The 144,179-nt window shown below is 37.2% G+C and overlaps 1 long non-coding RNA gene across 1 annotated transcript; it reads right to left on the reverse strand.

The window, feature by feature from the left end:
- Positions 1-18,164: 18,164 nt before the first annotated feature.
- On the reverse strand, positions 18,165-84,427 carry LOC115343820. The gene is made up of 4 exons (XR_003924292.1): positions 84,165-84,427; positions 33,917-34,051; positions 23,565-23,608; positions 18,165-18,405 (listed from the first exon to the last, which is right to left on the reverse strand). It is a non-coding gene; the product is annotated as an uncharacterized LOC115343820 (long non-coding RNA).
- Between the last annotated feature and the right edge of the window lie 59,752 nt (positions 84,428-144,179).

Genomic DNA, 144,179 nt, shown 5'->3' on the forward strand with positions numbered 1-144,179 from the left:
TCAGCCCAGCCGGTAACAAAGGACCACGCAGCCGCTCGCTCACTCCTCCCACCCCCCTCCGGTGGGATAGGGGGGAGACGGAGGAGAGAAAAGAAAAAAAACCTGGAACCTCGAGGGTTGAGACAAGGGCAGTTTACTGGGACAACACAAAAAAAAAAGTTACAACAACAACAACGGTACTAATGAAAGAGTATACAAAAAAAAAGTGATGCACAGTGCAACTGCTCACCACCCGGGACCCGACGCTCCGCCACTTCCCCCACCAAAAGTCGAGAGAGAGAGCAGGAGAGCCCTTCCCCCGGCCCACTCCCCATGTATATACTGAGCATGATGTCACATGGTATGGAATAGCTCCTTGGCTAGTTCAGGTCAGCTGCCCCGGCTATGCCCCGCCACCTCCCAGGTTTCTGTAAAAATTAACTCTATCCCAGCTGAACCCAGGACATTATCCACCCCTTATTCTATACCATTTACATCATGCCCAGATCTTACATTTTCCAATTAACCACTACCACTTTCCTTGTCTTATATATATATATATATATATGTATATGGACAACCCCCCCCCCACACACACACACACAAATAGTATTCCCTTAGTCGATGGGTTATCCCTCCAATGTGTCCATCAATTTTATTTAGTCCATGACTTTGGGGCTCCATCTGTTGTAACACTTCTTCGGGATAAGAGAGATGGTGTGAGGTGTTGGGTTGTTGTATGCTGTCTCTGGAGCTTCTGGCTGGTACATTTGATGCAACCCACGCCCTTGGTCTGCAGGTCGAAGATGTTGATCTTGAGGAAATTGCTGGGTGCCAGTTCAAGTTCTATCACTGTTGTTCTTGGCTCAGTTTCAAAGTCCATCCTTCAGTCATTTGGGTAATTCTTACAGTAATACCCTTGATATGGCATATAGACACTATAGATACAATGACATACATTGGCAGGTTATTTAGCAGTTAAATGTCATACAGCCTAATTCACTGGCTATTCTCTCCCAAAATCAAATCTCCCTGAGGTACACATCGAACTTCCCACACTTCTGCATCACCCACCAGGTACACCCAGGTCCCTGAGCAAAAACAACCCCTTGGATGGGTTTGTCTCTGCGTGAGGGAGGACTAACCCAGACTGTCTTTCCTAACATACTCCTCATGCGCACTACAGGGACTTTATCCCCTTCTACAGTATGTGGAAGTCTTGGTTGGGCGGGGCCCGCCCGATTGGTAGATCCTCTAGTATTAACTAATCAGGTGGCTTTTGTTAAATATGTATCCCAATGTTTGAAAGTTCCTCCCCCCATTGCTCTCAATGTAGTTTTCAGCAGTCCATTGTATCGTTCGATTTTTCCGGAGGCTGGTGCGTGATAAGGGATGTGATATACCCACTCAATGCCATGTTCTTTGGCCCAGGTGTCTATGAGGTTGTTTTGGAAGTGAGTCCCGTTGTCCGACTCAATTCTTTCTGGGGTGCCGTGTTGCCATAAGACTTTCTCTTCAAGGCCCAGGATAGTGTTCTGGGCAGTGGCGTGGGACACAGGATATGTTTCCAGCCATCCCGTGGTTGCTTCCACCATTGTAAGCACATGGCACTTGCCTTGCCGGGTTCGTGGGAGTGTGATATAGTCAATCTGCCAGGTCTCCCACTGTTTATATTTCAGCCATCGCCCTCCATACGACAGGGGTTTCAGTCGCTTGGCTTGCTTAATTGCAGCACATGTTTCACATTCATGGATAACCTGTGCGATAGTGTCCATGGTTAAGTCCACCCCTCGATCACGAGCCCATCTATATGTTGCATCTCTTCCCTGATGGCCCGAGGTATCATGGGCCCACTGAGCCATAAATAGCTCACCCCTGCGTTGCCAGTCCAGGTCCACCTGAGACACTTCAATCTTGGCGGCCTGATCTGCCTGCTGGTTGTTTTGATGTTCTTCAGTGGCCCGACCCTTGGGTACATGAGCATCTACGTGGCGTACTTTTACCACTAGCTTCTCTATCTGAACAGCAATATCTTGCCACAGTGCAGCAGCCCAGATGAGTTTACCTCTGCGCTGCCAGTTGCTCTTCTTCCATTGCTGTAGCCACCCCCACAGGGCATTTGCCACCATCCATGAGTCAGTATAGAGATAGAGCACTGGCCACTTTTCTCTTTCAGCAATGTCTAACGCTAGCTGGATGGCTTTCACCTCTGCAAACTGACTCGATTCACCTTCTCCTTCAGCAGTTTCTGCAACTAGTCGTGTAGGACTCCATACAGCAGCCTTCCACCTCCGATGTTTTCCCACAATGCGACAGGACCCATCAGTGAACAGAGCATATTTCCTCTCATTTTCTGGCAGTTTATTATACAGCGGGGCCTCTTCAGCCTGTGTCACCTCCTCCTCTGGTGCCATTCCAAAATCTTTGCCTTCTGGCCAGTCCGTGATCACTTCTAAAATTCCTGGGCAACTGGGGTTTCCTATGCGAGCCCGTTGTGTGATCAGTGCGGCCCACTTACTCCATGTGGCATCAGTTGCGTGATGTGTAGAGGAGACCTTCCCTTTGAACATCCAGCCCAGCACTGGCAGTCGGGGTGCTAAGAGGAGCTGTGTTTCAGTACCAGCCACTTCTGAGGCAGCTCAAACTCCTTCATATGCTGCCAATATCTCTTTGTCAGTTGGAGTATAGCGAGCCTCGGATCCTCTGTATCCCCGACTCCAAAACCCCAGGGGTCGGCCTCGGGTCTCCCCAGGTGCTTTCTGCCAGAGGCTCCAGGTAGGGCCATTCTCCCCAGCTGCAGTGTAGAGCACATTTATAACATCTTGTCCTGTCCGGACTGGCCCAAGAGCTACTGCATGAACAATCTCCCGCTTAATTTGTTCAAAGGCTTGTCATTGCTCAGGCCCCCATTTAAAATCATTCTTCTTCCGGGTAACTTGGTACAGAGGACTTACAATTTGACTGTAATTTGGAATATGCATTCTCCAAAAGCCCACAACACCTAAGAAAGCTTGTGTTTCCTTTTTATTAGTCGGTGGGGACATAGCTGCTATTTTGTTGATCACATCCATAGGGATCTGACGACGCCCGTCTTGCCATTTTAATCCTAAGAACTGGATCTCCTGTGCAGGTCCCTTGACCTTACTTTCTTTTATGGCAAAACTGGCTTTCAGAAGGATTTGGATTATTTTCTTCCCTTTCTCAAAGACTTCTTCTGCCGTGTTGCCCCATACGATGATGTCATCAATGTATTGCAGGTGCTCTGGAGCTTCACCTTTTTCCAGTGCAGCCTGGATCAGTCCATGGCAAATAGTGGGGCTGTGTTTCCACCCCTGGGGCAGTCGATTCCAGGTGTACTGGACGCCCCTCCAAGTGAAGGCAAACTGTGGCCTGCACTCCGCTGCCAAAGGAATGGAAAAAAAATGCATTAGCAATGTCAGTTGTGGCATACCACTTAGCTGCCTTTGATTCCAGTTCATATTGAAGCTCTAACATATCTGGCACAGCAGCACTCAGCGGTGGCGTGACTTCATTCAGCCCACGATAATCTACTGTTAGTCTCCATTCCCCATTAGATTTCTGCACGGGCCATATGGGACTATTAAAGGGTGAGTGAGTCTTGCTGATCACTCCTTGACTCTCCAATTGGCAAATCAGCTTATGGATGGGGATCAGGGAATCTCGGTTGGTGCGATATTGCCGCCGGTGCACCGTCGTGGTAGCAATTGGCACCTGTTGTTCTTCAACCTTCAGCAACCCCACAACCAAAGGGTCTTGAGAGAGACCAGGCAGGGTAGACAGCTGTTCAATCTCCTCCGTCTCCAATGCAGCTATACCAAAGGCCCGACGGTACCCTTTTGGGTCCTTGAAATATCCCCTCCTGAGATAATCTATACCAAGGATGCACGGGGCCTCTGGGCCAGTTGCAATGGGGTGTTTATGCCACTCATTCCCGGTTAGACTCATTTCGGCTTCTAATACGGTTAGCTCTTGGGATCCCCCTGTCACACCAGAGATACAGATGGGTTCTGCCCCTTTATAACTTGATGGCATTAGGGTGCATTGTGCACCAGTGTCTACTAAAGCCTTATATTCCTGTGGGTCTGATGTGCCAGGCCATCGAATCCACACTGTCCAGTAGACTCGGTTGTCCCTCTCCTCCACCTGGCTGGAGGCAGGGCCCCTCTAATCCTGGTTAGAATATTCGTTACTCACTTCTCGCACACGTGAATCAGAAGTGCCTTCAAGAGGATCAGAAATGAGATCAGCCCATCTACTGCATCTGGGGGACTGCTCACAGGAAACTGCAGCAGCAGTTTTCCAAGAAGAATCCTCTTTTCTGTTTGCTTTTTCTCGCAACTCCCGTACCCGTGCATCCAGGACTGAGGTAGGTTTTCCATCCCACTTCCTCATGTCCTCTCCATGGTCACGCAGGTAAAACCACAGGTTAGCCCGTCGTGTGTACTTTCTCTCTCCTCTCTCTTGGGCAGAGGAATGCTTACTCCCAATAGCTGCGATGCGGGCCTGTACAGGTGGGGAGGAAGACATATCCACTTTGAATTGCTGGAACTCTCGGGACAATTCCTCTACAGCCGAGACACAGGCCCGTAGGGAGGAAGAGAGACTTCCTTCGTATTGCCGGAGTTGGACAGCCAATATATCCACCGTTTGTCCATGGCCTTCTTTCCAGGACATTACTGCCAATGAGTTGGCATAGGTTGGTGGTGCACTTTGTAGAAACTTCCGCCACATGGGTTGTGTGCGTTGGACTTCATCTGGGTCTATGGGTGACTGCGCATTTTCTGGATCATTATAAATCACCTCCAGCACGGCTAATTCCCTCAGGTACTGGATACCTCTCTCCATGGTGGTCCACTTGCCTTGGTGACATGTAACTTCATCCTTGAAGGGGTATCTTTCCTTTACACCTAACAGAAGTCGCCTCCAGAGGCTGAGGACTTGTGTTTTTCTCCCAATCGCCTTGTCGATGCCCCCTTCCCTAGATAGAGATCCCAACTGCTTGGCTTCCTTACCCTCTAATTCCACACTACTAGCCCCATTATCCCAGCATCGGAGCAGCCAGGTAACAATGTGCTCACCTGGGTGGCGGCTAAAATCTTTTCGCATGTCACGCAACTCACTCAGGGATAGAGATCAGGTGATTATTTCAGGTTCTGCCTCTTCCTCCTGTTCTCGTGATGACCCTGGTTCATCTTCATCTCTCACTGAGCGAACTGATTTCTTTGTGTGTTTCTTTTTCTGTACAGGGGCGACTGATACTGGCACAGGTTGGTTCTCTGGTTTAGCTGCAGTATCTGTCACCGGGGTTGGGGTAGCCACGGTGCCTGTTGCTGGGGTAGGGGTAGCCACGGTGCCTGCTGTCGGGATTGGGGTAGCCACGATGCCCGCTGTCCTGTTTTCCATCTTTTCCCCCTTTTCTCCCTGAGGGTGCTGCTTAATATCAAGCAGTGTTTGGTAGATACTGGCCAGGGCCCAGTGCACAGTGCAGCGAGTTGTACGTCTTTGGAATAGCCACAGCATTTTTCTTTCAAATATTCTACCACTTCATGAGGGTTCTGTAGTTGTTTGGGAGTGAACTTCCAAGCCACTGGGGGTGAGAAGTTCTCTAGATACCTGCCCATATCCTCCCACATGCCATGCCACCCATGAATATCCAGCTTTGGGGCAGATCTCTGGGTGGTACTCTTAAAGAGCCTTTTTGTAGCCCTAAACAAGACCTGAAACATATTCAGGAGGCATAGCACTAACAGCACACTGGCTTGCGCATCCCAAGGATATTCAAAGTTCTCAAAAGCTGTTGTAATTAGTCGGAAGGAGAGAAGGGAAGCGAACGGACGGGGGGAAGTATCCCCCCCTAACTTCCCCATGGATTGACTGTAATTACCAATAAAATCCGATAGAAGGTGCCCAAAGTATGGAAATGATATCACTGCCTCATACAGATACCAGCTTAACCTCATGACCAGTGATGTAATCATTTCACAAATCGACATTGCCCAGTACAGCAAAATGATAATCCCAATCACTCTCCCAGAGGTGAGAAACGTAACTACAGGCAATACATAGAGCATATAAGGACTTACAAAACGCCACCATGTAAACAAATGAATCAACATTGTAACTAACATCTATTTATCTAATATAAGGAACGCGTATGACAAATTTGTTTCAATACGCTCTAGCCAGATCTGTCGTTATCTCAACCCTTCCTACCCCACGTTGGGCGCCAAAAAGGACTGTCGTGGTTTCAGCCCAGCCTGTAACAAAGGACCACGCAGCCGCTCGCTCACTCCTCCCACCCCCCTCCGGTGGGATAGGGGGGAGACGGAGGAGAGAAAAGAAAAAAAACCTAGAACCTCGAGGGTTGAGACAAGGGCAGTTTACTGGGACAACGCAAAAAAAAAAAAGTTACAACAACAACAACGGTACTAATGAAAGAGTATACAAAAAAAAAAGTGATGCACAGTGCAACTGCTCACCACCCGGGACCCGACGCTCCGCCACTTCCCCCACCGAAAGTCGAGAGAGAGAGCAGGAGAGCCCTTCCCCCGGCCCACTCCCCATATATATACTGGGCATGATGTCACATGGTATGGAATAGCTCCTTGGCTAGTTCAGGTCAGCTGCCCCGGCTATGCCCCGCCACCTCCCAGGTTCCTGTAAAAATTAACTCTATCCCAGCTGAACCCAGGACACTATTCTAGTAAACATATCTGTAGCTTTTGATGAATAAAGAGAAAGAATAATTGAAGAAAAAAAAAAGCAAAATAACTAATTTAAATCCCTGAATTGCATAGATATCCTATATTTGGCAAGCAGCTTTAGGCTCTGGCCAAGTATCGATGACTGAGAAATATCCCTGCACAAGTTTCATTAGTGTTGTGAGGACTTAATCCTATAAATCCCCTGGGTACTGACAGCAAAACAAAATGATACATATTGGTAAAAAGGGATTAGAATTGAAATATCTGAACTGGCAGGAGCTCTCATGTGGGCCTACTATTTCAGATAAATATTGGTAACCTAATTTGCCATCATTTTTCTAAGTGCACAAATTACATCCTCTTTTTTAGCCATTCAAGCAAGGAGAGTGCATACAGCATTCCTGAGCAAAATCCTTCTAACACACAGCTAGATCTCTCTGGGCTTTATTGAGACTGCTTGGTGATGCATGTAATGAGCATATCCCACACTTGTCAGCCATTGTACCTTCTTCTGACAAAACTTACTAACTCCTTGGGTTGGCAAACTTGTCACCTCTAACCTCACTCTTCTCTTGTCCTCAGAGGTCTTCTTAGGTCTTCTTGTCCATGAGAAGGATCCCATATAACAGCACAAAAATAGGATGTTTCTGCTCTTGGAGCTGGGGTTCTGCCGTCTCAGCAGAGTCCTGAACCTACGGTCTTTAGCGCACAAGATAAGCCTAATGGCATTTGTACTGGGCAGGGCTGCAGCAATACTCATGAGTGCAGCCAGCTCTGTGTCCAGTCCTCTTTGCCCCCATGCAGTCTGCCAAGGCTCAGTCATTTCCCCTGCCCACAGATTTCAGTGGCTTAGGTAATATTGTCTCACCGATTTATTCCACTGATGTGTTATTTTGAAGCTACTTAATTCTGAAATACTTAATTTGTGAATTAGAGTGAACATTCAATTAAGCACTTACAGCCAAATGCCATGCTACGTTTTTTCTGAAATTGTTCAAGCCAAGCCATAAGAAAAAATTAACCTCAGAATGCAGTAATTTTTCCTTATTCTCTCTCCAATTGTTATAGTGGAGAATCCGTTAGCCAAAGGGAATAAGTGGATCACAGTCACAACTTTCTGTTGTCCCAGTTGTAATGGAAACAAAATGAAAACTGTTACAGAAAATATCCTAGCTCTCTACAGAACACATCTTGCTGTATAGACAAAGCTGCTGTTTATTCAAGTAATGAAGATCTAGAAAACTTGACAACAGCTTTCACCACTCTAGGTTTATCATGCAGAAGAAAAATCCTGAGGGGCTGTGATATTTGACTTTTTGATATCTTTTTGGAAAGGCATTAAAAAACTTTCCCAACAGATAACTACATACAATATAGCATAGCATAGCATAGCATAGCACAGCATAGCATAGCATGGCACGGAATATCTAAAACAATATTGCAGTGGCTCCCAAATATTTTAGATCACTACTCACCATTTCACAGGCCATGAACACTCCTTATGAAGACTAGAATGGAAAACAGTATAAAAGTGAATGATCTATCCACAGACCTCTATTTGGAAGCTACTAAAATAGGGAGTTCCTTTACACCAGTGACAAAATAACCTTTCAGTAGCAGCACCTTTAGTTTAGTCAAAATATTCCTGACCACCTATATCTTTCCTCTTTAAAGGAGGTATTTCTGACAGGTCATGTAGTTTGAATGTCCTTTCTCAAATGTATTCTATACATACATGTTTATATATTGTTCTTGCTTTTCTTTCAATAGCTTGGTAGAGTTATGAATTGATAAAAAACCTGACAATTTCAGGGAAAAAAAACAAATTAATCAAATCAGAGGTTATTTACATATTAGTATTTCAGGTGTTATTAAAGGCAAAACAATTTCTACTGGAAATCTCCTAGCTGAGATTATGCAAAATAAGACAGAATTTTATTCAAAATTTTTACATGATATAGTTTGATTCAGCAATGCAACCTCAAAATTATTTACTTCTTTTGCCATTTTCATGGCTTCTGAGTTCTTTGCTGACTATTGATAGATATATTAAGGAAACTAACAGGGACAAAAGGGAAACAATCCTAGGTAGTATGACTCTTTATTACCTATAAAGAGGTGCCATAAATTTGCAACTCTAACATTCATGGCATCATAAATCAGAATTATATTGATATTGAGTTAGCATGATGGGAACTAATGGAGTGAATTAGCATGGGTATATTGACTTAGGCCTGATGGGAACTAAATAATGCAAAAGGAGGAATAGGGAAAGAATGAATGAACTCTCCAATAATTAAGTAATGCATTGAAAAGTAGAACAGATGAAAACTGTGCATATACATAAATTAAAAAAATTCTCACCGTTGCTGCCAGGAATCCTAACTTTGCCCAGAGCTCTGAAAGGGTCTGCATGCAGCCTCTGGACAGGTGAATGGGTCTCTCCAAGGAGCTGAGCTGTAGCTGTGGCTGGGCAGCTCAGCATAAACAGACCTGTGTGCCACACGGGCAACCTATGAATCTTGTCTTTAATTTCTAAGGGTGAATTATGTGATTATTTACACAATAATAGAGAGGAGGGGAAAGGCCTATAACAGAGCTAGAGGGAAAAAAGCAAACAAACTTTTTGCAATAGTTCTTTTCACTTGAAGAAACAAATGTATTGCATGTATCGCTTTAGTTTGAAACTACTTCTCTTTAGTTACCCTTTCCATTCTTAGTAAGAAACATTTAATTACAGTTAGGACCTGTCCTGAGGAAACTATCCTAATTCAGAAAAGTGTTTAACATACATCATGGGTATAACTACATGCCTGAAGTACTTTTCTCAACAGGGATAATAGCCCCAAACATAGTCTAAATTGTTTCCTTAATTGTGCCTGAAAGGTCTCTCAACATTTGCTAAATAAATCAAGATTCAGAGACCATGTTATCAGAAAACAACCTATGGGCTCCAATAGGCTTTGTACGAATTTTTGAAAGTGATTCTTTGTGGTGCAGTTTAAAAATATCAAATTTAGCTCTATTTTTTAGCTAGTTTGGGTACCAGAAACTAGAGTGACACAGAATAGAGATCAGTAAAAGCTTGTTTTCCAGTTTTTTTTTTTTTCTTTTCAGAGCTATCTTTGCTGTCTCCACAGAACATCACAGCCATCAGTAAAGACATGCTTATTACATGTCTCAAAATCAGAAACGAAATTAATAACCTTGGTACAAAAATGTCAATGAGCATCTTATAAGCCTGTCTTCATAAGAAACATGGTACTTGGAAGACAAGGGGAAGAAACTTTGTTTAGTTAATAAAAATTAACATTAATTCTTTTAATCAGATTTCTCAGCATTTATTAATAATTTGTTTTGTTGTAATATTGCTTCTATATACTAAAATCCTTTCTAAAAGTAGTAAAAACATATTACATCCAGATAACACTTAAAAGTTAATATAGTTTTCAAAATCATATAGGATAAAAAGATAGCAAAATTATCCTACATCAGGATCCAAATCAACCCTAATGTATAAAATGACATCCATCCTTTACAAACAAATCATTAGGAGAACAATAATGAAAGACTTGACTTCTTCAAATCATTGCTATGCAAGCTGAAAACTATTTCTACAAAAGAGTTATGTGATTTACTGACCATGGATTATTAACAAAATAGCCCAATCTAAACACAAATATATCCATTGTGTTCTGAAGATGAAAGAATTATGAATTGTTATAAAATATAATTTCTCTGAATTGAGCAGCATCCAAGCCAATTTTGCAAACAACAGCTGTGAAAAAATTTGCATGGCAAAAAGAATTCAGAAACAAAAGCAACAACACATTGGGGAATAGATGTTCTGGACTACTGCCTTCTTGTCTTCCAGAGCGTTTGATGTCAACGTGGACAAATAAATATTGTGTGCCTGACTCACCATTTCAAGTACAGAACTGCTAAATCAGTGACAATATCTATTTATAAAATTAAAAGTTCTTTCCCAACATTTTCAACATATAAGCAAGATCATTCAGTAAAAATAAATAATAGAGGCAATCCATATGTAAAAGGGTAAGGGAAAATGTTTTGTTTTGCAGTCAGTGTTGATAATCTCTACTATTTAAGTATTCATTTTCACAGAAATAAGGAATTTATGCACTTTTTCATTTTTCTTCAAAGTTTGAAATCCCTAGCCATGTCCTGTATCTATTCAGTTCCTGTATTTTTCCCATGGGGGAAAAAAAAACCAACCCCAAACCCAAGAACAAACAACTAAACAGTTTATTTGTTTTAATAAGATGGCTAGGAGTTGCAGTGACAGTCTAGGTGTCATGAAAACAAAGAATGAAAAGACTTTCTATAACAGGCACACAGTACTTCTACAGCAAAACCTTAAAACATAAATACGGCACAACAAAAGATGTGAACACGAACAGGCAGTGAGCACAAGTAGGTTAAGAAACAAAATACTGTGCAGTGGCTTCACTTGATTTTATTGCTGTATCTTCATATGTACTCACTTGATTCAAGATGCTTAAGTGTCATGAAAAAAACCCCAAACAAACAGCCAAGCCTCACAACCCCTAGCCCCAGGAACAGCTGGCTGTGTTACAAAACATCGAAGAGGTAGAGTGAACTGAAGGGGTGAAAAATAATTTACAAACATTCTTCACTTCTTTTTGATGGCTGTATTGAGAAGGCTCATAAAAATGTATAAATGCAAATTTCCTAGCTCACACAATGCTGTATTCTTTGCATGTACTTCTTCCAAAGGACATTTACAAAACATATACTTAGCTGTTTTGTAACCCACAGCACTTACTGTTCTACGACTTAGAGTTTATGTGACACTGTCTCCAAAATCTTCTTCCACTCAACAGAGCTGTCCAATGCTCTTGCGAGGAGTGTGAAGTACTCAGATTGCTGTCGATGCTTCCCAGCCTTGCAGACAGGAAAACACCAGTTTATGATTTGCCCAAGCCTAGAGACAGTCGATTAGTAAAGGGTAGATTTAACTTAAAGAGAACTGACTTCTTAATGTCAGGAATTCTTGGGGATTCCTTCTTCCCAGGCTCACACAGGTCGTCTTGGCTGTCACACACCAGGGCTGCAAGACACTGCATGCCTTGCACTGTGCATTTGTATTTATCTGCATGGCTCACAGGAGAGATATTCATATGTTTTGGGGGGTGGCCAGCCTGCTCTGCCCCTTGATGTCTGTGCCAGCATTCTCAGACATAAGTACAAGGCAGCAGCTGGAGCCAGTGTACAAATGGAAATGCTGGTTCAGAAATCAATGCCTCCCAACTCACTCCAATCAACAGGCTCTGACAGAGTAAACGCAAAAAAGAGTAGAACAAAATCCAGGCTCCCTGCAGCATCACCCTTCCACAGAGAAGCCTCACTCTGGTAAAAAAACAAGCATCTCTGTAAGCATCCTCACTCTCCTTCCTTCTCCTGTTCTCTCTGTCCCATGGCCCCTTCACACCCCACCATCACTTCACCTAGCCTGCCAGGAATGCAGCAGAACTGCACCCCAAGGCATTACTGATATTGCCCTTTCCCCATCCTCAGCTCCCCACAGGAAGGATAGGAGAAAATAGCTCTGCTACCTTTTTGGTGGGAAAGACAGAAGTAAAAAGGTTCCCCTCTTCCTGTTCCTATTGAACTTGTACAGGGTGAATAATGATTTTCAATTTTTTTCCCCCAAAGCCTCCACTGCATCATTTGGTGCTCTCTGGTCCCAGAGGCAGGGCTGATGAAGAAATAAGGCCATTGCTAACCTCTCAAGAATGGTGAGAATGCTTCTGCTTTCTCTTTTATAGCTGGATTATGTTTATATTTGATAATTTTGGTTGAAGAAACTTGACCACATTGACTGGGTTAGCAATTATCTTATTTTCTGGTAAAATGAGTTCAGGGTCAGTATAGACTCATCTTTCTTGGGCTAGCTGAATCTATAAAGTGAAAAAGCTTTCTTTTTGCTGATCTAATGATTTACAGGCAGCAAATACATCCTCTTTTCATCCATTTCTTGGAACTAAGAAAAGCATAAGAAAATTATGATTTTCATACAGAAGGCATGAAACAAGCAAACCAACCAACCAACCAACCAACCAACCACCAAAACACTCTCACAGAAATAGTCCATCTTTGTAAAACTCTGAGTTTCCATTCTTAAACAAGAAAGGGCTAGAATTTCTCTCAATGAAAAATATGCTAGCACATTTTTTAATCTCAGGAGATATTTTCTTTATCCTCCTTCTAGCAATTGTATCCCACACATTAGCCTTTTTCCTGTATTCCCCCACAAATCAACATTGTGAAACAAAAAATCAATTTTTATATAGAAAACTTTCTTCACCAGAAGAAAGAATTTCAACAAAGTTATGAATGGTGAAGAGAAAGTTTTACAATGGAAGCAAAGGGCAATTTCAGTAGCAGATAGCACTATCAGGTCCACCAGTTACAAGGGTGTCCACAGTATCTCTTCAAAAAGAAGAAGAAAAAGGAGTGCAACTCAAGGTTTAAAGAAGCAAAACTTTTTTGTTTTATTTTTGCTGTTCAAAGTCTTCAGTGTTTGTGCCAGTCCTGTGGGGTCCAGTACTGAGAAATCTACATTTAGATCCCCATGCTCCTTAAAGGCTGAAACTTAATGCCTTTGTTCTGACTACTGATAAAATGTATTCCCTAAATATAGACTTGTTTTTTGAAGTTTTCCCCCAGCCCTTTGCAGATGATGCACAAGAAGAGTTGTCTTCTGAACAGTGAATAAGAATTACTCTGTATCTTGCTTACATTTCTCTTCATATTTCGAGGTCTCTTCTGCAAGAGAGTGAGTCTCTCCATCTATTCCCAGCATTTTCACATCTTTCCCACACAGTTCGTTACTCATGACATCTTCAGGAGCTTAGCTCAGCCTGGAGAATTAACTTAGATCTCAGTGTTACATAGTTGCATATTTGTTTGCCATTTATTAAAACTATGAACAGCTGAGACTTTAGGAAGTCCGTTCATAAGCATTAGAGACTGTCGAAAATAGGTACATGTCTAAATTTTTTAAATATTCAGCAGCTAATCTAGAGGTCCTTGAGGCTTAACATAGGTTTAGTAGAGAAGCTTTACATTTCCAGAAAATAAACAGTTCCTTTTCATTACCTCAGATGTTACTTGGTACACGGATTTGAAATTGTGCTCATGCTGACTTGTGTGGGGGAAAAAAGGACCAAGTGTCAGAAGCTGACTTGTCTGTCTCACTTTTCTAGAAGACCTAACATTGCTGTGAGATGCTGTACAGAGAGTATCTTTCTACAGAAAATAAGTCCTGTTGAAATGTGGAGACAGGCACAAGGGAAGCAGCTTTGTTTTATTTCTAAATCACCTGAAGATGTTCAGTAAACTGCAAGCCCTGGGGATCTTTATATACAAATTTCAACATAATTTATCAAACTGCTTCTGGTATGCCATTAGCAAATTATTCAGAAGGATAGTCTTAGTGCTGTTCTCTTCAAATGCTGTCAAGGTAAAATATGTCTTGCTAAATATGGAAAGCTAGGAAGAAAATTACTATTACATTGCACAGTTGATGAGAAAATGTGTTTGTCTAGGTTTTCTGTCTACCTGTTGTCTACATGCTCATAAATTCTCTAAGACACTATTTTGCCAGGTCTGTATAGCCTTTAAGTTTGTTCAAATACTGATGGAATATAGGAACAGCTTCTAAGTGGAAATGCTGGTTCAGAAATCAGTGTCTCCCAACTCACTCCAAAAGGGACAAAAAATAGGGATATTTGGTCTGTTTTTACATAATTGCCTTTAATCTACATTAGTCATACTTCCTCTAAATGTTTTTAACTTGCACATCACCGATTTTCTTTACCTCCAGGCTTTTCTGAGGGCTCTCAAAGTATTATCTCTTACTTGTAGAAACAGGAGTCAAAAGCTGGATCACTCGTTTGTAGTTGTCTCTGGGCTGGGTAAGTGGCCCAGACCCCTCATCCCAGCCTTCATAAAGCACTGGAATTCCTTTATTTCTGCTATCTTTTCAGGCTTAGGAGATGATGGGGTGCAAGGACACCCTTATAGTCCTGTACTTCTGCACTGGTGTTAGCAGTGACGTGCAGAAAATCAGTAGTCACCTCCTGAAAGAAGGACAGTTCCAAAGGAAAAGAGCCTGTGCCTTATCAGGACAAATCTGCATTCCTCTTTTGAAAACAAGATGAGAATGGCAGCTTTTTATTATTGTTTGCAGCTACATTAAATCTGATGACAATTTCCCATTATTTGAGTATTAGTGAAAAGGAAATAATCCTTTGTGTGGACAACACATTTAGGAGCTTTGGCAAGGTCCCAAAGGGACTGGGATCATCAGTATGTTACGTTTACACAGTCAGGTCTCTCTTGAAAGAAACTGAGTGACCCTGATGTGAACATTACAGACAGTATTAATTCCTGTTGCACACTTTAGGGCTATATTGTCTTCACCTCTGAGACAATATACAGTTTTCCATTGATGCTGTCATTGCTATTCCTTTACTCTTAGTAGTCTGTTACTGCTTCAGAATTAAGAGTAACTTCTGATTACTTTAGAAGAGAACTTTCAATAATTTAAAGACTTTTCCTAGTCTTTCTGCACTAAATAAATTCCATCTAGATCCAAATATTACTTCCTTATAGACCCAAGGGCCTGCAACAGTCTTTTTTATCTGAAATGCAAGGCTCCAGTCATACAATTGACACATTTGGTTTAAAGAAGAGCAGGTGTCTGGTTTTACCTAAAACTTTTTAAGGATGCTAAACATAAGTCAGGTAAGTATTATGTAAACACACCTGTGAGCTCAGGTGAAAAAAAGCCTCAGCATGTATCAAAGCAGCCCAGAAAAAAAAGATAAAATCACTGATATTTATGTTGAAACTACAGATAGGCAAATGTTGATCTTTTCTGTACAGGCAATTTAACACATAAGTGCAAGAATGCAAATAAAGCTAAAATGTAATTTTAAACTCAGATTACCTCTGTGTAGAAAATTCAGTTTTAGGAAATTAAATAGTGCTGCAGGTGGGAGTGAGTTTTGTTGGCCAGTTGCAAAGTATCTACCACATAGGATATAAACTAGGTTCTGAAAGATGACTCACAGATGACTCACAGACTTAATGAGTGGTAAGATTAAACCTCATTTTACATTTCTGAATGTTCTGAATAGTAAGAGATCTTGCAATGAGACCTTCAAAGTACCTGTATGATGAAAGAACATGCAGCTTCTTTAGAAAAGCGGCTTTTGTGATTTGAGGTCTGTTATCTCTTTGATAGTCTGTAAGACTTAACTGCTTCTGAAACTTTTACTCATTTCTTTTTAGGTGGAGACAGCTTTCTGTAGCCAACATTTCAGTTTTCCTAAACAAGCCATTCTAAGAAGATTCTTAAAATGAATTTGAAATAGAGGATCTTTGAGAGAGGAAGAAGAAGGGAAGCTAAGAAAGAAGAGTGTACTCTGAAATGCCATCTTTTCACACCAAAAAAGGTTGACTGAATCTTTTAGTGATCATTTAACTGTACTGAACTTTTGCATTAAATGGCTTTAGAGCTTTTTCATTTGTGAAGCTGAGCAAATTGCCAGAGTGTATTGACTTGAAAGAGTTTTTTCCATTGTCTTCAGGTTTCACTCCATAGGCTTTGTGTGACCTCACATCTGTTTCCATACATTGAGTTGCCATGGAGCTTTCTCGTGATGGAAAGCTCAAACATGCTAAGACAGAAAACATGCATGTGGATCAGTGCTCTGGAAAAAATGACTAGATACCTTTCGACTTCAACTGGATATATCAGAATTAAAATTAAATACAGTAGAAAAATTATGTGCATGCTTGCCTGGTGCTGGTATTAAAATGAGGAAAATGGGTATTTGCTGAATAAGAATATGGTACATGAAATTATACTCTTCATCTGAATGGTATGTAATTTATGTCAGTGGAAGGCCCTAGTCCAAAAAAAACACCTATTCATTAGAGTAATTCAGTAATAAGTGGCAGAATCTAGCACTAAAGGACAAGTACTACAGCATAGAGTACCTTTCTTTCATTGTCTCTAATAACCACAGACAGAAAAAGACAACTCATAGTACAGGAGCAATGAAAATGTTAATTCCCAGACAGTCAAAGATGTAGCCTACAATCAAAAGTATATGTTTACATATTCAAAAATACTGGATTGTATTACTGTAACAACAAATCAGAAGGATAGGGAATAAGGAAGGAAAGTCATTAAAATGTATTCTTTATTTCCAGGATTTTATCTTAACTCATGTTCTGATATCCCTTATTTAATTCAAAAGCAGATGCAACCGAGTTTATCTCTTTCTGTGTAAGACTAACCTTTCCTCTAAACAAAGTTCACTAAGAACATTGTATAGGTGCCTGGGAGAAAGTGGATTTACAGCTGCCAAAGAGAATCCAACCAACGTGACTTCCTCTTTCACGCCTCCTGCTGATGGCTGGTAAGTAAAGTAACAGTAAGGCCTAATACCACCTCCTAGGATTCTGCAAATCATTCACAACTGAATGCAAACTATGGCTAAATCTGCCTCAATTTTGTTTTAATTACAGTTCCAAATTTTGGCCTTGCTTCTAACAAACTTTCAAAAGACCTGGGATGAGTTCTGAGTCTACCACCTTACGGAGCACAAGAGAGCACTCTAATACGTATGTACAAAGGATGAAGGATTTACGGTTTTGGATCTCACCCAAGCCAAATTTGGAAGACATCACTGAAATTTTCTTTGAACCCTGCATTTAAGGCAAACCTAGTGAAATTCCAGGTGAACCAAAACCAGTGCAAAAACCTGTTTCTGTATCCTTTTGTGAACCCACACTATTTCAGCATTTTATATCCATATAAAATAAACCCATATAAAATAAATGCACATGGTTCTAGAAGGGCAGGAATCTGGCTCTATAGAGGCAGAGGCCTAACTTGGTCATTTTTGAAAGTGAAGAGTGTAATGGAAGGCTGGATTAGAATGAGTATAAGGATAATTTAAAATATACCAAGACGCCTCCGGTTAGCAAAGTTTGATCTTGTACGGGATGTTTTCTGTAGGCTAAGAAAGCCATTTTCTCACTGGACTGTATTTAGGCAATGTCACCTCAATGAGAACAACATGGAATTGCGTTCCCCAGGTACTACAGGTACACTAATATTGATACACCTTCATAGGATATTAATTTCTACATTTAACCAGGATACTTTGTCAGCTCTGCTGGTCACTGAAGAGCCTTTCTAACATTCTCTGTCTACCCCAGCAATATCCAATAACCATAGCACTGTCCGTGTTTAGAGTGGATGTGTTAAACCTCTTGATATATGTGTGTATCGTGGAAGAACAAGTCAATGAGTCATTTGAAGAGGCATCTTTTTGAATATTATTTTATTTACAAGTAACATCACACTGAATTTGCAAACTTGAAATCAAAGCGGTAGTTTCTTGTTAACTGTCAGCAGCACAAAGCTGTTTAGTTCCCTGTTTTAAAGATCTGGGACATTGTATAGACCACCATACTTTCTTCTCTATTTCAAATTTAGTGCAACTCTGATGTTATTTCTTAAAGCTTGGAGAGAATGCATGATGCTGCTTGCTGTATTCTACTACACTGGTAAAATGTCCATGCTTTCTTGAGGGATGAATATTCTTCTCTGTAGATCCATTTTAGTAACATGGGTCTAAAAATGTGGAAGATTTACAGGATTTGTTAAATGCATTTTCCAGTAGTATGGCACTAGGTGAACACTTAAAAAACCTTCATTGTTAACCACTTTTTCTTTTGATTTCTGGTATTTTAAAGATACTTTTGAAAAGCCAAGCCTTTACAAATTTGTGTCTCCCTGTTGCATACTCCCCAGTACAAGTCTCCTCCTTTACTTTTTTTCCCCACAATGTTTCTGGGTATCACTTTCTCTATACAGATCTTTACTCTTTTTAAATGTCATGTTGTAGTCCTTCTCTCTTTTTCTTGCTTTTCTGTCTTCTCTATCAGATGGAGTATCATCCTGAAAACCTTTATACTGCATTAAAATTGATTTGAGTAAGCTTTAATGAAGCAGCAGCACAGTGCTGAACTCTTTTTGGAGTAAGTTCCATTAGCACTTAATACAGCTGTCATGTAGTAAAGCACGGTGCTATGCAGAATGTAATAAGAAAGACTAAAGTATGAATATTTTTAAGCTCTATGTTTCTAAGACTACAGTCTTGCTGACTTTAGCAGACATTGACTTATTACATTTATTACCTCTGATATTACTTTAACTGTCTAGAGTTGATTTAAATTCAATATTTGGAATTGTAGTTGTATTTCCTACTATTAGGAAATATGCTAAAGCCTTTGTCATTTATTGCTTTATTCTCAACATACCTGGTATGGAACAAATAGTACAGAAATTCTGAATCCAGAGTGTATACTCTGTTACGTTGTCCAAAGGAGAAAAATTGGGCCTAATGTTGTTATTTTCACTCACCATTTAGAAGTTCTACTTAAAATATTTTATTAGCAAATTTCTTTTGCGCCTACAACTCTACCAAATGCCTAATCTAATGAAATCACCACAATCAAATTTCCAATCTCGGAAAGCATGTTAATTCATGAATAACTTTAAGCATGGGGTAGTCTTGCTGAAGTCAATGTAAAGCTTGGCTCATGTTTAGTAACATGGCTGGATCAGATCCCAGGAGACTATTAATGAAGAAATTGCAGTGGAAGACATTTTAAAAGTTGACTCTCAGCATAAAAGATATGTAAGTGTTCACCTGCACATTGCACACAGCAAAACACCAGGAAATGGCATCCACAGGTGGTATGTTCAAAAGTGCCCCAAAGAGAGAGACACTGATTCCCTAGGGGCATTAAATAAGAGTTTCAGAAGTATTTTTGAACATTCCAGCCACATAAAAGTTCCTTAAGAAAATGGTTAGATAAGATCTATTATGATGTTAAATATGAATACAAAAATAGGTGCCTAAGGCTACATGAGACAGATAATAATAAAAGACAGTGTGGGAGTGGCTGAAAATAAGTTTTTTTGACTTAAAAAAAATTTTTAAAATCCATTTATTTTCATCATAAAACTAAAGATGGAGAAAAAAGAAACCAACAACCTATTGCAAGAATTATTGGTGTCTCTGAAAGTAGGGCGGGGAGTCCTAGTTTTTTGATATACAGTGATTCAAGATTTTGCTAAAAAGAAATAAAAACAGTTCTCCTGAATGATAATAACTAAAATGTACCAGATTGTCTCAAAGGGAAATGAATTTGTCAAGAAACCTAGATTTTTAACTTCTTATATTGCAAATGTTTTTCTTTCACTTTGTTGGCAATGTTAGTGAATATTTGTCATTTATGGTAAGGAAAATGAACTTAGTGTGTGAATGGCTTGACATTCTAAATTGTGGTTTCATTGTGGAAAGATTAATGCAGATGCTTAGCACTGATATTAGCAGTACTACTGATTTGGTGAAAGTCAATACATGTATAGAACTTTGCATAAATGAGACAATATATGTAAAGTAATAAATTAATTTTTGGAACTTTACTGATGATGGAAAATCCTATTCTTTCAATTTTAATTTTTAAACTTCATTTCTCAGTATCTCAGTGAGTGATTTTGATAACTTTTCCATTGAAAGAATAAAGAAGTGTGTTGTTAATTAATCAGTATTTCTGAACTTGATACTCATCTATACTACTAAGATATGTGTCCAAACTATATTGGATTTCCAGTAAAGTCTGTTCCTTCCTTTTGCATCACATGTCACCCAGCCATGAAACCGAGACACTGACAGTCTACAGCAGGACTGTAGATTAAAAGTAATCTTGCTAGACTGCAAATTTCAGTTTCTTTGCAGATCTTCTTTCAGGAAATACATTGTTAGAGCACCAATTTTAGTAGAGGTGCTGTGAACACTTCTAATCCTAAATGTACTCTCCTGTGTACTGAAATCAGATTAGTTTTTCTGTATTGGGTTCTACTGAGTCCAACACAGATAGTTCCACTCAGTAATACTATACAAACTTTTTATTCTATTTATTACTAACTGAGAAGAGAGAAAATGGTAAGTAAAAGATAAAAATATTATAGAAATGCCTGAAATTCCCAATGGACTATACCTTTTATAAATGGCAATGAGGAGACCATCCCTCTCCCAGGCAGTTTATGATGCGTACTGTTTCAAGAAGAGGGCTTCAGGATAAAATTTTGGCCTTGTGCAAGTTGATAAACTTCTTTCCTCCTCCTAAGACTGCACATTCTTTATGTTCTGTTCTTTATTTACTTTGTGCTTGGCCTTATAAAGGAGACCACATAAATATAAGCCACTGTGTTGTTGTGCTGAAATCAGGAGAACTTCTTGCAGTTACATAAAATCAAGCACATGAATTTTTGTGGGATCAGAGTCTTGCTTGAAGAGACCTGTTCCCTACACAAGGAATGTTATCTTAATTTGTGATGTCTAAAGCATACATGAAGTTGAAAACAATGTTGTGGGCAAACCATATTCCCAAAGCTATGCAAGCACCTTACCCTCATCTGGAAGGTCTCAAAGGTCCATTCAATCAATTAGATTTTAATGACCCTTCTTGTCAGTCTTCTAAGCTTCATTTTGAAGGCTAGACGACATGTGATGAAATTTTACACTGAATCAGGGAAGACTAATTAATAAGCATTATACTCATGCTAAGAATGACAAAGTTAGGCACCCATTTGGTATTTCAGTGCCAAGTTTTGATTACTCGATTTCAGGACTATGCTATCAGTATATCCTAGCCAATTTTAAAAACAATGGTGTTAAGTATTGAAAACCAAATAAACATAATATACAGTTACTAAAAAAGAACAACATATATATTTTGTAAATACATATCCTCATTCATATTCAACAATTGCAAAACAAACTTAATGAATACACCTTTCCCTGAACGTCCCACTAGACCTATTTCTCCCACCTTTTCCCTTTCTTTTTATAAACTGTACTCATTGTCATGACTGTGTTTATATGTAACTTCAAGGTACTTAAAATGTTATGACTATAATTGAGATATGTAATAATATTATATTAGTAATCCCATAAACCAATAGCAATACACTTCTTGATAGACAGTAATATATATCAAGACGCTCTGTGTGTATATATACATACATATATACACACACACATTTATATAAAAACATGTACTTGAGAGATGATTGTATATATATATATGATTATACAAACTGCAGAAGATGTGTACTTTTTACTTTCAGGAGATTGTTTAAGGGTGTAAGTAAATATAATAACAACAACAAGAACAACAACAATAATAATAGTAGTAATAATAATAATAATAGTAATAATAATAATAATAATAATAATTTTAAACATGAATAAATTAAAACCTCCCTTGATTTTTTTTTTTTCTAGTTTTTCTTTGAGCTTAAGTACAGGCTTGTTTAAGTTGCACTTTCCTGTTAGGCTGGTCATGAGGTCTGTCTTCAGTAAGAAAACACCTGTGTAAACACAGGCTCCAGACCCACACTCCATGAGGTACTTCCATGCTACATCTGCCTGAGGCAGCCTCCGGAGCACCAGAAACTCTACAGGCCCACATACCTTTCCCAGGCAGGTTTTCTAGCACTTGCCCCACATTGCACTTGTTTGTTTTACACAGCACTCTTAATGCACAATTGGGACATACATGTAGACCTGTTGCTATGAGCATTGCTCTTGCTACAGCATCAGTGTGTAATAGTTGCAAGGTTTGGGAAAGACAAGACACTGAACCAGAAACTCTGGTGAGAGCTACTCATGGGGAGAGGCACAACCAGCAACAAACAACTGCTCTGGCCACTTTCCCGGTCCTATTTCAAGAGCTGGCATGAACTCCAGAAGATTTGTTCCTGTTTATGTATTAAATGTGAAGGGTAAATAATCTTATTCCCAGTTTAGAGAGGTCTGTTGAGCCGATTCACAAGTAAAATTTAATCCCCAAGTTTGACTTTCAGAAGTGTCTTCTTGAGGATGTCTGTAAGGACTACTTATTCAAATCTTCCCAACACTGTTTCTCAGGGAAAGATCAAATGGTAGTAGCAGTACTCATAAGTACTAATTGCCTTCTGCATCTTCCATTGCCACAGCAAAACCACTGGATTAGAAATGTAATGTGAAGTCAAATTAATCTATTCTCCAATGACTTAAAAAAAAATAATTTGGGAACACAATCCTAGATGGGTATTTAGCAATTTATAAATACATAAGAAGTGTTAATGTACTCCAATAGTTTACATTAGCTGTGTAAACACAGGTTACTGAATTGGAGTTTAATCTCTTTAAGAAGGCAGAACACAATTGCTTATTGTACTTTGGTGTTAGAAATAACACAAGCTTTAATTACTGCAATAAAGTGGCTCTCTATATATTCATATTTGTTACTTTTGCTTACTTCTTTTTGTATCTCATTTGCCTCTGAAAGTGAGCCCCCAGGTGGAATACATCTTACACTATGCTACACACCAATACTGTACAGGACATATTCTAAGTAAGTCTGTGGGAAATCCAGACAACTAACCATGGTGGAGCTACAGAAAGCTGATGTCCTTTTAAAAGCAAACAACTACTTTTGCCAAAACAGGTCCCATTAAAATTGAATGTCTGCCGTATCCTAGACATGTGCTTACCTTGGCTGTAGCATATGTAGCCTTCCCTATACTTAGCATAGGAAATAGTTACAGAAGCAATTTTAGCTGCTGTGACTGACACTGCAAATGTCTTCTATAGTCTAACTGTAAATGTCTGGCATTTCATGTTAGGAATTATGTGATGATCCCTTTGGAAGAAGGACAGATAAATGACCCACCTTTAAGCCAAAGTCAATCTTTTCCTGCAGTTATTCAGGAAGAACTAGCCAGAAAAAAACACAAAGAAATCAGGTGAATTAAATATCAGCTCTGACTCCTTCTGTATTTCATATGTTTGATAATGCCCCTAATTACATAAACTACTTTTATGCGAATAGGTATAGAAAATAGTGTCCCTAATTTCTGTTTTCTCTGGGCAATCTAGATATAAATTCTTGCTAAATATGAATATCCTTTTAGATAAATTCAAAACTATGGTGGACAGAACATATTTTTCAGTTTCTTATGAAATACTCTTGGACAATGATATCACAGGTCATTATTTTTCTTTATGCAGTTGAGTGGGAAAGAAAATGTAACGTGCAAAGTGTAAATTCAAATATTTTCTATAGTTATTGAAATAATTGTTAAAAAACAGAATATGAACTAAATACAATCCATATTGCAACTTGTCAAATCACTGCATTCTCAGAAGAATTAAAAAAACAGAGAACAGCTGTTATATTTGAAGTTTTGTGGGAAAAGAGCACTTTGTGTATTTTCAATAGCTTATGTCTTTCTGAAGCCCTTTGGATGATTTATGTTAAAGATAGACTGAAGTTAGGTGGGTTCAAGTTGCTATATGAAAGCCTGCCAAACAAAGCATAGAGAATTCCATAACTCCTTAATGTCATGACTTTTTTTCCCCTCAAAAACACTGAAAAATTATATAGCAAGGCTACAAGAACAGACAAACCAACCTACTTACATAAATGCATACAAAAAAAAAAAAAGTCTCTTTTCTATTTGCTCTTCTCAAATGTATTCCAGTCCTCCAAGATTGCTACTTGCTCTATCAAATCTCAAGTTACAAGAAAATGCACCCCAAATCCATTGGTAAATAAAGACATTATCAAATCTTTCTTGCACTAGAGGAATTTATTTCTGTTACAAACTCACACATTCATAGAAAACTGTCCTGGGACATGATAGCATGCTTCAACAAGTTTCATAAAGGCTTCCTGTGGAGGAACAACTGGAGGTGGATACTTCATTAAAACTGTTTTGCCAAAATGAAGTCCACCACATCATGTTAGCCACATGGGCATAAGGTCTCTTTCCATAGCAACAAATGCACACTCATTTCTGTACATAAATACCTGCTTCCTCAGTGCCAAATCCACGTCACTGTAGACATCACTGTTCATTTGCATAACATGCTCTTTTACACCTGCTGGCAGTTACACTGTGCATCAGCAGGACCCCAGGAGGAGGTGACATATACAGAGAAACTACCATGTTTGGAAACCTTCAAACTGAACTTAGCCTTCTCAATCCCCTCCTACTGTCATCGTACCTTATGGGTCCACCAAGATACCAATGTCTGAATGCTCTTTAGAAGCAGGCAGAGGATCTTTTGGGGCCCTAACCTGATGTTTGGAGTACTTGTGCAACCCTCTAACCGGCTCTCTCTCTTGGTTATCTTGATTGTCACAAACAAAACCACAAAAGCAACTTGCTTATATGGGATGTTGCTTCCTCAACACTTTTCAGTGTTCCCTCAGTGGGAGGCCACTTGTCAGTCAAATTAAATTCCAAGCCACATGACTCAGAACTAACCACTAGAGACTCAAGGAAGGTCAAATGAGATATATTCTTTACAGCTTAAATGAAAGTGTCTTTTCATGCCAAATAACTTTCCCTAATGTTTATATGGCCTGTATCTCCATTCTCAGTTGTTTATTTAGAGATACCAGAAATGCCATAGGCAATTATGTTTAAACATCATATAACAATACAGATAAATAGAAAAGAATTGTGTCTGTCAGTATTTTTTTCCACATTTTAAGTTAATTCTTAAATGCTTTTAAAGGATTTTTTTCTTAACTAGGATCCAATAAAAAGATGAGATCACTTCCAATTTGAATAAGGAAGTTCTGCAGTCTCTATATGAAAGAAGTAAGGACAAATTGACTTTCAGGCAACATAATCACTATTCTGTCCTGAAAATAACTATTTATTGTCCTAGAATAGAGTCCAACTGAGGGAGTTTTCTCCCTTGATCAAGTAATATTTTTGCAAAGAACACATTGCTAGGTTTTTATCTGTGAGAATTTCTGATGTAGCAATGCGGTACAGATGTGACAATTTCTAAATGTGGTACTGAAACAATGCTGGGCAGATATTGCAAAATAACATTTGTTAACAGTCATTTTATTGTTTTTTATGTCTCCTTTCTTTTTGTTCTTTAATTTCCTAACAGTAAAGCTTATTGACAGAAAAGCTTCAAGAAGATAACTCTGATAATGAAGAGTATTTACCAATTTAGAATGTATTTTTTATGATGATAGATATTTTCATGAAAACATAATTCTGTCTGTCACATAACTGAAGAAAAAGATTCATTCCAGGAGAACTTCTATAGTCTATCAAAGAGTCAAGGTGTGTATTCTGAATTTTGGAGAGCAAGCACCCATGTGAAAACTTACAAGCAATTCATTGACTGAAACACATCTGAGTTTTGTCAAATAAATGGATATGACTGATCACCAACACCTACATACAGATAAGGGATTCTTTCACAAACTGCCAACAATTAAGTCTGTGACACTACTGAAGTCCCTATATGGAGAGTATATTATTTTAACTGCAGTCCCTTTTCTAGTAAACCACTTAGCAGATTAAGAAATACTGTCATTAATTTCTCTGACATACTGTTTGTGAATCCTCATATCTCATATATACAAATAGAGAGGGAGAAAAAGGAAGAGGGAAGCAGGGAGAGAGAGAAAGGGACAGGAGCAGGGCGGTAGAGGGAGAGAATGAATTTCCTATTCAGTTATATACCAGTATGATTCCTAATTTTTGCATATGCAGTAACCTTGGTTTTAAAGAAAAAAATTAAAGACTTTGATAGGGCATTAGAAAGACAGCTGATGCAAATGACTTATCACATGCTTCATAAGGCATATAGTGAATTCATCATCAGAGCAGAGCAGAATTTAAAAGCCTGGTTAAAGCCTGGAGTACCATGTAAAGATCTTAGTTGTCATTTATCCAGAGAGGAAGCTTCTCCAGCAATAACATTTCAGAAGATAATGCAGCAAGACTTCCATCCTTCTCCCTTCCTCCTTCAAGTCCTGATGGGAAGGAGCGGTGTCAAGGACGGGACTAACCATGACAGAGATAAGGCATATAAAAGTCTGGGAAAGATACATAAATCAAACTGAAGAAGTCCTCTGTGCATAGCTTATCTGTGAAGACACAGTAATCTGGATTAAAAAAGCCTGGTAATTTAGTACAAAACACTAAAAACCCTGTATACATGCATTCTCTAACTGATTATAAAAGTTAGCTACTTGAAATAGTTTGCAGGCCCTCCAGTGATGTTCACTCTTTTCTATGTTCTAGAAACAATTAGAGCAAAGATACACAGTTGTCTTTTCCATGTCTGTGTGCTGTCAGTAAATACAAGCATTTGGTACCCAATTCTGCCTATTTGCAGTCCTCATGTTTTTAGTGTCATACAAAGGTAAAACAGGAAAGGACATTATAAAGTGTTTATCTCTAATGTCATTGAACCCAATGAGAGTTTTCTAATACTGAAACCAGAGAAAACAAATAAACCTGGGTGAATAGTGCAACTAGCTAATAAGCTTTTGGACACTGGATTAAAATCTTGACGAGCTACTTGTATATTGAAGTTAGTTAACATTGAGCAATGCATATTAGGGGTTATGTATTTCACATTTGATTTCAAAGGAATTTGGGGAATAAATTTAAAGTTTGAAGTCACAAAGGGCCAGATACACTATCAATTTTCTTTCAGAAATGGGGTAACCTATGACGCTGAGGAATTATTTTCTTCACTGAAGGAAAAACTAAAAAAAAAAAAAAAAAAAAAGTAATTAATCTTTCTCTGATCTATGAGAAAGTGAAGAAACCTCCATTAATTCAACTTGAGGCATTTAAACATAAAGGAAAAAATAAAGGCAGCAAAATAAATAATAAAAGATATACATATCCTACAGACCAATTATATAAATCATTGAGTCTGATCACACCAGGAGAATGAATATGAGAAGGAAAGAAACATTCTGTATCTTTCAGTTTACATCAATTGGTTAACACATTTTTCAGTAGGTGGTTGCAAATCTATTTGGCACTTTTCTAGTTGACCTTAGAATGCCTTGAGTAATCTCTGTTTTACCAGTTTCGTGAAACTTTATCAGAATGTTTTTCTCTAGAGACCAACTGTCATGGTACCTTCAACCAAGATCTACTTGCACAGGCAAGACAAAACAAACTAATGAGTTACTAGAACTGTGTACCACAGACCAGATCCCTTCCCCTCTTACTTTGTTCCACAAGTCCAAATAAATAAACCAGAGAATATGAGACATTAAGATAAAATATGGGAATTCCCATCCAGATTTTTTTTATTTTTGTTTCCTCTCAAAAGTAGAAATAAACCTCTTTCATAAATACATTATCTGCTCCAGATTTAAAGTTATTAAGTTAATAAGTTTGTGGGTTTTCAGAACTGTTTGAAAATAATTTAGGTGACATGACATCTGGTATTTTGATGAAAGATCTTTCTCTCCAGAAAAAACCATTCTTTGGGTTTTACTGGAGGTAGTGTTAAACTATAAATGATTAGAGAATTGTTTTTCCCTAAATTCTCGTATTGTAGAACAGTAAGCAAGCAATGACTTTTAGTTTAGCATAAAAGCCTGCAGATGTGGTTGGGTAAACCTTTCTCCCAGTGTATGAACACCAATGAGTAGGGTCCACAGGTCTGCTAGTGGCAACACTTCCAGACTTACTGTCCTCCATCCCCTGCTCTCTCTCCTCACTCTTCTTCCACTTGTCCCATTTACCCTGTTCCCATGACTGCTTCAGTGTTGGTAAACACTGCAAAGGACAGGACTGAAAAATACCCCCCCTACAGGTTTTTTCTCTTTGTGTGTTGGATATCTGAAGAAAGTTCAAATGGCAAACCATTTCTTGCAACTCATTCATTGTTGGAAAACTGTCAATAAATAAACTCCAGTAGAATACAAAGTATGTCAGGGGCTTGAATTTCCAGCTAAGACCAGTTTCTGAGACCTTATATGGTCTTTCAAATCTGCTATGCTGTGTTCTGTTTGAGCTTTTTTAAACTGAGACACAAAGAACACTGGATTTTCCAAACCTATTAGCAGCTTAACAGATAATTAATTTACTATTATTCCAAAAAGCACTCATTGCACTCCTGCACTATTTGTTGCCTTGTCTTGTAATCCATAGAAAAACCTTGCAGCTTAAAGGAAGTTAGAACAGAAGATGAACATAGAACTACTAATGAAAGTTTGCTGTGAAGGATTTTATCTTCAAGACTTTATTCAGTGCTTGCTCATTATCATTTTGCTACATTGATGCACATCTTAAAATGAATAGCTCTCATATATACACTTCATAAAGCAAAGACTTAGTTAAATATTTTCTTAGTATGGAACTTTCTTTGAAAGAGTAACTATTTATTTTGAAAGTTATTTGAAACAGGAGGTTACTGAACATGGAAATATTACAGCAAATTAGTTAATGATGCTGGCTACTTGCCATTAAATACTACAGTAAAAAGAACAGGAAGAGGGCTGGATACTGTACAATTATAATTCCTAGAATATTGTTTCTGAAAAATGTTAAAAGAGGCTTTTCAATAAATTTGAGGAATGGCAAGAGAGGTCAGCCTTCATACTTGCAGCTCAGAATTTCCAACTTCCACAACTGAAATAAGTTGGTTAGATTGTTTCAGTTCAGATCCTTTCTTAATAAAACATTATTTTTAACAGTTAATTACTTCTCCTCTTTTACATTTATTTTAGTTTTCTGTTCCTGAAGAAAATACCTGAAGGGAGGAAGATATCTAAGGAACCCTTTTCTGGGAACACACTTTATTATTACTTGGATCTCATATTTTCTTCACAGAAGAAAAAAAATACTTAAGTGAATCAGTATCTTTAGCTCTCAACTGTAGTATTGTGACTAACAATTTCTCACTTATTATAAAAGCAAAACCCCAAAAGCTTCCTGTCCACTGCCACGCCTTCTTGACCTCTTCCTCCATGGCTCTTAGATATTGACTTCCAATTCTGGTAAACCTTTGTCTCTCACTTATTTTATTTTCCAACCAACTTATGCTTTTACCCATGCTGCCTTTCATGGTAAGCAGGTGTTTCCAATGAAAGTCATTAGAGATATTTCATTGTCTTGACATTTTTAGGTTGTTGATGTTCCTGCTTTTTGTTTTCCTCTGTATCCAAGTAGAACTTGGATAATCAGGGTTATGTTTATCATAAGAAAGAGTGAGCTAAGAGATCGTTAGATTTTTCCATTAGATCTCACTTCTCATCCTCTGCCAGACTAGGAATGAGAACAGCCCCAATGACACAGAAGAACAGCAAAATAGGGTACATAAAGCCTCTCTCTATGCCTATGTGACTATGACAAGCCAATACAGTCTATGTATCTCTATGAGTAGGCTCCTGGATTTCACAGCTGAAGGTGAGATGCTCTATGGGCTCTGTTCACAATCTGGGCTCCAAGCGGGGAAGCCCTCATGACTTTTGAGTCCAGTGGTTTCCATCACATAGCTGTAAATCTAGAAAAATATGGGAAAGTTATGCATGAATATTGCATATGAGCAGTAGAAACTTCATGTTAAATTCTATGGAAAAAATAATCTGCCTGCAAGAAAATGGAAGTTATGAGTTAATTCTGCAGAAATTATTGGAACTTCCCCTTGTTACTCATCTGAAAGAAGGAATGCATTGGTCCCAAGTGAATCACAAGTTCAAGTTTATGTTTAAATACATTCTAATATGAAAAAGCAACAACAAAAATACAGATTTGCTTTTTAGAACAACATTTAATTCCATGTGTCTACGAAGAATGCTTTCGTAAACTGCAATCTTTAAAGGAGACTTTTAATTCTTTTGGGGAGTTTCTCAATTTGTAGAAATATTACATGAAGCTAATAGGCCAACAATCTTTCTCCTATATGTACATGGCCATATTCCTGTCTATTTCCAACACTTGTTTTACTGTGCTCTTACATTCAAGTAACTTTTGTCCTTTTACTTTTGGGAACACTTGAATACTTTTTTCTTTTTTATTTCTTTTTCTTTCTCTTTTTTTTCCTTTTAATAAGCTTGCTTTGATTGCAAAGGTTTGGAATGTCCCCTTTCATGGTGACTCTGCTTTTGTTAGGATTATGAACTTCTGCAACATGTAACTCGAAAGACATTCAGTTTCCAAGAGTAAAAAGAGATTGATGAATTGTAGTAATAATTTCTTTGTGAAGCAAAGTGCATTCCAAACATTTTTCCCATGACAAAAATGTTCTATTTGCATAAATAGGCTATGTATACAGAGTATATATATACACTTATATATACAGAATAATCTTGAATAGCTCTTTAAGGATGTAAATTTCTCCCATGACCTGATTTCTCTGTCTTCAAAAATTCTATTACAGCAGGAAACTTCAATGATACTAAGAGTTACAGTCAACAACATACATATAAATGGAAACATTGCAGGCATCAAGGCATGTTATTTCTGATAAGAAGATGTAAGTAATTGTAAAAGAGGAAATGGTCAATCATCAAGACTCACTGAACTCTTCCCTGTACTGTTACAATATACAAAATACACTGTGTTCTGCTATTGGTAAGTAGTTATTTTGGAAGTAAGAGATGGGAGTAAATCTAATTTAATAATTTTTGTTTATTCTTCTTTTTCATCAGTATTCTTCTTTATTCTTTCATGTTCTACTTCTTTTGAAACATAATGTCATGATTTTATTAAATTTAGAAAGAACATGGGATGGTTGAAAGCATGTCTTCAGATTGTAAAAATGGTACCCAATCCTTGACAATTTCCATTTTCTCCATCCACCTAGACAAGCTTTCTAAAGCATTTACTCCTGATTAAGTGTAAAATGAAGATAGATCAACACAGTAGGGGTAAGGTATACTGTGTCTTTGACTTAAACTCTGTAACCATTGAATAGAAGGTCAACTGTGTTAGGTATGTAACTGATTTTAACAGAGATTGCTGCCTGCTTGAGACTTTGAATGAGATGAAGGCATCTGTTTTGTGTTCAGCTACATATCGAGAATTTAATGTATCAATTTATTTTATAAAAGTATGGCTATTAATCCTTGTATTTTCATGATCTTCAAACATTTATTTAGCTATAGGCACTGTATATGAACTGGTGCTGATGAGTTATTTTTTTTATATATTAAGACAAATTCACAATTACAGTGTGAACACAAAACTAAAACTAGATTTGCTAAGTCTTCCTTGTTACAAAGCAACAAGTTAGTACAGAATAACATTAAGGGAAAAAGAAGTTGTCTGGTTAAAGGGTAAGTTTTTTTACACACATAGAGGACAAATACAACTGCTATGACAAACAAGGACTACAGAATGTCTACAGTAAAAATTTTAATGCTAATTTTTTGTTTACATAACTAATTTTCATAACAAATTGATTAATTTATGCATTAAAGTATAATTTTACATATGGCCCTCAAGACACAGAAATAACATTTTTCCTTTAAAAATTTTTAAAAATCCCTTCTAGAAAGAAAAATGTAGTCCCTCTATACTTTCCATGTAGTAATAAACATTGAGTATTTTTTCATATTTTTAATGTTTAAAGATAATTAAAGATATCCTTTGATAAAAAAGAATTCTCTCTACTAACTTCCTTGAATTACTACATTATTTATCTTGATGCTGCTACTATCTATTTTTCCCAGTGTGACAAAAGTCACAAGCCTCTTAAATTTAGTTGCTTTCTTGTAAAAGGTCATCGATTGTTAGGATCCCCATTCAGGGGGAAGATAAACTTTTATGGGAGGTGGAAATCTTTGCTATCAGTCACTCCCTAGCATGGTACTTGCAAATACTTTGGACATTGAGATGGAAAACTCAGAGTTGAGGTTTACATATTCGGGGAGGAAAAAAAAACAAACTCAAAACAAAACAAAACACTAACCAGAGCTAGTGCCAGAAACCATATGCCAAGGAAAGCCAACTCTCTACATCTTTAACTACTAGGTACAAGGCATGAAAGACTACTTCCAGATCCCACTGAAGTTCATGAGGATGTTTGCAATCAACATCAGTAGTTAGGAGCAGACCATTATTTTTCTAGCTCTGGTTAACCACAAAATATTAGAAACTAAAATGATGACAGACTTATTTAAGGAAAAGTGGGTTGAGGCATTTTTTTATAAGATTCTAATGTTACATTATCACTTCTGTCTTCCTTTTAATGTCCTTGCTGCTGGCTTTCTCACGTCGAAACTCATGTTATTTCCAACCACAAAAAAACCCTGCAGCAATAGTTCTTCAAATGGCATATTGTGATACAAAGATGTTGCAGTAAATACAGAGCTTCTCCAATGGGGTGTTGCTGCTGGTAATGCTGGGCATGGGACAATGCTGCAAGGAAGTGCAGGCTGAAGTATGGTAGGAAAAAGCAAGGGGCAAACCCAAGAAATTTCTCTCCCTGCTCCTGCCCTTGACCTTGCCACAGCCATCTCCTTCCAGCCATATTTCCTGCTCTGCCCCAACCACCCCCCAGCATCTCAGTTCCCAGTGCCTCAGTATATTGGACTAGCCTTTCTGACTTCTGTGAGTGTGGGTACATATATACATAAAAAACATTGGACAAAGTGTGTGTTGCAGAGAAGAGGATGAGAAATGGAGCAGTGACATATGGAAAAGCAATGGGGAACCAATAACATATACCAGGATATATTCAATATCACAGATCCCTGTTTGATGTAACTGACTGGTAACATGGATATTTCAGGGAACTATATCATGTCACAGTGCAGTATTTTTGCTATACTGTACCTTAAATATGGCACATATTGTTTACACATTTCAAATTTTTGTTTTCATAGTTCTGGCTAACAATGTTATAGTAAAGTACTAGGAACCCATGAAAAAAGTTGAGAATAGGCAGGACGGAAAATATTTTGCCACAGAAATTCTGTATATGAGTATTACTTATTTTCCTTTTCATATATGTGCAGTCAGCTCTAGTGGCTCAGTTTATGTTTTGGCTTCAAATGCCAAGTTTAGCTTGGCTCTGCAACCAAAGATTTTGGTTTGCCAAAGGCTAATGGTAGCCTTTCCATTAAACTTACCCATATAAAGACATTTGAATGAAAAGTTTAGAATGTTTTACATAGTTTTCTGATATTTCTTTTGGTTGCAAGATGGAGAGTATTAATATTAATGTTTAATTAAAAATAAACCTGGAATGCTGACTGTATATAACACAGAAGACAAGAATGTAAAATACCTGGCATGATCCAGGTGTTCACATAGCTTTCAGACTTAGTTGCCTTTTCTTGCATCTCTTCTATGAAGGTGAATTCATAAATCTCTGGATGAGACATCTGTAGAGGTCTGCTCACCCAGAAAAGAGTGAAGTTTCCTGAGCAGGGAAATATTAGAAGGTGACTTAAAAAGCAATTTTGCAAAAAGAGCTTATCACTTCAGAGCAAGCCCTAAATATCAGTCTGGCTCAGTACTGTCTAGATTCTCACACTTGTGCATGATCTGTAACTGCACTACAAAATAAGAAATAAATACAAACCATACAAACATTCTGTCTAAACTCTACAGATGATAGAAAGAAATCTAGAATTGAACTCACAGTTTTCATATTCCTCAAAAATATTGGAGAAAGAAATTTATAGAGATTTCTGTGCTGTTGAATTAGCAAGCTGAGGAAATCTTTCAAGAATATACAAATATTCTAAGAAAAGTAATTGACAAATAATGACAATAATTACATTAACTTTTTTTCTTAAACAAAACCCCAATGTGATGCAATAGTTTTCTTGTACAATGGTGGATTCTCAGTTGTGATAATTTATGAAAGATGGTTCCTTATCCAATAATACTATTGCTTTTTTCTAATACTAATGCTTACATGGAGTTGTGTCTGCTTATATTATCAGTGTGTCATAAACATAAATCAAAGCAGGGCATAAATATCTGCAGCTGTTTTACTAAAAACAAGATAACTTTTGGCAAGTTGTTCTTGCCTGTAACTCTAAAGCACTCTGAGACAGTCCTGCAAACAGATAGATAGAAACACACAGAATGAAGGAGAGGAACTAGAACCATCTAGCTCCTTTCCTACAGAAATTTGCATGTTGGTGCCTGTGGTGGCCTAAAAGGCCAAAACCTCTCTGTGTTCCCTTTTCCTGCTGTTAACTTTCTGGCAGTGAAAAACCAAACCAAACAAAACCAAAAAACTGCTTTTGGTCTGTCATGAATCACGCTTTTTTGATATAGTTTTTCATCTGCAGTACATTCTGACCTTGTCTTTCTCTAGTTCTCACTTAAAAGCATGCCTCTATCTCCATCCCCTATGTATGGTATGAGGCCTTACTTCTGATATCAAATTGTGATAGTGAGCAGATCATAAAACTTTCCCATCAAGAATGTGATGCTGTCACTGCATGGAACAATTCGTATTAAGCAGTGCCAGCTGGAAGCGTATTTTGCCAGATAAGTATGAATCATTTTATGTTTCACATGACAAAAAAAATTAAAGAGATAATAAATAGAAATACCATTCTAACCTCATTCCTCTATCATACATCACTGCTTTAAACTCTAGCCCTCAGTGTTAGACAACAAAAGGCCAATAAAGTATAGGCAGAGAGGCTTCTATCTCTCTGTCACCCACCTTTTCTAGTGTGAGAAGCAACAAGGCAGAGAAGCAATTCTGTTGATAGAGCTTATGACACAGAGAGAAGAAATGAGCAAGAGGAAGAGGAAGAAGTAAAACTGAATCCATACCAGAAAAGCAAAAAGTCATCTGTGGCTACACAATAATTGCCCATGTGAGTGAAGAGAGAAAAAGATAAATATCTTTGCAAGCACAGGAGGGCAAATAGAATATATTAGCATGGATAACTGTGAACAGAGCAGGTGTAACTGTAAATTACTTAATGGGACTACCAGTAAGGCTTTTTCTAGGTAGATTTATGTACAGTGTCTTAAGAAAAAGTGATCTGTTTTCAGGGCAGTGTAGGGATAAAGCTGACATATTTTAAGTTTGATATTAAAGAGGGGGTGTATGAAGGAACAGGTATGAGATACAGAGGACAGAGAGATGGTAAAGAGAAACAAGAACAAAGGAAAGGAAAGGAAAGAAAAAGGAGATGAAAATTTAGGCAATGTTGAAGATGTAGAAATGGAATATTTCCTTGGAAAGCAGTTATAAGCATTTTCTTTTGAAAGTGTTGTGACATAATTTTGTTTAAACAAGTTTGTGCCAATCATTTTTCAATAGAATTTTTCAGTAATGTAAAAGACCAAAAGTTCAAATATTGGACATTATCCAGCCAACAGTCAATGCTCTTTGGCACATCAGAGTTAGGAGTATGGTTCATTTAGACACTTGTTCAATCTGGATAAATGATATATTGGAGAAAATACAATTTAGTTACAAAGATATAAAGAGAATCACAAAACACTTCCATAAAAATGTCTCCAGAACTACAAGGTTTGGAGTAAAAATAGAGGGACAAAGTTAAAAGCACTAGGGAAACTCATCTCTCAGTTGCAGTTATGTACAGATTACTGTTTTTCTTTGTCAATGCTCCCCTGTAAATGGAAAGCAACTGAAGCATAAACTTCTTACTCATTCTAGCCGGGGCTATCCAAACCCAAGGCAGTTTAAAATGGGTTTTGTTGTATCATTTCTTCGAATACTTTCCCATCACGCAGGCCATGAGACATGGGACAAGAAGAATATCACATAGAAAAGAGGGAAGAAAAGATGAACGTATAGCAAAAACCCTGAAACATTGCCAAGGTGTAGTGATGTAGACTGAACAAACACTCTAACAGTGTGAAGTCTTCAGTACATGTGCACAAATCTGAAAAAGAAATGTTTAAGTTGGAGTTCATCCTTCCTTTATTCTGGTCTTCAGTTATTTCCTTCTATTTCCTGTTGCATTCAGTTCTTGGATCTGTGGAAAAGACCTGTGTGAAAGCCTTGCAGTAACCAGCTAATCTAGTGGTGTTGGCCAGAGGTGAGTATCAAAAAGACACCTCTGTCTGATGTGGGGTTCAGTACCCCTTGTCCTTACAGTCCTTGTCTTTCTTTTGTTACTTAGTGCCTGAATCTCCCAACACTCCCATCTTACTGCTGTCCTCCCACACATACTAGCTAAGCAATGATCTGGGTGGTTTTCTATGTTGGAACAAGTATGCTATGTTTCTTTGATTGTATTTATTAGCTATGTAAAAGACACTTCTCACTTTGGGTTTAAAGCAGCTGTATCGAGTTTGCTCAATGGTTTTGTTTTCTACAGGTGGGAGTGACTTCTGTACACCTTTCAGTGCCATTTCCATACTGGTAGCTCAGCTGTGAAGTATCCAAATATTCACCAAGTCAAAATAACATCAAACTACAGTTCACTGTAGTAATTTCTCCCTCATTTGGATTAAATGAATTCAGCAAAGTATTGCCACCTTCTCCAAGTTTAACTGAAGCAGAGGAAGAAGCTTGCCAAAAAAGAAAAAAAAGAAGAAATTAATTACATATACTTCATACTGAGTGGTATTATATATAGATTTTGTCCATTGTCCACTGAAATTGAAACAGAGCTTCAGTGGGGCTTTAATGGGGGGAATTTTGCCTAACTTCTCTCCAACCGACTAAAATCTCAGAGCAGAAGTCAACCTGTTGTTTTATTTATTTATTAGTTATTTTATTTATTTGACTTTAATTTTACACTAGCAGCTACTGGAAGCTCTTTCCTTATCCTTTTAATCTATTAAAATCCAACCACTTTGCATAATGCCCAGGCTGTCATCTTGTCAAAAACTGGCTTTGGCTGCGAAAGTCTATGGAAGCCTGTCAGAGTCCAATAGCCTCTGAGCAGGTTCTCTTAGATATTCCACATGAGGAGTGTTTAATATTTAATACCGAATTTATTTATCTGTAGATATTTGATATTACACAGGATTTTTGATTTAGCAGAGTGATACAGTAATATACTGAAGTCATGTTACAAGTACGCTTAGCAGAGTATAGCCATTGCAATATACAGCTGAATCACAATACATCCATGAGTCTCATTAGTGGTCTCTACATGCTCACCATCACGGTGTTGCATGTCCCTAATAGCCAGGAAGGAACAGATGGGTTGAAGCCAGCTAAAGCCCATTGCACTCTACAAAGCTCTTTTTGTTGTTCAGTTCTTATACTCTATGTTGGGCTAAGCCGTGCGTACACTTCCCCCATGCTGGCTGGCTGGCTCAGGAAGAGATTCACACTTTTGATTAAGTCAGGGAAAAAAAATGTTTATACAATCATTGGATCCACTCAACTGATAGAGTCATTTATATAAAACAAAGGCCCTCCTCTGGTCCCCTTTGTGTTAAGTTCAGCTTTCTTAGCAACAACTGTGGTCAGTTACTCCCTACATTCTACCTGAGCTTCACCAGCACATGGCCCTTGCCTATCTCCTCTGAGCCTTCTTCCATTGTAGAGGTTTATTGATCAGTCACAACCCTATTTTTGAAAGCCCTGTTTCATTTTTTACATTGACAAATATCTTTTTTTCTTTTTATATTGAAACACTGATTTTCACTTTGAATGTAGCTTACATATTAAAAACCTTGAAGATAAAAATCAGTCAAATGTTATTTTGTTCAGATCAAATTAAACATTTCAGCTCACATAAAAGATTTCCCCCCTATCATGGTTACTTGACAAAAAAAATCTATCGTGTGCAAGATTTGTTCTGGCCTAGAAAACTTACTGGCATTTATATAATGCTGTATTTTAAATACCTGCAACATTTATTGATTAAATTATCCTAAACCATTTCAAATTCTCTAAACAAAGCAAAGAAGAATCAGTGTTTCCTTCCCTAATATTTAACTCTGATACTGGAATCTGCTAAAGTCTAAACAATGCTGGAAATGAGAATGGGCAAAGCACCAACAACCTTATTTCAGTTAATTAAAACAGTCTGAAACCAACATTCCAACAGTAAAGTAATTCTAAAAAATTCCTTCTAAGGCTATCTTACATTTCCTCAATATCCAGGTATACATTTTTGAATACAAACCTATATTCAGTGCCCTGAGATTTTCATGCTTCAAATGGAAACTTTAATAGAAGCAGGCCAACATTTTAATATACAATTTGAGTATATTTTTCACCCTAGCTTTTTTTAATGATTTATTTTTGTTAACCACTGTCATCTAGAGGGCCAGAATTGGCAAACTAAAAAGGCGTTGACACCTGTTTGACAATCAGAATAAGAACTCTCTTTATTTTAATACCATTCTGACATTTTAAAATCACTCTAATAGTTAGAATGGATAAGTAGAACAAACAAAATAATCAACTTGAGGTGAAGCAACCATGAGATGCTTAAGTCGAGATCTGTAGGAAAGGAGGAAGCTAAGCAGCAGAGTTAGGACTGTTTCAGGGCAATGGATTGTGGCTTTTTCATGAAGCAGTGACACAGTCTCTTCTGAGAAGGAACCATGAAAGGAAAGGCTGCCCAGGAGAGCCGAATGATTTCTAAAGGAAATTTGTTGATAGCTTCAGGAACTTATTTTGTTGTGGAGTAAACCAGGGAATTTTGGCAGAAGGCCTGCTTGGCTAAATGGGAAACTTCCCAGTGACCTAAATCACAGAAAGTGGGTATACAGGTGTTAGAAACTAGTATTAGCAATGAAAGGACTGGCAATAAAAGTCTGTTAAGTTTGGCCCCTTCATCCATCATGATGGACAGAGAAGTGAAGTCTGCTCTCCGACACTTGCATGCACCAGCATAGTTTAGGATGGAGAGGAGCAGCCAACAGTGAGGGAGCAACACATTAAGGATTACTTGGAGAAGTTGTATATACACACAAATGCACTGGACTGGATGAGATTCATCTGTAAAGTGAAAAAATAGCTAGCAAATGCTGTTGCACATCCCCTGTTTAACACTTGTGAAAAATCACAGCCAATTTAGAACGTCTCTGAAGACTGAAGAAAAAGACTAATGATAAACTCAACTTTGAAAAAGGCAAGAAGGAAAACCTAGGACACTCCAAGCTGATTTTCACCATCTCAGACCTTGGAAAGGTCGTGGAGCACATCATCCTGGAATTAATTTCCAAGCATGTAAAAGTCAGGAAAGTAATTGGGAATAGTCAAAATGGAGTTACAACAGGCAACTGAAGCTCGATCAACTTCACTTCTTTCTACAATAAATTGACTGGCTATGGCACATTGATTTGGAAGCTGAGGAAATATCACCAGATAGGTGGTTTAAAAATTGGTCTACCTGCTGAACTTGGAAGGATAATGATCTGTTCCTTGATATTCACCTGGCAATGTGTGAAGTATCACACGGTTTAATACAAGGGCCCCCACCATCCAACATCTTTGACAACAATGTCAATGATGACACAGGGTACACCATCAGTAAAGTAGTGGTTGACAATAAATCAAGGGGAGGGGCTGACACAACAAACACAGAGCTCCAGTCCAGAGGCAATGCAGAAAATTGAGGACTAGGCTAACAGGTATCTTCAATAAGGAGAAATGTAAAGTTCTGCACTTAGAGCGAAATAACCCTGTGTGTCAGTACAGGCAAGAAAGAACTGATTAATAACAACCTTTCTGAAAAGGATCTGGAATTATGCTGAATGCCAGGCTGAACTCATTGTGAACAAGGCAAACAGTGCTCAGAGCTATATTAGGAGGATCATGGGCACCAGATTGAGAAAAATTATGATCACCTTCTACTTGATGCTGACAAAGCCACAGATGGAATAGTGTGTTCAATTTTGTGTCCCCCAGTTCAAGAAGGATGTGTGGAAACTACAGACCAAGCAGCAGACCACACTGAGCAGAGTCTGGAGCATATGACCTACACGGGAAAGGCACACTAAACTAGTCTTGTTTTATTTGCTGAAGGGGATGCCAAGATCAATACAATTGTAACCCATCGAGGCTGTGAATCTTCATTCTTAAAAGATTTCAAAACTTGACTAGAAAAAGAACAGCCTCTAGCCACAGCTGAGATGGCGTTTACCATCCTCCTCCCTCTACAAGAGAAGAGACCTGAGGATTTCCATTAGCATGCAATGTAGGAATGGTTCAATACCACACATTAGAATAGCTGCTGTTTGTGTCAGCTGTGAACTGGAGAGATTGTGCCAGCAGAAGCTAAGCTGAGCTTAACTAAGTGCTCCTCAGGGTATACATGCATCTTCTAACCAGAATGTGTTTGTGATTATTTGCTAAATGTAAAGATATTTGTTAATAAAAATTTAAAAGAAATACTTGAAGTGCTTGGGAAACAATAATTTAGGTTTTCCTTGCTCTTCACCTGCCTGAACACTTTTTCTTTCCTCTCCCACTCCATTTGTTTTAAGAAGGAAGAACCCTGGCTATATCAGATATTCAAGATTTAGTTTGATCCTTTCTAGTATTAATCTTGTAGTGTTATCAAATGATGTATAAAAGTATTTTTTGTGGGCGTCTAATAAACCTCCTTTAAAATTCAGTTATCAGCTCAAGGAGCTTATGAGATTAGAAGTAAAAGCTCAGCCAAAAGATAATGATAGTTGCCTGTGGATCACTGATATTAATATGCTAACACAAACTCTCTAATTGTCTCTGCTTAAAAAAAAAAAATCCATAATATTTCCTACTGTGTTCAAAGTCAACATTTGGCATCATTTGATAAAGATCACTTAATTATATTGAGCAAATGCTAATTAGTAATTTCTTTTCAGTATTTATGATGGTAGAAATTTACAGAGAAGAAACATACAGACAATCCATTCACTTATATGCATACTGGGTCTGGCTGGGATGACATTAACTTTCTTCAAAGCAGCCTCTATGGTGCTGTGTTTTGGATTTGTGAGTAAAGCAGTGTTGGTAGCGTACCAGTGTTTTAGTTTGCTGAACAGTGCTTGCATGGCATCAAGGTTTTCTCTGTTTCTCACTGCCTACACCCTCAGCAAGTAGGCTGGGAGTGGACAAGAGACTGGGAGGGGACAGCTGGGAGAGCTGACCTGAATTTACCAAAATGAGAGTCCAGATGATATGACATTGTGCTCGGAAATAAAAACTGGAGTTTTGGTCTTTCCAAAGTAGCCATTGCTTGGAGACTGAATGAACATCAGTCTGCTTATGATAGGTGATGAATGATTGCCTTGCATCACTTCTCCCCCCGCCCCCCCGCTTCCTCTTTCCTTCAGTTATTAAATTGCCTTTATCTCAACCAACAAGATTTCTTGCTTTTGTTCTTCTATTCTCTCCTACATCCTGTTGGGGGGGGGGGGGGGCAGGGTGAGGAGTGACTAAGTGGGTGGGTGCTTAGTTGCTGGTCAGGGTCAACCCACCATGATATGAAACACATGTAAACACTGTAGCCAATGGAAAAAGTCTATGCAGAAATCTCAGCTTATGTACTAGAAGCAACATAACTGTGTGGTGCTGAGATAGTTTTAGTATTGCATGTACAGTATTGATAGTAGCTCTAAAGCTTGCATCCATGCAGTATTACCTACGCTTTTCATCTAGATAAAAACTTCTTTAATTCCTATTCCAAGGGGAAAATTTAAGTAAGTTTTCTTTACATGACCCTAGTCAAGTGAATAACCATTTTAACATCTGATTATTATTGAAGGAAAGGCACATAAATATGTAAAGAATGTACTGCACAAATCTTACTGTTGGCATATTGGGCACTAAGGAGCAAATACAGATTTTCCACAATGGTCCTGAAGACTGGAAAATTCCTTACGTGCTTTTTTGCTACTTTCTATGATTGCAGATAATCCATCTAACTTCTTCATAACTCATGTAATCTGATGAAAGTATAAAATCAGAAATAGAAATTTTCAGTCTCTGAAACATCGGAAATTCCAAATTTTAAAAATATTTTCTAAATCTTCTTTTAATAGTAACTTTTGGTCATCATTCTCCTTTTCGTTCACAAGTTTATAGTGAAGGGTTTTTTTCTCACAGACATAGTGAACGTGATACCATCCACTGTACACACCTAAAATAATTGATACAAAGGATTTATGAAATCTAACATAGAGAAATTATATGCCATATTTAGGGTTAAAAATAACCTGTTAAAATGTTCTTTATAAAGGAAGTTCAATCTCACTGGAAGACCATGCTTGCTATCTGCTTTTGGTCTGATCCCAGAGCTGTCCCTGCTTCGGAGAGGAGCTTGGATTGGAGACCTCCTGAGGGACCTTCTCAGCTGAGGGATTCTGTGGTGGAATGTCAAGGTCTTTTTTGCTGTATAAATAGGTACAGGGATGGATAGTTTGAGGAAACAATTCAAAGAGGGGAAAAAATTGCATGGCTTCCTCAATAGTTCAGTATAAATTGCCTTTTCCTTACTTCCTCTCTGCTCTTCCATATTTGCTTGGCTTTGTTTCTTTCTGGTTCTGAAAGCAAGCAAATTCTTATCCAGAGACCAAGTTCTTCAGGCTGACATCAGTGTTAAAATTATATATTCCATCATAACAATACTGAAAGACTATAGCCATACAGTGTTGCCAACTTTTTCTCATTTTAATTCTTAAAACAGTGATAAAACAAGGCTAGAGCCCCACATGTGAAGGTCCATCCTAAATCCAGTCCTGAAAAAGACTTTGATTTCAGCAATTCTCCTATATCAAAAAGAAAAAGAGACCTTCAGTTTGCTCAACTGCTTCCTCTCTCAGTCTTACAAGGCTAAGCTGTCCTACAATGAGATAAGTGCATAAATTACCAGTAAAAATGCAAGAGGGATGTACTGAGGTTATGCTGTAAGCAAGAAATTATGAGAAATATGGGGGATAAGCAGAAGATATTGGAAGACCAAATTAATTGTTGGGTAATGTGAGAGGAGAGAATACAGGGCCAAATTACTAAACCCAGTGCTAAGCAGATCTGGAGGAGCAAAATTTGCATCAGAAGACAATTATCTCACTTGTTATTCTAAACTGGGGATGGTGACCAACAATGACCATCACACATGCTTGATAGTGGACTGACATAGTTTAAGAAATACAACTGACTCAATACTGTCTACATTGTAGCTCAGCAATATGGGACACTGTGGGAACTCTGTAGATGGGAAAGTGCCATAGTGAATCCAAAAGCCTTTAAAAAAAACCCTGAAAAAAATTACACAAGTGCCTGTGTGCAGAATAAAAAGCCTGAACTAAAGTCTATTGAAAGGAACATTAATCTTCCAATTAACTTCAGTAGGCTTTTCATGGATCTTATTTGTGATCATTAAGAATGAAACTCAGGAGTCTCATGATTCATTCCTAATTACCCCAAATATTCATTTAATGAAATCCTGACTCAAGTGAAGTTGATGAAGCTCTGCCATTGACTTACAAGAAGCCAGGATCCCTTCCAGGATGACACAAAGTGGAACTAATTGCAGAAGATTTTGCTCTTATCTTAAGCACAGGTTAATTATCATACAAGCTGAAATCATGACTCAGGAATAATGAAAAGTATTCTTTTAAAAATCTAGCTATCCTGCTTTTCTTAATTTTAGAATAATAATGTTATACTTAAGTTTTGATAAATAGAGTTTGACTATGACACTATGGTATTGTTTGTTGTAAGAGAAATATAAGGCATTATTTCTATAGCTATTTAGTCATTAAAAGTCATATTTTTACCAATTAAAAACATTGGAACAAACACTGTAAAAGCCATTCATATGAGAAGCCTGCTTTCTTCTTTCTTAATCATCCAGAAAAACAATTAGTTGTCTATGTTTGAACACCACCAAACCCCTTTGAATGCATTTTGAAAACACTGAATCTTCTTACAGTCACACCAATGAGTTGTATGGCTAAATTAGAAAATAAGGCTTCCCATTTGTACAGGAGGTATGTGTGTGGAAACAACATCTCTGCCAGATTAGCTAAAGCAAAATATGAGACAACTCTGCTTCAAATATTTCAGGCAAAAATTGTCTTTAATTTTGCAAGTATCCCCACAGGAAAAACTTTACATTGCTCAGAACATTTCTGATGAAAATTAAGTAAGCCACAGTGTGCAAAAAATATGGTATTCCTTCACATCTGGTAAAGGGAAAGTTGCAAAGTTGTAAACTTAATGAATTAACATCTCAGGCCCTTGTCTATTCTCTTTATTGTTCCAGAAATTGTACTAAGCAGTCAGAAAACCATCCTACATACTTAACAGGGATCTAAAGCAGGCATAACATGCTTTTTCCTGATTACTCCCAGCATCTCTCACAGCATCAGAGCAAAGCATCCAGATAAAAAGTCAACATATTGGTGAAAACATGGTATCACACCTAACAGCCATCCCAGCTCTGACGAGACATGAAAACCCAAAGACAGCTGAAAACCACCGTAATTTTGGCCAATGGGAATGTAAAGTTAACATGTATTTGTTTAATTCCAATTTTTTTATACTACTAATTTTGCAGAAGAGTAGATTTCATGCTGTTTGGCTATCCTAGCCAGTCTGGTTTACATATTTGTCATCCTTCACAAAAATTCAAGGAAAGAGGCAATTAGATGTTGATGAAAGGTTCCTCACCAGTACTTCAGAGGTATTTGGAGTGGATGACACCTCAGAAGCACAAAAACTGTACTGTACTGCATCATCTCTAAAGAGATTATTATGCATCAGCTGGAATGAGTTTTCATTTATCAACTGATCTGCAATCAATGTAATTACATACACTTACTATAAAACCGTGACAAATACAAGGCAAGCACAGTTAACACAACCTTCTTTTATTGTAGGCTAGCTAATCTCAAATTTGATAACATTTTTTGTGAAGTAAAATAATTTTGCAGGGATATTTACTGTGAATCAGATATGTGTAGAAAAATTTTACCTTAGTTTAATTTATATATATGTCTGAGTTCTATCGGTAAATCTGATTTGCCACATTAGCCCAAAGAGAATTCCATTATGTGGTGAAATATACCTCAGAGAAAGGGAGCAAATTCAGTGGAATATGGAATGCTTTCTTCATCTCCCGATGTTTGGAGGAAAATTCTGGCTATGTTGAAATCAGGGAAAATTTTGCCTTTTGTTTAAAAGGTGCAAAGAAATTAGTTTCTGCATAAGGATGACTGACAGATTTGCTTCAGCTATGTGGCTGCATCTCCTTGATGCATGTATGCCTTTGTAAATACATTTACAGAACATGAATTCTTCTATTCCTTTACTATAGTTATGTAATAATAACATCACATTGCAATGTGTTTTGAGTCTGTGTGAAAGTGCAACCCATGTCTGCTTCCAGACTCAAAATTGAACTCCAAGGCTTTTTGGAGTTGCCTGTCCTTCACAAGCACCTTAGATAAATGCTACCAAAAAGTGGAGTATAATGGAGCTGGCACATCTCTAAAGTACCAGATACTTTAAACTGTAATTTTTTTCTTAACCTGCTAATGCTGTTATTTCGACTAACTTTTAACAAAGGGGCATTTGGTTTTGGTCATATCTACTATGAAAAATCAAGAACAATCGTTTGGTATAAATATTTCAAAATAAGTACAGTTTGTTTCATTTAGCGGTGAGTGCCCTGACCTTTAAAGTGCTAGCCAGGTTGTCATTATCTTCACTGCACATTTCTCATTAAAAATAAGGTCTAAGATGAACCAATTAGGACATAATCAAGGGAGTATAGCTAGACTTCAAACTGAACAGGTGTTTTTTTTTGCCAAGACAGAAAAATAGCTTTGAAAACCAACTAAAATTTATTGCAAAGATGAATCTGTGTGACAATGTGGTTAAAGGAATTAGCTGTTCTGCTTTGGGGCCAAGCTCTTTTCTATATTGTGCTCTACAGCTAATTAAGTAAGAAGCTACAGTTTATTTCCTTATAGCTTTTCACCTTCAGAACAATGAAGGCCAAGAAAAAATTAAGACATACGAGGGTCCTGTTCCTCTTTGCATAGCATGCATCCAGTGTAGTAAAGCCAGTGTTAATTATTTAGCAGATAAGGACTAACTTTAATTACACCTACACAAGGACACGTGTGAAATGCTATGATAGTTGCTTTAACACTGGCACATATCACTAAGTAACACAAAGGAATCTACTGTGAACGTTATCTTCACAGTGTGTATTTGCAAGATTCCTTCAATTCCAGAGAGGAAATTGTAAGTTGAACTTCTGGAGATTTTTTTTTCATCATATAAGTGATATCACTAGTACTTTATATCCAGCAAGGACTAAACTATGCTGATTAGTATTCACATGTCATTCAACTTGCATAAGAAGCAGTCATCCTGAGTTCTTCACTCCAATCCATTGTTATTGTTACCTTATCCTCCACTTGTGGCCTTGCCACATAGGCAAAAAGAACATAAATTCCACACTTAGGGATTTTCTTACCCAATTTCATTTAGTTTGCCCATAGCCAAATCAACACTGTCTGCATACACTATTTTACTTAAATTAAAAGATTAAACACTGCATTCTCTCCATTTCTTTCATGCTTCCTCCCACATGAATAAAAAGAAATGTAAATCCAGTCAGATCCTTGATTGCAATGGATGGGATCCTGCAAACAAGTGGATGTGAGACAATGACAAATAAAGGCAGGAGTGGTATTGTGATAAGCAAGACACAGGCTGTCACATATGTAGAATTCAGTCAGAAAATAAGTTTAAAACAATAAAGCATTAAAAATAAACTAATTTAACTTGGTTTCTTCAACATCATGAACACTTAAATAGCATCAATTAGATGTTAATAACATTGTCATTTGGAAGCAAACACACAATACAAAGAAGATGAGCAGAAGCAAGGTGGGAGCAAAAGACCAAAGAACTATTTACAAGTTAAAGGAATCCTCTTTGTCTTGCAAGTGGAACATGTCCAGGCAGGTTGCGGACTTCAAACTATTCATCCAATGCGTAACTTGCATTAATTAGTTACTCCACTAAATCAATCAGTAGATCAATGTGTTCTCTGACTGATATGGTCTGGAATTTTACTTATTGTTACTGTAACTGGCAACTATAATTTTTGCTGTAACACATATTGCACCCTGAAGGTCTAGACAGACCAGGCAGGTGCTTCCCATTACTTTCAGGCCAATGAAACAGTTATGTTGGAAGAGAGTCTCCCTTGTGTGCGGTGGAGCATGCGCGGGCGAATTCCAGTGATTATGCCTTTTACCACCTCCTTTCTTGGCTAAACTGTTTGGCTCTTGATGTTGCAGTAGAAAGTGTTCATTTGTTTATAATTGCTAATCACCATTATTTAGAGTCTTATCAAACCTGGATTGGAAATATCAGAACGATGAACATAGTAGATTTAGAAACACTCTCATGATAGATTGTGGTGTAAGATGTTGTGAACTCTGACTGAAGCTGTCCAATGGTTAGAGCATATGTAAAATTTGACTGGATTTTCTGGTTTTGAAAGTCTCTCTACTCAGCTACCTGTTTCCAAAAACTGTGGGGACATCTAACGCCTGTATCAACTTTAAACTGAAGTGTTCTAAAGGCTGAGGGAGAAACACTACAGACATTATGTAGGTCATATTTAGCACATTTCCATAGGAAAATAGACTGAAAAGGTACATATAGCCAAGCTCTCCAAGTGTGCTCTTTCTGTAACAATGGAAATGGTGAGTGATAAAACAGTGAAAAATTTTCATAAGAGGAACTCTAAAAATTAAAATACTAAGTACTGCTTTACTCATGACACAGTATTTGTTGCTTAAGCCACTGACAGAAAAAAAAAGACAATACATTGTAGACACTCATCACCAATTGTAAATACTTAAATGTGCATCAGATTGTATTCAACAGCATCACTTGGAGGCCTACGATAGTTATATGCTTTCATAAATGGACTGTTCTGGAGATACATTCAGGACAATGGCAGGGTAGTGTAAAGTTCTTTGGCAGACAGCTTTAACCACAAAACCAATTGAGAGTCAAGTAAGAGACTTCAGGAACCTCATCTTTATTCAGTTCTTGAGGCCACCAGAATCTTACGCCAAACCTGATAGCAATTCATGAGAAGTAAAGACAGTGCAATGATATTTTCTGCTCATAGTCTAAAAACCACAACCAGCAGGAAAGACCTATCATTTTGGAAATCAGCATTTTTTTGCCATTTAGTACTGAAATGCCAGAAAATATGTAACTTAACTTAAAAATAATTTAGCTCTATCTTTCATGCTGCTTGCTCATTGCAAAATAATTAGCAGCTGCACAAATGGGAATACCAACACAGTATAAAGTTGGGACAGCTTTGTGCCACCTATCCCACAGACAAAACTCAAGGTATAAGAGCTTGGTTTGAGTATCACGGTCCTGTGGCTGATCACAATTTTGGGGTACTAAAACAGCAGATTTGGCCTTTGATGTTTAAAACACACTTCTACCCCATATCTGTTTCTTGCCAGATTTGACAGCTGCAAACACCCAGCACAACTTCTCTCAAAAAATGAAAATAGTCCTTTCTACAGGCAGTCTGTTTGGCCTGCCAAATGCCACAAGCAGAAAAGCAAATCGGAATGACATTGATGATTTCTAATTGTCATAGCATACGTATTTCAAAGGTAATGCTGAAAATCAACTATATCCAGACTCTTAAATAAGAATGTTTTCAGGGGCACAAAACAATGAGGACAGCTCCTGTTTAGCCAATGAAAACATATTTAGAGTACAACTCAAAACTGGACACTGCTGTATTTATAAAAGGCAGGGAGTATAATGGCTGTGCCTCTGTGGGCTAATCCCACCTCACTGAATAAAAAGGCACCTCCTGGTGTATTCAGGTCACTGAGAGAACAGCCGTAATGTTATCTGAGGGTGTTTAAAGAAAAAAATTACTCGATACGTTAGCATAGTTATTGAAGCTCATGCATTGAAGGGTGGAGTGGCAGACAGGAACTTTAGTACCACAACAGGCTACTACTCTCTTCCCAGCTGTCTCCTTACTGATAGGAGAAGAGACCTGAGTTGGATGTTTTACAGTGGTTTTAGGCAAACAAAGCAACTGCTTTCCCTTAGGAGGTAGGTCTTAACCATAATTCCCTCTCAGATCCCCTGATCAACTAAAAAAAGCTAAATTTGTTCTTCATATATATTTTTTAAAATTAAAAAGCAAGTTTAAAAAGCATTCCTGTGAAGTCCCCCATAGAAGGTAGTTTGGTTGCACAAGGCTTGGACTATTGAGAATGGAATTTTGGAGGGACAAATACTGGTTGGACATTTGAAGCAAATAATTTTATATATGTTTCAGTTCCTCTAAAATGAAAAAAAAAAAAAAAAAATTCCTCTCACTTCATTTAGCCACTTATTTAAGTGGGGGAAAATGTTTTTGTATCAGTTAGGAACTCCACATTAAACAGAGCTCTCATATCAGTGGTGATCTACAGGTATTACAAAGATTTAATGTCAGTGATGAAAACCACTGCTTTTTATCCCAGCTGAGTTTAAATCAATGTGAAGCAACATTGTAGATAACAATGGTTAACGTGACTGTAAAGTCTTCACAGATATTTTTGCCAAGTTCCTCTTACTTTTCTAAAAATGCTGTCTGCAAGCCAACATCAGGGACACATTAGATTTTTTAGAATATCACAGATCTTCATATAATGTAAAAAAGTTGGAGGCAGGTATTTATGAAGTATACTATGCATGACCATATGCTTTGACTTGAGTATTTCCTTAGTAAGTCACTTTTGCCAAATAATTCATTTTTACATTAAGACTGTAGTAGCTCATCTACTAATTCTTACTAAAATTTAGCAATAAATTATTAAAGTATATTCATATCTTCTCAAAAACCTGAAGCAACATTGTGGATTTATCCTCATCTCTTCTTTATACCAAAGTTCATTTTCTAATATTGGCTTCTGCAATTGTCTTATTTAATCCATTACACTTTTTAAATCTACACCATATCTAGCTACTGGAATGTAAATGTTCTAATGTGCCTCTTCAAATTCCGTGTTGAGAGGAAGCCCTTGTATTTAACAAAACACACTGTTTTATATTATCCTGTTTGTAAAATCTCTTTACACAGTATTCACCCAAATAAAGCAAACACTATATTATATAAACTACTTTTATAGACAGAGCTTTGGTTGTTACACCCTGCTGGGAGTTAACTGTCAAAAAATTTCCTGGAAGACACTGCCCGTTGTTTGGGATACACTTTCAGAGAATGAATACTCAGGGGACACACAGCTCATTACCTCATGTTATACCCAGCTGAATACAGAATGAACATTTTCAAATAAACGAATTTCTTACCAGTTACAGCATATTAACCTGCTCTTTGTCATGCATCTAGGCAGAAGAATATTTCAGATCATATAATCAATGCCAAAGAAAAATTCCTTGTGAGGCGAAGCAACAGTTCATTCAGACCATGAGAAGGTCAGAAAATTTTTCTGGCCTAGAAAGGTTCCTGTATTTCGGTGTAATCTATACATTCCATCACATCACTGATGGCAAGTATCTTGGGTCTACACATAGCAGAGGCACAGAAGAAGATAACCAGCTCTTCATATCTGCAAATTCCTCAACCATGGCCTTGTTACAATTCTCTGTTATCATGAAGGAATTCTGACTTGCCTATTGCTGTGGTGGCAAAGGTCATTTTTGTAGATCTAGCTGTTTTCCTTTGCACAGAGACCTGCTCAGCTGGGATATCCTGCAGAGTGCTGTTTGTTAATTGATAAATATACTTCCTTTCAAATTTGTCAGTCACTGATATGCAAGTCTTATGGGGTCCTCAGAGTTAAAAAAATGAAACGAAGCAAAAATGCATTTAATCAGGTTATATTTAGGTAAAATCAAAGTGTCTGAAGGCTAGAAGAGGCCTTAGGCTGAGCACATTTGTTAAAAGGACTGTGCTACTTAGAAGCTTAAGTCGTATATATTCACAGTAAGATTTAGGATTTTAAATATAATTTTTAAATGGCCTTTAGGCACTTTTAAACATTTCCTACTTTGTCTCATTTTATTAATTCATTAACCAATGAAAGTCACCACTGTAACTCCATCTCTCCATCATTGTTCAACTTTAAAAAATACTTATGCACGTAAAGAGTCTTCTTTATAATCCTAATGACTTCAGGATGGACCTGCCTTCACCATTTCTCACAATGTTGAATGGAGGGGTATAGAGAAGTGTTATAGAAATATCACTCCAAGAACAGATTGTAAATCAGAAATCTCCTCCAGAAATGAGGGTCCTCCCAGTCTGACTGTTTGAATGTCAGACTGTGTGGAAATGGCATAAATGGCAGCAGACAGCGTACCCATCTATAAATTATCTGTATCTAGAGAACGGAGATGAGGGTTAGCAGTTCAGACATCAATTCCATCCTAGCAGGAGCATGATGGTGGCAGAGAAAGAGAGATGGAAAGAGCAAAGAAGCAAAAGAGACCAAAAGACCTAGAGTGTGAGCGAGAGAGATAAGGTGCACGCACAAACTGCCAGGGGTTGCGGGGGCAGAGAGGGAGGAGAGAGTGTTCAGGTCTGCCAGACATACCTCCCTACCTAAATGGCCCTCCAATCTAGCATCCTCAAGCCTTGCAATATTTCTATCAACCATCAAACAGTGCCCTCACCAAATCCTATCCTTATCTCTTTCTAGAAATCTTTCCTGTGTGGCTTGGTGCAGAAAAGAAGCAAAAAAAAGTTTGGGTCCTGACATGAAAAGTTTGACTTAGTTGCACAATCCACAGGAGAAAGAAATTTATAGCTCTCAAGTTTTAAAGATTTTGCCTGAAAACCATATTCTTTTAGCTGCAAATCCTTTAAAAGTCAGCATGGTTGTTTACATGCCCATTTACACATTTCCTTGAACATTGTTTTAATTATTTGTGCCATGGTATTTAGTTGGAAAAGGTTTAGCTTATGTGGTCCTTGTCCATGATTTAGTTCATTCGTTTGTAGATACTTCTGACTTCCCTGTAAAGAGCTGTCTCTTGGTTTTCTAATGCTTATTAATCTGTATCTTTCTGATTTTCAGGACAAACGAGAGTTAGTTTCTTTCATAGAAAAGTTTCTTTCTTAAAAAAGTTCATTTCTTTCTGCTAAGAAAGAAACTTATGAAGCAAAAAGATCACAGGCACTAGTGTCTTTCATCTGCTTCCTGGTAGGGAGGAGAAAAATTACATGCTATTTTGGAAAAAGATCCCATAGTACATTTCTGTTCCACAGTAGTATAAATTAGAAATAGGCAAACTAAATTAAATAAAAAATATGAATGTGATTTTCTTTCTATTTACTGTAAGTATGGGACTCATAAGCATAAAGATAGAAAGAATTTTTCTTTGGAATGAAGCAAGAAATCTAGTGTCTTTAATGCAAAAGATCATTCTGTATTAATTATACTATTCTTACACTACAGCAACTGAACTGAATTCATTGTCTGTCACTAAACTGTAACTGATGAACCACAGCAGCATAGTAACTACATCAGCAATTTCACTACAGTAAGTGGAATTTCAAATGAAATATTTTTTACTTCTTTAGTCCAAGGTTCATCTGAAGCATCCAGAATTGTAGGAGAGTAGACTGAGAACAAAGAGCAGACTGAAATGAATGCCTCGTAATCCAAATACCACTTTCACAAATATATTCTTAGCACATTCTCAGGTACATTCTTGTTAAAAATGCTAAAACCAAACATGCCATTATTTGATTCGAATTAGGGTTCACCACCTTGTGCTGCTTATGAGACAGACATGAGAAATCTGATGACAATATCAAGTTTTAGATCACTGAAATCAAAAGTACTTCAAGTGACACTTCAATATTGAACTACAATCTAGAAAAAAACCTACCTTGTAGAGGTCAAACTTCACTTCTCAAGTGAATACTCAAGTATTCAAGTTCTGCTGTAGCTATCTTATGCAGCAAAAATCTTGTGATTATAGCATGAAGATGGTTTATTTAGAATAAAAGTTCACTTTACCTCATGATGATATGGACATTTAAAAACCAAAAAATAATAGAATGTTCAACAAGGTCATATAGATACTACAGAAATTTTAGTTCTTCAGAGATAATGGCAAAATTGAGATAAAAAATACATATTAGACTGACAGAAGAACTTACCGCCCATAGAACACTGAAAAGATAGTAATACTTCAAGGCCAAAATGCGTTCTAACAAAAATGAAATGTTTGTTAAAGGTAACCCTTTGTGTTAGTCCTCACACAGGACAGATGTATAGTACATCTGTATGGTACATACAAAATTGTATCTATTTTACAAGAGAAAGCCTTTTGCCTAGTGGAATTCAGTCCTGATTTATGAGGCAGGGACCTCCAACATTCTACAACCTAAAGGGAACAAATATTACATGGATAAACTCATACACCACCTTCCCAGAAACAAGAAGTTCTGTTCAAATACAACATTTAAAAAATAGTTTTGAGTTTGCTCTCTTGCACAGATGTTAGTGATATTTCAGCTTGCATGCAAATGTCCTGTATAACTGTGGAGGAGCACTGACACTACAAGAGTCAGTTTTAATCTGGATAGTCCTACGGGAGCACTTATGTACAAATGCTGACTTAGCATTTTGGCTAGGACACATGCACATTCCTCTCCTTGACACTCTACAGATGGAAACTGTATTCAAAGTCTTTTAGCTGAATGAGTGGGAATTATACTGGGTAGGCAGTGAGCCTAGACTGAGCTGATGTGATTACGCAGAGATTTTTCTTTGAAACTTATTCTTAAAACAACAAAAATATAATTATTTGTTTCATAAAAACTTTATTCCTGTGCTGATCACTTTAATCAATTTTTCATAGTTTTGATTGCCCTTCTCCTTTTACTTCCTCTACCAATTTCGCATCATGTGACACTTGCAGAGATGTGATAAGACCATAATGCCTTTTGAGTAGATTGCTGATCCCTTTAATCAATTTTTCTTAGTTTTGATTGCCCTTCTCCTTTTACTTCCTCTACCAATTTCCCATCATGTGACACTTGCAGAGATGTGATAAGACCATAATGCCTTTTGAGTAGATGCAAATATTTTCATTACATAGTAGAGCATGATTTTATTAGTCTTCCTAGGTTCTATGGGTAATGCTCAAAACAGAAAAAAAATCAGAGATATGAGTGGATGAAGTAGGGAAAATAATTGCTGTTTGTTGGTTTGGGTTTTTTTTAACCATTTGCTGCAAAATACAACACATTTCATAAGACTTTACATGACGATAAAAGCTGATGTAAACAAGAGTGCATTTCTCAGAGTGTACATTTAGCTTTCTAGAATAAACACCTAGGGAGTCTCTGCTCAGTTTTTCGCTATTAGTAGCCTCCAATTTCTAACCAATGCTGGCTGAGGAACTCTTTTAAATTCAGTGGCGTTTACCTGTTACATGTATTTAGTAACAGAAATAGAACACGAAATTTTTCAGAGTTGACGCAGCTAGGTAGGTACATATTGTGCCCACATTATGACATCCATAATGATCTTGTGATATACCAGTCCATTATCTTGATTTTACATCGATCAATGTCAGACTTCCCCATCCTGCCAGCTACCCCATTCAATTCAGAAGCAGAATTGTATCCAGAAGCAAACAGAAGCCACACTGAAATAGGTCCTTTGGTCTGGGTGATCAATGGGCCAAAACTGTGGAGTGTATGGCTGACCACCTTGAACCACGCTCTGATACTACACCTCATGGACTTTGCCTGGTAAACTGAATGAGACTAAGCGTATGGCTCAGTCCTGACAACCATGATGAGAGACAACATCAAGATATCAGTGACCAGCCTCAGTGACTGGGCACCCTGAGCTGTGCAGAAGGGAGCTCACACTACCTACTGCAGAGCACTACCAAAAATACCACATCAAATTTCTCCCTGATGATGTAGCTATGACCTCCACAGGGATTACAGGGGTTGGCAGCAACAGTTTTGGGAATGCTACTAAACAATAAGGAAGAATTTGGCAGATGATAGGCCTCAGGAAGAAGGTGTTAATTCATAAAACTTAAAGTTACTTAGGTACAGAAAAACACAGCTTGACATGTAGGATCTAGCTGGGACTAATTGCATTGTAATGCAAGTGCCTTAGCCCCATCTTTTGCTCTCAGTGTATAAGTTTCAATAACATCCTTTGATTTTAGTCATGTACTTCTGACATGTTCTGAAGCATATTTACATCAAGAAATGTTTAAAATAAAAATGATTTTTTTAAAAACAAGCTGAGAGTACTGGAAAGGTTCTTGAATACCACACTTTCTTTTCCAATGCAACTTTTTTAAAAGTGGTTTCAAAAAAATTGAATTTTAAAAGAATGACCACTTTCCTAGTTCCAAAAATCACCTTTTACACTTCAAAAGCATTAAAACTTCTACATTTTCAGCTTCAGAAATATATTTTGATGTAGTCTTATAGCACAGTTTAACAACTTAATTTTTTTTCTTATTAAAAAAGCTGAAGGATTAAAAATAATGTGCATAATAGAATGGAGAAGGAAGAATTCCAGAGGCCTTTTGCAAACAATATTCTTAAACTATGTGAATTTGTTCTTAAATTTTATCTTTTTGAGAAGTGAAAAAACCTGACAACCTTTCTTATTGCTGAAATTATGACTGAAAAAAATCTACTTAGAAAATTGTGAAATCCACAAGATCATACCCCTGCCATTTTAAATGCAAACACAAGTTTTCATTCCAGTTTCACCTTATACTTCACTAACAGCAAATATAATTTTGCTAGGAATTTTTTCTGTAAAAAGTTTTGTTTCTCCTTTGTATTTCTCCATAGGATGTTCTCTTCCCCATCAATGTACTTAGTCTGCACCACACAGTACATGAGCATTATTACCCTCTTTCTCTTGAGCACGCTTTACTCTTTCCTGGTGTCAAAGTCTTCACAAAGAGCACTGAACTGGGAATCTTTTAGAACTTCTGTTTAATTGTAGCAGACATGCCAATTCAGGATGCCAACAATAACATACAGTAGATGTTGTGTGTGGTTTTTCATAGCTATTGGGATAGTGTTTCTTTGACAGACTGGATAATGAAGTAGGATGAGGTGAAGGGCAACTTCTGTTAGACATGTGTACGTGTTAGAAGCCATGTGGCTGGAAGATTCAAACAGCTATTCAGTGAAAAACAAAAAAAAGTGTCCTGCTAAAATGTTTCCAGTGTCATTTTTAATTAGAATAGCCTTGACAATACGTAATGGTTCATTCATTTAACAAAGCACAGAAGTTTTAGCCTTGAAAAACTTTGCTAAGTAAGTCATTAACTTTGGGGCCCACTCATCATGTGTAGATTCATGGATTATGTAGCTTTAACATTTACCAAAAGTTGTGTTTTCCCCTCTTTGAAGACCATATTGCTAGGAGTGTTTGTACTTAAGACACCTGAAGCTTTGGCCCTCATAAATCTAGAGGTGAGCATAAGTGTTATCAGCTTTCAAACAACTTCAGTGCCATCTGACTGAGGAGACTTGCACACTGCTAGCTTGAGGAGCACCGGTGAGGAATAGGTGCACAGCTACTAACATGATTTCCCATTCTTTCTGTTCTCAGTCCGTTCAATTTCTGAGTCACCCTGAAAAGGTAATATTCAATATATGTATCTATAGTCCATTAAAGAAATAATTGCCTAATTTAGAGAAAAAAATAACTGGTAAAATAACCATTCATAATGAGTTTTTATTATTGTCTTGGAGGATATATGACTTTGGGGGGATGAATACAGTACTTAATGTATGTATAGCTTATGCATTCTCACCAGGCCTTTCATTTCACTGGTGACTATTTAGCACTTTGTGCTCCTTTCCGTGGTTCCACAGGCATTGGCCTTATACTTGCCCTCTGCTCACGCACATTGCTGAGCAAATAAACAAAGGCTCCAAAAGGCAATTTCCTTAATCAAGATATATCCATCCAGCTGCATGCTGAATTTCAACAGCTCCTGAGGAAGCAAAAAAGTTACAAAGTACATGACATGCCTTTAACAATGTCAAACCTACTGAAGACATGACTGATGGCCTAGACTAAATGAAATAAGAGTTTTACTTCTATATTGACAATATTAATTAATGTGCAGTTATTACAAATAGCTACAGACATTCTTCTGTGTTTGAGATAAAGATTATCTCATGATCAAGGACAAACAGTTGCAATCCATTTTGAGGGGTATCTTTTAATGCATAGAACAGAACATTATCAAAATAATCTTCCATACCCAAGCTACAAAGAGAACCACTTTTCAAAGGCAAAAGGCTAGGGCTGCCCTCATACAAGGAAAAGAAATTTCCTCATAGTCTTTGCAGCCTTGCTGCACTTCACCCTACTTTTGATTATTTGAATACTTTGAGGCATTTGAATGCTTTCTCAGATTTAATTACAACAAAGTTTACAAAAAAAGAGTTAAATAAGACAGGAAAGGCCTCCTGAAAATAGAAGGAAGAATGAAAGGAAGGCATGAGCAAGGAGGAGTAAGAGGCAAGGGAAGTCAGCATTGCCTTTAAAATGAGGGTTTTCCCAGCTCTGCTTTTCATTTAACTGACCTTGGGAAAATCATTCTCCTCATGAAGAAAAATTTTAGGCTTCTGCAACAGGGAAGAACAGTGGTTCTGCTGCAATACAGACAGACACCAGCAGTGTATTTCTATTCTTGCTCTGCAGTGATGGAGAGGAGTGAGGAGCCCAGAAACACCTCTTCCTTCTGAAGGTTTTCTTGTCTCACCATCAAAGCTCTGAAAAGTAACATGCCTTGGGAGAGTGCCGTGTCCAACAGTGTAACACTTTCTTTAGACCCTACTCCAGCAAGAGGAGCAAATGAATTGGTGCTGTGACAGCACCAAAGACAACATGCTCCATAGACTGTGCTGCTAGGGAGAGTTCAAAATCACCAGATAATCCAGAGGAGGAGGAAAGGCCTGAGACTACTGCAGGAATTTCCAGGGTTCCGTCTTGCATCTCCTCTGCAATGGTTGCTTCAGAAAGGTCAGCCAGAATGCTGTTCCCAGGTACATGAAGGATCCCTTACACCATTCTGAAAGGGTTAAGCACCATCAAGAAAGTGTAAGTGTAACACACTGGGGGCCAGAGTTTCCTTGAAGTAGTTTGTCTTCCTTCGAGTTCAGCCCGAAGGTGCATTGTAGCTCTCTTTGAACCATAGCTCTCCCAGTGGAAAGAAAAGATGTGCATGAATTAATTAAAAATTTTGCTAAGTCCTTGGAAGCATGGCCTTATACAACTACCAATATATTAAAAAATACATGAATAAAATAAGAAAAGCACGTGCTTAACTTTCCACATACCTTGAAATTGATGAACTACATAGAGACAAATATATGCTTTTATAAAACAAGCCATCAAATGTTTTTCATTAAACTGTTTTTCATTTTTTCTGGCACCTCTGAAATACTTTTGGCATCCAACCATATGAGTTCACTATTTGAAACTGTTAAAATACAACGCTCGATAATGTGCTCTATAACATTTTTCATCAATTCCTTTTACAACTCCTAGCTGCCTGCCAAATGTTCAGCTAAAAAATCTTATCATTTAGCCCTCTGTTTATCTGTTTATTTTGGTTTTTTTCCCCCCTCTTAAAGCTGGGAAAAGCAACAACATATGTCACTTTTAATTCCACAAATCTGCTCCATCTTTTTTGCCATTCCCCAGTGGCTCAGAAAACAACATTTCAAAATATACTCTATCCTTTATAATTAAAATAAATACAAGTACAATTTAATATGAATATGCATGTTTTTTGTTCTGCCTTGGCATATGTCTTCAATCAAATTTTGTTAAGACTGACACACTATTCTCTAGGTTCATGGGTAGAAACAGGCTCACTCTTTCTCAAACCATTAAACTGACTCATTTCCATGTTGATTCTGGACATATCAGTGTTATCAGAGAAACAGTTCAGCACTTCAGTCTGGTTTTGCTGAGACGTGCTTTACAACTATCACATCAAACCTCTCTGTTCCAAGCATGCGGTATCTCTTTTTCCCCCTTGCAATAACACTAACAGCATGAATAATAATGACATTTCTCTCAGTAAAGGTATTGAAGGAGTTCAACATCCTTAATACAAACCTGAACTGGAACAGGATTCTGCTACATAACTCGCAAAATTATTACCCTCCCTCCAAGAATTTATTTTCAAAAATCCCTAGTGGAGTAGCAGAGGTTAAAAAATAGCATTCTTTAATGAAGAAAGAAAGCCATCCTTTAACCACTGTGCTAACTTGTTTATCTTTTACAAGGCAAGTACCACAGATCTAGTGACTGCTCATCAGTGAAGGCTATTTTTCCCTCATATCCCCTACAGTCCAGACAACCATCTCCCTGTGTGGATGGATGGTAAACTTTTTGACATTCATAGCTCCTGGCTTACACAGTTACCAATTTTTCTGAACAAGGTAGGAGAGTAGCTCAGTCCAGGACTGATAAATGCTTTTTTTTTTTTTTTAGATTACAAAGCACTTATCAGAAGTACTTTCAAAGGCAGTTATTTTAAAAGAACAAGGTATTGCCTTATCCACACTGCGAAATTTTTCCCAAAGGCAAGGGGAGGTGAAAAAATCCATGGTATTTCTAATGCTTTTTAACTGGTGAGGAACTCAGCAAAAAGTTCTGCAGTACATGTGTGCGCATGTGTGTGTAGGTATATGAGTATATGCACATATGCCTGTGTGTGAATATGTACACACGCCCATATGTGTGTGTATGGTCCTGTGTGTGTGCATGCATGGACACACTTAGAGGTTTAAGAAAACAATATAAACAAGATCAGTATAGATTATGCCGTATTGCAATAACACTAATAAGACAAGAATAATTGTTGTGCATTAGAAACAGAGAAAATGCCTATTACCTTGTAAAGGATCTTGTTACATTCTTCTATGGGCTCCTTTATACAGTCAATCTGATCTGCCACATGCCCATGTCTCACCCTGGGGACAACCAGTGAAATCCCCACTATGTGCTGCTGTGTAGGCACATGAATGCATGAGAATTTAAAAATATTTATTGAACTTGTTTTTTAACAAAATAATCTGCTTAAGTCATCTTCATGAAAAAGGAAGGTTTAAGTGCAGTGTTATACTATAAATTACCACTACTCACCTTGTGAAGGAAATCACAAGAAAACCAGAGCATTGGGAGCTTCTAACTTTTTTCTGTTTGCTGCTTTCATGCTCAGCCTGACTTGCTACATGTCCACCTCTATAGCTGAGGTGGTAGCAAAGGAATTGCTGGATGAGGTCTTGCTTCTGTGCAGGTGCAGTGTACTGTCTGACCAGGGCAGTACCATACCAGTCCAGTACCAGGCTTGGTACGAGTGTATGCTTTATTCACATTTTTTGCAGGAGGGAAATAAGACTCAGAAAGATTTCACTGAGGATTATGAAGTTTTGGTGGGGATGAACATCATGGTAAGAGCCACCAGTGCATATAACAGACATCACAAACCACTATGTCAAGACTTATCTAGTGCGAGAGAAATAATTGCTGTTAAAACATGCATCTAAACTCTCCAGCTGTACTATCCAGGGAGTGTTCAAGTTTCATTAATTCAAAATGATACTTTTAAGAAGTCTTTTTTTCTGCATTAGAGACCTACTACTACCTTGAGTGATACTGTAGTCTATTCTTCAACACCATTCATATCATAAGAAGTGCACTTATTGCCAGGACAATCTTTCTTTTCTTTCTGCAGACATCAGCATATCCCAACTCCTCTGTTATCTCTGCTTTCAACACTGGAGCTCTGTACTATCATCTCAGAGGCTCTGAATTACCCTCCCATCTTTCAGGTTATCTCATTTTCTCAAGTATGGCTCTACTGAATACAACCAACAAGGCCAACCTGACACTGTTGGTTTGTTTTTCCAGGATCACCTTAATAACTTAATGCATGGGAAAACTTTTATGCTTGGGTTAGCGAAGCCAAAATTTTTATAGTTGTTTCCTCATAACGTCTGTTTTTTTAATGCACACATGACAAATGTTAACTGAAGCTATTTTACGTATTGGTTACATTTGTTCATTTACAGATACCTTCTTCAAAAATGTGTTGGAGAGAAGGAGAATACAGAAGTTGGAAAGAGAGATGGGAAAAAGAAAGTGATTTCTGGAGACATAACACTATTGGTATTTGTAAGCTTAATTTCATGGGAAAAATAAGAGGATAATGAAGTCTGTGCCTAATACTGTTGAATACTGACTGCTGGATGCTGTAGCCCTATTTACTCCTCTCTGCTTCTGGGTCATTTTGCACATAATTTCATCTGTAATTTTTAAATATATATAAATTATGATTAACAGAACATTTGTAAAAATCACTCATTAATGAACATTGTTTGACAAGTGTAGAATATAGCAATAAAGCTTCTACCTCAAAAGCAGCTACTACTGTACTATGCTTTATTAACAATCCCCTAGAGCTAGTGCTTTTATGACCCAAAAGAACTATTAATTTCTTAGTCTCCTCAGATAATGAGCTTTTTGCAAAAAAAAGTACTTGTCAGGCTGACCAACTTTGTCACAGTGTCAAACCTTTGATTTTCTTAATATATTTCTCTTTAATGTATTCCTGAAAAATTGGTCAGCTAGTGAGGAAGATGATGATTTGAATCCTGTTAATTTTTCAACTGGTATACATACTGAATGATTAAAAATTGAAACAAAATCACAGGTATGTGAAACATGCAAAAGCCAATGAGTAACCATATATAGAATGAGGTATACCAATGCAAACTCTTAATGTCAGGGTTGTCAAAATGCAACATGGTGAAATTTAAAAATTATGAAATCAGTCAGAGCCTGAAATGTCTAAAATATGTTAACAATTCAGGGAAACCTAACCTCCAAGTGTAGAAATGTCCTGAGACAAGTTTAAGAAAAGTCTTTTCTGAGACAAGAAAATAAGGCTTACTACATGGTGGCTGTTTGGTGTCAGAAAAACCCAAACACCATGCCCATACCACTTATCCTTACCAAACTCTCTGTGCCTTCTTTTTGCTAGCTCCACAATAAATTTATTGTTGTATAAGCAGGAGCAAGTTATTGAATCTATTTCAGTTTAGATTCTTCAGATAATATCTTCAGTGTAGCCATCTATGTGCAATGGTAAATACATTTTGAGTTTCATAAATGAAATACATTTTGAGTTTCACAAATTATTTTTTTAGCCACAGAATAAATCCTAGCAGTGGAACAAAACCAAAGAAGGCATTTTTCCCAAAGAGCTGTTTAAAGTTATTTTAATAATAATTCCCTATTATACTACATTGAACCTGAGATTAACAGAGGATGTTAAGTAAATAAAACCTAGTTAACATAAAGCTTTAGTAATAACTTCTTTAAAATCAGTATACATAAATAAAGAGACAATAAAATAATTTTAAAATGAACTTTTAAAAGGGAAAAAGAGCTAGTGTCAAATGTCTGAGGATACTAAGAGGAAATTAAGAAAATGATTCATTCTAATGCATTATAAAATGAGAATCCATACCTGGATTTTCTCAATAGTCAGTCAAGCTAATTGTTGATGAATCTTCCCTCTGCAGTAAGACGTATAAAATCAGGAAACTAAACTATTTCTTAGATAAAAGAGTGACTGATTTTTCAGTCATGTTCAGGAGACTGCCAAACATTTTAACAAAAACTATATTTTTACTATACAAAATCTTCTTGGAAAAATCAAGCACTTCACACAGAATTTTAAGCTTTTAATGTGAAAACAAAAATATCCTACTAGAAACCTTCTTCCAGACTTCTGCTACTTATATCCAAATATTTTTATTTTTAGTCAATGTTTTTCAGTTCTTCATTGCCAGGAAAAAAGGGGAGAAAATGTCCAAAATATTTTCTGATGAGTCTAAGTGCTGACTAGTGGACATGCTAAATCTAAACTCTACTACACAGTACACTGAACACATGATCCTTTTTTATCTAGCTGCCTAGGAAAGGACTTGGGAACTTACCCTTTACTTCTCCAGTGTGAACATGTAGGCTAACTGATTCAGAATATTCACACAGTGAACTCTAGTCTTGCTGGATTTGTAACTATTTCATAGAATCATAGGATCATAGAATACCTCAAGTTGGAAGGGACCCATATGGATTGTCGAGTCCGACTACCTGCTCCTCACAGGACTACCTAAAACTAAACCACATGACTAAAAGCGTCATCCAGATGGTTCTTGAACTTTGACAGGTTGTGCCATGACCATTTCCCTGGGGTGCCTGTTCCAGCGAATGACCACCCTCTCAGTGAAGAAACTTTTCCTAACATCCAAACTGAACTTTCCCTGCTGCAGCTGCATTCCATTTCCTTGTGTCCTATCATTAGTGTCGTGGTTTAAGCCCAGCAAGCAAGTAAGTACACGCAGCCACTCACTCACTCCCCCCACCCAGTGGGATGGGGGAGAGAATTGGGAAAAAAAAAAAAGTAAAACTTGTGGGTTGAGATAGGAACAGTTTAATAGAACAGAAAGGAAGAAAATAACAATAATAAAATGACAACAACAACAACAACAACAACAACAACAACAACAACAACAACAATAATAATAGAATTAGCATATACAAAACAAGTGATGCACAATGCAATTGCTCACTACTCACCGACTGATGCCCACTCAGTTCCCAAGCAGCGATCCCCCCAGGCCAACTCCCCCAGTTTACATACTGGGCATGATGTCACATGGTATGGAATACCCCTTTGGCCAGTTTGGGTCAGCTGCCCTGGCTGTGTCCCCTCCCAAATTCTTGTGCCCCTCCAGCCTTCTCACTGGCTGGGCATGAGAAGCTGAAAAATCCTTGATTTAGTCTAAACACTACTGAGCAACAAGTGAAAACATCAGTGTGTTATCAACATTCTTCTCATACTGAACCCAAAACATAACACTATACTAGCTGCCAAGTGACCTCAGACACTCCTCGTAAGTCTTGCCCTTGAGACCTTTCACCATCTTGGTCACTCTCCTCTGGACACACTAATAGTTTGATGTCCTTCTTTGTTCAGCATTTGCATTGAATGGTGTGAGAGACTGTCACCAAAAACTAATCTGGATGATCTGAAGTTCAGAGTAACTGGAGAAGATACTTTGCAACAGCAAAAAACAGCTGGAGAGATCTGAAAGAGTTTCCCTCTGTGATTGTTCTTGGGCCAATGTTTTTGTTAAGTGTTGAAAGGCGGGAGTTTCTTCACATTAAAGCACCTTCCAGAATAAGTAGTTGTGAAGGACCAGTCACTGAAGGCAGGGTATAAATTTCCCCTAAACAGCTGATGCACTTAGAAATTTTTAACACTAACTAGAGCTCCAAATTTGTAAGATGCCTTTGACTTAATATTTGATTGCAGAAACCCTCAAATTAGATTCTCAAATGTTCATCTAGAAGTTAAAAAAGTATACCCATGACTTCCTGTCATTGTCACAATGAACACAAGGGAAGGATGAATTCACTTTGGACAGATCGGAACATAACAGTAGAGATGAAGAGAAATATTCTTTTAAGCAGTTAATTGTAAGAGCCACATGCTTGCAACAAAACCAGAACTCTTCCATTCAATTTTGCAGTGCCTTAGTATCTATATAAAGTCCATGAGGTCAGAAGACCAGCATCAGATGTTTAAAACCATAATGGTATTTTAGTAAAGATTTTAGTCAACAGGATTTTTAAAACCGGGAGTTGTGATTTACAGCAATGGTATGTGTTTTAGCTTTATTTTTCACTAAAAGAAAATCCAAGTCTCAAAATGTCCTTAACATAACCATACTTTTTATAAAAATGAAAGATAAAAAAGAGGTATGTAGCTCAAATTATTTAAAGAGTTTTGGAAGCTAAAAGCTATCAAATCTAATTTTCTTTTTTACTTTTCCCAGATTAACAGCCTGCAAGCTTATTGCCATAAGAAAGTATTTGTCACAATCTAAGAAAACTCTAGCATTCTGGAAACATGACAGCCAAATGGATTTTGTGGAGACATGTTTCCAAAGTTCATAAATAGGTTAAACCCTCAGAAGTTAAACTGATGCCAAATTCCTTGAAACCAGCCCAAAGCAAATACAAAAAGAGGGGCAGAGGAGGAAGAAAACTTCCCAGCTGACACTTTCCAGCACGCTACTGTGCATTAGTTATTTACATATTAATGCCCTGCACTTACCAAAGGTACTGCATCATAAAAGTAATGAAAATATAATAAATCATGTGTTACAGGCATATAAAAACTAATTGCATCTCATTCTGTTTTTGAAATTGCCACATGTTCAGATTCTAGGATTTGAAACTTTGCACATTAAGGGCTTTTATGTTTTGCTTTATTTTTCTGGATACAGTGGAATAATCTAGAATTAATTTTCCTAACGCACGACATGGTGACTTGTGACTGCTTTTGAAGATTGCCTGACACTTCTGTTAGAAAAGCCCATTTTCAGATGCTTAAACTTTACCAACCTGTAAGATATAGGCTGATATTTTTCATGCTACTCAGGTTGATATATTATTTTACATTTCAGCCAAGAAATGTAAGCCATTTCTGAGAACAAGACAAGACAAAATGTGTTGTTTTACCCACATTAATTGTAGTAATAATAATAATGCTGATTGAAAAAAGGAAAAAAAGAAAACAAAACAACTGAAAAAAACTGACACAAGCCACTGTTGAAAAGCAGTTTCACAAGAGTACTACTGAAGTCCAGATGTATCTGTCTGTCTGTTTGTCAGTCATTCCCAGTAAGATGCAGCCAAATTTACAAACACTGCTCGACATGACCAACAGCAGATTTATACATGTGAAAGAGAGTTTCCCTGCCGGCAAAAGAGAATCAGCACTTCAGGTTCTGCGAACATCCCATTTGTATTGCCCACAAAAAGCCCGGAATTGCAGAAAACTGAAAGATCTCTGGGTTGTTGTGAACTGTAGCAGGACAAGGGTGGGACACTACTACTAAACAAGGGGCCTAGGAGGGAAACTAAGAGCTGGAGCCAGTGGGAATGGAGAACACACATGTGGCTGTAAGGGTGACCACATGCCAATAAGTTGGAGAAAAAGATTGGATGATGAGTCAGGAAGAACTGTCACTAGCTAAACAAACAGACTAAGACAAGGAGAAAATGTAGTTTGAAGGAGTGAGATGAGTGGTGAAAAAGCCAGGGCAGTGGACAACTGAGTCAGGAAAAAAGAGAAAAGTCTATTAGAGACAATGCAACATAGATCAGGTATGAGAGCAATAAGTCCCACACTTCTATATCACATTTCCTTCTCAGAGCTTGCAAGAGAGCCTAAATTATATTGAATCTTGTGATTTGTCTCTGCATAACAACTGCTACTAATTCAACTGGGAAACTCTCCCCCAGTAGTCCTGGTCTCTGTACAGCATGGCAGCTCACTGCTGCTGGGCTCCCTGCTCCACTTCTAGAATGAGAAGTAGAGCTTTGCACTCTGGATTTTACAGTTCCACAATGCTGATTTTCTTTCATGTCACTAAGATGCCTACAGACTAGAACCACTAGGCTGTTCCACATTGTTTCTTGAAGCCTCACTTGCTTTCTTTGTGGATCTTTCTCTCTCCCTCATGCACACACACACACATATGCACACGCACACACACACACACACACAGAGGGTAAAATTAAATCTGACAAGGCATGCAGATGAAAGCTGGGAAATAGTGCAATTATCATTTCCCATGTAATCTTAATTCAGCCCTTTGTGCACAGATTTTAGGGTACAGTTTATAAAACTGCTGTGTCGTTTCGAAAAAAGAGTGGACCTGCTCTGGGAAAGAATGAGTCATGACATGAAGACAATGTTACCTACAGAGATGAAAAGGGGAATGAGGCAGAACCAGAGGAAAACTGGTTATAAACTCCAAGATCAGTAAAGAAAAGTTCCATTTCCTCGAAACCTGATAGTTTTCTTGGGTTTTTCCAGTTCTGATTTCAAATAAATTCACAACATTCTTCATTTAAAAAAAAAATGAAAATTACAACCCTTTTGCGCTTTTTATTCAGCAAGATATTATTCAAAAAGGATGAAAGATATGTTGAGAAGCCCTTCACTACAAAAATAATTAATAAAGAACAAAACAAAATGCTTAAATCCAAACACATCAGACAATACGTGTTGCTAAATGTTGAAACATTATCCTGTTTTTCCCCATGTTCTGAGCAAAGACCTTGGAGAAAAAAGATATAATCTTAAGAAGCCTTTTGATTTTTAAAGTTTCTCCAAGTTCTAGTCTCATGATTTCTGCAGCTGAATCCTGCCTTGGGGAAAGGGATGAGACAATAACATGATCCAGACTTTCAGTGTGGTGCTGGACACTCCCTGAAGCTGAACTTTTCCTAGGTCAGCTGCTAATGGGCTGTTCTTCGTGTTCTGGTTGTCTAGATTTATGTTCCTGGATGTGACCTACAAAAAAACTGGACCCTCACGATGATAACTGAAGGTGATAGAGAGATTGCACTTTGAATGTTCCACGTTTGTCATAATACTAAGTTATCTGAAAAAAATCCAGGTCCTGCCTGTCTTAAATTTGGTACTTAAAATTAATGACTGGTCAACCTTCATGTCTGTACTGTAGTTTGCAATTTGCACTGTGGGAATGACTATAATACTCCAGTGTAAAAATGAAATGTTTGTGAAGTGTTTGTTCTCCATTGACATATCCCATAATAAATCTCAAGAGAAAATGAATAACATTGTTTTCAGACATGGGTTTGACTAATATGCAGTAAATGGGCCACACAATGGCAAGGAAAAATTATTGAACAGTTGTTAATTAAACCAAGTAGAGCTATCGCAATCTGTCCAGTCTGTGCACAGAATTATGCAGAAATCTTGTGAGTGGGGGAGAGGAAAATAGATCTCCTAGTGCACATGCAGAAGAGGTAGAGAATGGGTTTATGTAGGAAACTTCAGTTTCTACATTTCCTACTTTTCAGGATTTGGCTTTACTTTTTGTATTTTTCCCTTTACTTGCGAACAATATCATTTATAGGGGAACAAGCTACCAACTGGTCATATTTAACATCAGAATTGCAGCACGTCAGCTTCTATTGGCAGGTGCAACTACTTTAGAAAATCAACATTTTTACTTTCAACAATGTTATAGAAGACTTCTGGCACCCAACAATCTGGGTGTAGGATACACTCTGAAGGTCTTTTGAAGGTTGTTTATTTATATTGGAATGATACTGATTTTTACACTCTTGATTTTGCTTATGTCATCTACATTAAATGCAGTGCAAGTTGTGCACAAGGTGCTGTGAGAGGGGACTGGCTCTGTTGTTAACATGGTGCCTTTTCCACTCATCATAAGGTCATCTGGCCTGACGGAGAATCTGCTCTGAGCAACAGTTGACATTCAGTGATCTATACAAGTGTTTCCCAACTCTGTTCTATGACTTATAAAATGACTCCATGACTACTGATGACCCTCAACATATATACCCGGAGACTTTCCAGAGGATTGCTCCTTAGTGTATCTACAGCCCTTTGGCCTTCATAGCTGGTTAATAAAAAGAAGAACAAGCAGTTGTAATCCTTCCAGACATTATTAGTCTGAACAAATACTGTCCTAACATGACTGCTTCTAGGCTGCCTAGTTGAAGATCCATATTCCAGTATATCAATATTGTCTCCACATACCTGGCCACTGAAAGACAGGTCCTGCCTAGTTTCAGCCAAAAGTGTAAGAAGAACTTTGTTAGACTACATTCTCTTACTTTAACATCTGAGAACAAAATTACGAACGTGAAGAATTCTACCACATCTGTTTTCTGGATAGAAAAATCCTTTCCAAATCAATCAATCAATCAATCTTTTATTTGTCTGGTAATTTAATTTCTTGGTAGAACAGCAGTCTGGCTATCTGATAGCAACATGTTTTCCTTCTAGGTTTAGCAACCAACAATCAATCAGGCAGATTTTTCCTGGCATTTCTTTGTCTAGAAGTTGGAATGAAAACAGAAACAACTTTCATTAGCTGCAGTGGCTATTAGAAACCTCATCTAATTCAAGGGCTAGACAAAAATGAGCAATGCTCAGTGACCTAAATTCCTCACATATTAACACAAAGCATATTTTTGTTAGAAGCCAATATTCTTAGAAGTTATTTGAAAAGGCTGGAAATCCAAAGGAACAGGGAAGGGGACAAACCCAATGTTTTATATAAAGACACCCATGCCACTCCTTCCAGCCCCCTCTGTTTCCATCTCTCCCTCTCTTCCCTTCCCCCATGCGCCAGAATACTTTTAGGAATAATTGCAAGATACTCATTACTTTGGTATCTTAGTTGCATTATAAGACACGTAGCGTCACTTACAGATCTGAATTCTCTTCACAAATCTTATTTTCAAGGCTATTTAGTGTGAGTAGATACTGGAGCCCCAGGGATCTCCCAGTCTGTACCAAAAAGCATACAGCAAAAAAAAAAAGGTTTTCCTTAAGCTCTTCAAAATGAGTTCAACAAATAGCTTACAAGGAATATCAAGAACAGACAGTCTGTTTAACCAAAATTTGGTTAAATATATATGTTTCTGAAGTTTCAGAAACTATGTATTCATTATTCTATCAGCTACTTGAATAAGGCCTAAAAATAGCTGTTATGTAAAGCACACTGTACATACACTGTGCTTCCATCCACTTCAGTGCAAGTTTAGCAAATTCAACTGAAGCTGAAAGTTGTAGAGATAGATCTGGCCGTATCTATGTTATTGGATCCAGGCTCTTTAGTATAAATTGCACAGGTAGAGGGAAATGGGAACTAGAAACAAGAAAGAAAATTAGAGGATCTAAGTAATTTAGGAGACAGTGGGTGCATTAGTAAAGAAAAGAACAAGATTAATATTTTAAAGACAGTTTTAAAATGGCAACTTCCAAATATTCATATAGTTGTACACAATTTCCTTCATCCAACCTAGAATGGAAAACCGCTTGTGAAATAATTCCTCACTTAGAGAAAAAAACCCAAACAATACCTAAAACAATCACAGTTATGAAATAACTGTCTACAGTTGTCTAGAGTTCTGTTATTTTGAAAATGCCAAGAGATAGAAACAAACAAGTAGATTTCTTCAGGCTTTTGTCGAGGTACACCAAATATGTAACATTAATATAAGAAAATACGTAGTACGTTATTTATAACCACAATGGAAAAGGACAGAAAAATTACAGAAACCTAAAGAAAACTGTTTCTCCTACAGCTACAGTAATCAAAGTCAAAAAAAAGTAAGGTAATTCTATGAGGAGAGTACTAAACACAGAATTAACTGCAAGGAAGGGAAAAGTATTTGTTGATATCATATACACAATATTTCCCAAACCTAAATCAAGTTCCTCTTATAGGTGAAAAGAAAATCTGCTGTCTCTCCAAAATGAATGCAAGGGTAGTAGCAGAAGGAGGTTCTGGAACTGTAAGACCACACCAATTCTCTGTACCTATTTCTACATGAAATATTCCAACTAGTATTGGATTGGCTAATACACCTTCAATAATCCCATATTTTATGGCGATGGTCTTATTAACTACTGTCATCTGCACGTTTTGCTTCCTCTGCAAATGTCAGTTTTGGGACTGTCATCAGAACAGCACATGGTGACACTAAAATATTGCACGCAAGGTCTGACTGTGTGCTCAACAAAAGCCTGGCCTCGCTGACCATTTTGATTATGTCCACATTATTGATCCAATTTTTTTCTCCCCTCAAGGTAATAGTTCCTACTTTACAAGATATACTGAAAGTTTCAGTAAACTCTGGTCCTCAGAATGACTACACAATGATTTCAACATGTTTCCTTTGTGGCTGACCCATTGACATCAGTCAAGGATCTCATATCAAGAATGTATGTACAATAAGACTAAATTATCATGGTCCCACTGGGTGGAACATCAGTTCAAAACTACTTCAATTGGAATATTTAGAAATTATTTAATAGGATCACAGATTTTAGACAGATTTTCTCTTAACTGATTAAGGTTTGTTTGAAAATCTGACCCACAGAAAATAGATTTCTTGCCCTTCTCTTTTGACAAAGTTTTTATTCATGAAAAATTGTCTACTTTCTTCATTTGTTCTCAGATTGTATATAATGCTTCTTTAAAAGAGGACAGAGCAGATCAGGTATGATTTCTTGAAAAAAATGGGAAAAGATTGCGCCTTCTCGGGCAAATAAGCATGTGTGAAGAAAGATGCTTTAGGGGTGGCAGGCTGAACTCAAGGCTACAAGAATTTCAAGAAAACTCTCAAATTCTGTAGCTCACATTCTGACTACTGAAAGGAGGAGGAAGCACCCACCTGTGCCTCAGAGACTGTGAAAGAGATGGTGAAAAGAAATTTCCTGGGAAGCAGAAAATAGCACAAGGAGCTTCCTGCAAGGTAAAAGACTGAACTGAAAATATAAATCAAACCCTGGAATCAAAGACCTACCTTCAAGGAAATTTGGCAGGAAAAGAGCCAAGTATAACCTCTTTATTTTTATTGTTCCTTCCCTACTTACAGTTAGGTATTTTAAAGACATAAAACTTGATGGTTTTAAACTAAGTCTGTGTTCTTTCACAGCCACTCATAGTTCCTGTGAATGAGGAATTTCCCCATTACAACAAGCAGGGGGAGTAAGAAGAAATCCTAAGACTGGTAGATCTCAGCCATGCATATGTCAGAACTTCAAATTCTTTTTATGGTACATAGTTCTTTCACTGCTTAGATTATGAGTAGTCACATTTGTAATGGCATTTATCAAACAGGTCCCTTTATATCACAGGAAAAGACTAGAAATAACTTAGCATTGCATGGAAAGAAGCAGCAAAATGTTTGGTCTCCTCCTCACTCAGCACTCTGAAATGGCTTTGAAAGCTTTACCACAAGCAGTTCAGATATTTTCATAGGCAATGCTTTTTCAGATGTCTAACAACTTCTGGGTACATTTCATTGCTACCATAGGTATTTCTAAGAAAACTGATACTTCCAGCTGGAGGAAGAGGATGAAGCACTCTCATCATCCAGACCTCTGTTCAATGAATAATAATTTTCCTCTAAAAATCACAGCTGACTGCTTATTTGGTGAGACACTAATCCCACTTATGTCTGCAACAAAAAAGGCTCAATGAGGCCAATTTTGTTCAGAATGACTACTGCCTCTTCAGATTAATGTAGGTCAACTCCTATTTTTGCCATCTGTGCTCCTGCTGGGAGCTGCCTCTCGTTCTTAGAAAATCACTGAGCCTCAAGATGGGAGAAAGTACACCAAGATAGTATTCTCTGTCAGTTTTTCACTAGAGCTGGTTTGTTGCAAGGCTCTAGGAATGCTCCAAATCTGAGGAATGTTTTGATTACAAATGTAAGGGAGGAATTTTTTTTTGTCCTTCATGTTGAAAGAGTACTGATGTGGCAAAGAATCCATCTAATTTAGTATAATTTGCTATTTAGAATCCTGATGGTTAGGGGCTAAATGTGAACTTTTCAGAAACTCAGGAGACATACTGGGGAAGTGACAGCTGAAAGGCAAACAAAATGATGGTATTATTGGTATCATATTAAAACAATTGGAAAAGAAGAATTGTGATTTTTAGTGAACCCACATCAAAGATAAATTCAGTCTGCAATATATAAATAACTTTCATTTAGATATTTTGGGTTTTTTTTACCTCCAACTTATTAAAATTGCTTTGTGTAACTCAATTCTAAATTTTGAATATTTTGTATAACAATAAAATGAAAGAAAACTAAAAGGAAGTAAAAATCAACATCCTAATCTTGTTATCAGAGCAAAAATGAAAAGTTGTCTATCAAGATCCTGAAAAAGACAAGTCTGTCACGTAAGTAATGATCTGTTTATACATCAGAAAAAGATGTCTGCAGTAAACTGCATGTATCACAGATCTGTTTATTACTACAGCTTCAGACAAACAGCTACATTCTTGTGTAAAATCTGTCCTTTCAGTTTCTGCACAGATATCTGAAATTTCTCATAACCACAGTGCTGATAACAGACTGATGACAAGAACTGGTTTTAGTAAGCTGATCTTGCAGTTTGGTTTAGATTAGTGAAAGAACATTTTACAAAATCCTGCAGCCTCCTTTTTTTGTATGACTCAGTTCCACACAACTCCTTTGGTATTTTTTTCCCTTTTCCCTGATCTTTTAATCAGATCACAAGCTTTCCTAGCACACTAAGAGAAGAAGAAATGAACCAAAGAAACCCACTAGAATTTGTCTTTGCTTACAAAGCTATCCTTTCTCAAAACCCTGAAGATGAAATAAGAATTCTGTATTTTCAGTGCACAAGGTCCTTTGGCACCATATTCAAGTCCACATAGAAAGACTTTTTGTAATTTCAAAGTGAAAGATTTGTTCATTGCTTAAAAAACTACCTGTTCTGCCAATTGCCACTACAAATCTGGTTGTTTTAAGTTTTCAGCTAGCAACAATCCTCAAAAATCTTAGAGATAAAAGGTTGTATGATTAGCCACTATTAGAGGAGTAGTTAGTGTATATTAAATAGCCAGATCCACATCCCAGGCTACTGAAGAACTCTTGCATCTTGCTAAATAGTGATTCAAAGCAACGGATCAGATCATCAAGAAGGGCGTAACTCCCTAACAGAAAATCCTGTGGTGACTCTTCTATGAAGTTCTACCAGTGACTACTCAGGAGAAAGCACCACTTACCATAAGACTGTCACTTTGTCAAAGCACATGCCTTACTAGTAAACAAGATGGTAAATGGTAGCCACAGGACAGAGTGACATGCTACAGTTGTGTAGGTCTATCCATCAAAAAAATCCCCACCCCAAAACACCAGCCAAGCTGCAAAACTCAATAGCTTGAAATGAGCCATGATTTTTCTAAAATTTAGACATGCAACCAATCCCAGGTTTTGTGGAGAAAGTGTCCTGCATGAGACTCGCTGGAACACTGCCATTTCTTGCTAAGATTATTTCATTTCAGTATTTTAAACATGGTAAGAAACAAAGCCATACTCACACTTAACTTTCTTAGGATTGTAGAGCTGTTGAATTCTGCTTCTTGATAAAGATTGTTTAACAATTTCTGAATGGACCACATGGAAAAAACCACAAACAAACAAATGCGGGGGGGGGGGGGGGGGAAGTGAAGCGAGCACTGCAAAACCCTGAGCATACAGCGGTTTTTTATTATTGGTTTATAATTAGCATGTAACTAAAATGATTAAGTCAACAATTGGTCCCACAGATATGCTATACATATACACTATAGCTGTGGGCTTGGTTTGACAGCTCCTTTATGAACAACAGAGACACTCCCATTACAGTCAGAATAATGTCTAGATCTGGTCATGTTTTTGGACATGATAAAGGGTATATTATATTAGTACTTCTATTCAGCCTGCTGATTACCATGAAGTAGACCATTCCATTTGTTTCCTAATTCAGGTACTTGACTTGTACAGTCTTTGTCTGGTCTTACTGCTGAAGAATGAGTTACTTTTCTTTTTTCCTACTTGACCCTGCATCAGACCTTTGTATACTGATACAAGCAATATTTTCCGCGAGAGCGATGAATTTCCACTTGGCTTTCTGTCAGGCTATTTTCATGAGTTCTACTTAATTTCACATCCCAAGACTTCTGAATGCTCCAAGTAAGATGCAAGCTTGGAATGATAATTCTATTTCTTCTCAATATTTCTTCTGTTATCATTTCCTGTAGGGACTTAAGTTGCTTACTTCAGAGTATAGAAATACAAGAACTCTAACTTACTACTTACAGAATTTATTTTCACATTTACTGTTCTCTCAGCAACACGATAGTAGACCAAAAAAAGCCTGAAGATGATTTGATCCAAGTACAAAGGAAATTGTGCTCTGTTTAAGGATTTATTTATAGATTATACTAGCTATTGTTTGATTAACATGTAGAAAACTGTCAATTTTTTATTACCATTCCAAAAGACTATTACATCATGGAATTTCTTATCTATACATCACTCTGTAAATTTACAAAGTTTCATTGTTTTTTCTGCATTTTGAACTTTGTGTCCTGCCTATTCTTTCACTTATTCCAGCAGATAAGCCATATGAAGCATGTAATCCAGCATGATCAAATCCTATTTTACACTGTCAGAGACTCAGGTTGTTGAAGCCATCAACTATATATACAAGAATTGGAAAGAAGTCCGTGCTGTGCAAAAATGTTCATAGTCAGCTATGATAAGAGAAAGATTGTCTTTAAAAAAGTAAAAAAGAGAATGACCAATGTGTCCTTAAAATGAAAAGACAAGATACTTATAACTAGATTGACAACTTTGTTGTTTTCATTCTGGTACTTAGAAAAATTGCATGTGTGTGTGTTTTTTTTATTTTAAAGAAAAGTTAAATTAACTATATTAATCAAGCAGTGGACTTTTGCTTTACTCATACATTCAGCCAGCTAAGAAGGAAGGAAAGGTTCCTGATAGGGTCATAGTGGCAAAGTACATTTGCATTTATTTGCCTTTAAAAAAAAAGAAACGGACAAGACATAGGACATCTGCCAAAAGATCTGACTGCCTGTAAGAGTGAAGAAAAGGAGCCCACTTGTAGCTTAAAGGAATATTGCAGCAGACAGAGAGTTCTGGGTAAGGTTCTACTGTCCTCTAGGATTCCAGATACTCCTGGTGAAAGACTGTCATAAATGCCATGAACAGGTCTATTAGGAGGGAGGTTTTGTTTGGCTGATTGTTTTAAGCAGCTGTACATCAAGTCAGTTTACACCTAAATAATACAGTAATTATGTCCTCAAGTCACTCAGTGTGACTTTAGCGTCAGGACTCACACACTAGAGAGCAGAATCAGTTGTGCCTCATGACACTCTCTATTTGCATTGTCTTGTTTAGTGACAATATCATATTTAACTTATTTCATATTTTGCAATTAAACACATTTCAGGCAAAAATTATTTACATTTCTGATTCCATTCTCACTGGAGGCACTGGCATTTTTCCATCTTTAGCATGAAGTAGATTCAGACATAGTACAGTACATGTTACGGTAGTGAAAATTAAATTAAATCATCCTTTTGTCTTGCATTTTCTGCTGCAAATTAGCACTTATATTTTGTTAACAATGACTGATGATAGTACATTTAATGATCAGCAAATTAACATTGCTTCAGATTTTCTAACGAAGCTGGTTTTTCAGAACGCTTATAAAACTTATTACAAAGATTACTAACTAACTGAAGCAAGATTTAGTTCCAAAAAAATGTTTATACTCATCAGTTATTTGTTACAGCTACAGCAGAGAGTATCTGACTTAGCAGGATTTTTAGGTTTTGTTTTAAATCAAAATATTATGAGACGTAATGTCTTTTTGTTCCTCTGTAATTTTTATTCAAATCTGTAACCTGTAGAAATGGAAGTATCTAATACAACAATAATTTGCTGTTCTGAAAAAAGAAAAAAAGAATGACTCCTAAGGAGTTGTGTTTCCATAGGAAATATCAGTTTTTACCAGAAGGAAAAATATTTTTATAGGTGTTATATTGACCAATTTGCCAATCAATAAACAAAAAGATATCAGCAAATGACATTTTTTATAAGAATCTGGGGCTTTTATCTGCTCAATTTAACAAAAACCATAGAAACTTATGTAGTTCTAAATTCAACAGGGTGGAGTTTCTTCTGATTCCAGTAGAGCTAGTTTGGCCTAAGTGAAATATGTATATGAAATATATTTTTTTGCTACATTAAAACAAAAACATTACAAATGGATTAACTAATGCTGGTTTTGTAATGGTACAAAGCATCTGCAAAATAAAAAATGTGGTTTACATCTTTATGTCAGGCTTCATTTTTCAAAATATTTGTACACTGTCTTGGACATCATTTGTGTTGGCTGTTATCCTTTACTTCACTGGTTATGTTATTTTATGTTATGTTTGTATTATGTTTATATTGTAAACATGGTATGATGCAATTAAGAATAGCTTAAATACATTTGCAAATTAGGTTTTCTCTGAGATGTCATCTTTGGTGTTTATGTTTCTCTTGATTTTATAAATAGCAAATAAATTATGAACATGAAAAAACACTAAGGTTGGCAAATAAATAAGTATTTCATAATAAGGATAATAATGAAGAATATTGAACTTGAAAAATTCTATCTTTAAAGTGCAGGCACATGATATTTCCTACAGCTAATAATTAATTAGGTTTATCCCATTACACTGTGGCATGAAAGAAAGGTTATTTAGTTTAAAAAGGGAAGTGATTTACTTGGCCTAGCTGAAGTATTATCAAAAGTTGAATAGGCTGCCTATGAAGATGCAGGCAAAGTGGCAGATAGTCTGTGTTCTCCCATGCTGTCCTCTATCTCATCTCATCTCATCTCATCTCATCTCATCTCATCTCATCTCATCTCATCTCATCTCGTCATTTTTCCCATATCATTCTTATATATTTTTAACAGGGAAAGAGAAAGAAAATGACAGGTATTTTCTGGTTCCTGTCCCATCCCTGTCTTTATACAAGAAAATTAGTAATACTGCTTTCTATTTAACTGGGATGATCAAAAGGCAGAAGCATCTTTCCTGTCATCTCTGTTCTTCTTCTCTTGGTCTCTGCAGAGACAGAGTTTATAGCTTGGTCTATTGGGATGTAGGTCCTATGCTATCTCATGCTGTTTTTCCATACTGACAGATGCTATTTGGAAGCAGAAAGAGACATGGAAAGGATTTATTATTCAAATGGATTACCATGGAATCCTTAGAGCTATGCATTTTACAGACTATCAAGATGTAGCCCTGGAAGACAGAAGAAAGAAATATATCAGGGTCAGATTTAAATGTTAATCTAAGTTTTGGGATTTTTTTTAAACTACAAACAACTCTCTCATAACTAATATATCTCATCTGAAAAACAAAACAAAACATCTGTATCATGGAAAAAAACACCAATCTGACAGGGAAAGCAAAAAGATGGCAATTGCACTTGAACAGATTTACTGCTGTGAAATAAATCATACACATTACAAAACCACTTCTGATAGTAGTGGCAGATCCACTGTGCAGTAGTGTTTGCTCAGCAGCCTTGCTTATAATGCCAAATTTCCAGCCTTCATGTGCTGGCAACCTGGGTGGACACTAAACACCAACTTTCTAAAACTAAACACTTTCAGACTAAGTTATTATTTATACACAATTTATTATGCCTTAAAGCCAGGATAATGCCTGAAACATCAGTAGGGATCAAACTGAGGAGCTTATTAGGATAATTATGGTTACGTTTTTATCCACTTGATAACAGGGTTAGCTTCAGCTAAAGTGTACACCAAAACCACTGTACTGAGCTCCCTTGCTATGCACCTGACCACCTAGTTGTGTCATGAGGAACCCAGCAACCATTTTCTTTTCCCTGAGCTTCTCATTCTCACCTCCTGAATTTTGGTTCTACTGTTAGGGGTCACCATTGCATATAGAGCTTTACAATCTACTGAAAGCAACTGAAGGTAGCTTGAGGGAGCACTGCACAAGACTCAGAGTTCTTTGCTACAGGTAGGTGATCTGTAAACTGTGTAAAATCCTATTAGTTTTCAAAGTTAAAGGCTGATGTGATTTTCTTTTACCATTGGTCATAAGATCACGTCATTCCAGGTATTGCTCTTCAACCAGTTACAAGACCATGAAAAACTGAATAACCCTCAGGTTTCCTGAGCCAATCTTACTCAAATCCTGAAAACATATTCAGTATTTGTGGTTTTCTTTAAATCATCTCTTATTGCTGTAATACCAAAGACAAAAGAAAAACAGAGAAAGGGAGATTCCCATTTCTGGAGCTACCATAAGGCAGCAAAAGCAGCAAAGATAGGTTCCATACCTCTGCATGTAATTTGTGATGTGTTACAGCAATTTGAGACTTTCAGTAAAACATCCTTCCTTGTTTAACACAATGACAGCTATATGGATTGGGTAAATCTTCAGCTGATGTAATCTTTCCTGAGATATTATAGTATGTATGGGTGTATGCATTTATGTATATGTGTATGGTACAGACTTTTCCAAATGCTCACTCAATTTTAGAGATTGTTAAGTGCAAAGCTAAGGCTTGCAAGTACTGATGTAATAATGCTGGTTATGGGACAGATTATGCTGGTCCACCCTTTGGCAGACACAACTCAGAAATACACCTGATCTTTTCAATACTTACTTCCTCTCCCTCTGACACATTAATCTGCTGCTGGAAAAGTGTCCCGATCCATAACAATTCAGTCTCTCACAAAAAGTCAGACATTTCCCTCCCCCTTCTTTGGCTGATGTCTTAGCTGTCTTGGCCAGTACACAATCGAACAGTGCAGCTGAGTCGAGGGAAATTATACATAGCTGTCAAGTGGATTAATGGAAAGAATACACACCCTGGAAATTACAGTCCTCCAATATTGTTGCACAGTAACATTCTTACCTCCAAGATAATATGAACGCACCCCCCTGCTCAAACAAACGCTTTCATATAGCCTTGTACAAAAGCTGTTTTTAGGCTGTCATGTGATGTGAATTGTTTCACCCTCAGATGATGAGGTACTTGGGCAAAGTGATATTTCATATAATTTGTAGTGTCCAGAAAGAAATCACAATATTCCAGCAGAGCATCCCTGTTACTACTGTAGTCTATAGCATAACAAAGCCCTCAGGCAGCTGCAGCAAAGGAGGTAGGACATGTCATATTCTGGCTAGAAAAGCATCTCAGGTGAAATTACTTTATGTCATAAAATGTCATTCATCATTTTTCAACAGAAGCAAGTACCATAAATACAGGCTTTTCTTTTATGAAGTGCTTTATGGAGAGGGGCAGGAGTCCACATCTTTACCTTAACAGTTCAGTTTTCTCACTGTGACAAGTCAGCTGTTCCAACATCAAAAGTCCACAGAAAATGTCTCTAGGAATATAATAGATAAAGTAGTCCTCCTTCACTGAAAGATAACCACCTAAAAGTAATTGGAACATCTGAATAAAAGTGGTCTTATTTTCCAGCTTTCTCAGACGTCTAACTCCCACAGACTTGGAGTTTCTTAATATCTAAAGCTTGAACTTTAGCCATAATTATATTTATAGACAGACATTTTTGGTAGTAGGTGAAACTAGTATAAGATTTCTCTCTTTCCAATAGTCTTTGTGAAAAGATAATATATCACAGCTGTACTTTATTGTAGAAGCATCAATTTTACTCTAAGTGGCAAAGTACTGCAGTAAGGACAGAGGGAAAATCAAGATCAGGACACTCTGGGAATCAAGCTTATCTCTGGATTTATTCTTATAATTATCCCACCATGGAAGTTCTACCTGAAGCTTTTTGGTGAGTGGCCACACTAGAGGAGTCCTCTCATCTCTCAATTTTCTGATATTCTATGTCAAGGGATGTCACCACAGATTGCGATCTTTCCTGCAGTCCAGGCATTGTGGGAAGTCTCCCTTATCCAGCTAGCTCTCTGTGAAATCTGTAGGAAGTTAATTCTGTTCTTTCATACTGCCACCAGAAAGCTGTCTGTTCATTTTCAACAATGATCAACTGCTAAGCATATCAGTGTTCTGATTACCCCTACAGTCAAGGGAGCCCCAAGCTTTTGGAAGGAGCACCAGAAACACTTGCATCTTTCAACGTATTGGCAGAAAAAAGGAGCATCTGGACAACTGACAAAGGAGGGGAGCACATTAAGCACTTTAATACAGCTTACTGTAAAGTAAGTTCTGAATGGCAAGTCTAGCACCTTCCTGACCACAGTAAAGAAAGTTGACATACTGCTTTCCATTGCCTCAATAGGTAGCCCTTAGTATGGTATTCTCCATCAGAGGAAATGATGTCCAAATCCAATAAGCCAGTGCTAGAACAAATCCAGATGGCACACTTGACACAGGTATATACATAAATTAGGGCTGTATTATTATGTGACAGACCAGAGAAGCCCAAAGAGAGAATTTCAAGACCTGGACTTGTCTTGTAAACTGGAGAATTTCAAGAGAACTTGAATATCATCTCCCATCTTTCTTTTCTGATCATGGCAGATATGATGAGAACAGTTTGGGGTTTTGCTGAGAGTGAAAGGAACTTCTTTTTCTCTCCACGTTCCCATTGTCACAAAAGGCACACAGATAATTAAGCAAAAGAGTGAGTGGAAGCAGCTAACAGTTCATGCTTACCAAACATAAGCCTAGGTTAAAGATAAGATCAAGATTGGAGATTTAGCAGTTTGACAGGCAATTCTGGCATTTACCATTCTTTGCGTTTTGGTCACATTGATACATGATTAGACCTCTTTTACAATTCAGCAGTGTCTGGGATTATAAATCCCAGTGGTTGTCGTTGCTGGAAAAATTCCCTGGAGATGGTAGAATTTGGCCTCTCAGCCTCTTGTCTGGTCTCTGTTTGCACATATAGAAACCCAGACACAGCTATGCTCTGCAGTCTAGACGAGCGCTTCGGATGTAGGTTCCTAAGGGAAAAAATACACCTCTTGCATTCTGTGTAAGGCACTATGCAGCATGCCTCTGAACACTGTGAAAATATCCAGCTGTCCTCCACTGAGTTAAGCAGCATTAATACACTGGAGTCAAAGATAAGCCAGCTTTCACTGCATGAACCATGGGTTGTGAAGATGGCAACTGAATGGGTTCAGGCAAATTTTATTAGCTTTCAACAGGTCTTGGGACACTGTACTGATCCACTCTTTTTCATTTTTTAATGGAAGATATATGTACCTGCAAAATATATTGGCTCATCACACCAATAGATATACTGGTGTTATGATTCTGCCAGAACATTTTTGGTTGTTGAAAGCTCTGAGCTGAAGATGGGGGTGAAACAGAACAATGTGCTCTCTTGCAGTGGTTTGCATTTGTTTAATGAAAAGACACTGCATTGTAAGATAACTTGGGTAGATATAGCTAAATACGCAGAAAATCAAGGATGTACTTTATATCACTGTGACATCAATTATTCTGTTCCTCTCATACAGCAGTTTTCTGTATACTTACGTAAAGCTGGGATACATCCAGATTAAACACATTCTTGCTTGTGTTGCCTTTTTTTCCAGATTGTTCCACTGGCACTTGCCCAATCCAGTTTATACTGGCTCACTTAGTAGTTTCCCCTCATGATATTTCTTCTGGAAATGGAGACTTACAAAAAAGTTCATGGTTTACATGCCATTTTTTTCCCTTTATTTTCAACTGCGAATTAATATTTTGTAAATGTATATGGTGTGAAAAAAATCTAACCATAGTGTTCTCTGACTGCAGGGAGACAACATTGTAAAAACGGAAAAATCAAGAAGCAATATGAAAATACAGTTGAAAACAAAGGGACACATAGGGTTTTATGAAGATCACACTAATACCATAGCATCCAAACAAGGACCTTCACTTTGTGTTGATTCTGAAGCTATCCACTTTCTGGAAGGAAGTTGGTTGAACAAAAGGTAGCAAGGAGACGTAGAGGAAATAGGTGTCCGATCCCTTGGAATCTACTAATGTGCTACTTCCTGCCCAAACTAATTTCTATTTGGATGGCCCCTACATTATACTTTGTGGACAGTGTTAAGTTTATGGGGTTTTGTTGTCTTCATCACTGGTTGTTCTGCACTGGTCATAAGGTACATCAGGCATTAGCCCTTTCACTGTAACACATTTGAGTAATTTTTTGTCTGATGCCGTTCTATGAGGGAAATTAAAGTCACTGGCACAAATATTCATAGAAACTTCAGAAACAGCTGTATGGATATTTCTGCAGAAGGCATTGTAAGTTAATTCCTGAAAAAACTATTAGTGGGTCAGAAACCAGAATTCTGAATGAATTTTGAGTAGTTGAATAAAGGCACAAACTATGGATTTTCTGTACACAGTGAAAAAGTGAAAGGCTACATTTTAGCATCTTTTAGCATAGCTTAAGCCCCAAGATTTATGTTGGGAGTTTTGCACCTCATAACTAAACTGCAGGTGCCAAAGAATTTACTTTGTTCCTTACACCTGCCATAAAACCAATGTGGAAACAATAACTGAGGTTTGGATTACCAATTCAATCAAAGAATGATACAGGGCCTTTGTATCAAAGAAGACCTCCCATATTTCCATTCTGAGAATTTAATTGGGAGGTATATTTCTGCATGTCCCCTAGACAGTGCTGAATTCAGAGGATGGGTGTGACTATGGCTATTCCAGGCAGTAAACAATCCACTGGAAACACATTTACTATCTGGTTTAGAGATAGAAGAACTGGATTTTGTTTCCAGTTCACCTTTGTATTTCATTATTTAGCTTCATTTTTTATAAATGTTATATTCTTTACATAGTTCTGAAAAGAAAATACTGAAAAGGACTATATGACTGGGGCTTTCAGAATGAGAAAAATAATAAAATCAAATGAAAGTAAAGTGTCCTGCTGTTTGATCTGACAAACACTAGTGTCCAAAGTGGAAAATTTTGACTTATAAACTCTTCTAACTTCTAACTGTTCCCATCAGAAACAGGCTGACAAGCTTGAAAACATGAGTCTGTTAACAAAGCAATCATCAACAGGCTTTTTCTCTACATACCTGTGGCATTTTTCATCACAATGTTGTCCAGCAGCTCGAAGAGAGAATACTGAGAAAGGACTAACTGATCCAAGCCTGTTTTACAGTGAAGTTACTAGATGAAGACTGACTTCTTTCTTTTCATAATTAAGGGTAAGAAATTAAAGAAATATAACTGTATCAGCACAAATATAAATCATTATTCCTTTCTGCACTGAAGCCTTTTAAGCTATTTGATCAAATGAAGCCAGTGAGAGTCAACAGGAATGATTCTTAGTGCTAGTCTAGACTCAGATTAGTGAGAAAAAGGACATAACCTTGTCAGCACAACTAAGGAGAAGAGTTTGTTTTATTATTACAACAGAGTTTTATTTGTTGAGTTTCATAGTAACCAAACTAATCTGAAAATACAGAGTTCACAGTGCACAGGGGTGTTCATTGCATAACTGAATGCAAACCACCATATGGTGTGTTATATTTCAAACTTTAACCACAAAGTGATGTAATAGAAGAGTTTGATATGTTATCTGATGATAGACCTATAATCAGCACAAATATTTTATTTATTAACTCTTGCTTAAGAACTAGAAGTTGTTGACAGGCCTAAATTGCTGCTTTTTCTTTTATTAAAAATTCAATGGGAAAGCAGCATAGCAGGTCTTAAGGTCCTTACTTACAAACCACAAAAGCTCCAGAAACAAACAACAGATAAACTAAACTCTGTTATCATATATTGATATACACCGGGAGGTGTGTGGGGGGGAGAGCTTACAGATGTATCTCATGTAAAAAAATTGCATTTCTGTTGCTATCTATGTTAGATTAAGCTGAAAGCAGTGGATCCACCTTTTTTCTTTTAAAGAAATAATTTCTTTTTATATTCATTGGTAGATACAGGATTCATTGGCCCTGGTAGGCCTTTGATACTAATCTAACCACTCTCATCCCCAACTTTCCTACTCCCCACCCCTTTTTTTTAAAGAAAGGGAAGCTAATTGGAAATTATCCAGCTGAGTTATATTGGAATTAGAAGAGTTAGTCATTAAACAACAGATTTGTAACAATATGGCTCATGGTCTGTTCTCATTTACTTTCTTCCTTGGGATTAATCCCATTGAAATTGCAAGAATTGTTTTGAGTTACACCCCTAAAATTAAAACCAGAATGGGACCTGTGGATTTTACAGACCAAATCACATGATTGTTTGCTGTTAGTCAGAAGTTTCTGTGTATAGGCACTGAAAGTCATAAACCTCTTATAACAGCAAGGATTTTTGGCCAGTTTTGATCATCTTTTAATACCAGATGTTCTTGATCCAAAATGAATGTGAACTAGCTTATGGGTTTGTATCAAGGAAACACAAAAATCTGTGGTTTTGCACTGTTTGGATGTGAAACTAGGTGGTACTGCATAGACTTGAGGAAAATTTTTTTTTTGTGGCATTCAAAGGAATGAGGATTTGAAATCTATAATTTTTCAATATTTAAAAAAGCAATATTGTTTTGATTCTGAGCCATGAAGCAAATCAAAGTGATTAAAGGGCTTTTTTTGCCTGAAGAAAACTATATGCAACAACATATCATATGGAAAAAAGCAAAATAAAAATCCTGAATAGTTGAAATCATTATCCGTTTATGCTGTAGTGCCTGATGTGCCAAAGCTTTGATTGTACCAAGTTATAGTTTGGAAGGTACAGCAAATCTGTTACACCTGACTCTGTATTTTACTTAGCTCGATGGCACCTGTTCTGGGAATTCAACTAACAAAAGCTACCAAGTAGTTCACATTCCCTATTCGTCAATGAATACCTTGATTTCTTTGGGAAGACATGTTCGGAGACACAGGCAAGTGAACAGAAGGTTTTAGATTGGGCAGAAATTGAAGGGTCACAGAGATGAATGTTGGAATGTCCCCCAGAAACTTTTTACCCAACTCCCTGTGTGGCGACTGAATCAAGTGCTCAAGCTCTCTGTGCAAGATTCCCTTTATTTCACAAAAGAATCCAACTTATATATGTTTCAACAAAGATCCAGAAAGTACTAACGGCATACAGCCAATACTACTAACACAGGAGGGCATATCTGGCCCAGCTGGGATGTTTGCCAGTCCTCAGAACAGTTAAAGATAAAAACATTCCATAGACATACTCGTGACTGTCTTCAGCCACATCTTCCCAGGCCTACACAAGGCCATCCTCCAACCTGACCTTGTGAAACTAGTTCTTCAAAGGCTTGGCAAACATGCAGCACAACAAATTCTAACAGTCACTCTTGAAAACAAATGCCAGGTGTTCCGAGCTGCTCCCACACCCTGGGCTGATGCAGCAGCTTCAGGTACACTTGCCTGTAGGAAAAGCTTAATGCTATAACAACTGGGTCTTGAAGCTGAAGATCATTTAACCGAGAGGAATTTAATGACTTCTCAAGTATTTCTCTTTACCTGCAGCAAGGGACATTTCATTTTCAGCCTTTTGCAAAGTCTTTTAGTGTAGCAAAAAGCTTAAATCTTTCAGGCGTCCCTAGCCAGACCAGCCCTCATACCAGCTGAAACTTCGACAGCATTGTTAGCATTCAAATGCAACAGTAAATTGTTACAGTCTTGTCACTCTCTTTTCTCTGATTCTATAATGAGTATAACGAAAGAAGGCAAAAGGTAGGATCACTCTCTCGCTACTGAAAGTACATAAAAAGGTTCTGAGAATTGAAATATATTCAGTAACAAACACATCAGAAGCCTGAAAGTCTAAGGACAAGCACAATTTCCTTAGGGATTTTTTGTAATTTACCCTGCTCCAGAGCCTGGATTGCAATCATTAAGGGCAACAGTTAGAAGAAGAAGAAATTTAGTAGCACTTTAAGGATTAAATAAATGCAACGTGATCTGCGCTATTGCCCTTCCTGAGATGAGTGAGCAAAAATGGCTTTGGTTTAATACCCATCTGAAAGACAGGGCTATTCATACAGCATTCAACATTGTATACCACCAGCTTTAAATGTAAGGTGAAGTCCTTCAATAGGACTTTGTGTACTATTCTGTTTCAATAATAAAAATTCTGTCTATGTCATCTGAGTAAAATGTAATAAACATTTCTAAAAATTGCAGTAGCCTTTTTCTACAACTGAAATGGAGGAAAAATATTTATTACCTGGTCCAATGCAATCAATCTTCTGCGAAAGTCATGGGTTTGTATAGTGTGCTATATATGCCCTTTGTGGTTTCACTACTAAATTTGTTACCATAGTATGGACTCTCTCAAGCAGTTGCTTGATGCTTTTTGGCTAGTGAAGTCACTTTCAGGGTCTGTTACTCTGAAGCAAAACAGAATTTTGAGAAGTAAAACTAACTCTTTTGAGAAGAATTTACTGAGTTTAACTGAAACAATATTTCAGACTTAAGACTACAAGACTGAGTGTTAAGTGATTCTATACATCCAATTCACCCTTGTACCACAATTTTTTTCAAAACTTCATGTAAACCAATATGGGGCATGAATTTTGTAATAGGGGACATTGTTTCGTGTTCATACTGAGATATGTTTATTTCAAACTCACAGAACACTATAAATAAAAACAATTAGACCACAGTGGTTTACATCCCTGCCTAAAATAAGACAAAGATGGACACGAATAAAGATTCAGTCACCTACACCGAACTGTGAGGTCTTCAAAGTACCTTTGATAATTATCCATTGCAACTTCATCTTTAGCTTTTGACTATTGCAAATAACTAATAGTAATTTTTAAATTTAGTTGCCTGGGACCCAAAGCAAAAAGATTTACCCCAACTCTGTGCATCTCCACATCCCTTCTTAGTTTTTTTGTATGATAATAATGCCTAAGAGACTCCCAGTGACATTAGGGCCGGAACTGTACAAATATGAGACAACCATTGCCACAGATTGTTTTTAAACATGTTTTTTTTCTGTTTATGAGGTTGGTGGAATTTTATAGCTTTGCTCACCTGTTCCTTCTGGCTACAATCATGCATTTGCAAAGCTTACCCAGGAGTGTCTGGTTTACTGTAACATTGCTGCTAGCATCCATAATGACACTGGCAGTGATTAACATAACTGGCCAAGATGCTGGGATGCTTAAGTGTTAGAAACTACAGAAGAGAAACTACTTTTTCTGTTTATTTTCAGAGTTTGTCTCCCAGATGTAATCATTATTACTATTTTAAGTCTCTAACATCTAGTTTGCTTTTCTGTTCATCTTAATTTGAAAGAACAGTAGCTGTGGTGTATTGGACTTGTGTTGGCAAGAATCGATAATCCTTAACATAATGTGAAGTAGTCAGTTTATCTCCAGGAAAAAAAGCCAAGAGTTTGCATATCAGAAAGAGATGTATTCCAGGTCAAAATCATGCCAACTCTGAACCACCTCTTCCAAACCTGAACGTCCTCCAGTCCTACCTAGTTCGTGTGTTTGTTATCCCTGCAAAACACAGCTAACGGTACTAAGACCTTCCCTCCATAAGCATAATCCAGCCTTTTTGCTTATTACCTCTATGCCTTTTGAGCTTTGTGAAGTCTAAAGTTGTAGGCACCAGACTTTGACGAGTAAGAAATGGGAAAAGGGAGACAGAAATTTATCACTCTTTTCATGCAAGAATGCCCTTCTCAAAAAACGAAAGATGGTCTCCTAAAGTACCCCTTACAAACACCTAAAAGAACCTTTGGATCCATAAAGCCAGGTTTGTACTTGTTGCATATCTGAAGATTTCTCAAAACTATTTGTTAAAGTAAGAGAAAATGAGAGAAAATGTTTGTGCTCATGTGCTTATTGCAGCCCAGGAAACAAGGGAAATAACAGCACCCTGGTTTTCATGAAGAGGAGAGTGGTCACTAATTTTTACAGAGATTTTACTAGCACACACCCAGAAAAGATCAGAAGCAAAAGTGCATGCAGTCCCTTGCTCCCAAGCTATGCTTTAGGGAGCATAGTCTCTTTCAGAAATCCAGCAACTCAGATGGCCACACTTAATGGTTTCATAGCTGTTGAGAAATAGTATTTCATCTATATTGCCCAAACTAATAGGAATTTTTTCAAATCAAGTAAAATCTTTCAAAACAGAAGAAATACCTTTGAAGTGAATAGTGATTATGCAATCTACCACAACTCCCCAAATGTCTCAGTCCTTTACTGTAGTGACCATATTAAAGGTGGGACAATAGTTCAGCCTATGTCTACAGTTTCTGTGCAGACATTATAATTAAGGACAATGATTAGTCCCATTCCCAGTGTTGTTTTCTGAAATGGATACATTGTACAGAAAGTAGACCAAGAGTATTAACCCATGTCAAATGCACTATCATTGACTCATCACATGCTAAAACCCCTTTACAACTGACATGAGTAATACTGGAATTGAGATGTTGCTAGGCTGCATATATCACAGATACAAACCAGAGCTCTGTAATTCTCCTGTGTACCTCTCTACTTAGTAATTAACAAATTTATAGGCTAATGCAACTTTAGAAGTCTAAAGTTCTGTATCTCTCGCCAAGTCACCTCCAACAGAGTTGGTCCTCCTAACTAATCATTAATGCTATTAGGTGATAGAACACCATGATGATGAAGTGCTACAGAAATGTTGTCTTACAGTGTGAGGTGTTATAAAGATTCCAGGGAGATCATCATGAACAATCCTGTAAGATGACTCCTTTCTTTTAATATGGGGAGGCAAATGATGTGTAATTGAGAGTTTTACATTAAAGGTACATTTCACATTCCAGAATGATTCAGCAGATGAGGTGTAAATGTTAAACAACCACAGTGATGTCATCGCCCCACATGTAAAGCTCTGGAACAAGACCCTGGCAATGCAGGTAATGATGTTACTGTACTGTAAGTAAGCCAAATATTGTTTAAGCAGTTGTAGCACAGATTTCCCTACTGCAAGCCAAATGGACTTGCCAAAAAGTCCTCCTAAGGCTTAATAAATAATAAGTTAACCATGATCTATGTGTCAATAAAACAGCTGAATCAGCCTTTATAACTCCAGAGAGGATGCAGTAACACAACCATTGTTCAGGTGACTTACATAGCAACACTATACCAATCAATCTTTGTGTTTACATGCTTCAAGTAGAGGCTTCATCATGTTATTTTTATTCATATGGGTATGGATGGATTGTCTTGGGGGAAGAATCTTCATCCTTCCCATATTTCATAAAAGAAAATGCAGATGTAAATTACCCTTCTCCTAGAAGCAGTGAAGAGCAAACCCCACCATCTCAGAAAGGAGAGGCTTTCCAGTGACGTATGCACTTCCAAGGCAGGAAAGTTTATGGAGCATGTCCTAACTCCAGATATTTTATATTTGATTTGAAAACTTCATTGCTGAGTTAGTATTTCCTTCCTAGATAGCTGTTGCCTCTTTAGTTTCAAAAGCCATGATATATACTTCAGAAGAGTGAGTGCAACAACTAATGCCGTGCCAAGTGATAGAACAGAATTCTTCCTTGCTTTCATTACTTTCCCCTCTGATGGAGCAAGAAACATCTGTGCCATAGATACCCATAGCTGTATTGGAGAACATTGTTTCTTATGAGTCAAGAATAATGTCTCTAAACAGTTCTCCCCTCAGCTACACTTATGTTCTTGAATTCCAAAGGCCCAACTTAAATTTGAAATCAAATTTTTTTTTCAAGAAGGTTTTTTTTGTATTTTTTATTTCATGCAAACTCAAGTTATAAGAAGTCATGAAGTTCCACCAATCCATAAAGTTTAATTTAATTTCTTACTCTTTTTCAATGTGTCTTAAATATAAAGTGAATTAAAAAAATTGAGACCAGCCATTAAAACCCACCCTCTCTTGCAACAGCAACAATAAGAGACAGGATACTTAAGCCAGATCTTATTCAAATTCTTGGTTATGCATATCTGCACTAGAGGTATAAATCAGAATGGACCATTTCTTTCTAGTCACATCAGAAATGCTACAGCAGTTGAGAACATGACTATATCTCAGCAACTTAAACTTCCAGCAGAAATCAGGATGCAGAGAGGTGCATAACCATAGCAAATAACAGGAATAAAAGATGTGTACTCCTAAGTGTGAATTTTCAGAGAAAGTCTAAGGCAATCTCTGTTCACCCTTCTCCAAAAAACATGTTTGGCTTTTAGTCTGTAAAGTTACAGTGTTCTAAATGTTAATCTTCTTCTAATCCCATTTGCTCTGGAAGTTTTTAAATCCTGACAAACCTTTCCATGGAATTTGACTGAGTTCCCCAGTTATCAAGTGAAGAGGTATGTCAGCACCACTTGGCAACCAAAACTTCCTTCTCTTATAACAGAGCTTACCTGCAGAATAACTCATATTTAAGACAGTACGGTATCAAATTTGTGCCTTATTTTCAAGTGGCCAAATACAATTTATTTAGCTTCAAAGATCAGATGTAGAACCAATGTATTACAGGGAGACAATTACTACGTCAACATAGAGCACTGGTTTATCCCGGATGAGCAGCCATGAACTTCCAAATGTATATATGTGTACATTCCAGTTCTAGCACTAAACCAGCCAGACTCAGATTAGTGTTTTACTTCTGTTTTTAATGACTTTGGAGCTTTCCATTAGGCTTATCTTTAAATGATCTTAGACTTTTAACCAATTAGTAATGTTCTCACAGTTAGTGCAAATACTGTTATAACCAGATTTATAGTCCTGCTCCCTTCCATCCTCTGCCCCCTTTCTTATGGTCATGTGTGAGGTTTAACTTACAGGTTTGATTTATGATTGATTGTAGGAAACTAAATTCAGTATGAAATCAGAATGATGACAGGACTGTGATATGATAACCAGAAGAGTTTCTTAACACTTAAAGTAATACATAACAAACTAATAATCAGCAGTCTTTGCACGTGACAAACAACATATGCCTATTTTTCTGCATTAAAAATGCATATTATTTTGTCCTATTCTCAAAGTTCAGAAAATCCTAGATAAACCCAAATTTGGATGTTTAAAATAACTCTGATGTTTTGGGGTTTTTTTTGTACACCATTTATCTTCCATGAAGATTCAACCTTTTAAATATATATTTTGTTCCATCTCAAAACAGGAAAAATTTTCAAAGCATCAGAATGTCTTGAAAATGAAACAAAAATATTTCTTACTCCTTAGTAGACTTGTCAGACTACAGCTTGTTTAATTTAAAAACAGGATTAAATGAATTACATGTGACATGCTGCTACTATCACAGCCAATGGTGACCTTTGTTTAAACAAAATTATTTCTCATTGTTGTCAAACTTTGTGTGGTATATTTAGCTTACTCCCTGTCAGGATTTGAATGGCCACTTCCAGGGGTTTCAGCTGGGCAAGCAGAAGAGTGGAAAAGATATTATGGTCACAGCAAATGGAGTTCAGATGCAAAGAAGATAAGAAGTACTAGGTGACAGCATGTTCCCTTCAAGGACAGCAGTCAGGAACTAGAAAACTCCCTGCTTGCAGCTGGAGTCTGAACTAAAGAACAGATGGGGCTGGAGAAAATTCACATGCAGGACAAAACATGAAGGACAAGAAGTTGATTGGGAGTAGTCAGCATGGATTCATAAAGGGAAGTGATGCTTGACCAACCTGATAACTTACAATGAAATGCTTGGCTTGATAAATGATGGGAGAGCCATGGGTATTGTCTACTTTGAGGTCAGTAAGGCTTTTGGCATTGTCTCCCATGAAATCCTCAGAGAGAAGCTGGTGAAGGATGGGCTAGTCGAGCAGACAGTGAGGTGGTATGAAAACTGGCTGAACAGTTGAGCACAGTGGCACAAAGTCTAGCTGGAGGCCAATAACTTGTGGTGTACCCCAGGGGTCAATATTGGGTTCAACCTTGTTCAACATCTTCATTAATAAACTGGATGATTAGGCAGAGCATACCCTCAGCCAGTTTGCTAATACCAAACTGGGAGGAGTGGCTGATACACCAGAGGGTCGTGCTGCCATCCAGAGAGACCTTGACAGGCTGGAGAAATGGGCTGATTGGAACTTCATGCAGTTGAACAAAGGCAAGTCCAAAGCCCTGCAGCTGGGAGGAATAATTCTACAATACTGGAAAAAAAAACCCCAAAACCCCAAAACCGAAAAGTGCATGTGTTAAGTGCTGTATTACCAACTTGTTTTTATTTTCTTTGACAACAAACCACCACTGTAAACAGCAACAACAGTATTCTGTTTTCAGTTCTGTTTTTCAAAAATGTTTAGAGGGAATGCCTGAGAAATACAAGGTCAAAGTGTGATATGCACTAATAACTATCTTTTGTAGGATGTTTATCACAGGTTAGAAAGCAGAGGTAAGAAGTAAGTAGGGACAGCAAAATCCCATCTGGTGGGCATACTGTGAACTTCACTTGCTTCCCAAAATTGACTTTGAGCCTAGTAAGAAGTAAAAGGACGGGAACAGAAGGGAAATGTGAATGTATTGAACAATATAAAAAGTATCGCTTCTCAGGATCACAGACCATTTTTAAGCTTTTCCAGCACAATTTATCAAATTTTTACTTTAACAAGTAGCTTTCTGTCTACTTCCACCTAACCTTGCCTTTGATAGGTTAAAGAAAATGCACAAGGAAAACCAGACAGACATTAGCACCTACCTTCAAAACTCTCAACAGCTGTGAAGCTTGAAAATCCTAAGACACTTAACCAAATAGTTCTGGATTTTGTATGCAGTGTACAACTTGGGACAGGTCTAGGGTTAGCTGTTCCATCCTCTGCACCTGTATAATTCAATATGACACTTGTAATCTTTTAAGTCAGGTTCCTGAGGAACACGTGGCTAGGTTTTAATGCCAATCTTCAGTCATCAGGGGATGAGGCCCCAAGTGTTTTGTTTTTCTAAACTAGACTTAACAGTGACTAGTGTTTCTCCTAATTTCCTTGGACTCCTGTACTCTGCAAACTAGTTTAGTTGGTGCATCAGTCTGATTAATTTTAGACAATGTCTCAGATGAATTATATAGTGGATTTGTATAATGTTCAGCACAGTATGATTTTTATTCATGTCATATGACAGTGTAGCACGAAGACAGGTGTTCCCAACACAAAAGGACTTAGCGGGTGTGTGAGGAGTATTTGATATCTATGATAAAAACAGCTTTGTACCTGTAAACTATCAAAAGCACAACGGATCCGTGACGTTGCGGAAAAGATAAGTGAGACAGGGATATGCTATGACAGCTGTTCTTCACATAACAGATATCTGCTTTTCTTTCCTTATTCCACCTACAAGAAAGATGAATGATATTTGCTGCTGTCTCTGGCTCTGGGAGTTTGTGGCCTAGAAGTGTACGATCTTATATTTGTAACATGCTCATGGAGAGTGTCTGAACAGAGCAGTGGTCTAGAAAGTGTATTTTTGTTGCTCAAGTGCTTCATGCACAAGAAAGGGCCAAATTGAAACCAACAGCTAAATTTCCCAGACACTTTCTAGCACCACTCAGACCACACAGAAACCCTGCAAAGAGCATTCAAAATACATGTCTGTCTGACAAGACCAAAATCTAAAACACATCCTGGGATGAAGTAAAAACTCAAAGCATCTTGCCAAAATCTGCCTGTTAACAAAAATTCCGAAAGGAAACTTTGCTATTAGCTATGCAATATAACTAAAAAATACAGTCAGATCTGTGTTTTTGTATGTTTATCTCTGAAATACCTGAATGTCTGCTACTATAACCCCAGCCTGTCTAAGCAAACCCAAGATTGGATAAATTTACAGATACCAAACAGATGTTTCCTTAATATAGTGCTAACCTTTTGTGTAATACAAGATACACATCAGTTCCCTTGGCTTAATTAACTATTGCTGTACATGAAAAAAGTTCCAGGTTGCCTTTTGTTACATGTCTAAAATCAGACTTGTCTTTATCAGACTGTTAAGGAGAAGGAAAGGAGAACTGTGTTTAATATTTTCTAAAGTAGTAACTGCTACTCTTTAGCACTTTGAGATTAGGGAAATATATGCTGTGTTATAGGAAGAATCATTATAGCAGACTATATACCCACAAAAGCAGCATTTTCATCTCCCCTCACTAAAGGGTTGCAGGGTTATTTTCCACCCGTCATTTTCAGAACCACCAATCTTTCTGAAATACAGGTTTGCAGAAGTAAACCCTCCTGACAGAGGAAACAATGTCTCACAGTTCCTGTGGAAGATTATGTTCAACCACAAAGAGCTAAAATTACAGAGTGTGATTTTTCCCTGTCTACACTAGGAAGTCGATCAGATGCTCAGAATTCAGTCCGAGAATTTCAGAATGCTGAAAATTCTAGTTAGATGTTTATGGAGCTGTCTGCACACTTGGTTTGCTTAAAAAGAAAGATACTTTAAGGTAATGCGATGACAAATCTAGTACTGTTTTTTCCACAGGATTTTCCTTTCATTCTGTCTTCTTGTATGTTTACGTATATATAAAGATAACAATTCAAAATTTGCAGAAACAGTCAACTTCTAGGAAGTTGATTTTTATATTGTCAATGCTACAGTAATATTTTAAGAGAATACTTTCAAAGCTTACTGGATTGAAATATTCCCCACATCAGACGTATGTCTAAGAAAGTGATGCTTGATTTTCTTTGTAGCCTATATCCAGAGTTAAGAGATATTTTGGCTTGCAATGAATATACAATTTCAACATGACATCATGCATTTCTTATTGCCTTTCTCCAACCACTGACATCAATAAGTTGCTTAGCTTTATTGTCAGTGATTTTGATAGCTATGGTTTCTCTTACATTATCAAGTTTACTCTTGAAATGTTCCTGAAGGGTCTCTTAAATAAACCAAGATTTGAATTATATGAAAAAAAAAAAAAAAATCTAAAAAGGGAGATCTATTGTTTTCTTCCTATCACTTTGCTAAACTGAGATGCCTGCTGATATCATATAGATCTTGCAGGAATTTGGACTAGATGGTTCTCTTGTACACTATTATAAACTTGAAGCATTCCATTAAATCAGAAGAGCTACTTTCTTTTTTGTTGTGTGTGGGTTTTTTGTTTGTTTGTTTGTTTTTTGGGGGGTGGCGTTTGGGTTTTTTTGGCTCTTTATAGCTCTGTTACCCCACTGAAAAGGCATAAAGAAAATGGAAAATGCTTTTGGAAGTGATAAAGTGTTCTAGAAAGAATTATGCCAGAATATCTGTATGCCAGCTATGGCTGAGGGAAGAGAGAGTGGAATCTTAAGCAGTATTCAAGTTTATTTTTAACCTTTGGATTGCATCAAGCCACTGGAACCAGACTGTGAACTACAGCATTGCTGAAACAGTCACTGAGTATCAATGAGCCAATGGTCTGGGCTAATGTTCAAAAGGAATATAATCTGAGCTAAAGGATAAGAGAATCAGGGTCCGCAAACTTATACTGGTTTACACCACTACAGCATATGTATTTATTCATGCTACAACAGTCCCCTGCTTCCCATGCAAAGTCCACACATTTTCCAGTTTAAGCACTTCATCATGAGGATTGTGAAAAGTTTCATCCTCTGAGGTGTTACTAAGCTTACCACTAGACACATACTTAACCAGAATGGCAATGACAAAGATTAAATGGGAATTCAAGCAAGGACTCCTCTTATTTTGCTTTTTCGAAACAAATGGTCACAAATACCATAAAATCAGAAGATCAATGTTTCCAGCCCAGACCCTCATTTCATTATTGGTCTATAAGATTATTCATTTACATATTTTTCCCCAGTTACCACTTGGATTTCTTCAGAATTCCTTCTGCCCCCCACTTCTCCCCCAGTCTGTGTTATCCACAACCATTGAATCACAAACAGCATTAGCAAGTCTTCCAGACTTTTCTGAAGAAAAATTAGTCTGATATAATTCAAAGAGATCCATCATTTTGTATTCCCCCAATAGAAACAATACTACTTTCTTTTGTCTGTAGCTGCACACCTTAAGTAAGAACCACACAGAGCACGTGACACATATAGGAAGCTTAGATGAATTATCCTGCATCTCAGACACAAGAACATTAATTCATTTCTTCTTGGTGGTGTGTTAGGCAGGCTTACCTTACCACCAGGTGAGCGCCTGCAGACAGAAAGTTCTGCGGCTACTTACACAATGCTTTTCTGAGCTATAATATACTAGAGAGCATCTCTGTATCAAACTATCTGAAAGAATAGGTAAGGAGTCCTTTAAAAGGTATGGATATATTCAAGCAACATCTACTATATAACAGTAGAGTGGTATTTCATTTAAGTAACAGTAACTTACATTTTGACAGAAAAACAAAACCACCCTTCAACACTACGGCTTTAGATAGCAACGTAGACAATGTAAGTTTTCATAGGTCCATATGTTCAACGTGGACATGCAGCACTTCTGTACTACTAGAAACGTATTAAAATATTCACTTTGTTAGTCTAATGAACTATCGGCAAGCTCCTACACTTGCAAGCTCCTACACTTTTTTTTTTTTTAAGGGATGATTGGCACTTTTTGCCAGAATCTGAGCAGATCTGGTCAGATTGTATTTCGTACACATTCCGTGGCAATAAACTCATTATCAAATCTAGACACGTGATACCTTCAATGTCATCAAAATCAGCCATCACCTTCCTGACTAGCTCCTGAACCTGGCCTAGCCACTTTACTATGGTTTCAGGGAAGATATCCTGATAATCAAGTATACAAAGGGTGGTTTAATACAAAGAGCCATACAAGATCACATACTAATGAAACACTTCACTGTGTTCTCAGCCTCTTGATGCTAAAACATGCATTTCTATATGTGGTAACAATGGAACAGAATTACTTGTGTACAAGATGGGCATCGCTGTTCTGAAAGGAAATACGGTCTTAATGGGATGAAGACTTACGCAACTCATTACTCTTTATATAGAGTAGTCTATCTTTGTATGCAGTAATATCTTCAAAAAAAAACCCCAAAACAAAAAAAAAAAGAGGTCATATGTCATAGTGATTTAATAAGCTGCTTTTATGCTGTAAGATAACTTTATAGTACTGTTTCAGTATTTTCAACAGACACAAGTTCAGTCATAAATATCGGCATGCCCAACAGGTAATTGCAGAAGCATGGAGCTCCCAACACTGTCAGTAAACACTTTCCAATGGCATACAAGAATCGTGGAACTCAACAGGACTGGCTTAGTGTTTCCCAGAAGTGCAGGAGGTGAGCTTTGTAGCAGCATTATCGCTGTTCTTCCAAACAATGTCATCCATGTGGGGTTCAAAACATGAAATCTCCCTGTCTCCACTGACTGGGTGCAGAGACTAGGTCTGTGCCTGCCTGCCTTTTACGTGCTTATCAATGGGAAGTGATGGGTACAGGAGAATGTGGGATAGCAGAGTACCACCTGCTAGGAGAAGAAAAGCAAAGAGCACAGCCTACAATTAGATTATTTTCCTCTCCCTTCTGTCCTTCTATCCATCTACTCATTACTGAAGTGATTCATGACTTGCACAGTTTCTTTTGCCTTGGTTTTCTGGCCTTCAGTAGAGGTTTAATTTATAATGTCTGGCAGTTGCTTATGTTAATATCAGAATTGTGCCATTCAGCACCTAATGTTTCTTTTTCAGCTACACCGAGGCAACTTTAAGGTCCTTTTACACCAACTGATCTTAATGAAACAGAGAAGTAAGACTGCTCATCTTCTGAGGTTTAGAAATAATCAGGTTCTTTACTCTCCAGAAGTGGGGGGAAAAAAAGAGCAAACTGCTCTTTGATTATTAAGACCACATTAATAATCAATACAGCTGTTACAACTAATCCCTATGGTCTCGGTGAAAGAACACTGCTTCTTTTGTGAGATCTGAAGTTTCAAACTACTTCCACTGTTTCTACAAAAAGTTTAAATCAGTCTGTAACCACCATGTCCAACCGTATGCTAATATAGATTCAAGAGCACACTTGCATGTTACCTATTTAGCCTCTTAATATCAGCTCACAGTTGACATTTCATACATATAGGTTACCCTGTGAGGAATACACTGAACAGAGTTTGGTCTTTTTTTATCACACCTGAAAATGGATGCACCATTCCTTGATGCTATTAATAGTGAGAATAAAAGATTAAAAGCATTAAAAGGAGCAAGAAAATCTTAAGGGCTCTGGCTGATCTTGTGTTGTCCTTTTGGTAGAAATTTTCACACAGTCAACACAGAGGTTAAAAAACACACACAAAAAAAATCACACCATTAGGATAAGAGTGTCTCATTTATTGTTTAAGAAGAGAAGATTAAAATTGTCAGTAGGAAGGTGTTTCAGAAGCAGCAGCCCCTACAAGAAGCCTGAGTAGCAGAAGGAGAAACACTAGGGAACAAGTCCATGGGTATCAAAAAATGTTACAGTCCCTCTGAGTTTTACAGCTCAGCAATCCAATTGAGCAGAGCTGCACATACTTAAGTATTTTGAATTATTTGGACACATTAGGAAGTATGCCATGTAAACCGTATTTTCCATTGAGGTTGGAAGGTGGTAAGGGAGAGATATCTGACCACTTCTAGAAGCACCTATATATGAAATCATGGAGGAAAATCAAGCCTGGATCAGTGATAAGAAAGTCCCACTAGTGAAGGTAAACTAAAATGTCATGAAATACAAAAATGGAGTAAATCTATTGGTATCAAATAACATATTTCAGAGAGCACTCTTAGTCTTAAAAAATTACTTTAAAAGAAGGGGTATTGTAAATATAGTAATTCAAGTAGAAGTCAGGTATTTCCTTTTCTTTGGGTGAATAGCTATGTACATCTGTTGTATATATTACACTAAATAGTTCATAAATTTAATTTAAAAGGGCTTGGTGTCCTAGAAGGAACTATTCCTAGATTTAAAAATGTTGAGCATAAGAAACATCATAATATTAACTTCAAGTAGTGTTCAAAGGTAGAATGTACATTACATACCCTCTGTGTTTGCACTGGTTTTCCCCCTACTCCCCTCACTTTGAATCCCTGTCATTCAATACTGAACTTCATCTACAACTTGTATCTTGAAAGATGGCTGCTAAACCAGCCCCTGGGATCCAAAGCTTCATTGACAAATGAACTCACAATTGTGTTAAGCGAACATCTGTTTTTTTACAAGACTGAAAATGAAGTTACAGGAGATGATATTTCCCCCCTCAAGTGTTAATATACATTTCATTAGTAATTCTGCTCCCATGTGAACAATTTCCTCTCTACTTTTTCTAAATTAGGAAAAAAACAAAAAAACCAATCCTACAGGGGTGACAGGAAGGCTAGCTTTTTTCCTGCCATTATTTAATGTTTCTGTTTCTTGTATAAGTAACATTAGTATATGCTATCATAGCCTCATTTCTTAGGTGTCTTTCTGCTTTAAGGCCACTGGGTTGTGGTTCTGGTCTCTATGCATTTGAAGGTTTTACAGGATGAGAGACTGTTAGAAGATATGCTTTCAGTGCTGATGTGCAAGAGATCTCTGGCTACCAAGAAAGGCTTCCTAAGATGAGGTACAACATTCTGTTCAGTAAGGATCTGCAACGTATATTAACACCAGCTACAAATACTGTGACCAGATCTTGTATGTTCATAGTTGAGCATGTCTTAAGCACAATACTGAATTTCCTCATGGTTTAAGATTCTACAAAACCCACATCTTAGTGACACGATACGCCTCCTGTTTCTCTATAGAAATTACCTGGTAAGATACAGGGGGTTTTAACTGCAAAATATGTAGTATTCTTAAAATTAGCTCCATGTTGTTGTAAAATTTAGTACACCAAATCTCTTTACCATTTATTGCTACAGGCTTCATTTAGAGGAAAACTTAATTCCTGACTCCAAAATATTTTACTTTTCTTTTCAGTATGATCGCTGCGAATCTCTATCCATGCAAACTCTCCTTTCACCATTTGATGCAAAAAGTCTGGTAAGGAGCAAGACTGTTTCCTGCTTTTCATTCCTGTTTCATACATGGAGTTTGTTACGTAGTGGAAAGCTTTGTGGTTTACAGAGACGTAAAGTCCTCAAAACTACCTTGGATCAAAAAAGGCCATGTAACCTGCTGATAACTGAATGCTGCAGTTTAGAGCTGAGCCAAGTGATCACCACACAGTTCCCTGCAGACAACTAATGAAGTACAAAAGCTGCTGTTCTTGGTGACCTCAGCAAAGAGGCAGTGATAAATGGTAAATTCCCCTCCAAAAGGAAACCAAGAAGCAGACATGCCATCTGAACTGCACCAGTCCGGGACAGGGAATTTCAGTCTCCAAGGGTGTCAGTAAGCAACTCTCTCATGTATAATAAATTCAAATATTCATACAATAGAAAAAAAAGACAAATTACGACTTCTTTTTCTGGCAGTGCACAAGGTAGGTCTGTTCACAATCCAACCATGACTATACTAGAAAAACTCTGAAACTAAAAGTATCTCAACACAGTCTTATATACGTGCTCTCTAGGACTGTATGGACTTTCATTTCAGATATTCTTGTATAGATACATACCTAAATTTAGATATGTTCTTAAGGCTAGCAATCCTTCATGTTATCTGGCATGTGTCTGCAGCAGAAGACATATTTATGTGTTTCCTAAAGTCTGGTATGAAATTATTAATTTACTAGAATGCCAAATTATTTCAACATTTAAATCCCAAATCTTAGCCACATTGCTGAATAAATGTAAGCTTGTTTGTTTTCTTCATGCAAGAAAGAGCAGCACTTGAAAAGCCAACAATATTTGGTCACATATTAACTTTTTTCTTTTGCTGAGATTTCTGGAGAGATAAAAAGAGAAAACAAGGAAATCTGAAGAATATTGCTACAGAATTAAGGCTGTTGGATTAGTTGGGTTATATTATAATCCTATAAATCTAAACATTTTGATTTGGAGTTGCAGAAAGAAATTCATGATGAAAAAATCAGTATCAGTTAGAAACTGTTGAGACTGTTATTTATTGCAGAGGGAGGGGAACAATTTTGTTTGGATATTTCATGATTCATTCTTAGTTTCTGTTTTAATCTTTTACAGTTAAGGTTAAAACAAAATATTTGTATAACATACCAAAGATATTTCAAATGGCAGGAAGAAATACACATGACAAGTGAAGCTGGAGACATTTTACTTGCCATGAACTGAAAATACGTTTCACAATTAGAGTAGCAATTAAGTGTCACTATATTGTTATGCATGATGTAATCTCAGATGGGAAAATGAAATCACACAAAATGTTTTTAATTTTGAAGAAAATCAGTAAGTGATAATCATTGGAAAACATTTCTGCAGGGATACTAACAATTTTCTCCCTTTGAGTTCTTAAGATTGAAAAAATTCTGCTTACGAAAATTGATAAATAAGCATATTATCCAGCTACACTAGAATAACACTAAAGTTGTTTGCCCATATTTAGTTGTTTGCCCCATTATGAAATGGAGAGGAACCTTACAATAGTGTTGTGTATTGTAAGAGTGCTGTATTAAACAGTTTGCTTATTTTCATATCCGTGGAAAAGACCTCTTATCCAGGCATTAGAAACACTAAAATTCAAGGTCATAGGATCTTTCAAGGCTGCAGAGTGCAAGACTAAACCACAAGTGGTCTTCCATCATAACTACTTGAAGATGGACTAGACTAAGAGGAACTGGAGCTATCAGTGGTCTCAGGAACACTAAGGACTCCATCAACTCTCTGAGGAGCACACTGGCCTCATTGGAGGAGTATCTTTTCTTCACACATCAGATATATAAAATAATCAGCTACTTTGAATTAATGGAGCTTTTAATCTGCCTGTCAAGATAGGCCCTGGGGTTCTGAAATCTACAAAAAAACCCAAGTCTATAGTGGACAGATAGAGTCCCAAAGGCTGTTACATGTCATAGGATGGAGAACCAACACATGTGATCTGAGAGAGGTCTTACATGTGTGATGATAATGTGTACCAAATTCAGACAGACTATGGCAATCTAGACACGCCACAGTTAATTTCATCAGCTTGACTCTTCCAAAAGTTGGGAACCAATCTTTGTTTCAAAATTATTTCCAGTTCTCTACCCAAATCTACTGCAGTTCTAACTGGCTGCTTTTTGTGCTTTGTAACACTTTTTATTTTATGGGAATATGAACTACCAAGATTTGTGCAGAAACATTATTTATATTCAGGCTAAGGATGCATTTGTTTGAATTATGCAAAATATTTTTTATATAATACATCATATAGTGTGTAGATATATATTGCAGGCACTATAAGAGTGATTTCTGGTCCTTGGGCAAAAGTGAAAAAGTGATAAAGCTTTACCACCTGTAAAGTGAGCTGTCTTTCTATAACGTGCTGACAATTCCAAAACACAGCTTCCTTCACTAGCATTGAAAGTTGCATATATAGGAATCTGCAGACTCTAATGATCTATTGCATTCAGTGAGAGTACAGGTTTTCATGTTTTGTTGCAGTAAAAGTTTCCTTAGAAAGATATTTGTACTCATTTGCAACAGCTTCAGTATAAATGAAAGAGTCACATTATGAATAATGACAATAAAAAACACCTTAAAATGCTTATATATACAGCTGAAACTCTGCCCTTCCTACATTTAAATATAGTGCAAATAAAGGCTTATGTTAGAAAGGATCCTAGTTTTCCTGGTGCTCACATGGCTCCAAGAAGGCCCTGCAATACGTTAACATATTAGCAAACCTGGTATCTTTACTTCTGCCTACTGGTTTCTTAGTTACTGTGTTCAGTACAAGTAGAGAACTAAGAGATTTGTCCTCAGGCAGAAGCTAAGAGAAGACGTGAACATCATACTGCCTTTAGTTTGTATTTGATTCAAGATGTCACTCTTTTCTTTGAGTACAGACTGTTTGAACAATCTATTAATTTGATTTATGCCTCTTTTTGGCCAGTACAGCAGGAAAAAGGCAATTACAGATACTTTCCTGCCCTAATTTCTAATCTATGAAGTGACTGCAAAATTCTGAGTCAGTAGCTTCAGCAGAAGCCACAGGAAAAACCAAATTAAAACCATCCTGTCATCTCACGGGAAAAAGAAAATATTTCTTGTAATGACTTGACAATCCATGACAAGTCCTTTCTGAACCACAGAATCCACTTATCTGTAGAAAGAGAGCTTAAAACCTATAAAAGAGCTCAATTTTGGAAACAGATTCTTGCCAAATGGAATTCAATGTTCAAACATGCATCAATAAATAGGCCTTCTGTAACAGAAAACCAATTACATCTCCTGAATCAAACAAGGGTGTGGGCATAATGTCCAGCTGGCTTTTTTTTGTACTCTAGGATATTTTCTTGAAATATGATGCAGGATCTCAGACTGCTGCAAACTTTCAGGATTCATTCAACTGCCAGAAACAGTGGCAATCAAGAAAAACTGCTGTACTCATCTAGCACATTTCAACAAACTCAGAAAAAACAATTTAAAATTCATGCAATCTGATGATTTGTGTATATTTAAAAAACTTGAATTTTGAAGCTACACATTCCAAATTAATTGGCATCAGGTTACCTTCAATTTACCTGTCAAATGCATTATATAGGCATGCTATGAGCCAGTACCTTGAACTTTACAAAATCTGCCTTTAACAGCTGGAGCAGCTCCTCCAAAGCCTGTATTGCTGCTAATCTAGTCAACTATTTTTTTCTTTTTACTTGTTCTTGAAAAAGACAATGCAGTTTTCCAGCTGGGAGAGAGTGCTATAATCACATTACTTATGACATTCATTGATAAAGCTTCAGATTGCTGAGCTGCTGTAGGCCAGAACTGATTAAGCTGATCAAACCAAAATTTTCTTCTGCTCATATTAAAAACCAGATAACAATGGTTGGCACTGTAGCTCCTCTTCCTTTACAGACTAACCCTCTGCAACTGTACAGGCTGAGAGCAGATGAGATAGAAAGCAGCTTTGCAGAAGAGAACTGGGGAGTCCTGAAGGTGAGCAAAACTCAGCAGTGTGCTCTTCTGGTGAAGAAGGCCAGCCACACATGAGGCTGTATTAAAAGAGTGCAACCATTAGGCTACAACAATAACTTCAAGGGAAGTTTCTTAATCAAAACTTATGTTGTATTTTCTTTAGAGAAAAAAAAAAAAAGCTGCTTAATGAATATCTTAAACTTTGTAACATAGCATTCTGTTGCTTCGGGTATCTGCATTCATTTTCTCCCACAGACCAACCGGAAAGCATCAGACACTGCTCACAGAACACTTCTTAAAACACTTAAAAAAAAAAAAAGTTAAAAAAACCCACTGAACAACTTCCTTATCTTAATTTAATATGATTCCATGAACATCTGCACTTTGAAGAATCAATTCTGACAGAATACCAGGGAACATACACAGAGGCAGAGGATTCAACAGTTGCTGTCATGTTCCGGTGATGCTGGTACATTTATTTATATGATTGCAGCCAGGGTGATAAACTATCAGTCATCTACAGGCAAATATGCACATTGAATGTCCTTTAAAAAATGACAGCTACAACCAATACTAGTTGTATAAAGTTAGGATTTTGTAAAATTTTGTTCACACCAGGATCTGCAATGTTGCAGCTGGTATGTACTGGGAAAATCAGAATGGTTGATACTTCTTTTTTAAATTTTATCTAATAGGTACACATGAAATCCTCCTACTGCAGTCCTGAACTTACATATAACAATAAGTCATCAACAAATCTTTCAAACAAATATAGTTTCTAGTAAGCATTGCTATTCTGAAGAGAAATAGTCTGATCTCAAGTTTTACTGCTAAGCTCTAGAAAAAAGATGCCAACAGACTACTATTCATTTGCAGATGATAATTTTTTCAGAATTCATCCCAACATTTGTATCATAAATCTGAATTTATAATTCACCAGACTGAGTGCTGTAGGAGTTACTCTTAACTGTACTGCACTGACACCATAGTAGTTTCAGTCACCTCATATCAAGAGACTAGTAAAATCTTTGAAGAGGATATTAATGTGTTAGCTGGAGAAAAACATGACCTTAAGCATTAGACAAATCATTCCTTGCAACTATGGGACTCAAGGTGATTACTTTGCCAGTAATTTATCCAAGGAGAAGGAAGCAGTCACAGTCAAGTTATGAAAGTCTGACCTGAAAACAAGAAACTGTAAAAAGAAAACATGACTATCAGTGAGAAATTTCAGTTGATGGAACATTTTTATTCTACCGTGTTGTCTGCTACATAGTGGCAATTTCTGAAGTATCACTTCCTCACATAAAGATTACTGAGGTCCTTGCTAGATTTCTGCTAGTTTCATTTATTGTAGCCTAAACAAAAGCACCACATCCTATTCTGCCATATTTGAATTTGTGTTATTGTACACTTCGAGTATTAAAAAAAGTACTCAGAAGTGCACAGAAATAAAATAACATTTTTTGTGATTTGAGGCCACTAAGCCATTACTGGTTTAAAATGGTGTCCCCTCAGTATAAGGCAAGTAATCTTTTACTTCTTGTTTCATAGCTACAACATTCAAACATGCTAAAGAAGTACACTGTATAAAGTATACACTGTACAAATAAAAAGTTTCCTTAGGAACAAACAGAACAAATTGGGTAGTTTTGTCTCCAGTTCTCCATTCTCTTCATTCCTAACTCCTATTCATTTTGTAAGTGGTGTTAATTCATAATTGGTTCAAGTAATGGTAAAGCAATATTAACAGAATGTGTTTTGACTGCTTCTGTTTATCTCAGTTGGTCTAGACTAGAGAAGAACTTGGCAAGCATAAATAAAGAAGCCATAGAAAGAAAGAATAAGTTAGTTGACTGAAAATGAGCTCTCTGCAGGTTGGTTTTTTTTTAAAATAATCTTACAACAGGATTGTAATTCCTCAGGTTTCGTAATTCTATACCCAGTGAGATGTTACTGGCTTAAAATTTTCTAAAGCAATCTGTTACTTCCCTTTCTGCTCCAAGCTATAGCACAATTTCCATTCTGAGAAACAAAATACAATTTCTTTGCATAAACAACATCACTTAATGTCAGAATTTTTTTTTTTTTTTGAAGTGTGGGGAATAGTGGAGAGGATAAGAAAGGATTAAATAATCATTCTTATAATCACTCTTCTGCCACCCAAGTGCAACTACTAAATAGCCTATGGGATACAAATTCATGTAATAGAAATAGAGGTAAACTACATAGTACCTGTAATATAAACTGGATGTATTCTACAGAAGAAAAGGAATAGTTATATCTGTTGATTAATCATTTGATTACTGAATTCATAAGGTGGAGCCATCTCAGTTGTATTGAGTGAGAATAAGTAAAAAGAATGGATTTGCATTTCAGGTGTTTGATTAAGCTTTGAAGATTCTGATTCAATGCCTTCTGTCACCCTTGTATCTGTATACATTTCCTCAGAAGGTAATCACAGAATTTAAATTTCTCTGTAAACCTGCTTCATTTCTTTCCTTTTGCTTTCTTCCTGTGATGAATATTTGGATAGTAATTCTGCAAACATATTGGGAAGTCAGTACATTTTCTTACTGAATCATTTTTAAAGTCTGTACTAGGTCTGTAAGTGCTCTCTAAGAAATGACTGGTTTCTACCATATTCACTTAGTACCCTGTGGTTTTGACTCTATAGAAGCCTACATTTGTCAGTGATACAGAAGAACCTGAAAAGAAGTGGTTGTAGATATCAGTCTCTTTAACATTCCATTTGCATCTGCAGGAGCCCAGAAAGCTTCCAGAGTTTCTGGCAACACCAGTGGCAGTTGTCAAACTCACTCAGAATCTCCAGGATATGCCAAATTTTGACAACTAGTAAAATACAAAAATATTACTTCCAATCTTGACTTCTGTAATGAAAGTATGTGTTAAGAGGCTCTATGTTAGAAAGAGTAATCACCTCCTAGCCACACTGAGAGGGTGCATGCTAGTCACTCATGGCTGTTGCAGCTGAAAAAAAATAACATATTTAACAAACACTTTATATAGAGCTTTATTATTCTTTAAAACATGTATTTGTTTCATTGATAGATTGGAACACAGTATATTTTAGTGAAATTTTTATATTTTTTTCAAAGAAGAGTTTTTTAAATTGACTAATTATTATGTAACTAGAAGCTCCCAGAGACGTCTGTGAGAGAAAAGACATGGTCTGGGGCTAAGAGCCTAAGGCTTAAATGGAAAGATCTAAACAAGGAGCAGGAAGTGGATAACCAAGCCTTAGAAGGAATGTAATACATTTCTTTGGGACTACAGGTGGTTCTAAAGTCTGTTATAAAGAAAATCCATACCTTCATGGACACAGTGGGCATAGACTTCTGTAAACCCTTCATTTTTCCATTTTAGCTTAGTCACACATATTTTCTGTGTGTTAAGAAGCCAGCTTTTTTTTTGGCAGGGGGGAAAGGGGGATATAAAACTCTTTGGGGTTTGTTTTGGTTTTTTTCATGGACCTCACTATAACAGTTGACCAGACTCAGAAATCTGTCCAATTAGGGACACTAAAGTACTTCTATACTTCACTGGAATTTTAACGATTTCTGGCGGGCTCAGGATAGGTGTCAGCTGGTCAGCTTCGACAAAATTTCAGAACTAATTTAATTTCCTTTCTAAATGTAGAAACCTTTCCTATTAGGATCACAAGAAAACCACTTGTAATTGTTCCTGGATTCTCAAATTATAATCCTGAGCCTCAGTTATCTGATAAAGATATATTCCAGAGTGCTCTGTGGCTTTTAAGAGCTTAGCAAGTCAAGAGCTAGGACCTTACAGATAAGGCTCTGTCACCTACATTCTTCACTCTAGTGAGAAAGGAAGAAAAACAACTGAAGATTCACTTCAACAAGAAAATCACAGGCCAACAGGAAAACAAACGGAATCAGCAGCTGCTGTCAAATCTAACAGAAGGAGCAGAGCACTAGTAAAATCAGGTAGATACTTAAAGTAAAACATACATAACACCATATGTAAATAATTTGATAAATTGTGTGATCTTGTCTTCTCATGAAGATAGATTTGACCCTTGACACTGACTTTTTTGCCAACGTTTCAGATGGTTTTTAGTATCACCTCCCTAAGGAATTACAGTTTAAGGACATTGTATGTGAACATCATTAGTACCTCATAGATGTGTTTCTGATCTAGCAAATGGATGTTTTTATTTCTCTCAAGCTATATGAAGTCATCCCTCTATGTTCCTTAGGTTTACTTAATGCTGAGCAAAAAGATATTTCAATTTATTTTTGTAGTTTATTTTCATGAAACTGGTTGCACCAAGTAGTGGGAGGAAAGCAATCCTTCTTATGTTTAAACATAACTTGTTATAGGTGAGTTTGTGTGCAAGGAATGCAGTTTGATTTCCTTGTGGCTCATAGCCTTTCACCCTCTAAGGCTCGTGTTTGTGTTTTTCAGTGGGTACAGATTTCATGTACGTAAATGCTGGGGGGAAATTCTTTGAAAAGCACAAAAAGCACATGATCAGGTGGCACATGACTGAAGTATGTGTAGCAGGATTTGAAATATTAACTTCTACTTCCAAAGAGGGGCAATGTTTTTACCACAGTTATGGAGCAATTATTTTAAGATCTGTTTGTTATGCAAGTGGTAAAATCACAGAACAAAATCTGTCTTAATGAGAGTATTGGGTTTGCATGGCAAGGTTTTGGTAGTGGGGGAGCTACAGGGGTGGCTTCCGTGAGAAGTTGCTAGAAGCTTCCCCTATGTCCCACAGAGCCAATGCCAGCCAGCTCCAAGACGGACCTGCCGCTGGCCAAGGCTGAGCCCATCAGTGATAGTGGTAGTGCCTCTGGGATAATACATTTAAGAAGGGAAAAAAGTTGCTGTACAACAGAAACCGCAGCCGGAGAAAGGAGTGAGAACATGTAAGAGAAACAACCCTGCAGACCCCCAGGTCAGTCAGTGAGGAAGGAGGGGGAGGAGATGCTCCAGGAGCCGGAGCAGAGGTTCCCCTGCAGCCCGTGGGGAAGACCATGGTGAGGCAGGCTGTCCCCCTGCAGCCCAGGGAGGTCCACGGTGGAGCAGATATCCACCTGCAGCCCAGGGAGGACCCCACGCTGGAGCAGGTAGGTGCCCGAAGGAGGCTGTGACTCCGTGGAAAGCCTGCACTGGAGAGGTTCCTGGCAGGACCTGCGGGTCTGTGGAGAGAGGAGCCCATGCTGGAGCAGGTTTTCTGGCAGGACTTGTGACCCCGTGGGGGACCCACGCTGGAGCAGTCTGTGCCTGAAGGACTGCAGCCTGTGGAGGGGACCCACGCTGGAGCAGTTCGTGAAAAACTGCAGCCCATGGGAAGGACCCACATTGGAAAAGTTCATGGAGGACTGTCTCCCATGGGAGGGACCCCACGCTGGAACAGGGGAAGACTGTGAGGAGTCCAGCCCTTGAGGAGGATGAAGCGGCTGTAACAATGTGTGATGAACTGGTCGTAACCCCCATTCCCCATCCCTCTGCACCACTGGGGGGGGTAGGTAGAAAAACTGGGAGGGAAGCTGTGCCTGGGAAGAAGGGAGGGGTGGAGAGAAGGTGCTTTAAGATTTGGTTTTATTTCTCATTACCCTACTCTGATTTGACTGGTAATAAATGAAACTAATTACCCAAGGTCAAGTCTGTTTTGCTTGTGATGGTAGCTGCTGAGTGATCTCTCCTGTCCTTATCTCAACCCACAACCCTTTTGTTATATTTTCTCTCCCCTGTCCAGCTGAGGAGGGGAGTCATAGAGAGGCTTTGGTAGGTGCCTGGCATCCTGCCAGGGTCAACCTACCACAATGAGATGCAAAGTAAGTGTCTCAAATTTGAAAGTTATAGTAAACCGAAACAATAATGAAATTATATCGGTCTCACTATTGTTACCACACAATATGTGATAAACCCACATTGCTTAGAAATCTCCCTAAAATGAAGATTATGAAGCATCTGGAAGATTCCTTCACATATAAAGACATAATCCCAAATTCAACCAACATGTATTGCTTAAATTCAAGGATTCATAGAGTTTCAGCTGTAGGTCCTCATGGGTTTTAAGGGAAATAGTAAAGTGTTCTCTGAATCATGTACAGGAAGAAAACTTCATGTTACTTTTACTTTTTTGTTTCCCATTTCTGTATTAGTTTGGTAAACAAGAAAAAAATGTGAAGGAAAAGAAGCCACAGCAACTCTTATATGATACTGTGCTAGCCTTAGGTAAATTAACTGTCTGTCTAAAAGGCTGTATAACTCATTTATATACAAATACAAAATACAATTTAAAAAATCATCCGACTGACAAGAAGAAAATATCAGAAGACATGTTTAAAGAATCATCAATAAAACAGAGGAGCTGTTCATCATGCCTGAAAATCCACTTGAGGAACTATTTCAAAATCCAAGTCTTAAATCTCTAGCCTCTTTGCCCTGTGTTCCTTAAACAAACCAGTGAATCTCAAAGGTAAAGACTGTAAACTAGAAAAAAAAGAACCTAAGCTAAACATAGCCACCCCTTAGGAGGAAAATTATACTGGGGAAGGACATGGCATGTGCATCACAAAATCTGAATAATCAGAAAACTTATTCTTGTAAAACATCTGCAGTTTTCCAGAGATCCTTAGTCTAGTTCAGGAATTGCTACTGCTGATAGGAGTAGCAGTGAAATTAGCTTAGCCTACAAAGAAACTGAACTCCCTACACACATACCTCAACATCAAATATATAATTAATCTACTATACTAAATATATAATTAAACTACTATACTTAGTTCTTGGAAATGTTAGACTGCCTTATTCATTTTTACTGGCCTCAACAGCAAAACGAATTATTTATTGTTGACTGATGTTAGCAGGAATGATATTTTGTTGGAAAGTATTCACATGCAAAATCACGTGCTCCAGAATGAGTTACCTCCTAGCAACATAGAGATGAGCTAAAATTCCTTAGAACATCAGTATTTTTTCCTTTTGCTTAGTTTTGACTCTATTTGCTGAAGATTAATTTAAACACCACTCCTCCATTTCTTCATAAGTTACATTTAACAAGGAAAAAAGCCTTTCTGTAATTAAGGATCATATATGTAAAAACCTTGCCCAGTCTGCATTGGAGATAGCTGCATTCCTGTTGACTAAAATAAGAGTTGGTTTCACTTCTTTTGAATGAAGGGGAAAAAGACAACCTAACAAAACAACCCACCTTTGTGTTTTGTATTTCTACTGAAAAATGGAAGTGAAGAAATAGTCCAAGGGGAGGATTCTTACTACTTCCTTAGGCTTCAAAACTAAAAAACACATGTATGTACATACCTCACATTTAACATTTGGGGAAACATTTTAACTTTTGGAAGAATGAATGATTCATTAAGGTTTGGCAATTGTTAACGTTACTTGAGTTTTGGGGTTTTGGTTTTGGTTTGTTTTTTTTTTTTTGACTGCTTAGTTGAATAGGCAGGTGCTCAGGAGAAAGATTGTGTTTGAGTTAACTTTTGTTCAAAATTTACTCTCTCTGTGTCGCTCAAACCCACACAATTTGTCTGCAGAAATATTGCCTGGATGATCAGCCACTTGAATGTACCTATTTCTCTAAAATAATGTCATTGGAAGAGAGTTTTTAGTACTTCATGTGAATGAAGGAACGTGCAACCTGACCTCTAAATCTCATCCTGGAAATCCTGTGAGGTAAAAGTCACAGGTAAGTAAATGGAATTACAGAGTGTTGGTCCCCATAGGTTTTACAGGAATCAAGAATGATGATTAACATATGTGCCCCATGTTTCTTTACTGGCTAAGCTGTCTGTTTGTTTGTTTGTTTGTTTTGGCCACAGCTGGAATAAGATCTTTAAATGTTGATATCTGAAGTGTTTTATTTTGCCTTTAAGAGGATCCAGTCTCCCTGTAGAAGAAGTACAAATAAAACATGGTATTTCTTTCACATCACATTTCAGTTGGATTCACATTTTTTACCCTTGTGAACTGATTTTTGAAAACAGAAGGTTAAAAATGTTTTATGCTTTTACTGTGCCAACTGAAACAAAAACAAATTTGACCCATTAGCAAGTTACAAGAGACTATCCAGAGAGATTTCACAAGGCTCCTGTCTATGGAGAAATATTTTCTTTCTATGTATTCCATGTGTGATCACCAGTCAGTGGCAGACATTCAAAACAGATGTCCATAATTAACAATCCCACAATTCCTGGTTGGTGTCTCTTGATGCATTTACACTGATATGCAGCTATTGCTTCAAGAGTGGATTTCAGGTCAAATTTACCACTTGTATACACTGTTTGCTGAACAGTCTCAGGGCTTGCTTGGGTAATCTAGCTAATATTCTTGGGGAAAACTTATGCTTTTTCCAGAAGTTGAATATCTTCCTTGCTACCTAGTCCAACAGTTTTCTGTTAGCTTGTTTTCCATTGCAGCTTCTGTATTGGATCCATATCTAGTAGACAAAACAGCCTGGTGTATTTCCTAGGAAGACCTTGACTTCATCTGTCAAGATAACATGTGCTTTGTAGCCAGCCTGACTTTGTTTGCCTACTCAATGAAAGGAAAGAGTAAAATCTTGAGAATGCCAAGAACTTCAAGTCACTCAGGTGGTGTTTTTGTTTAGGAAATCTGATTCAACTACCACTTCAAAAGTATCTGAGCTAACTAGTTCAAAGTTAGTTTAAGCAGCCTGTGAACAAATATTCTTGGGGTATGCCACTACGATGTCAGTGGGGTTGCTCAGAACATTGAATAAGAATTTGATATCATGGACCTGATTGCATCTCACAACTGTTGATATAACTTATGGATTTGGGGTGAGGAGTTGGGGTTTTTAGATGTTTTTGGAAAAGATTATGAGACTATAAGCACCTTAGTATAACAAAGAAATTACTGCAATTTGCAGAAATATACACTTGCTAACACCCTCCCTTCTTCACACTTTTCTTCTTCCATATTTTCAGTCATTACATATATATATACACACATACAAAAATATACATATAATAGACATTTTATAGTCAAGATATATTAAGGGAAATTTTGTTTTGAATTCTTACTTATATAATACTGTGCCTTGACAAAGTATCACTAATGAATTTACATTTAAAAACAGTTCCTAACAAGTAAGAAACATACCTTTAGAACCATTACTTCATCTGTTTTATCACCCTTTATCTTATCCCTACACTATACTGAATTCAGTTTCCCCTGCCGTCTTTTAGTCTCCTCTGGTGGTGAACGGCCTCTGGAAAATATTGGGTGTGGATAGACTTCCTTACTCACTAGGGAGGAGAGGAGTTTTCCCATCCCAAGAAGTGTTGGTTGCTATTGTTCCTCACACCCTTCTGAATCACATAAAGTAACTCTCTGCTTTTCACTATCAGTCTTTTCAACACAGGACAAGTGAAAAAAAATACTTAAAATCATGTTCTCTACCAAAAGGCACAGAAAGTACCATTTACCAGGCACATGGATAAAATCCATCCTTGACATATGACCATAAATCTTTAATTTCTGTGGGAAATAGGCATATTATACACAGTACATATAAAAAGCATATTTTTTGCCCCTCAGCGAAGTCAGTTTATTGTGAGGTTATTGCTTCTTCATGCTTTTGATTAAGTTCTTCTTGTTCATCCCTGTTATTCAGAGGCACTCATCAGTCATACAGGCAGATTGCATGCAAACTGAAAAATACAGAGCTTTTTGCATGATAAAATAGTCAAATGCTAGCTATCTACCATAAAATACAGGAGGGTGTATTGTGCATTTTCATGTGGACAAAGGAGGCTCCACCTATTTCCATTTGGGATTTATCACTAGCCTCTCATATTCATTCCAAAGATGGAAAATAAATTAGATCATATGAAACTCACAGGAGTTGCTGTTAAAATGGTTTGCTGGTTTGTCTTCAGATCACAGAGTTGTCACAAATGTACTGGAAGGAATGCCAACACAATATTCAGTTATCTAAAGCTAATATTTTTTAAATATAATCATCATATTTTGATAATGAAATTACTTGTGATTTAAACTGTACAATAGACACATTCTCTGTGAAAGTTACATGTTGTACTCTTCCAATTGCTAAGAAACAAGCCCCATCCTTTCCTTCCTTTGAACAGGCTTTTTATTCTAAAAATTATTTCCTATAGATTTGACACTTGCAATAGATTAAACACATAGCAGAGGGTGTACAGTAAAGGAAAGAAGGGAAACAATATTGATGTAACTATTCCTCCTTCTTTTTCTTCTCTCTTTTTCTAGAATACCTGTAGGGTAGGGAGGGAATGGAAACAGTGTAAGAATGCTTTTGCCAGAATTTCTATCCAAGAACCCATTTCATACCTTTTCAGGAAGTGAGAGGACAATGTGAATACATTTTCTCTGAATTTCACTTCTAAGCATGCTGAAAAACTCAAGAGTTTCTTAAAAAAGGTCTGTTACACATGGATAAATATTTGCCCTCAATTCTAGGGCAAATCTCTTTCTACAATGTTTGTGCTATAGCACAGTCTCAATGGGAGTGAGAACATTACCCAAATTCAGGATTTATAACAAAAATATAGTAAATTCTACATTTTTAAAAACCCAAATAATATACTGATAGAAATTTAAGTAAATTCTACAGGCACTTTGTAGCATGTATTTAGTTCCTTACATCCAATTCTTTGCTTGTTCTGTACAGTCCATCAATATTTTCCTGTAAAACATACCTAATTCTAGCCACATCCAAATCTTCCACATGAAATTCAATACACTTAGTTTCTTTAATGTGTTCCCTGTCCCTGCTGCCCCCCGCTACTATTATGAAAACTCAAGAGTAAATACTTTCTTGTATGAAATTACTTACATTTTAAAATGTAAAGAGTGATAAATCCTCAAAGATTTGATGGTCAGTTGTTTTCAGGAACCGGGTAGACGACAGTGAATACATCCATAACTGAGATGAAAAGTAGCATGCTAAGCACTCACACATCAAATAACTTATTAATTTCATTGAAAGTATTTTGGATACTTACCAAAAAATGCTGTTAGATATATACTGTGAGAGAACAGATTCTAAGTGGCAAAGGGGAAAAAAATTAATTCCACAATAAAAAGAGTTGCAGAGGCCCAGGGTAAATACAAACCAAGTACGACCTTATTCAAGCATCACAGTTTTGCTATTCTTAGAAACAGCAGTTCTTGTTTATGAAAAAAGTTACTGATTTATGCTAGGCTAATTCTAATATTTGGAAATATGTTTTCAAGTTGTGCTTTATAAAGCTCTCCCACACAGTCAAAAGACAGCCTACAATCCCCTCAAGTCCCCATTTAATAATTTCAAATTATCTGCCTCTTCTGATTGAGTTCACATTCTCCCCATTTTCCCATACTTAACATTAACAGAAGTTGGCTTACAGAAGATGAATGCTTTGATCACTCACTCATCTAATTTGATCAACAAACAGCATTTTGGCTAGCTAACATGAAAAATACAACTGTAAGTGAAACCCACCCTTTGAACTTCAGCACACATTGCTACTTGCTCACTTTTATTTTCCCAGGCTTCTGTAGACCTTTTTGTTATGACGAAAGCAGTACTGAAGAACTGTGACTTCCACTTATTATTTCAGAAGGTGTGTCAAGACAAAGCCAGACATGGAAACTTCTGCTTTTTGAGGGGGAGGAGAGGGAAGGGGTGTTATTTTTTTCTAAGGTGAGAAGCAGGTCTCAAACAATAAACTTTACACAGGAAAAAATTATTCATCTCTGATACTATTCCAGGGAAAGGGAGTGCTAAGCCTGAACATGCTAGAGGAAGTTTTACATATCTCATTGACCTCCAAAACTCTTATGAGAAAGCGTCATTCAAAAAACCTTGCTTGCTGGCTCATTTATTCTTTTCTGAAGGAACTTGGAAAAAGGATTCACCAGCATTGTTTATTGGGAAGCATTTTATTCCAAAGGAAAAGGCAAATCAGGTTTTACCCGTTGAAATTTCCTTTGCCAAGAAGATCAAATCCTGACTTGTCATATTGCCTCGGAGAACATAAATTGCACTCACCACACCCCAGTAAAGGACGCATTAGCAATTGTCCTATTCAAGTACATGTGAATATATATATGTAGTCACATGAAAAACGGATCTTTTATTTGACAATGTTCCCATATTCCTAACATCCAAGCCCTTCAAAATTTTTTTTTCATTCCTCTTTATTTTCAAAGTGTTTAGAGATACCTAACAAAGGTACAAGGGTATAAGTCCAGACTCACATTAGCACTTAGTCTTCTAATGTCCATAAAAATCCATGGCAACTAGGTAATAAAATAACTATCAGTCTGAGCTTAGGTAACTCACCAAATAGTTAGGAAGTCTGTGGCAGAACAGGGAATGAATTCCAAGTCTCCAAAACCCAACATCTCACATACATTTCTTTCAGCAGTAGTTTCAATTTAAGCAGCTGCTTGGCCCAATTGTTTCTTTTGTATCTCCCTCCCCTGCAAACATCACCTTTTCTCGTATGCCAGTCCAAATATTAGTGTAGTGCTTGGTAAAACAGGTCAGGGAACAGACACTTGATGACATGATCCATATATGTTCCAGGACCAGATAAAAAATGCTGCTAAATCAAAGCCACTCTAAGAAAGACTATAATAGATAAACATTGTCTTAAAAGAGGCAGATGTGAGAGACAATTCTAATGAGAAAGCAATGAGTCTATACAAATATTCTTCACCTAGTTTAGAGCCATTGTTGGTAACAAAATTCTCAAAAAATTCCTCAAAACCCAACCAGTTCAATGAGTAGATTTGCTAACGGTGGAGTTAGAAAATCATGATCTACTTTTAGTATGGTAGGGCTGCCAAAACTAATTTGAGGAGTTCAAACCACTTATTTCAATTTAGATTGTGCCCTTCAAAAGTTGGTATAATTATGTTTACCATATTTCTAACTGAAGAAATAACAGGTTCTATAAATTATTGATAACTACATTTGGGTGTGTTAGAATCTGTCTTTCCATTTCTACTCCCTTTTTCCAGTCTCAATTGCTTGGTCTACTCCCTACTTTGTTTTCACCAGTTCCTATCCTTAAATCTGTTTCCTGCCTGCCTTCAGCATACTCTCTGGCCTCCCCAAGAGATAATTACCTTATTGGAAAGTGAACCAATAGTATTGAAGTGAATACTTTCAAAGATTCACAAAGGTTAGTATGGCCTGAAACAAGAAAAGCTATTTGGTAACTCCCAATAACATTTGTTATATGCTCACGTTGCTGCAATACAGTTTTGTGTCAGCATTAGGAACCTTCTATCCACCAGGTTGTACACCTGAAACTACATCTTAACAACAATCCCAACCTACCCGCACCCTCTGCAACAGTTTAGGAAGGTCTAGACTAAGGATTATACAACACTAGCAACCACAAGTTTTGAAAGAAAACTTTAATTTTTTTGCATCAGAATGATGTGGTAGCATTTAACACAGATCCAGAGAAAGACACACAAAAGCAATGAACAAAAATGTGTCAGTCTGTCAATCAATCAATCCCAGTCAAACAACAGTTGCAATGCTACCACCACAGCATTAATCATATAACAATTAATCAAATCCACTGTAGATGAATTCTGAAGCTGATTTTAAATTGAACCACATAGTGAAGATAACTACTTCTTGGACTATATGAGGTGTAGGCTTACATCCATATTCAACTGAATACTTTCTCTAAAATATTAATTTTATAATTGCTTCCTATTACATAGTCTGGGAAACACACACATGTGAGACAGGAATTGTAGATCACACCAAATACTTTGTTTTCTAAACATAGTTGTGCAGATTTGTAGAAGATATTTGGCTGGGAAAAGTGTTAAATGCTTACACATCTATTTGTGTGGCTTTTGGTTATTTGTCATAAGCAATGAATCTAACTATTCAAAGTTAGCAACAAACCCCCAAAATCAGGATTTTCTTTTTCCCTTCCTGGCCACAACATACAAGATTCTTAAATTCAGCTCATTTGTCTGTATAACTTCCCCATAGAAAATAAAGCTGTTGCTTCGCTATGATATTAATTAGGAAAAGGTTTTTTGGTGGTTTGGGTTTGGGTTGTGGGTTTGTTCCCCTGCCCCCGTCTCTCACTGGTTTCTTCCCCATATCTGATATTTACTGACAAATTAGTTGCTCACATTAGTTTTCTGTATGACACAATGTCAGGTTTCCTGAACTAACCATTTCTTGACTTACCTTTCTGAACAGTAGATTTGTTAATGTGAAGGACTTGATAGCCCAAAAAGTACTAAAAAAGTAAATTGATTTTGGTATGGTGCATTATCATAAACTGAATAGGCCACAATTAAACAAAACTACACCTCTGTCACACTGGCTATCAAATGCTGATTAGCTGCCAGTTTTATTCTTCTAAGCCAAACCAGGACATATGGTAGCAACCTTTAGGCCTGCATTATTTCATTTGTATAATAGCAGGGCTATCAAGTCTACAAGAAGAAAAAGGAGAATTGGTATTACAGTTTGCTTTTTAATTGCTGAAAATTAATTGCATTACCGTGAATACTATGACAATAAATTTCCTCTGGATCAGACAGGTTTTTTCAAGGAATTAGAACTGTAAAAAAGCTATCCCTAACATCATTAATAAATCATTACTATTTAACTCAGTTTCTTCCAGGGAAGAATTCTTTTCTCTCTGCTGCACATATTCCCACATCTTTCAGTGTGTAATATTCAGTCATCTCAGAAGCTGATGCATTTTCTTTCCTTTTTTTTCTTTTTGCAGGATGAATATTTCATGCCTACTGAACAAGTCTGGTAAAAACAACCAACAAAACCCCTGTACCCATTTAGTGCAAAGGGTAGGAATCACCAGGAAACCATTCACAGATATGAGCTTATTAGCAAGAACCTGCACCATGGCATAGAATAAGGATCCTGAACATTTCTAACCTGTATCTGAAAGCAAACACCCAGAGAAGATAGCACCTAGCTGGAGGTATGAGGATGACACAGTTCTAAAAATGCCCCAATCTTTTGCCAACCCAAGCTAAAGCACAGTCTGTGAGCATATGTCAGGCATCTAAGGGAATAGTCTGCTGGATAGATCTGGCTTCCTGATACCACTCCAGAGTATTTCAAACAGGCAGGAACATGAAATAATCTGGCCCACTATACATGCAGTGACTGCATCCACAGTTAAATAACAGAGGGTATAAAAATGTACCTCAGATTTTCTGCCAGCTAATACCTGACATATTATTCCATCTTGTGTTTTCCTGAGGGCATTGGCACTTCATTTGTCAAAGGCAGCCCCATTTTATAACCAGTATTTTGAATGTCCAAACTTTTCCACACACATTTATCCTAGAAAAGTAAGACGACGCTGCCTATTTTATCTTCCCCTGTAGGTAAACTATCTTAAATAAATAAACTAAAGTTTCAGATAACACACAAGAGTTTGGACTCTTAGTCAGGTATCAGACTATATTAGATGTTAAAAGGCTTCGGAAAAGGTGTATTTTGTGTTAGATGTGGTAAAAGAAACAGAAAATAATTTCTGGCCCCAAGAAACTCAGTCTCATTGCTCAGCACACAATGAGGAGATGAGACAAACAGAACAGAAGAGAGAATTTAAGACAGTAAGGAAACACTCACATGAAAAAATTAGAAGAAAGAGGAAAATCACAGGTCACCACTTGCAGAAAGGATACTTCCCTATGGTTAAAGAAAATAATATAAATAATGGTAGTGAGGGGGATTGCATTTGTTTTCCTTAAGGTCAGATTTTAAAAAGAGTAAAGCAGTGGCTTTATGAGCAGTGAGATCCTCAGGAGAGAGACCAGAAAGCTGACAGGTCCTTCAGGTAAAATGGGTGAAGGATTTTGACCAATGCCTAATGGCAAAATTCTATCTAACTGCATCAGAAGGTTGGGATCCTGCAAAAAAATCATATAGTCAGAGTTGAAAAATAGGAGTATGATCACCTGTGTTTTACATGTGTTTAAGAATGAAAATAGGGAAAATATTAATGCTATAAAGGGGAAAAATGGCAATAGTCACAGTCTGAACAGCAACTTAACAGTACTCAGTACTTCACCAACACTCATCTTAACAGAAACACTCATCAAATGCTGGTTATTAATTTCTAGTTGTAAAGGTAAATATTAGGGTGGGGTATTAGCATGGCAGCTAGTCCCACTAAGACCTGCTAGAGTAGGTACTCAGAAATTTGAGATATCCTACCTTTCCAGTGCAAAGATATCTGTGTTTCAACTCAGAAAAGGGGGAAAGGGAGGAGAAAACAGCAATAAGAAAATAATTTCTCCCATCCTAAAAAAAGAGGCAGACCATTTTGGCTTTGCATTCTGAAGGAAGCAAGGCTATATCTCAAATCTTCCTGAGAAGATGGAGCTTTGTTCTTTTCCATCAGCTGAAGGTTCCCCACTGTATTTCATCGTCAAGTATGAAACACAGTCAAAGACAGAAGAGCTCCTATTTAATAGGAGAAAGCAACTACGTTAGGGTACAGAGACATAGGCATGCCCCAGTAGTAAGAACCGTGAATCCAAATATGAAGCTTGGAAGCAGTAAAACAAGGCCAGAAAGGACTAGTGAATCATGCTTAGTTAAATGAATTTGTTTGAAAATACTTTGTGACAACAGTGACTTGAAGGGTCAGAGCTTTACATGAGCCTACAGTATGTGACACAAGATCTATGGGGCAAGAACTAGCTGTGTTAAGATTTATACATTCATGTGTATTTATCTGCTGAATAAAAAGACATACATCTTTCCTATTTGGCTGTTCAGTATGTTCTTACCGCTCCTGAACAATTGTTGCCTCTCCCAGTTGATGCTGTGTGTATCACAAAGATGTGCAACACTTTGTTGTTACCTAGGGATTAAAATATATAAGTTCAGACATGATTCTGCTTCCTCCACAGCTGCAAGTAAGATTTTTCCATTAGCTTTTTTGCTGCACGAGTGATGGTTTTAATATTCCTACCACACTGTAAACACCCAGCTAACAAAACAGAAGGATGACTAAAATGGTGACAACAGCTCTTTGCAATGAGAAATAAAGAAAAGACTACATCTGAAAGAACATGATGAAAATATTCCTCGTAAGGAACTCTCAGACAAAGAGCATAAAAGTTAACTCAGCCAGGATGAGAGAGATTTTAGCTATCAATCAAGTGTGATTGTCCTTTTTTTTTTAATACCTTACTTTTAAGGGGTTTTAAAGTGATTTTGTCTACATCTCTTCACATGTAGATCAGTAGTTCGGTACCTCTTTTCATGTTTAAAAAAGACACTTTGCATTTATTTTTTAATATTTTAATAAATCCAAATTTAGAACAAGGTCAAATATTGCCTTCAGAGACTTGTGTCTTGAAAATCTTAAAAATCTCAAATTTTCAGAAAAAAATGTCTTCATGTAGATTTTAAAAGCTAGTTAGAGGACTAGTTTTCTTTCACAGCACACCAATACCAGCACTTACAAAGAACAATATACATGTTTATTAAGCAATAACTGCCTTCACACCTGTCTTGCCACAAGTCAGTGTTCCTCCTACACTGACAGCTTTGAAACCATGCCATGTCAATGAGTTACAGTTCATCTCAGACAAGTATTAGGGCTAATTATTGCTAGCTTGTGACTTTGTAAAAGCAGTGGAATGTTTTGTAGGTCCATACCTGAAGTATGAGATATGGTAGCTTTTCAAGAACCTGGTAGTCAGGGCACAAAATTCCTTTTCTGAATGAAAACCTGAGAGGGGGAAAAATTGTTGCCTATTGGAAAAAGATTTCAACATTTCTTAGGACAAGGATCCTCAAATGTTGTTTACAGAAATTGATGCAATATTTTTGCTTGGCTTTTCAAAACAAACTCAAGGTTATGTTCCACAAGCTCTCTGAACCCTGACAGCCCCAGCAGCCAAGCAGCTTAGACTCATCCCATGGCTGGAAATCTGGCTCCAGACAGGCAAACTGTTGGTGAGGCAGGCAAGTTTCCATGGAAACCTGCCTAGTTTCTGTCAAGAGTAACTAAGAAAAACCAACTTGTTCCCACAGAATGTTTTGATGATATTGAATCAGCATTTCTTCAAACAGTTCTATTAATAAACTACCTAGACTTGTATCTGGGGGCTAGTTTTGAAAGACTGACTTAATAGAGAGTAACACATTGTGATCTCAAAGAAAGTGAATGAGTCTGCTACTGACTTTCTTAACAGGAGTTAATCTCCCAAGGCATTATTCTTTCCACCCAGGCAAAACCCTGACACTCTTCTACATGTACATATATAATGTATATGCAAGTGTGTATGTACACACACTTGTGTAAAGTGGCACAAACCCAGTAAACTCTCAGTTCCTGGCTTTCAGCATTATGTTTACTCATGTATTACTATTCATTCAGTGACTGTAAAGAGGTTTCTGAGCCTAGATGAAATAGGCCTTTACAATCCTATTATTAGCAAGTTATTTGAAGAGCCTTCTTTTTTTCCTGGAATACCAGTCAAAGATTCTAGCACACTTTTCCATGGTAGAGTTTTTAAAGAGCATAACACAACAGACACAAGCGTGATAAGATGAAAAATCAGACAGAGGTCTCAATGTTTCAGCAAAACATTAGTAAATTCAGCATTATGCATTGTGAAGTAGCGGAGGGTGCACAGAGTGTGATAAGAGACTAGTACACTAACACTTAAAGTTACATTACCTTAGTGATTAGTCTTTGCTGTGATGAAACACAAGGCAGCAACAGATGAGCCCACATTTATCGCTAGAAGACACCAGAACTACATTTTGTCTGCTGAAGATGCAGGTTGTGTTTGTATACCCTTTAAAAGGAAAGCATACAGTTGGGGAACATGCATTATGCCTGCCTTTCACTGTAATAGCAGTAATATGATCTGTTCCTCAATTGCATGTGATTTATACCCTTGAACATCACAGATGGACACCTCAGGAAGTACAATTTCTCTCACAGTCAGGCCTTCCTACATTCATTTGGCTTGCAGGAGGGATTACAGAATTATTATACTGACATTATTTCTCACAACTCTGAAATCTACAGAAGTTTATCAGTGTACGAGTATGGATTTCTTTCCACAGTCCTTTTTGTTTGTTTGTTTCTCTTTGTGGGTGGGGTGATGGGAGGTAAAATTAGATTTTACCACCATGCAATTTACTCATTCTACACCTGAGAACCTCCAGGGCGTATTCTATAACATATTGCTTCCAGGGTGCTAGCTTTAGTTCAGACGAAAAAGAGGAGGCACATGTATGGCTAGCAGTCTTTGCAAATTAATAATCATGAAAGAATGCAAGCTAACTTTAAGATTACAAATTATGGGGGCGGGGGGGGGTCTGCTAGTAAAATTTTGTTGAGATTCTACTTACTCTTTATGAAATAGAAAGGATTTGTGTTTTTTTCTGAATTGAGAACTGTTCAAAAAAATTGCTTGTGACAGTCTTTAAGAGCAACCTTTCTGGTAAGACAGCATTATACAATTAGATCAGAATTGATGATGCTTCTCACAGATACTTAGGAATTTGCAGAAATAACAAGCTCTTTAGAACATTAATAGCTTTCAGAAATATAGATAGCTGTACTAGAATTGTTATAGCACACACCAGAACTAAAATTTCTTTCAAATATAAAGCCGATTGTCTAGTGGTGTTACACACCTAATTACTGTAGACCTACTTACTAGTTAATGCAAAAAAAGCATTAGACAAAACCACTAACACTCATAGATCAATTACATACAGTAAAGGCTCATAGGACAGTGCAAAATAATGTAAATAAACAAGCTGGACACGTTGTGTTGCCAACGAACTATTGCATCGTTACAAAGTACCATGCAAACTGGAACAGAAGATAAAATTTTGTCAGAGTGTGTACTTAAATACTTGGTACTAGCTTCATTACATTTCATTACTATTCTTAATCACATAAAAAGCATCCAGAACAGCAGGATATAATCTTTATCATATCTGATGTCAGTAACTTAAGACAGATAATGAGATACTTCTTCATACCTCATCCCCTTAGGGCCTTCTCAGTTCAGACCAAAGGATTCTTTGGAATACCAAACCTAACAAAGACTTAGTTAAGGTTTGGATAGGTGCTGGAAATGAGGTTGTCATTTTTTTAGCCAGGGAATTGCAGTTTTTTCCTATATAAAAATGAGGCTTGAAGTTCAACGAGGAAGTAAGAAGATTACTTTGGCACACAGAATTACGCCTGTTTCTTCTCTTTCAGATTGAAGCATTACAACTTCTATTTGACCATGTGAGTTATGATACTCCCTAGCGACTTAACTACACTACCAATGTTTATCATGCTAGCTACCCTCTCTAGGTAAATAGTCTGTATATAGACAGATCACTCAAGAACAATACATTATATCTTCAGACTGATTCTAAGGTCAGTGATTCTTATGTGGCTTGTTCTACTGTAGTCTGTCTTCCAACAAGGGAAAATAAGCTTTCCTCCTCATTTTAAATCTTCCCATACAATTCTCTACTGGATGATATTTCTAGCTGTCTCCCTAGCAAGCTCTAACACTTCTACTGTTATGAAGGACTTAACCTCAAAAGAACATCCCTCTTCTGCTAGTCCTTCATGCTACTAAAAGTGCAGCAAGCTCACTCTCTTAATGAATGTTAAAAAATCAAATCAAATCAAATCAAAACCCCTTGAACACCTATCACATGGAAAGGCAACTAAATAGGTGCAGGCTTGTCTGATTCCTAGCTCTTTAATGAGCCAGAGTTAGGATCAGGGGGTAATTTAGGTTCAAAGGGACCTCTGGAAGTCATCTCGTCCAAACTCCTGCTCAACGCAAGCTCATCATGTATATGACAGTTTTAAACTAACATCAAGAAAGTTTACATCTATGGTTTCTGTACATAATAGGGCTAGACCATATACCTGGTCTAAACTCCAAACAAAGGGAAGTGAATATACTGAGTTCTTTAACTGTAAAGTTGTTTACACTGGCTATTGTTTACATATGTACTTCATACAATCCGTGCAAAATAATATTTTCTTGTCACGATTATTGAGATTTTGTGCCTGAAATGACTTTTTTTTTCCTTATAACAATTCTGCAAAAGTATTTCTATACATAGCACCTGGTTGGAACATTAAATTATTTCAATGTCAAGAAAATATGCACCCTTCATTTTTCAGCAGGTTGCAAAATAGCTGTTTCTGACAAAAGACCAAGTGGTAGCAAACAAGAAAAGAGAAAGAGAGAAAGGGAAACACATTTCTTTAAAACATCACGAAAATTAATTGCACCAGCCTATAAGTGCTACCATACAAATTTTCTCACACTTGCCCTTTTGACATCCCTTGGATTAGTTAACAGTTTCTATTACTTCCAATCTAATCAGTCAGTAAAGGTATGCCATAGACATTTCTGCTAAACAGATGTTGTTTTGTTTGAATATAAGTGAGATAGGTTATGGCCCTAAAATCTGCAACTAGTGTTGCAAATTTAGTTTTACTCCCAGTTATTTTTAAAGCAAGCTTATATGCCAATTTTTTTTTATTTACCAATATTTTAACTTGCTTATGATTAAGCTTCACTTGCCTTCCTCCAGATTTGGTTTTGACTTAAGGATTGCAAAATATTGCAACTTGATCTCCATCTTCGATAAAATGCTTTGTCTGTTGACATATGTGATACACAACAGTTTTACTTCCTGCTCATCTTCCAAAGTCCATGAGACCAGATTCCATCTGTTGTGCATTACAGACTGACAGGAGGATGTGTTGACAAAGAACCACCAAGACTTTCTAAAGACTGGGGAGAGAGGAATTAAAGAATAACTTCAGATAACATCATGCATCAAGTCTTACTACTTAGCCACACTCTTGCCATGATTTACAAGTACTATTTGAGTATTTGATAAATAGAAGTATGTACAAGAAAGTGAAAGGGCCTAAATCAGTTAGTTGCACAACACACAAGGAGAGCACAACCTAGCAGTAGTATAGTTTCAATGTATAGTTTTAAAATGTAAGGCTAAAACCAGAGTCACTTTACATGCATTCCATCTTTCCTTCTCTTTTTCTTAAATTTAAAATGTGCCCTTTATCTCTCCACCATAAAGCACAAAGACTCATATACACAGAATTTTGCCACATAATGTGTGTGTGATTACATTTTAATATCTCTCAGATTACTTCTGGACTTCTTGTCTTCCAGTCCTTTTTTCAGCTCATTCTTCCCCAAACACTGGATTAACTCAATACCTTAGAATGGAAATTACGTGTGAATTTACTGAAAAAATACACTATTAATTCCTTCCGCAGGTGCACTTGATAACTTTATGGAACAAAGATGATCTTTTGCTCTCTTTGCTGGGCATGTCTGAACAACACTAATCAAGCAGTTGAGATTAGAAGAGTATAGGGAGAAAATATATAATCTTGCCATCTATAAATCTAAATTATGGCAAAGCTCAAAAAAATCTCTTTGAAAAACAGTTGTATTATTCAACTCAGCAAGATACAAAAGTTAAAGAAGAGGTGTACTGTTTCAATTGTGTATATTTCCACACTTTTCCATGATATGCAGAAAGATGGTGTAGTGGAAATGCCAGAGATCAGCATATCAAGAAGATACAAACATGTAACTGTTACCTACTATGAAAAATTACATATTTACTTATCAAACTGTGTATATTTGCTATGTATGTTTAGACAGGTATTTATAAAAACAAAGGGGAGTAAAAGGCATTTTTTAATGTTCAAAGGCATACTTCTGTAGTATATACTATGGTGTTTTTTAACCCCAAACCACACTTTTTCAAACCCAGAAACTAAACTATATTAATTAGTAGTCAAAGTGGGAAATATTTTTCAACTCATAATTTAAAAACTGTGTCTCACTATTACAAGCTCCTGGTTCTACCCCTGGGCAGAGAGCTATTATAGAATGCATTAATCTCAGAATTAGTTTTCTAAATTCTAACTGAAAATCTACTTTAGATGGTAATTTAGATGGTAGTGGTAATTACCAGCAGCTACAGTGCTGGTAAGAGTAGCATTCTCCACTAATACAGAAAGGATACTTTTTATTATAGTTCAGTGTACTTTGCACAGAAGTTTAAGAATTAATAGTATTCCACAAGCAGGAAAGCTGAGGGAAGAATGCTTATTTGTTAGATAAAGGCCATACAAATGTGGTAGAACCTGTTCAGAGCAGGTGAGACTATACTTTTTGTCTCATCCATTAAATTATTCTTAGGCTGAAGAAGATAAGTTATATATGTATATATAACTATAACAGCAAGCTTTTTTTTTTTTTTTTTACTGATACCTCTAAAGGAACCATTCAGGTTACAATGCAATAACAATATACAAGCTTTCAGACTGGTTAGGTATGCTTTTACAGACAAGTCCTTCACAGGCTGAAATTCAGTTACATTATAAGCTCTGAACTGTCACTGATGTTACTGCTATAATAAAAATTTCTCTTGAAGCTTAAGGTTCTTGTAGATAACAGAAAGTAGGCTAGAACATAATATTCAATTTAGCATTATGCCTTTATCCAGAAAATTCCAGCTAATCAGAATATTTAAAAAAAGAAGAAAAAAAGAAGCAGCCAGTAGGCAGAACAAGAAGATCCTATTTAATTCATTGGTAACGTATTTAATTCCAAAATATAGCTCACTTTGGAACCCCCTTTATTCATTTTCACTACTCCACAGATGGAAATTCTGACTCCTCTTTTATTATTTTCTTCTCCTAACTCCAGGCTCTCTTTCACCTTGTTCCCCATGCTTAGAATATCCTTGGTAACTTCACTAAAATGAAACAGGATAGAACTGAACACCAAAAAAAGTTCATTTTAAGTCCAAAAGTGTTTGGCTGAGCTTAAGTATCTAAGCAGTTATTGATTTCAATGGGTCTTCAGGTACACTTAAATACTTTGTTCAAACTGATATAATTCTGCAGTGTTTTACATGGGACAAGAACAAAATTATTCATAGCAGATCAAAAAAGAAATGATGGAATTTCTGTACAATAAGGAATGGACACAAATTAATAAATAGCACATATTAAATCTTGGCATCAATCTCATACTTTCTAAGATGAAAAGTAACATGGAAAATAATTATGTAGTGATAAGATTTCTGATTGACTTCTAAGACACTGAAACATGTTAGTGTTTCTAGACTAGAATTGAATAGAGACATGCTGTGAAGGAGATAAAGCTTCCTTCCCTAATCTGAATGTGTTTTGGTATTACGTTTAGTTGGTAACCCACATGAACTGAGGTTATTCAGGATGTTAATGTTGGCTATGCTGATATTTTCTTTAATTTTAGCAATTTCATCTATAGGAAACGCAATTAAGTAACAGTCACACTTCTGTCTTATAGTTGCCCCCTTCCTCCCCTTTTTCAGTGTTTAACTAGCTGTTTGAATAAGCCAGCAAGTGCTCTAAAGTACACAAAAGGTAGGCTCCACTAAACAGAGATGGGACCCTTAGATTGAGCTCACCACCACCTGCTGGCCTCCATGCTAGTGGAAATTTTTGTCAGGCTGTAGCCTACTAAAATCCAACTAATGTCACCTAATGTTTGAAAACCATCTACTAAAAAGAGGGGAAAGGGGAGGAAAATCCTTTACAAAAGTTCCCTTTTTGTGAAGCCTTTTCTGTAGCATCACTTTTGAAAGTAAGAGAAACAAGAATAAAATAAAAATCTCTAATGCTCTTTATTCGTCTTGGGAGGTGGCTGTATTTGATTGTAAATTGCCAGCTGAAAAACACTTCCAGCACCTGTGCATTGTTCCCTCACACAGTTACAGCAGCTGCTCCATCAGATCCCCAGAGGACTAGGGGCTCTTTTGCAGGGTCTTCAACTGAAAAAAAGCCCTTACCATGGGTTAATGGAAAAACAAAACCTAAATAGAGTTCTTGAATACTGTGAAACAGAAACAATCATTCTCTCTCTCTCTCTTCCCCATCCTTTCCCTCTCTCCCCCCCCTCCCCCCCCCCTTACTTTGCCACCACCATTTTCCCCCAAATATTTTAACATTTGGAAATCAATAATAAATGCATAGCAAAACATAAGCAGATTTTGTTTCTATTTATCAATGATCATCAAATGATGTTCATTTTTTATTTGCAACTTGATGAAAATATGACCTATTAGAAAAAAATAGACTTCCTAGCCAGTGAGGTGATTTTGATGGCAAGGAACAATAAAGCCACGTATTTAACCATGATGAAAACAATCATATTAAGTATCTGTTAACGTGTTTTATTTAGTCCTCTCTCTTCACACTTGGAATACATTCACAGTCTTCTAATATATTACTGTATTTTCATATTGCACTTGGAAAAGGGGATAGATGCTGACCAGTTAGAATCATAGAATCACAGAATATCTCAAGTTGGAAGGAACCCATAAGGATCATCGAGTCCAGCTCCCTGCTCCTCTCAAGACTACCTAAAACTAAATGATATGACTGGAGAGCATTGTCTAGATGCTCCTTGAACTTACATATGTTAGACACATATTTTAAATATATATAATATATATATATATATTATACAGTTCTTACATTTGTAGCCTGAGACCCCACAAAACACTAAAGGAAAAATTCTGGAGGTAGCAGATTCAGGATTAGGTTTTCTGAGGTAATGATCTTTCTTCAGGGCGGAAGCACTGGTATGCAGGGATTTCAAATATCTTCACTATTAAAAATCTAGAAAAGTGAACACTGAACTTTTCATCTCAGGAAACAAGCTGATCTGTTTCCCTTCAGGTTTTTTAAAGTTTGGAAAGGAATTTCTCCAGGCCTAACCTTTTTGATCCCAAAAGCAGGCAGCTGTCACATGGATTGATGGGTATTCTCTAACATGGTTATGCTGCTACTGAAGTGCACAAATGCTCTCTCATCCAAAACTCCAGCTATTTGAATTTACTAAAACATTGATCTGACCTTCATAAAGCCCATTTGGATAACTTTTCTAGTATATAAATACTAACCCAGAGTACACTGAAATGTGAAGAATGGGATTTTCCTGTCTACACTATCTTCCTAAACCAGCCCTACATTCCTAAATCTCACAGATTCATCTTTCCTTCCCCTGCATCGCCTATTCCCACTGCTTACAATGGCCAGTAAATTCAGGAGTGTCTGGCAATCTGCCTGGGAACTGGAACACGATTGCAGTGTATGCTTGTACGCTGATAAAAATCAATTGATTTCTGTGGAGAGTGTGATAGTTAAAAGATGGCAAGGACCATTCCCACCCAGTAGTCTGCATGTAGCCACTCTGTTTTGATAAGAAGAACACTTTGCTGGCATAAACATAGGTTGTTTTTATCCAGCTGCAGTCTGCGTGATTTTTTGCCTCAGCCTTTTGAGTGGTACCATTAAACCTACTCTGCAGTCTTCTCTGCTGCTTGTGAAGCAAAGAATCTTGAAAGGATCTCTTCCCAGAGACATGATCTCTCCCCAAACTGAAGATGAAAAGCAAGTAGTGCTTCCTAGGAACAGTTTTTAGCTAGAGTCAGAGTTATACAGCAGACTGGCAATCCTCTCTCTTCTAGTGACAGCATAGTTGCAATGAATTCTCTGTTTAGGCTGAGACTGATCGTGTGTCCAATGCTACAACATAGGTTGTCTCCTGTTGCATTGGCCCTTCAGCCCTTGGTTGAAGATGCTTCGGCAACTGAAATATCAATGCAGAGGCATAGAATATTAATTATATAAGCTGGGAAACTACAGAGTAACTAAATGCAACCATTTGTTTTGAAGAGGAATTTATCTACACTTTGGATGCCTGAGTTACCTTAGACAAGTCCTACACTATCTTTAGTGATATCTAATTGAACTTTCAGTTGGAGAATTTTAACCAGCTTTACCAGCTTTTAGGTTTATGAATCTTACCAGAATAGCTTTGACTTTGTTTCCTCCCTTGGATTTTTTTATTTTTCAAGGAAGAGACAGATTGGCTTTCTGATTCTAAACCAGGTTACTTGCTTAGAAGGAGTGACTAATACAAACTTTACAGGGAAAGCTAGGAAAAGAAAAATTGTCAAAAAACAGTAGCAGGTAGATTTCTCTCACCGCTGTTCTGTAGAGTCTGTAGTTGTACAGTCTAGTTAGATATTAATGTGACTCAAGCATTGTTTCCTTAGTGGCAGATTGTAATTAAATAAACCATGAAAATTAAGCTACATAAACATTTTGACAGACTTTTTTGAAATAAGTAGGGTTAATAGACATTTGTATAATAAAACACAATAAATCTTATAATTCCTTAGACATTATAGAAAACCTTTTTAAATAACCTCTGTACTGAGTCTCAAAAGCAAGTGAAGAATAATTTCTGGGTGTTGAAATCAAAAGCTATCACACACCCAGTTCTTTTGATTACTGAATGAGTGCTAATGCCAAATAAAATCAGTGGTTGATTAATTAAAAAAAAAAAATCCAAAAAGACTAATGATTAAGAGCTTTGCAATGTGCTGAAATCACAAAGACCAGACCTTCTATACCCAGTTCTCACAAAGAGAAGGTTAGAACCTGTTGCCAATATAACTCTACCATGCAAGTATAACTGAGGAGAAATACCTAGCTGCATGTATTCTAAGGTAGCAAAATATCTGATTTTTGTCATCTTAATTAGTCGCCTCATTCATAAAATTGCCGTTTTAAGTATCACCAATAGCAAGCTAAATTAAAGCTTTATATGTAGCTGGGCTGAGATTTTCAGAATATCTCAAAACACTGTGTGTCAGCTAGGGCTCAAACTACAGAGGCAGGTGCACAGGCACGTGCTGAATCCCTAAATGTCTTTGAGGCCTGTAGTCTTTAAGTTTGGCGGTGCCACTTCAGTTATGCATGCAAGGCAAGCTCTTTGGGGAATACCATCTAACCTTCAAAAACAGGGCTTATTGCACATTTGCTCACCTGACATGAATTTCTTCGACAGCTATTTTGAAGCACTCCATCACATGGTACCCAGAGAAGCATGGAGTAAGATGCAAGCCACAGTAAATTTCACTGAGAGCAGATGGGAGCAACGTGCAGAGCTTAGGGGAAACCCCTCACACACCCCCACACCACCATGGTGGGGATTTCTGGAAGCTTCTGGGCTCCCCTCAAGGCAGTCCCTCCCTGCAGAGCAGCCCTGCTGGGCCAGGCTCAGGCAATGGCTTTTGTGCTGGCAGGGTGCCCCCCCGATCGGCGCGTTCAAACCCCTCCAACGGCCTTTGGCTCCCTGACACGTGGCTTCCCCCCATAGCACTGACAGCACCAGAGGGGTGGCAAACTACTGATGGGAGAGGTGGGTCTCAGCTGCGGTTCCCACCCAGGTCACTTTGGGATCTCTAGCTGCAATGCTCAAGTACGAAAGAGGCCCCAGCACTATGGTGCACACTGGATCGCACGCGTGCCACTGGCTGGAGCCACAGAAATCCCTCAGGATCCTGTAACCAGCCCCATAAATCACACTGCATGGACACTAGCAGGTGCTGGGTTATTGTGAGTGCACAGGTGTTAAAGCATAGGCAGATGTTTATAATGTCAAGATTGCCTGAAAGCATCAGCACTAAAAGCTCACCTTTGATTAACAGCTCATCAGTGCCAAACAAGTATGCAAAATGATGAATGCTCATGGAACACCAAATCATGGGAAATTGCATCTGACTATAATTGCAGTCTGTATTTCACACTCCGCCAGAATGTGAGTGCTGGATGGATAGAGAAAAAGAGCAGGAAAACATTGCCCAGTTGTTAGAAACACTCCTATGGTTGTGCTACATTGCCCTCTGCCCTCCAGACAGAGCTGTCTTTCAGAGGAGAGGCCAGGGCACTCAGGCAGACCCAATACTTCGGACTGTGTAAGTTCCCAGTGCATAATACATGCAGAGAGGGAGACAAGCAATTTGAGAGGCTGTGAAATACTGTGAAAGATAAATGTAGGCAGTGGATTTATTGACTGGCTTTCCTCTCTGAAAACTGTTGGCCTTTCATGATCAGCCAAAACATGAACCCTGAGAGCTGATGCTCTACTACAGGGAAATTTTAGCATGCTGGCATTTATTCTAAATAGGGAAATACCTTATGAATTCCTAGCCTCCTGAATTTTCAATTCTAGGGAGCAGAATATTTTATAGTGTTTGCCTTTCTTCTCACTGTACTGTGTTCCTAACTTATATTGCTCCATCGAGTAAGTCAGCTAGCTCACCAGGAGAATACGAACTGAGTACTTAAAGAACACAGGTATGTTGAGATTCCAACTACAGAAGAACCTTATCTCATTTCCTCCCTCCCCTGAAGAAGGAAACTCTGCTTTTTCTAGCAGTCCTAAGTCCAATCTCTACTTTTCAGTGTACAGCAGTATGTCGCATTGAACCAAGTTGTTGCTTATCATTTGGGCTTGTTATCAGATTTAACTAAAGAACTGTGTAAACTCACTTTGAAGGTGGGAGGTCTCAAAGCTGTATGACCCATTTTTTATCATCTTAAAAACAAACTGAAAAGACTTTTTAAACACACCTAACCCACACATCTGAAAATTAATAGAACCTAATACATTATTTGAGATAATTAAATAGACACAAAATATGGAAGTCTCTTAACTTTACTAGTCTATAAGTCTGGAGTTTGTATTTGAAACATGAAAATTCATCCCTGCTGAATTGAAACTCCAAATACAGTGCTAATTTGGGGGAGTGAGGAAGAAGCAGTCTTGGTTTGTATATGATAACTTTTCCCAAGCTTGCCATGTGAAAAAAGTCATATTGTGGAACTATCACATTAATTACTAAATAACTGAATGCCCAGCTTTTAATTTGTATGGAAAGACTGGGGATTCAGATGAGTTCCATGTACATCTTATTTATATGTTATGTCATCCACCCAAACCCAAAGTTTGCTGCTGCAACCAGAGGCAAGGGGGCACAGAAGTGGTGCTAATGTGATCCAAGGGCAGGGGTCTGTACTTGGTAATGAAGGTTAATTCATCTGTGATAATCTTATGTATAGGTCTTCTGTTTCATTTGTATTCACAAAGGTCACTGCTCCCTTAACAAAGGGTGTTACTGGGACAAATAGCAGGAACTTTGGAGTTTATCAGAGTTTCTCTTACAGTACTTGATTTTCCTAATGTGAATGACAGTGCAGTTCCAACTGAACCTTAATGAGGTTTGAAAAGAGGTCAAAACCTCTTGAAAACACTTTTTCAGAGACTTGTTCCTGGCATCCTGAATACAGAACCGGACATGATTAAAATAAGAAGTAAGGAAATCATGGAAATTTTGAGTATTTTTCAGGCATATGGGGTTACAAAGGAGAGCATCATCAAGTAAAAAGTGATTAATTATTGACACTGTGGTTCCCCCAAAGCAATACTGAAACTCCTGGAGTTCCTTGGTGAGCTAGTAAAACTAATGCAGATGTGAAAATTCTACAAGAATTTACATGGTGCTACTCTGTGTAGTAGGGGTGAAATTGATGGGGCCAAGTCATAGAAAAGCTTAATACATCCTAGGGAGTGACTAAACATAGATGAAATCTGGAAAGAGCTTGATACCAAATTATCTTTTTTCTTTATTTCAAAATAAAATGTATTTAAACACTGTGAATAAATAATTAATTTACAAATATTTTCTCTTAAGGAAACCCTTCAGAACATTTATTATTTAAAATATTCAAACCAGTATGATCACTTCATCTACTGTTGCCCTTGGATTTGTATGAGCATAATCCAAACATAACGGCAAATTTTAAAAAATTTTGACTGCCATCTACTCTAAATCTTTATGGATTTATATATAATTCTGTATGGAAAGGAAACCAATTTTTCCACTGCACTGTGTGGGAAAATTACTTCTTAGAACTTTTTCATTGTAACTATTATTTTTCAGGAACATATATCTGTATGTTGTTGATTTTTGTTGATGGGGGGCAATGGAATAGTAATAATCAGCTTGCAGGCAGCTTTCAGTGACTTCCTGTATTACATTTCAAATCAACAAAGTAATCATCAGGCATAATGTCACCATTTGTCTTCATTCAGGCTCTTGACCTTTAGATTGCCCATTAAAGAGAGGAAGACCAGTTCTTATCCATGTTTTGGCAATAGAAGAGATTTTCCTGCTGTAGATACACATTTATTCAGCAGAAGTTGCAGCGTAATTGATGTCCATCTGATTTGGAAGTTTCCTTCCTCTTTACTGGAATAGGAAGCACATATAATTATGGGCTAGTCCATTAATTAGTTTTAAGAGAGGAGATTATAAGAGAGGAAAACACTGCCTACATAGATAGAAATGCTGAACTTTAGATAACCACTGAAAAGACAGAAAATGTGTTGCATCTTTATGGCTTTTGAATGGACACATTTGTTGCTGAAATGAATCCAGAGCCACTAACAGAAGGAAGTAACATACTATAGCTCTTGTGGCACTGTCCCTCTACTTATTACGCAAGTTTCATGCTGGGAAAAAAACCAAACCAAACCAAACCAAAAACCTGGGTGGAATAAGAATAACAAAAGATTTTAAATTCTGAGTAACTTCAAAAATATCCATGATGGGCTGGTCTTACTGCTCATTTCATAGGCTCAGCTATTGCCAACACAGCTAAATTTGTGAATTTTTTTTTCCACAAATATCAGAAATATTGTAGAGATTGCAATATATTATACAAAGGAAGGAAGATAAGAGAATACTTCACTTGCCTTTAAGTGGAGATAAAGTCTATAGTAAGCCATACTCTCCAATATAAATTCTCACATAACAGTGGAAGACAGCGCTCTCCTTCCCACATTCTCATTCACTGAAATGAAATGAACAAACATTTTATATAATTTCTGAGCAGAATTTTACAGTCTGGTATTTGCATTACATTTCCAACAAAGGACAGCTCACTACCTTCAATAAATTAGTGAAGTCTGTCTCAGATTATAGTGCTCTTGATTGCCAAGAAAATTAATTGCCAATTATTTAGTTGGGGTTTCCCAAGAGTAACTGCATGTGCAAGACTCCAAAATTGGAGTAAATTTGGCAGTCAAGCTCAAATGTTGTACAGCAGAGGCATGCCAAAGAGAACTGTTGTAGTATAAGCTGTCTAGAGATTTCTGAAAAACCTGGTACTCAGAGCAAAAAGGAAGTGAGTTTCAGAGAGACATCTCTCCTTTCTTTGACAGCTGGACCACAGATACATGGTGGAAGTTGATCTACAGTTTTGCTATTTCACAGAAGGCTCTGTATTCAGGAAACTGCAAGATCGAAAGAACAAAACACAGACCTCAGCTGATACTGAGGGTGCTTGTGTATATCCAGAGCAGGACTTCAGTGGCATGCTATTTGAATTCTTTGTTTTCCCTGTGTGTAAGTTTTGGGGAAAAGCCTGGAGACAAATAACATGTTACATCTCTCCCTTCCCTAGGATTGGAAGGTACTTAGGGAGCTACTTTTCAATACTTTGTCAAGCAGAGTTCTTCACTGCAGGAAGTAAATGACACAAAATTTGTGCCACTGTTGTTAGGTGTGAGTCAACAGAAACTACAGGTCTCTCAGCTTCCTGTTCCTGCTCCCCTCCCCTCCCCCGACTCCCTTTACACGTGAATCCCACTTCAGATGAAACCGATGCAATTCAGTGCCGGAAGTTAAATTCTATGCACCCTATATACACATATATACATATTCTATAAACTATGTTGGTGGCCCTCTTGGTTTTGGTTACATTTTGAACTGATAGTAAAACAAGAAAAGTTCTTTTAAGGCACAATTAAGTATAAAAGAAATCTACAGAGAGGGCAGGAAGGTGGTTGTGGCTCTATTAAACACATGTGGAAGTGAAAGGACTGCCTTAGTCTAAAGAAGTGTTGAATAAACGAAAGTGGTTGAATCTATGGTGGAGGTCAGGCCACATCAGGAGTGGTTTTGCTCTAGGAGGAAAAATTCTTTAGACTAGAAAATGATTACAAGTAATATGAATGAGTAGGAGGAAAGACCGGTATACACAGTGTTTTCAATCAGCTTTATCCCTTCAGTGCTAAACTCTTGCCTTTTGAGAACCTAGAGATTTTTAAGTGTTATGGCTCTATCTCTGGAAATAGTGTCAATATTTAGGAACTCACGCTTTTAAATGAATGAGAACACTGGCTTCACAGGGCGCATTTCAGTACCTGACCTGTGGACCTCCCTCTCTGGCCTTTTGAAAGGGAGCAACTGAGCAGAGCTGTGGCAAAACCAATACAGACCTTTCCTTTTTTTACTTTGCAAACAATGTGAAGACCATGTTCTTCTGATTCTTAAAGAACAGACCACTCTGTTATACACACATTTATGTAAACACACACATTTATGTAAACACTTGTAGTTAAATCTGATGAGCACTTCTATCACAGAAGAAGAGGAGTCTATTTTGAGCATTTTTATGTTTTACTGCTTTCCTCCTGGCTACCAAATATGTGAAAGAGTATGGATAGGCTAGTTTGTAAAGAAGTTATAGGCAAGCAATGGAATATAAATTATGCTTTTCACCATTACTGATGATAACAGCATGGACAGGTCTGTACATTTCTGTGCAAAGACAAGTACAGAATAAAAAATACAATGACATGCAGAAAGCAAGAAGAACAAGGTGCATGAGAAAAGACTGCAGTGATGAGGAGGCTCACTTGCATCACTTGCTGATACTTCTCTTATCTTTTAAAAATGGAAGAGCATATCCTTCACATAGCCTCTTGTTTCACTTTAGTTCTTCACTAATTAAACTTCTCCCAGTGGAAGCTGCCAATCACTTTCCCCTAAAACTGAATGATAACCTAAATGATACACTTTGACATACTTGGGCCTGCCTTTGCACCTCCTTCACACATTTGAATTTCTGAATTCATGTGAGTTTTTCTGTCACATAATATACACGTAAACATAGGTTGGATCTGGATATGCAAAATGAAATTTAAGTTACAGATAAAAATGTAGAAACCATTTAAAAAATGCACTTACATAAGTAAATTATTTTTATAAGGAAATAACTATAATATACTAGTGTCCTTTATGATTTTTGTACATATGTTACTGGATTAAGTTAAAATGCTTTTCAATCACCATTATGAAATTATCTATATTTATGCATGAATAAGAACTAGAAACGAAGTGAAAAAAGAATTGAAAGCCAAGTATTCTTAGGCAAGGTGTAGGTTTCAGGATCTAAAGTTAGTTGCAAATTTTGTAGCCAACTCATGCATTTTTATTGCTACAAACAAAACCTTGCATCAGGCCATACTGAAATTTTGAATGGGCTGTAGGTTGTCCTATTTCAAAATAAAGGTTTGGCAGCTCCTGACAAACCCAAGACTTAGTAACTATAGGTTATAAAACAGTTGAAAGAAGACTACATTCCATCCTAAAAGGTTGTCATTGAAGGCATCTATGACTCTTGGATACTTCTATTGCCATATTACCGTTTAAAAATTTAAGTACAAATGTGTAGGTTTTGCCTTTAGTAAATTCTCTTGATGGTTTTAAGCAGAAGTATCTGAGGAAAAGTTGCTTTATAACTTTTAGTCTCTGACCTCTGGAAAGCATTTATGCAGTTTATCATTGAAAAACAGATAAAGCCCCTCTCCTTCCCCCCGCTTCCCCACCCGGCACAATTTCCTGAGGTTTAAAAATAGTATACTCACACATCTCAGTGCAGAAACAGCACAGAACTTTTTCCTCCTGGTCTGTTCACATTTTTCTTATTTGCACACTGATCCACTCAAGTAGAAGGAAATTGTGTCCTACATGTGACCTCGAAGTTTGGACAAATTATTTGCTTCCCTTTCTGTCAAAGGCTAAAACATCCATACAAATATGACCATCTAGAAGATAGATGAGATCTGTGCTTTATGTGTCAATAGCTTGTAGGCTTTAATTTTCAGCTGTAACTGATAGAATGATTGCAGTCTATTAGATTTTGGATCAAAATCTGATCTAATTCCAGAATCAAGTTATGCTTGTATAAGTGAAATCAGCTTTGAGAGTTATATGTCATTATATAACATTAAAAGAAACAGTTATTTGCATTATGGTGACCATCGTTCTGAGATGCGTTGTGCAGTCTTGGTGTGTGTGCATACCATGAGCTCAAAAGTATCATACTGGGAATATTCTGGCCAGCCTCTTTTGAGGCCATAACTGTTAGGTAGTGCACTGCCACCCTGTTCCAAGTATGCACAGAGGTGATCACAACACCTCTCCTTTACTTTCTTTGCCAAAGCACAAGCCAAACACATACTTCATTCTGAAGTGGGAAATGACAGGGGGCTGTGGGATACAGCAATGAATCTGAGCTTTATATTGGCTTTCTGTTCTTTTGCTGTACCTACCCTGAACTACTGGAAAAGGCTGTGCAGAATTAAACAATAAATAGTAATTTTTACACTGGAGAACACTGTCACTTGTTATCACAAGTGACTACCAAGTGGGTGCCGTCCACATTTAAGGAAAAAAGAAGACAGCTGCCCTCTCCAAAGCAAAGGCTGCATGTGCCCTGGTGGAAGAACCACTAACCTCATTTGCCTAATAGTGCAGCGCCCTGAGTTTTGACATCTGGTTGCGTAAGTTTGCGGACATTTGGGATGGTTGTCTCTTCTAGTATCTACAAATGCAATATATACCCTTTAAGAAACTTAATTGCCTTAGTTCTATTTAGGTTAAAAGATATGCCACTTAGGATTTCAAAATGGTGAAGCTGAAGAGCCGGTTTTAGGAGAAAATGTGGTGAATGCATTATGTAGTTTAGGCAAAATCCCAAAGGAATTTGGGAAAAGCTTTGCATGTATCCTGAGTAGAGTTTGTCTTTGGAGAGGTTGCAGCATGATATACCTCCCATAAACTCCCATAATTTTGCTGTCTTGCAGGCTAAAATGGCTGGAAATAAGAATTTTTCTTAGGCACATTATGGAAGTATTAATCAATGTTAACAAAGTATTATTAAGAATCCGGAATGGACAAAGGAGGAAAAATGCTCTTACTGTGAAAACACCTACAAAATTTAAAGGGATGCAGTTGTTTCAGAATGTGAATATAAAGCACGGTACTATGGAAGTGGTTCTGTTGCTATTACAGGTGCCAGGTGGACACTAATCTAGCCAAGATTCATGTTTAAGGTTATGTATACAGTCATGTCATCTCTGCAATAGAGTTTGAGCAATAATGAGGCCTTTTATAGATGCATGACTACTCTGAATTATACAGATTAAGCTACTGCTATCCTCCCATCCCAACTCCAAAGTGACCCCTCTTCCCATGTAAGAGACAAAGTACTGTGAAAAAGCTCAAGGAGCAGTCAGGTTTCGCACATTGCGTGAGCTCTCAAACAGGATTAATTAAAATAAGATCATCACAAAGGAAGGGGAAACTGTGAGCGTGTTATGGTTATTGTGCCTTGTAGGATGCTCTGTGGAAGGTAATTGGGGACTGCAGGAAAAAAATGGAGAAAAAATCTTTGGCACTTTCATTAAGGGAATGTTATTCCTTCAGAAACTTTGAAAGATCTTAGAAAGAGAGCTTATTTTGATTTGGAAGACATCTCTTGTGTCTTCAAAAATCAGATACCTCTGTTAGAGAAAAAAAATAAAAAAGGCCTGATAATCTTACTTCTTAAATACAATCCTAATAAATCACTCTAATTTTACGCTGCCAGGTAAATTTTACACTGCCTGATATTGTTATCACTGGAAACCTCAGAAACACAAAATGACAACCCTAACTGTTTCCCAGTTCTATGCAAAGTAGTTCAGAAACTGCAGGAGTAAAAATCAACATTATTATTAGCTATAAGGACTTCAGCTGCTAGAATAGTCAAACCTCACTATCAGTTATTTCTGGTCAACTAAGACCTGAATATTCTTGAGCTACAGCCACATTATAATTCTTTACGCTATGAACAGGCCACAGATGCAGTAAGATCTGTTAGCTTGCATATACACTAGAAAGAAAGGAGATTCTATAAGACAAGTCAATGTTAGGTAGAACATTTCTTTGATCTATAATAAAAAGCTGAGTTGTCCTTTATATATATCTTTAAACTATTTTGTTATATTTTTTTCTTTGTGGAATATTTTGTGTGTAAACCAAAATCATAGAAAATAAACTGTGCTGAAGAAGTACTTCCCTTTTCCAGAGTGTGGTCCTAATTGATCTCTTTGTGTTTATGTCATCATAGACTTGTTCTCCTCTAAGAAAAATAAATAGTTCTGAAAAAGCATTGTGCTATATCCAGTGCATCTTCTGAGAAGGAGGAAGTAGGAGGAAGTATCTGAACACATGCTTTAAAGCTTTTCTAAACACTACATTACTTACTTATTATAACATGTTTCATGAATATGCAATACTCAGTCACAGACTAGTTTGATGTACAAAGTCTCTGAGGAAGGTTGGATTTTATAGTTCAAAATACAAAATATATTAAAAGCTTTTGTCATAGCATTTGCTTTATTTTTCAAATTTAGGTAAATCTTGAAACTACTCTGAAAAAGCAAAACATTTTGCTTCTTAAAGAAAACTCCCAAAACGTAAAAGAAAGATATTTAATGCACAAAGGGTTATTAAAATAGGCATCAAAACATCACTTTATATCTCAAAATTTACCAAGATGCCTTGGCACAGGCAATGTGGGAAAGTAAGAAAAACTATTACCAGTACAGTACCTACACAGAGGATAAAAGATGGCATAAACAGCTGGGTTTCAATCATTCTGCCCCTGGAGGTAAGGAACTTTCCCCTTTGGTTTTAATATACTAAAAATTTGGCCTCATGGTTTCCATATCTATTAATAATTCTTGCTACCTGCAAAAATTAAAGAAATTCTGGAGTTTAAAAGTTCTAGATATTTAGTTTAACATACATTTAAAAATGTGAATACCTAGTTTGTTAATACTGTCATATTTCACCTCCAGTTCAGAGAGCTACAATCCCTCTTCCTCTGTTTGTTACCTATGCAAGTAGCCAGTTAAGCCTTCTTAATAGGTCTGCCTAACTTTCATAGGGAGCATTTTTATTGCCGGTTCAATTAAGAACTCCAAAATAATCTGAAGATCACACAGAACTGTTAAGTAGTAATGATTATGACTGCTCAAAGTAGCCTGTGGCCCTCTCTACCAAAGCTATCTTATATTGAGTGTGTTTAGAGACATGGAAATTTTCAAATCATTATCAGCATAGCAGAAAAAACCCTTGACTTCACTGGGACCATTGCCTCCTTTTTTTGAACTTATGTCAATCTCTTTTCTTAGAAAGGAGGAAAACTGTGCTTTTTAAAGTGTTACTTTAAGAGTAAATGTTGTACAATATTAGCAGCATCCTGTTTATTACCTGTGACTCAACAAGCCCCAATGAGTCACAGTCTTAAGAACATTTCTGTTCCAACTTCCAGCTTGACTAGAAAACAACATTCTATAAATAATCAAGTCACAAGTACTCAAATGTTTTTTTCCAGATGCAAGTAGAGTAAAGCACATTCAAGGACCTATCTGGGTTCAGGACTTAGCATGTACGCCTTTGAACGGATTAGGCAGTTGGGTTTGATAAATTTCATGCACTGTTGTAATACAAATAAAAGAAAAAGTACATATTTGTCTCATCAAATATGGAAAATGACCACAAAGAATTGACTCTATAGGTGAGGTAAGAGACATTTAAGTTAAGAAATTCTTCAGTGTCATCCCTTGGATAATAAATAAACATTAGTGGTAACATATAAGCAATGTTGAGGTACTGTCATAAATTACACAGTTACCAAAGGTGCACAAAAATATATAGTGGATATACTGTGAAGTCACTCCTTCCCTTTTCAAGGACAGTTTATTTGCTATATACCAACCTTCAGAAAGAATCCAAACTTCTTTTCAAGGTTTCAGTCTTTCCAATATATTAGCATCTGTTCTCATTTTCTGTTTTCATTGTGTTTCAAGATCTCTCCTTTCTCTCCAGACAAGCTTATTTGGATTCTTTATTGAAGTTCTTTATTAAGACTTAGCAATCACCTATTGTTAAAAATAGTAACTAGAATTATAAACCTGAGGTAAGCTTAAGGATCAGTTATATAATATACATTATATAATACTAAAAATGACTGACATTTCAAACTGAAGTAAATTTCAAACTAG

The sequence above is a fragment of the Aquila chrysaetos genome, chromosome 7 (genome assembly GCF_900496995.4).
Source record: "Aquila chrysaetos chrysaetos chromosome 7, bAquChr1.4, whole genome shotgun sequence".
NCBI lineage: Eukaryota > Metazoa > Chordata > Aves > Accipitriformes > Accipitridae > Aquila > Aquila chrysaetos.